At 43.9% G+C, this 144,179-nt stretch overlaps 4 protein-coding genes and 1 long non-coding RNA gene across 14 annotated transcripts; 2 read left to right on the top strand and 3 right to left on the bottom strand.

Moving 5' to 3' along the window:
• Positions 1–14,425: 14,425 nt before the first annotated feature.
• Positions 14,426–15,150, bottom strand: LOC123041626 (uncharacterized). Its single transcript, XM_044464212.1, has one exon. It carries the CDS (start codon positions 15,078–15,080, stop codon positions 14,616–14,618), a length of 465 nt encoding a protein of 154 aa, XP_044320147.1. The 5' UTR covers positions 15,081–15,150; the 3' UTR covers positions 14,426–14,615.
• A 34,554-nt stretch (positions 15,151–49,704) lies between these two features.
• LOC123046005 (endoribonuclease Dicer homolog 4) lies at positions 49,705–81,521 on the top strand. Of its 4 annotated transcripts, none has more exons than XM_044469269.1 (25): positions 49,705–50,004; positions 50,923–51,100; positions 51,275–51,385; positions 51,703–51,843; positions 61,690–61,762; positions 66,792–66,856; positions 66,951–67,085; positions 67,202–67,330; positions 68,268–68,403; positions 69,439–69,532; positions 69,838–70,030; positions 70,791–70,951; positions 71,057–71,263; positions 71,356–71,621; positions 71,695–71,969; positions 72,057–72,484; positions 72,966–73,066; positions 73,670–73,875; positions 73,963–74,172; positions 76,027–76,470; positions 76,565–76,837; positions 77,357–77,686; positions 79,230–79,584; positions 80,081–80,195; positions 81,008–81,521. In XM_044469269.1, the coding sequence occupies exons 1-25, from the start codon at positions 49,754–49,756 to the stop codon at positions 81,174–81,176; spliced, it is 5,046 nt and encodes a 1,681-aa protein (XP_044325204.1). In that variant the 5' UTR covers positions 49,705–49,753; the 3' UTR covers positions 81,177–81,521. The 4 variants fall into 4 exon arrangements, with proteins under 4 accessions (XP_044325204.1, XP_044325203.1, XP_044325205.1 ...); XM_044469268.1 differs by having other exon boundaries at positions 73,667–73,875; XM_044469270.1 differs by having other exon boundaries at positions 61,679–61,762; positions 73,667–73,875.
• A 1,452-nt stretch (positions 81,522–82,973) lies between these two features.
• Positions 82,974–88,208, bottom strand: LOC123046006 (uncharacterized). 5 transcript variants are annotated; one of them, XR_006421877.1, is made up of 6 exons: positions 87,197–88,208; positions 86,986–87,056; positions 86,797–86,864; positions 86,251–86,464; positions 85,487–86,156; positions 82,974–85,389 (listed from the first exon to the last, which is right to left on the bottom strand). It is a non-coding gene; the product is annotated as an uncharacterized lncRNA (long non-coding RNA). The 5 variants fall into 5 exon arrangements; XR_006421875.1 differs by having other exon boundaries at positions 82,974–85,681; positions 86,102–86,156; positions 87,197–88,205; XR_006421876.1 differs by having other exon boundaries at positions 82,974–83,175; positions 83,404–86,156; positions 87,197–88,203.
• A 15,489-nt stretch (positions 88,209–103,697) lies between these two features.
• On the top strand, positions 103,698–113,610 carry LOC123046004 (coiled-coil domain-containing protein 115). The gene is made up of 6 exons (XM_044469267.1): positions 103,698–104,019; positions 104,277–104,409; positions 104,548–104,673; positions 104,756–104,820; positions 113,131–113,218; positions 113,292–113,610. The coding sequence occupies exons 1-6, from the start codon at positions 103,828–103,830 to the stop codon at positions 113,369–113,371; spliced, it is 684 nt and encodes a 227-aa protein (XP_044325202.1). The 5' UTR covers positions 103,698–103,827; the 3' UTR covers positions 113,372–113,610.
• An 8,368-nt stretch (positions 113,611–121,978) lies between these two features.
• On the bottom strand, positions 121,979–130,309 carry LOC123046002 (uncharacterized). 3 transcript variants are annotated; one of them, XM_044469264.1, is made up of 19 exons: positions 129,860–130,309; positions 129,694–129,752; positions 129,454–129,580; positions 128,845–128,912; positions 128,580–128,649; positions 127,903–127,984; positions 127,235–127,305; positions 125,618–126,667; positions 125,467–125,529; positions 125,312–125,358; positions 125,132–125,177; positions 124,970–125,049; positions 124,572–124,688; positions 124,037–124,118; positions 123,714–123,839; positions 123,490–123,564; positions 122,919–123,044; positions 122,664–122,796; positions 121,979–122,464 (listed from the first exon to the last, which is right to left on the bottom strand). In XM_044469264.1, exons 1-18 carry the CDS (start codon positions 130,151–130,153, stop codon positions 122,749–122,751), a joined length of 2,631 nt encoding a protein of 876 aa, XP_044325199.1. In that variant the 5' UTR covers positions 130,154–130,309; the 3' UTR covers positions 121,979–122,464; positions 122,664–122,748. The 3 variants fall into 3 exon arrangements, with proteins under 3 accessions (XP_044325199.1, XP_044325200.1, XP_044325201.1); XM_044469265.1 differs by having other exon boundaries at positions 129,454–129,535; positions 129,860–130,305; XM_044469266.1 differs by lacking the exon at positions 129,860–130,309 and having other exon boundaries at positions 129,434–129,535; positions 129,694–129,742.
• Between the last annotated feature and the right edge of the window lie 13,870 nt (positions 130,310–144,179).

Raw genomic sequence — 144,179 nt, 5'->3', positions numbered from 1 at the left:
TTATGGCATCGTACCTAGATACTCAACCGGGTCACCCACTAAACATGCAAACTTTGCACGGTGGAACACATCTTCGGAGAGGTACACTACGACCAGGGGCGGGCCCAGAATTTGAAGAGCGTGTATTCAAAATTACATAAGGAATTTTTCCAAAGCTTAAAAAGCCTTGTTTTTGCCACCTAAAACCAAATATATCACCATAACTCGTGTGGAAAATTCAAATTATCATGCCTAAATAATTTATAATTCAGTGCAAAGAAATCACAAATTCAAATACACTTGAAAAGTAAGCCAAGTAGCTAAATTAACTTACAGGTGTATGCATATATTACAATTGGGGTCGGACGTGGCTCGCACAGCCGGCCTACTTGGCAATGGAAAACGAAGGTGATGCATCGACACCTGTAACCAATAGTGCCTGTAATGATACATAAATTTAACACAACTAAGGTGAGATTCGACAAAAGAAAGCAAAGCATAATTTTGATGTCAGAGGATAAAAATGTATTAAGATACACGAACGCCTCAAACTATCTACCAGATCGAGTGAGCCTTAATTAGATGCGGCAATGCCCACTGCTGCCGACTGCAGAGATGGATTAAAGATGGATCGAGACAACAAGAGCCAACGGATGCTTTCCCCTACGCCTGGCGGCTAGGGTTTCTCTCCTCTTAGGCGATCTCCCTCGCCTCTGAGTCCTACCCGGCAACTCCACCACCGATCGACCTTGGTTCACGTCCGCCCTCGCCCCTCCCTGCTCTCGGCGTCTCTACACCGAGATAGCGACGGCGATGGCGTCCCCCTCCGATGCTCACTCCGCCACGGGCGGCAGCGGCGCCGCCACGGCTGCACGATCGGATTTGGGTGACTTTCTGGAAAAGTTGGATCTGAACGACGATGACTTTGTGGATGTGGAGATCGATGAGGATGATCCTGAGATTCAAGAGAGCGTCCGCTGGCTTGCCCTGGCTAGGGTTCATACTAACAGGAATTTTAGCCCATCAGCCTTCTACAAGGACATGAGGGCGGCATGGAACCCTGCTCAGGAAATAAGATTTAGGCCTGTTGGCCCTAATCGTTTCATCGTCCAAGCATGTTGTTTGGGGGACTGGGACCGCATGATGAAGCAAGGTCCCTGGCTCTTTCGTAACATGGCGGTGCTTCTATGCCCGTACGATGGCTTCAGCAAGACGGAGGAGGTGGAATTCTTCCACATCCCAATCTGGCTGCAGATTCACAAGCTCCCAGACCCTTACTGCAAGCAAAACATCGTGGAAAAGCTGCTGAAGGATGCGGGAGAAATCATGGAGATGCGGTTGAACGGGAACACTCGCGGTGACTATGTTAGGGTTCGGGTGCGACATGATATCCGCAAGCCCCTCACAAAGTACGTCAGCATCGTCCGTGCTAAGGAGCGCCAGGTTTACCTGGTTAGATATGAGAAACTCGCTAGATTTTGTAAGTTCTGTGGTCTGATTGGTCATGATCACAAAGAGTGCGGTCTGGGTATCCATGAGGAGAAGGATCTCAAGTTTGGTGAATGGATCTATGCATATGCTCCCAATAAACCCAGGCAAGAGGAGCGTACTACTAAACCTACTGGATATGCGCCAATGAAGGCTGATGACAAGGTGCCCGGTAGATCGGAACCTCAGTATGCTCCCTATGACGCCGAAGTGTTGGACACAGCAACGAGCCCGATCAAGAAAACTAGTGTGAGAACGGATGGGGTTTTAGTCCCAAAAAGGAGGCTGGACTTGGAGGAGGCAGGGAAGCCACTGGGTGACGGTCCTGGAGTCCCAAAAACAATCTTGGCCATCATTGATGGTAAGGAAATTGCTCCGGAGGGGGCTGGCTCTCCTACTGGAAGTAACTCAAGCAGCAAGAGGTTGAAAGTGAATACGGTTAGTGACAACAACGAGAGATCGGCGGCCTCCCTCGAGGAGGACCGCCGGACGCAATGAATATCCTATCATGGAACTGCCGGGGAGGGGGGGACCGCCGAACGGTTCGTGAGGTGTTGGCCCTCTCAAAAGCCAATAACCCCAAGCTAGTCTTTCTTTGTGAGACTAGGCAAGAAGCAGCTAAAGTGGAGTAGTTGAAGTGGAGATTAGGCCTCAAAGGCTTTCATGCTGTTAGCAGTGACAGACGAAGTGGTGGCCTTGCTTTGTTTTGGGAGGAGACACTGTCAGTGACAGTGCTCGAATCATGTAACAGATTTATTGATGTTCGAGTTTATGATGTGGGTTCTGGTACTACTTGGAGAGGAACCTTTGTCTATGGGGAACCACGTGTGGAAAATCGTCATCGCATGTGGGATCATCTTTGTCGTCTGAGGGCAGTGTCTCAAGATCCTTGGGTGGTGTGTGGCGATTTCAATGAAGCCTTATGGCAGCATGAACATCTCTCAAGAGCGACTAGATCAGAGTCTCAAATGGAATCATTTAGGGATTGCTTGGTAACATGTGAGCTACAGGACCTAGGGTTCTCGGGGCTCCCCTATACATACAATAATGGCCAGGACGGCCATCGCAATGTCCAAGTGCGTCTTGACAGGGCCTGTGCTGATGAGGCTCTGCGGGATCTTTTTCTGGCGGCCCGAGTTGTGCACTTAGCCACCTCCTGCTCGGATCATAGTCCGCTCTTAATAAACCTCAAGGGGGTGCAGGAGCCGGGACGTAAGCCGACTGTATCGAGATATGAGATCATGTGGGAGCGTGATGTGAAGCTCCCCTCGATCATCGCTGACGCGTGGGCGAGGCACCGGCCAGCTGGTGACTTGGGATCAATTGCCATCTCACTGAAACAAGTCATGGGAGATCTGAAGCAATGGAGCAAATCTACCTTCGGGAATGTTTTGAAAGAGATCGAACGGTTGCGGGGCCAGCTCTCTGACCTGCAGCTATCAGGAGCGGACCAAGCTCAACTCCGGTCAAAGATGTTTGAACTTGATGAGTTGCTGTACCGAGAGGAGATGATGTGGCTGCAACGGTCTCGTATCACGTGGTTGAAGGAGGGGGAGCGTAACACTAAATACCTCCACCGTCGGGCAGTGTGGCGGGCGAGGCGAAATCTTATACAGAGACTTCAGAAAGAAGATGGGTCCTGGTGTGTGGCACCGTCGGAGATGGAAAGGATGGAATGCTCATACTTCAAAGAGGTTTTCACCAAGGATCCGACCCTGGATCCGACCGAGGTTCTGGATACTATCACCCCTAAAGTCTCGCTGGAGATGAATGAGGCCTTATGCAGAGCATATACGAAGGAGGAGATATCCAATGCGTTGTTTCAGATTGGTCCGTTGAAAGCCCCGGGATGTGATGGTTTCCCGGCCAGGTTTTACCAACGGAACTGGGAGACTCTTAAGGTGGAAATCATGGCAGCGGTACAGGAGTTCTTTACTAGGGGAATCATGCCGGATGGTGTTAATGACACGACTATTGTGCTAATTCCCAAAGTGCAACATCCGCGAGAACTCGAAGATTTTAGACCCATTAGCTTATGCAATGTGGTGTACAAAATTGTCTCCAAGTGCATGGTAAATAGGCTTCGGCCACTGTTGGATGAGCTAATTTCTGAAAATCAGAGTGCCTTCATCCCTGGTAGGCTTATCTCTGATAACTCCATAATTGCTTTTGAATGTATCCACCACATACAAAACGTCAAGCAAAATTCTTTGCCATGGTGTTCTTACAAGCTGGATCTTTCAAAGGCGTATGATCGTGTTGACTGGAACTTCTTGGAGAGGGCTCTGTCCAAGTGGGGTTTCTGTGATGCTTGGATATCCCGTCTTATGTCATGCGTTACATCTGTGAGGTATTCTGTGAAATTCAATGGCAAGTTACTGGAGGCATTCTTCCCCTCAAGAGGGCTCCGTCAAGGTGACCCCTTATCACCCTTTCTCTTCCTCTTTGTGGCTGATACACTGTCTGCCCTGTTGCATAAATCAGTGAGAGAGGATGGCCTACAAGGGGTCAAGATATGCAGGTCTGCCCCGGTGATTACGCATCTTTTGTTTGCAGACGACTCACTCCTATTTTTTCAAGCCTCGGAACAGCAAGCTGATTTGGTTAAGAGTGTGTTGAACACGTATTCGGCGGCGACTGGACAATTGATTAACCCGTCGAAGTGCTCCATCCTCTTTTCAGCAAATTGTTTGCCATCTGTGATACATGAGGTGAAGTCGGTCTTGGAAATAACCCAGGAAGTTTTTGAGCCTAAGTATTTGGGCCTCCCGGTCCCGGAAGGAAGAGTACATAAGGGAAACTTTGAAACCCTCCAGGATCGGTTACGAAAGAAACTTATCGATTGGAGCGAACAATACGTGTCTTCTGGAAATAAGGAAATATTGATCAAGGCAGTCGCACAGGCGATACCTACTTATGTCATGAGTGTCTTTAAGTTACCGACATCGGTATGCGATGAGATGACTCGCATGATCCGCCAGTATTGGTGGGGCGTTGAGAATGGGAAGAAGAAGATGGCATGGATGAGTTGGGACAAGTTGCGACTACCAAAATCTATGGGTGGCATGGGGTTTAAGGATATGCGGGCTTTCAATCAAGCTTTACTGGCCAAGCAAGCTTGGAGATTGCTAGATTCACCGGATAGCCTATGTGCACGGCTCTTGAAAGCTCGTTACTACCCGACGGGACAGCTTTTGGATACCTCGTTCTCTGGTAATGGCTCTTCTGCTTGGAAGGGCATACTTCATGGTCTTGACCTGCTGAAGCAAGGTGTTATCTGGAGGGTAGGCAATGGTGCTACCATACGCACATGGAGGGACCCCTGGATCCCTCGACCGTCGTCATTTCGTTCTATCACCCCGAAGGGGACCTGTCGACTAAACCGAGTGGCCGATTTCATTGACGAGAACGGTGCTTGGCGTGTCGATCGTCTTCGGGAGTTTTTCTGGCCAATGGATGTGGACTACATATTAAAGATCAGGGCTTCACCGCGTAACCGCGAGGATTTCGTTGCATGGTTCCCGGAAAAGTCTGGTCTATTCTCAGTAAGAAGTGCATATAAGCTGGTCACATGCGATCACAATATCGCTTTTGCCAATGGGTCGTCGAGCACGCACCCGGCGGGAGATCGCGTGGTATGGAATTGCGTCTGGGCGGCCAACGTTCCATAAAAAATGAAAATTCATGCGTGGAGAGTGGCGACTGGTACGCTTGCAACACAACGATGTAAAAATCGGAGGCATCTGGCGACCAGATCCCTATGTCCTCTTTGTGGGATTGAGGAGGAGTCTACTTTTCATGCTTTGGTGGCCTGCACACATGCTAGAACTTTGTGGGTCAACATGCGTCGGAGGTGGCCTCTGCCGGAGGATGACACTCTAGTTGATAACGGACAGGAATGGCTCATGACACTCCTCAGCGTTTGCTCAAAGACAGTTGCAGATATGGTAATCCCGTTGATTTGGAGGATTTGCCAGGTTCACAATGATCTGTATCATGGCAAGGAAGCACCCCCAGTGTTGACCTCCGTTGAGTTCTTGGACAGTTACTACAAATCTATCAACTTGGCTGGCAAGTTCACTGTGGAGGAGATTCTCAAAGGTAAAATGTCCTCGGCAGCCCCGGTGGCACCGCGCCACACAAGGGTGTCTCCTGCCCTACCATGGCCGGCACCACCGGCAGGGTCTGTGGCCCTGTCCGTTGATGGCTCCTTCCAGGCTGAAGACGGCTCTGCGGCGATCGGGATGATACTCAGGAACCGCGAGGGGGTCATCCTCTTTGCATCTTATAGATATGTTTTTCACTGCAACGACCCCTTGGAGGCGGAACTACATGCGATGATGCAAGGTATGACGTTGGCCATTGAGCACTCCAAGGCCCCGGTGATCCTTCAATCAGATTCTTTCGAAGCTTTATCATGTCTCGCCACGGATGCTCTCCAACGGTCAGCGTATGGTCAGCTAGTGATGGAGATCAAGCACTTATCTGGTATTAGGGACTTTGTTCCTCAGAAACTTAGTCGTGTTCAGAATAGAGTTGCCGATCGGCTGGCATACTATAGCCGTACGGAGCGTGCCACTGCTGTGTGGCTAGGCTCGATTCCTCCATGTATTGAGGATGTATGGCCTCTCGACTGTAACTCTATGAATTTGCAATAAAAACTCCCTTTACCCTCGCAAAAAAAAAAACAAGAGCCAACGGATGGCTGTCGTCGCATGCCTGGGTCGCGCCGCCTGCGTGCCTGTTCCGCCGTGCGCGCGTGTGATCAGGCGGTGGCAATCAGCCCAGCCGCCATGCCCTGCCGCTTCGAGCGCGAACAGAATTGGGGATGGAAGCCGTTGGTTTCTTGTGCGATATGTGTTTTTAATGAAGCCCTATTCTATCGATGGATCTGAGGCTGGTGCGTGCAGGCCCTGCGTGCTGCAGCTGTTTGGGCCACTTCGGCCATGTTGGGGTGTGGGCTAGCCTTCGTTTTGCGGTTGAAATTGTTACCTAGCCTGTTTTCACGTATCTTTTTCATTTTTCCCCATACATACACATGGTATACACTATATATACATGGTTTTTGGCAAAAATAATGGGTATTCAACTGAATACCCTTGAATTGAACTGGGCCCGCCCCTGACTACGACTCCATTTCTACGGTCCCACATGTCTAAGATGTTCTATTGTCCCCGGCCTTTGTAACCACTTGCATAGGTGCAACCAAAAATATTTTCCACCATTGTATAACACTGTAGGGTTTTCATTTGATTTTTCTTTTAACCGTGGATTTACTTTTGAGGGATGACGATTGTACCTGCAAATTTTTGAAACATATACCCATCTATAAGCTACATAATTGTTAAGATATTGTTTTCAAGCTCCCAACTTCATTTCCTATGGACCAGGGAATTAAAAAGTATCAAATTTCTGGTAACAAGCTTAACCCAGAGAACCACAACATGCAAAGATGCATAACCTTCTACTTAGTGGCGGAGCTACAATAGAATTCCTGGGTGGGCGGAACACAAAATGTGAACATTTGAGTGCCCAAAATACTTTTTTTCTTCCAGCTAGGCCCTCTACTTAATATTTTCTTCACAAAATTGTCCAAAGTTTTTTTGGTGGGGGGGGGGGCACAGCCCCCTATCAATACACTAAGCTTCACCACTGCTTGTACTGCTCAACCCATCTACTCCATGGGAGGCCGGCCTAGTATTTTTAAGAGTCGTGGCCACCGCAAAATAATTCAATTTCCTACTAAATGTTTTAAGAGTTCGGTTAGGTGCCGGTTAAAAAGGAAAATGTAATTTATCCTCCTCTAATACCGGATGGGGGATCAGTTAGAAATGCTCTATTTGTGGTATGGGAATTAAAAGTTGATGTCTGCTGAAAACGAACTATCGGTTAGAAGGTTAGTGGGGTGGTACAGCGGGAGGAGATGTTCCTGCCAAAGCGAGGATTTTATTAGTGTCTTTGTCATTCTTGTAGCTCCACAACTTATATCTTTACTTGGCTACAATTCTCTAATAAAAGATGTTATTACAACCGATATATCCAGATGGAGGGAGTAATTTATTGCTACTGAGGCTAAATGCAACACAAAGTCTCTTATAGTGTAAGACATACTCCCAATTGAGTAACACAGTAATACTAGTTTTCTATGTTTACTGAATCATGCTGGCGTCCCAATTGAGAAATAATCCCTCGTGTATCATCATTCGATTGGATTCACCACCATATCCCAATTTGAACACAGAAGATTCAAATGTGTATGTGACGTAATTGAAGAGGACTTTTGGTGCGAAACAAAATATGTCACGCGAAACGAATCCTGTCCACAAACACCTCTGTTTGTAATCTGTTCTTTTTTGCTCCGGTCAACTGTACAGTACTCTCTGTTTCATTTATTCATTTTGGAATCCAGGCTCGCTGCGTTTTTGTTTGTTTGTTTTGTCTGTGTGTAAAAGACAAATCATTTGCAGTCGAGCAATCTCGTTGGCGGATAAACTATTCATCTGGTCCGTTCAAGTACGCAATGGACGTGCAAAACCGGCGGCCGCACAATTCTGCTTCCAGGAGCTTCTCTTTTACTTTTCTTGTTTGTTATTATGTATAGCAAATTTATTCCGTTGCTTGTTCCCCTACAGACATGCTTCAGATTTCGTATAAGTGCTTGCTCCTGTCTAAATATGTATGTGCTTGTCAAAATCTGATCCTCTATCGGACCTCGTGTTTCAAACTGGTCCTGTTCCGGCCGCAAACCATGCGAACACCAATCATGTAGCCCAGCTTGATGATAAGACACCGCGATGCAATTTCAGTTAAAGTAATCGTGGTTGTCAACTGTTTACATGTTACCGGCAGCCAACTAGTGTATGGCGAAAATCGTGTTACCGGCAGCTAGCAACCACCTAGATCGCCGTAAGCTCCCCGCCGGGGTGGCAGCGAGCGAGGACCGCAGCCACAGCCCACGGGAGGGCGCGTAAAGAAAGGATCCCCAAATGCAACAAGCAACTCCCGTGGAAACCCGACGCAGTCGGATGGATCGATCTCAAGGTCAGCGCCCAACATGGCGACTTTGTTTATGCACCTACCAATCACACTCGCATCTGAAGCTATCAGAGACTAGACTAAACTAAATCCATCGCCTCGCCTGCGAGAATAGACTAAGTCATCTCTGCTCTTCGAGAAAACAGTGTGCAGCCGGCAGCGTATATTCACAGTAGAATAGCTCCTCCAGGCCACCTGTCGCATCTCCGGTTGCGAAATTCGACTTTTGTTGGCAGTTCGCATGATCTGGTGCGCTGGGTTTCTTCTCTTTCTTTTTTCGTTATCTGAACCATGTTGTGCTTTTCTTTATGATCCATGGCGCGTAGAACCGTCTGTCCGTTCGAGGAGATCGCTGACTTTGCTTTAGTGGTTAATTAAGCAGGTTTCCGTTAGAATAGAACGCAGCGCCGGCGATGGCATCCTCCGGTCCGGAATATTGTACTGTACGAGACGAGTTCCTCTTTTGGCCTCCTCATCCATTCGCTAGAGCTTTCATATTACAGAGGACGAGTGTGCCATGTGAAGCGAGATGTATGTTTCAGCTCTATGCCTGCGTGTTTGCACGCCGTCGTCGTCGTACCTTAGATGATGCTTAGTCACTATTTTAAACATATCAGTGCCGCTTGATGAAGAACCACCCCAGTTACATCTTCTTGAACTGGATCCTACTCCCTCAGTTATGACCCAACTTTATACTAAAGTTAGTACAGAGTTGAGTCATTCATTTTGGAACAGAGGGAATATATCCTATTTGTACGCATCCCGGCATGGGCTGTCTGTTTCCGTTTAGCCTCACACACAAGGAGCAGATGAATTGAATGCATGCTTGTCTGAAGCTTTTGCTCCTACTACTACTGCCCAGCTGCTATTCCAGTTTTTGCTTTTGAAATTTTCCGATTATTTTCTGCAACTTGGATGCTCCACATTACTGAATGCTTAACAGTACTCCCTCTGTTTCATAATGTAAGACGTTTTTACAAGCTAAACTAGCTTACAAAAATGTCTTACATTGTGGGACGGAGGGAGTACTTCATTGGTATGCTGTAGCTGTAACCCTGCGATTGGCAAATGAGCCTATGTTTAGTGCCAAGTCAACACGGCTTTGCTGTGCGAAACTCTGAGAAATTGCGAGAGTAATAGCCAATTGGGGCTGAAACCCACCTACGAATGACTGATCGAGATTCTTGCGAGTGCAGTACGTACCAAAGATGCACTGGGTATACAGATACTGAGAATCTGAGATACTTAAAGAATCAAATTCAATGTGCTTAGCAAGGAAAAAACCCAATTACTCTATTTTCCAAGAGGAGTAGCTGTAATGCCAACCTCCTGTCGTTTGTCAAAAGATGCCATCAACTGCTTCAGAAACAGTTCATCTGGCCAGAACTCTGCATCGAGATCGGTCTAACAATATTCAAGGCTGAGCTAATTAGTCGATTAAGATTAAATCACATGGTGTCGCTCTCGGCCTAGTGGCAGTGTTTCCTATTTCGAGACTTGTCATTGCATATTGGCTGGATTACTGATTTGGATTCAGTTAAAAGGGACGTAATCACTTGTATATAAGATGCAAAGTCAGATCGGTAGAGCGAACGGCGTCGCCATAGCTAGTCTGACGTTGCCATGTCCATTTGATGACATGCTGAACGACGCTTAACAAAGGGAACCTTTTCTTCTCATTTTTTTCCAAAAATAATAAAATCCTCTTCAGAAATAAAAGAAACTCGTCTTCCATATGAATCCACGGCGCTAGCACAACACATTTTTCCTGCATAAGTACTCCATCCATCCCATAATATACGAGCGTTTCTGACACTAATTATGGAAGCCGTCGATAGCGATTCATTTCCGATTCGATGATCTCATAAAATGAATGGATTCTTGAAAAGTACTTCCTCCGTAAACTAATATAAAAGCGTTTACATCACTAAATAGTGATCTAAATGCTTTTATATTAGTTTAGGGAGGAAGTACTACTCTTACTACTTCCTCCGTTCCAAATTACTCGTCGCTGAAATGGATGTATCTAGAACTAAAATACATCTAGATACATCCATACGTGAGACAAGTAATTCGGAACGGAGGGAGTAGTATATGCTGCGGTCCTGTCGTCAGTTATAGAACAGGGCTCGAGATAGCAGCAGTCCATCTCTATTTGGCACCCGGGCTCGGTCGCCGGATTAGCCAACGTACGCGGGTGACAGGGATCTACATTGATTCATGCGCGTCATACGGGTAGAAAACCTGGGGTTAACATTATGACCTGACCAACGGAGACGTGGAGCTGCCGCCCTATTTCCTCGCCGGTCCATTTCATGCTGTACGTAACGCTGCGTGTGGCCATGGATGATGGCTAGAGTCCCGGAGCTTCAGCAGTTGACCTTCGCGTTGGGAAAACAATGGCGCGAGGGTCAAGGTCGAAACGTGCCGCGGATTTACGCCGCCGGCATGATATTTATGTTTAGTCAGAGCTATGATGGGAGGCCGTGGTAGTCTTCCCTCCGAGTTGTTGATGTTCACACTTCATGCTGGGATGAACTATCAGAGTTACCTCGCCGGGATTTTTGTGCTGAAGCTCTATGTGGAACGCTGACTTGGCTTGAGCGATTATTGAGCTGGAGCCTTGGCGGACGCAACTTTTTTTCTTTCTTTTTTTAAAGTGTGAGTAGGCTACGCTCGGTGCCCGGCAGATTGTAATGTGTGCTGCCCGGCCCGCTCACTACCACACGCGAAACTTTCTCTTTTTCTTTTTTCCCTTTTTCTTAAATGCGCGAGCATTTTTTAAAGAAAATTTCAAATACGCCGGAACTTTTTTTCTGACTCAATTTTTTCAAATTCGGTGAACATTTTTTGAATTCGATAAAATTAGTTCAAAATGGATGATTTTTTTCCAAATTGATGAACATGAACTTTTTCTCAGATCCGATGAACTTTTTTAAAAACCGATGAACTTTTGTTTCAAATTTGATGATTTTTTTTAAATCGATGATTTTTTTTCAAATTAATGAACGTTTTGGAAATTTGATGAATTTTTTCATTGAAAATCAAAATTTCTAAACAATTCAAAAATCTAATTGCTACTACGTATAATAATTAATTAGTAAAGGTTTTATCATTTATGCCACTGGTTGTGTCTCACGACCCAGTTTTGCCACTAGGAATTTTAACTACTAAAAAATGCCATCGCTTCGTTAGGCGCGTGCTAGAAAATGTCATTGGACACCATTACTGTCAGCTCAAATCTTGTTTGTCATGTTATAATGACCAAAATACCTATAGATCAACATGTTAGCTCCCCCTCTATCTCACTACAATAAAGCATGGGTCCCACTTGATCCCAACATCATTCTTATTTTCCTCTAAAATTATTCGCTTGCTTACTCCTGACATGTGGGGTCCATACTTATCATTGTGAGATAGAGATTTGACATGTGGATATAGAGGTATTTTTGTCATATAACATGGACAACGAGTTTGACCTGACAATAACGATGTCTAATGACATTTTTGAGTAAACATCTGATGGAACAATGACATTTTTGAGCAAACATCTAATAAAACGATGACATTTTTGAGCAGCTGTAACTTTTAATGGCAAAACTGGGTAGTATGATACAACTAGTAGCATAAATGATAAATAAATAACACAGGTACAATGGTTCTTAAATAGTTGGCGTTGCAATCCATCACTAGCAATTGGTAGGCGTAGTGGTTAGCTAGACAGTTCGTACATAGTTGCATTCACTGTTTTCTGGTATTTTTTGGGGAGACTTTCCACTGCGCTGCATTCACTGTTTTGCTTTATTTTTTCGCATACAAAGTCTTCCGCTGCATTCACTGTTTTGCTTTATTTTTCAGGTTTTATTTTTCTATTTTTTCTTTGTTTTTTGTTTCTGTTTCATTTTATTGGTTCTTGGTTTTCACATTGTTTCGTTATTTTGCATCGATTTCTTTAGTTTTTCCTTTTTCATTCTCTTTTTCACTTCTGTAGTATTTGCTTCTTTTTTGGTTTTCTTTAGGTTTCATTTTTCACTATGTTGCATTGCTTTTGATTGGTTTCTTTGTTTGTTTTCTATTTTCCTTTTCTTTTCTCTTCAATTTTCTTTGTTTCTTTCCAATTAGGCTTCTTTTTTACATTTTTTCTTACACATTGTAAAATTTTCATATATGTAAGTAAATATTTTTTATACATCTTTATCAATTTTGAAATACATGATTGATTTTTTAAAATATATATGTTTTGAGTTCTACTTTTTTCATATATATAGCAAGAACATTCTTTGTACTCATTTCAATATTTTTCAGAAACATATTTTTTTTCAATATATGTTTTGAATTCTACTTTTTTCATACATATTATATATTTTTCATGTACTTGACTAATATTTTTCTTACTCATATTCAGCATTTTTCAAATACATGATTAACCTTTGTTTAGATATTTGTTTTGGTGTCTACTACTTCTCATATGGATTGTACATTTTTTGTGCACATAAGAAACATTTTATACAAGTTTAACAGTTTGCGAGTATAGGATTAACATTTCCTCAAATATTCGTTTTTATGTCTACATTTTTATACATATGTGATACTTTTTTTGTATACACCAGGAACATTTTCTTATACATGCTTCACATTTTTCTAAATACATAATTAACCTTTTTCATATATTTATTTTAACTCTGTTTTTCACATACACATTGTACATTTTTTATACATCTGGAACTTTTTTATACGTGGTTAACATTTTTTAAGTACATGATTAACATTTCTCATATATGATGTGTTATGTTTATATTTTTCATACACATTTGTACATTTTTCGTATGGATTCGATATATTTTTCTATACCCATTTAACATTTTAAAAACTTTATTAACATTTTTCAAATACTTGACTAATTTTTTAATGCTTGATTAACATTTTTTAAATACTTGAACAACCTTTTCATACACATTGTGTGTGTTCTGTATACAATTTTCATATACATGAGAAACATTTTTTGATACACATTTATCATTTTTCAAATGCTTGATTAGGATTTTCAAATAAATTAGGTAAAGTTTTTTTATAATATATATTTAGAACATTTGGAAGTATAAACAAATGTAAAAAGGAAAGTAAAAAACTTGAAAAGAAACAGAAAAGGTGAGGCTGTGGCATGTGGCCTGCCGCTTCCTGGGCCGGCCCATCCTCGCGCACGCTGGCGAGGCTCCCTACTTCTTGCAAGACGCGTGACATAGGCGCATCCCAGCCAAGGTCTGATTTGAGCGGTATCATCGACTTCTCTTTTAGGGAAAGAGGCCTAGGCCCTTGTAGCGCGTCAGTCCGTCTCCAACAAGTCTGTCTTTTTTTTCAAACATCTTCAATTCATACGTTTTGTCTCTAGACAAACGAATGCTGACTTGGCCCCGCATACACGAGTTGCGTGCAATGTTTTTTTAGAACTCCCTATGCATCATCATTGGAATATTTTCTCAGGCAATATGAAAGACATAAGAAAATTGCAACATTTTAGACACACAACAAAACATTCAAGGTATGCAGTAAATCCTCATTTCATCGCAAGAACTAATTGAGAAAATAGAAAGTATCAACAGATGCAATAGGGAAATCAACGTAAGCAACATTTAGAAATGGTATATGCAGCAATGGAAAAACACATTTACAACATAGAAACAGCCCTCTTGAAACGCAACGAGAAAACATAGCAACATAAACCCCATGCATTCACAAAGAACACCATACCCCCCCCCCCCAAGCATGCATGTTGAGATGGCATACACACCATAAATAAAAAACATAAATCCGCTTATCTCGCACCTCCAACATTGGAGGCATTAGCGATCGCTGGTTCGACTCCTTGCTGATCAATATGTTGAGATGGAATACATAGCACAACCATTTAATACAAGCTGAATCAGACAAATCAACTACTCTAGATCAATGATTCAAAAAGGATGATTAAGAAAAAATGATTGCTGCCGATATAGTGAAATTTTATTATTGCGCTATAGGAGCGCTCATACTATTGAATCCATCGTTTACCAGACTGACGATTTATTCGAAAGCACCGCCGATCGAGATCAGGGACAGTCTGGTAATGTGCTCGTTCAGTTGAGCTTGCTTACGGTTACGGTGCTTCCGGAAATGGGCGAGGGCGAGCCCATCTCCACACGGGGGTTGCTGCCTCCTGCTTCGTCGTCGTCGCTGACCTCGCGCTCGACGTAGCCCTTTGCGTAGTACTCCTTCGCGATCTCGTCTCTCTCTTTCTGGAAGTCATCCTCGATCGCGTTCACCTCCCGGATCATGTTGGTGACGTAGTCATCCAGCTCGTCCGGGGACACCGGGAGGCTGCCGAGGTCGTCGAGGTTGGTGAGGGCCAGCCTCAGCTTGCTCGCCTTGCGGACGGAGTCGACGGGGATGCGCACGCCCTTGTACCGGATGCAGCTGTCGATCTCCTCCTGCGTCATCCTCCTCGTCTTCTTCTTTGGTTTGCCGCTGGCCACCGTAATCTTACCTCGCTCCGGCAGATCCGCCGCTGCAGGGGAAGGCGCCTTCTCCGACGAACTCGCCATCTGCGGTTTGATTGATTTCGAAAAACTTCCTATCCGGTACCTGGCGCACGGATCAGGCGAAGATATATATTAGGAAGACTGATTCCTCCGAGAGCCTCACGCCCTCACCTTAGAGGGCCCCCGTAAATGGGCTATGTCCAGTACGGGTTTTCTTTTTTCGTTTCTCTTTTTCCTAATTTCTTTTCTTTTTATATAATCCGATTATATATCTATATATATCAATTCAATTCATTTTTTTAGCAACGTCCATTAAAAATATCTTGAATGTAAAAAGCCACGTAATTTTCAAAACTGCTCATACCATTCCAAAAAAAAACATCTGTGTCATTTATAAAATGTTCACACGCTTAAAAATGTTCATGAAGATGTAAACTTTGGTCGTGTAATTTTTTTAAAAAAATCATACCTCTAAAAAAGATGAAAGTAAAAATATGTTCACATATTTTAAATATGTTCATAGCATCTTTAAAAAAAATATTCATGAAACATAAAAAATGTGTTCGCGCAATTTTTCATAAATGTTCATACATAGAAAAAATGTCCATGCCATTTTGAAAAATGTGTTCACCTAATTTTTATGATTAATTTATCATGAAAACTTGCAAGATATTGCTTTACGCATGTCTTATGAACCATTGTCACCTCTGCAAGGAATGCTGACAACTCTGCTGGCCTACGAATGATCTACCTGACCTTCAGCTCGAACTTCAGCTAGTAAGTTAGTTAACGCCTATATCAGAAAAATTTTACAGTTAAAATTTTAGCTTCTTCAAAGAAATATACTTCCTTTCGGAAAGATGAATACTCCTCCGACCAATGATCACACTACAAATCTCAATTAACAAATATCACTTCTTGGCATAATCTTGAGAGCTCAGTGATACCTATTCTAGATGCGCTACAAGCAAAGCTAGCATTTGAGAGCCTTGACTTGAGGACATTAGTACCGGAAAAAAAATCTATTTGTTGATTTTGACAACTACCCGTGTTAAAGCTTGTTATTAAAAAAGAAAAAGAAAATAATTAATTAATTAACTTTGAAGAGCTATGGATATCAAAATGTCGCTCCATTATAATTTTGTTTGATGCTCCCTGATTACTAGGATATAGTGTTCTAGGAAAATTAGAAGCATAATTTTGGCTCTTCCAACCAAGATTGTAATTTTTACGAGCAATAAAATTAACATCACCAGTCTCAACATTAAATAACATTTTTATAGAAAGGACGCGGAGTTTTGGCTCCCGGGCTCATCTGCACCCACGCTCAGCAAACAATTCAAAAAAATACTAGAAAAATTCAAAAAAATTCAATTTTTTTGTGGTGGTAGATAATTTGACGCGTGAGGTGCGCCCTAAAATTCAACTCATTCGAGCACCTGAGCAGCTCTCGGCAAAAAAGACAAAATCAGGGTCTGTAAAAATGTATACTGTTCACGCACTGTTTTGACCCGATTTGTCTTTTTTGCCGAGAGCTAATCAGATGTCCAAATAAGTTGAATTTTGGGCGCACCTCACGCGTCAAATTATCTGCCACCACAAAAAAATCGGAATTTTTTGAATTTTTCTAGTATTTTTTTGAATTTTTTGCTGAGCGGGAGCAGATGAGCCCGGGCTCCAGGATGAATTATGGTTATAGAAATTTCTTCTTTACTTTTGATCATACATGTAAGTCCTTCAACCTTCGTTGTAAGCTCTTCATTATTTTCTTCGGTGACTGGATTTGCCTTTCATGTAGCGGATCTAACAGCATGCCACTGTCATGGTTTTCTTCCATGTCATAGCACCATCAATTGGCTTTCCACTTCTTCTTGCCTTTAATGACTATACCAACACATCGGGTGTTCAATGACTGCACCGTATGTACACCGAGAGAATACTTTTCAACTACCATACTAATCTCATTGACAACAAAGTTTGGCATGGCCTTCTGCTCCTGTTTGCACTTAACCTCTCCTTGACCAATCCTTGGTATTCCGGGTATCTGCAAGGGCTACCACTAGGTAGAGACAAGGGACACAACTGGTGCACAACACATTGAAACAACATTATTACTCAAAATAAAGTAACAATCCCATTACATGAGTACATAGGGCAACGAGGCTAGACCTCAGCCTTTAGCCTGAAAGGACTACTCACACATCACAAATAATTCACAGGAAAAAACATTGTAGTCCCTCCATCTGGAAATACTTGTCCTAGAAATAAATAAAATTAATGTATTTAGAACTAAAACAAGTCCAGATACAACCATTTCTAGAACAAGCATTTCCGGACGGAGGGAGTAGAAGATAGTACTTGAAGATGAATGGTTAAATAGTCTTACAGTTGTAAGGGCATATTTCTTCCTAAGTGGTTTTGGTGATTGATGACAGTGCTTTTGCGGACTAATTGTGTGCATTGAGCATTTCAGATATCTCATGTCTAGGCACAAGACGATTCGGTGCCCCTCGGAGCCTATCGAAGACGTCAGTTCTCTACGTTTCTTTTCGGTGGATTTGAGTCCTAGGAAAGTCGTACTATTAAGAGGGGGTCCTCTTCGGAAAGGTTAGGGTGGAATCAACACATATACATCTGTTACTTTGCATCACCTTTCCTTCGCTTCGATGGAGCAACTTCCGTTTATCCATGTCTTTGCAATATGAAGGCTGCCAAATGCTAAAGCCTTTGGGACATGCGGTAGTACTGCTCAATGGAGTTGTAGTACCGCAGGGGCGTGCGGTAGTACCACTCTTTCGTGCGATAGTACTGCTAAAGCCTTTGGTTTCCTCCTAAGCTTGTGAACAATGACGATTTTGTCGCTTGGGTGTATCGCTTTAAACGTCATTTAAATCATAATTCTACTAATCTTTGGAGAATTATTGAGCAAGGTTTCTACCCACACGATCCAAGTAACCTCACTCCTAGAGAAGCCGCGGATCATCAATTCAACGAGTCTGCTCTCTTCATTCTCCAAGAAGTTATTCCTCCCGAAGATATTGTGCATCTCTGACCCTTCACCGTGGCCAAGGAAGCATGGGGGCATGTTGTCTCCTTGTACAAGGGAAGCGCAAGCATTCAACACTCAAACTTTGAAGTGGTGCCAGATGAAGCCGGTGAGTTTGCCATAATTGAAGATGAAGAACCTCGAGAGCTTTATAGAAGGTTAACTACTCTCACAGTCTCACTCCGAGATCATGGGAGCAAGGATACAGATGACAATTGGATCAAGCACAAGTTTCTCAAGGCCATGATGCCTTACCATAAGGCCATATCCTCCGTCATCCATCAAAGGCCGGACTTCCACGCCTTGTCCTCAAGTGAAGTGTAAGATGAGTTTGTTGCTATGAGGATCTTGGACAAGACCGCCGATAATGCGTGTTGCGTTCTCAACGATCAAAGAATTCCAACCTTCATGATAACCCACAAGTGTAGGGGATCGCAACAATTTTCCATAAGTAAGAGTGTCGAACCCAACGAGGAGCTAAAGGTAGAATAAATATTTCCTCAAGTTCTATCGACCACCGATACAACTTTGCGCACGCTTGACGTTCGCTTTACCTAGAACAAGTATGAAACTAGAAGTACTTTGTAGGTGTGATAGGAAAGGTTTGCAAGATAATAAAGAACACGTAAATATAAACTAGGGGCTGTTTAGATAAAGATGCAATAAAGTAAATATAACGAGTGTGGAAAAGTGGTGGTAGGAGTTGTGGAATTGTCCCTAAGCAATTGACTATGTTACTAGATCGGTAATCACTATTGCAATTCTATTTGAGGGAGAGGCATAAGCTAACATACTTTCTCTACTTGGATCATATGCACTTATGATTGGAACTCTAGCAAGCATCCGCAACTACTAAAGATTCATTAAGGTAAAACCAAACCATAGAATTAAAGCATCAAGTCCCCTTTTATCCCATACGTAAACAACCTACTTACTCGGGTCTGTGCTTCTGTTCACTCACGCCATCCATCATAAGCAAATCATAAACATATTGCAAACCCTACAGCGGGATCCCTCACGCTTGCGCGACAGGGAGGGCACCATAAGACAACACCAATAATAAAACATGCAACTCAAACCAATCATAGCAATTCATCAATCACCGATAGGAGAACGAAAATCTACTTAGACATCATAGGATGGCAACACATCATTGGAAAATAATATGAAGCATAAAGCACCATGTTCAAGTAGAGGGTACAGCGGGATGCGGGAGAGTGGACCGCTGAATATAGATGGGGGAAGGTGATGAAGATGTTGGTGAAGATGACGGCGGTGTTGGTGAAGATCGCGGTGATGATGATGGCCCCCGACAGCGCTCCGGTGCCACCGGAAGCAAGGGGGAGAGAGCCCCCTTGTTCTTCTTCTTCCTTGACCTTCTCTCTAGATGGGAGAAGGATTTTCCCTCTGGTCCTTGGCTCCCATGGCGTGGGAGGGGCGAGAGACCCTCCAAGATTGGATCTATCTCTCTGTTTCTGCGTTCTCAGATTCTACCCCTTCACCGTTTCTTTAATATCCGGAGATCCGTAACTCCGATTGGGGTGAATCTTTCGCCCAGATTTTTCTCATAAAATTAGCTTTCTTGCGGCAAAAGAAGGGCATCAACCGCCTTACGGGTGGCCCACGAAAGTGCCGGACGTGCCCAGGGGGTGTGGGCGCGCCCCCTGTCTCGTGGCCACCTCAGACGCCGTTTCGCGTTGATTCTTCCTCCGGAAAATCCCAAATATTCCAAAATAATTCTCCGTCCGTTTTTATCCCGTTTGGACTCTGTTTGATATTGGTTTTCTGCGAAACATAAAACATGCAACAAACAGGAACTGGCACTGGGCACTGGATCAATATGTTAGTCCCAAAAATAGTATAAGAAGTTGCCAAAAGTATATGAAAGTTGAAGAATATTGGCATGGAACAATCAAAAATTATAGATATCACAGAGACGTATCAGCATCCCCAAGCTTAATTCCTGCTCATCTCCGAGTAGGTAAATGATAAAAAAAGATAATTTTTGATGTGGAATGCTACCTAGCATAATCTTGATCATATGTCTAATCATGGCATGAATATTAAGACACGAGTGATTCAAAGCAATAGTCTATCATTTGACATAAAAAGCAATAATACTTCGAGCGTATCAGTAAAGCAATCATGTCTTTTCAAAACAACAAGGCCAAAGCAAGCTTATCCCTACAAAATCATATAGTTTGGCCATGCTTCATTTTCATCACACAAAATACTCCCATCATGCACAACCCCGATGACGAGCCGAGCAATTGGTTCATACTTCTTAATGTGCTTCAACTTTTTCAACCCTCACGCAATACATGAGCGCAAGCCATGGATATAACACTATAGGTGGAATAGAGTATAATGGTGGAGGTTTATATGGAGAAGACAAAAAAGGGAGAAAGTCTCACATCGACGCGGCTAATCAACGGGCTATGGAGATGCCCATCAATTGATGTCAATGTGAGGAGTAGGGATTGCCATGCAATGGATGCACTAAGAGCTATAAGTGTATGGAAGCTCAAACTGAAAACTAAGTGGGTGTGCATCCAACTTGCTTGCTCATGAAGACCTAGGGCATTTGAGGAAGCCCATCGTTGGAATATACAAGCCAAGTTCTATACTGAAAAATTCCCACTAGTATATGAAAGTGACAACATAAGAGACTCTCTATATGAAGAACATGGTGCTACTTTAAAGCACAAGTTGGAAAAAGGATAGTAACATTGCCCCTTTTCTTTTCTTTTTTTCCTTTTTTTTCTTTTTTTTCTTTTGCGGGCTTCTTTGGCCCCCTTTTTTATTTAGGCTTCTTTGGCCTTTCCTTTTTTTTCTTTTTTTTTCTTTTTTATTTTTTTCATGGGGCAATGCTCTATAATGATGATCATCGCACTTTTATTTACTTACAACTCGATATTACAACTCGATACTAGAACAAAGATATGACTCTATATGAATGCTTCCTACGGTGTACCGGGATGTGCAATGATCTAGCGTAGCAATGACATCAAAAAACAGAAAAGCCATGAAAACATCATGCTAGCTATCTTACGATCATGCGAAGCAATATGACAATGAATGCTCAAGTCATGTATATGATGATGATGGAAGTTGCATGGCAATATATCTCGGAATGGCTATGGAAATGCCATAATAGGTAGGTATGGTGGCTGTTTTGAGGAAGATATAATAAGGCTTACGTGTGATAGAGCGTATCATATCACGGGGTTTGGATGCACCGGCGAAGTTTGCGCCGACTCTCGAGGTGAGAAAGGGCAATGCACGGTACCGAAGAGGCTAGCAATGATGGAAAGGTAAAAGTGCGTATAATCCATGGACTCACATTAGTCATAAAGAACTCATATACTTATTGCAAAAGTTTATTAGACCTGGAAGCAAAGTACAACTATGCATGCCCCTAGGGGGATAGATTGGTAGAAAAAGACCATCGCTCGTCCCCGACTGCCACTCATAAGAAAGACAAACAAAGAAACACCGCATGCTTCAAATTTGTCACACAACGGTTACCATACGTGCATGCTATGGGACTTGCAAACCTCAACACAAGTGTCTCTACAATCCACAATCACCCACTAGCATGACTCTAATATCACCATCTTTATATCGCAAAACTATTGCAAGGAATCAAACATATCATATTCAGCGATCTACAAGCTTATGTAGGATTTTATGACTAACCATGTGAATGACCAATTCCTGTCATCTCTCTAAATAGGTATAAATGAAGCAAGAGAGTTTAATTCTTTCTATAAAAGATATGTCCGCGCTCTAACAAATATAAATGAAGCAAAAGAGCATTCTACAAATGGCGGTTTTCTATGTGAAGAGAAACAGGCAATCCAAACTTCAAATAATATGCGTGAAGCACATGAAGCATTCTATAAAGCCATACTCAAAAGATTTAAATGAAGTGCAATGATAATTCTATAAATCAAGCAAGGACTATATCATACCAGCATGGTGCATAAAAGAAAAGTGAAAACTAAATGCAAAAGATGCTCCAAGACTTGCACATAATGCATGAACGAAACGAATCCGAAAACATACCGATACTTGTTGAAGAAAGAGGTGATGCCTTCCAGGGCATCCCCAAGCTTAGACGCTTGAGTCTCCTTGAATATTTACTTGGGGTGCCTCGGGCATCCCCAAGCTTGAGCTCTTGTCTCTCTTCCTTTTCCTCATATCGAAACTTCCTCGATTAGACACTTCATCCACACAAAACTTCAACAGAAAACTCGGTAAGATTCGTTAGTATAATAAAGCAAATCACTACTCTAAGTATTGTAGCAAAAAAATCATATTTGTTTTTGCATTGTGTCTATTGTAATATAGCTTTTCCATGGCTTAATTCACTAATATAAATTGATAGTTTCATCAAAACAAGCAAACTATGCATCAAAAATAGAATCTGTCAAAAACAGAACAGTCTCTAGCAATCTGAACATTCACCATACTTATGGTAACCTGAAAATTCTACCAAAATTAGGAAAACTAAAGAAGTTGTACATAAAGATAGTGCAAAAGGAATCAGAACCGTTTGACGTTCCAGCAAAAAATGTAAAATCGAGCACTACATAAAAAATTTCTGTCCCGCACCGTACAAACCAACAAGCATTGTAAACATCCTAAAGGCAAACCTTGGCACATTATTTTTATAATACAATGGAATTGTACAAGAGGATAATTATTTTTGATGAAAAGTTTCTGTAATCAAGATTCACAAAGTTTCCGTGAGCATGAACAAAGTTCAAGGAGCTCTCCCACTTAAACAATGCTTGTCTTTCTCACTTTCACTTTCCTTTTTGAAAAGTTTTTAGGTTCCCCTCTTTATTTTTCTGTTTTTAAACTATACGAAAGCACTCAACAGAAATAAATGACTCTCTAAAACTTCCGGGTTGTCTCCCTGGCAGCGCTTTCTTTAAAGCCATTAAGCTAGGCATATAGTGATCAAGTAATGGATCCACCCGGATCCCAAGGTATATCAAAGCCAATTTTAATTAACAATGATTTGTGATTTAGTAGTGAGCACAAAGTAACATATATCATGCAATAACGAAGTCTAACTCTCTTTTTATGCATCGGCATGTCATAAAAGAACAATTCATGCACACATAGTAAAGGCCAATGCATAGTATAAACAGTTTCTTGCAGTTCTATCGTGTTGGAAACATAAAGAGGCGGAGATATAGTTCCTCTCTCATAATATTTGCAAGTAGGAGCATCAAGCACATGCATATTATATCTATCAAAATCATCATGTGTAGTGGTAAAAGGCAATCCATTAATATAATCCTTAGTAAGCACAAACTTCTCCGATATAGTGTAGTAGGGAGAATTCAAAAAGATAATAGGACTATCATGCATGGGTGCAATAGCAACAATTTCATGTTTAACATAAGGAACTATAGCAAGTTCATCTCCATAAGCATAATTCATATTGGCATCTTGGCCACAAGCATAGCAAGCATCATCAAAAAGGGATATTTCAAACAAATTCAAGGGATCATAGCAATCATCATAGAAATCATCCTTCGGTAAGCACGAAGGGGAATTAAACAATGTATGAGTTAAAGAGTTACTCTCATTAGAAGGTGGGCACGGGTGATCAATCCGCTCTTCCTCCTTTTGTTCTTCGCTCTCCTCATCATCTTTTTCATCCAATGAGCTCATAGTTTCATCAATTTCTTCTTTCATAGCTTCCTGCAAAATATTAGTCTCTTCTCGGACAGCGGAGACTTTCTCAATAAATGCATTAATATAGTAATTGTATTCATAATTTTCATAGCAATTTCTAAGTATAGCAAGATTTTTAGGCCTATAAACATCATCATCTAAAGCTTCAAACTTTTGAAACAAAGATTCAATTTCATAAGCAGTCTTAAAAGCAACAAATTCTTCAATTTGTTCAACATCATAGTAATCATATATACCATTAGCATAAGAAGCTAAGGTTTTATCATCATTAAATTTGCATGAAAAGGGAAGGTGTGGAGCCTTCATCCTAGAGCAACAAGTAATATCATATCTCAAGCATAGATCCCGAGCATACCAACGCAACATAATAAATTGATCCCATAATAGTTTCCCTTTTTGTGTCAAGCGATAATCCCTAAAGTATTCACGTTTATCCAACGTGTCTCCTATTATAAACTTGAATGGGGTTTTCTCAGGATTATCAAAGTAGTACATAATATCTTCCACAAAGTGAGAATCGGGGGTTTTAGGAGTTACCCCATCTCTATGAGTAGCAAGTACACCTAATTTTTTTGGTATTTCATGTTCCATATCCATAACTAAAGATAGAGAACAACTTAGAACAGCAAATAAAAATTACTTAGTGATAAAGCAAACAAGCACACACGAGAATATTCACCCCATGCTATGACTCCCCGGCAACGGCGCCAGAAAAAGGTCTTGATAACCCACAAGTGTAGGGGATCGCAACAGTTTTCGATAAGTAAGAGTGTCGAACCCAATGAGGAGCTAAAGGTAGAATAAATATTCCCTCAAGTTCTATCGACCACCGATCAACTCTACGCACGCTTGACGTTCGCTTTACCTAGAACAAGTATGAAACTAGAAGTACTTTGTAGGTGTGATAGGAAAGGTTTGCAAGATAATAAAGAACACGTAAATATAAACTAGGGGCTGTTTAGATAAAGATGCAATAAAGTAAATATAACGAGTGTGAAAAAGTGGTGGTAGGAGTTGTGGAATTGTCCCTAAGCAATTGACTATGTTACTAGATCGGTAATCACTATTGCAATTCTATTTGAGGGAGAGGCATAAGCTAACATACTTTCTCTACTTGGATCATATGCACTTATGATTGGAACTCTAGCAAGCATCCGCAACTACTAAAGATTCATTAAGGTAAAACCCAACCATAGCATTAAAGCATCAAGTCCCCTTTTATCCCATACGTAAATAACCTACTTACTCGGGTCGGTGCTTCTGTTCACTCACGCCACCCATCATAAGCAAATCATAAACATATTGCAAACCCTGCAGCGGGGATCCCTCACGCTTGCGCGACACGGAGGGCACCATAGGACAACACCAATAATAAAACATGCAACTCAAACCAATCATAGCAATTCATCAATCACCGATAGGATAACGAAAATCTACTCAGACATCATAGGATGGCAACACATCATTGGAAAATAATATGAAGCATAAAGCACCATGTTCAAGTAGAGGGTACAGCGGGATGCGGGAGAGTGGACCGCTGAATATAGATGGGGGAAGGTGATGGAGATGTTGGTGAAGATGACGGCGGTGTTGGTGAAGATCGCGGTGATGATGATGGCCCCCGACAGCGCTCCGGTGCCACCGGAAGCAAGGGGGAGAGAGCCCCCCTTGTTCTTCTTCTTCCTTGACCTTCTCCCTAGATGGGAGAAGGATTTTCCCTCTGGTCCTTGGCTCCCATGGCGTGGGAGGGGCGAGAGACCCTCCAAGATTGGATCTATCTCTCTGTTTTTGCGTTCTCAGATTCTACCCCTTCACCGGTTCTTTAATATCCGGAGATCTGTAACTCCGATTGGGGTGAATCTTTCGCCCAGATTTTTCTCATAAAATTAGCTTTCTTGCGGCAAAAGAAGGGCATCAACCGCCGTACGAGTGGCCCACGAAAGTGCCGGATGCGCCCAGGGGGTGTGGGCGCGCCCCCTGTCTTGTGGCCACCTCAGACGCCGTTTCGCGTTGATTCTTCCTCCGGAAAATCCCAAATATTCCAAAATAATTCTCCGTCCGTTTTTATCCTGTTTGGACTCCGTTTGATATTGGTTTTCTACGGAACATAAAACATGCAACAAACAGGAACTGGCACTGGGCACTGGATCAATATGTTAGTCCCAAAAACAGTATAAAAAGTTGCGAAAAACATATGAAAGTTGAAGAATATTGGCATGGAACAATCAAAAATTATAGATACAACGGAGATGTATCACTTCCTTTGAAGGCCAAGGCTAGTGTGGAAGAAGAGGGTGAAGAGGAAGAAGAGGAGAGTTGCCCCAAAGATACCAAATATGTCTATCGTGAGCACATGGCTCTTGCCTCACGGCAATTTTGGAGCAAGAATAACTCAAGGCCCGACTTCAACAAGAACAACTCAAGTGGTGCCAAGGGCAAGCAACGTGTGAGGACGTGCTATAATTGTGGAAATGTGAGTCACTTTGTTGTGGATTGCTCGTACGAGAAGAGGGAAGACAATGGTTGCAAGCTTATTCGAAAAGACAAGGCCAAGTCGTTCCCCAACAAGAACAACTTCACTAAGAAGACTCCTCCCAAGGGGTTGATGGCACAAGAAGAGTACAATGAGGATGACAATGATGATGAAGATGGTGAGTCGGTTTCCATGGCCTCCGTTGCCATTGCAACAACTCCATGGGTGTCCCTCTTCGATTCACCCAACGAGAACATCACCGCCAAGTGCCTCATGGCTAAAGCCACCAACAAGGTAACCCCCAACATCAAAACTACCATCACTACTAATCCTTCCTTGACGGATTGCACTGATAAAAGTGAGGGGGCGAAGGAGGAGGAGAATGGGTTTGAGTCTTTTATGAGTAAGCTCAAGGGTAAATCCAAGAAGCACTTTGTTGCTCTCTTGGAACAACTTGGTGAAGCCAATGACATGATTGAGGCTCACGAAGAAACCATCTCTAAGATGGAACGGCATAGTCGTGACTATGCCGATGAGATGTCGGATCTCTCTAATGCGCTTGAAGAAGAGTGTGGTCATCGTTTGGATCTTGAGGAGTCACACAACGATGATCATGCTAAATTAAAGAAATATCTTGATCATGCTCTTGCTGTATCTCGTGTGCTCAATTCCGAGAAGGCTAAACTTGGGGTTGACCATGCTAGACTCAAGGAGGGGTTTGATCTAATTGACAAGGCTCACAAGGCCTTGAAGAGTGCTCATGCTAGTTTCAAAGAGTCTCATGATCAACTCCAAGTAAAGCTAACTGATATGTCCATTTTGCATCATGTTTTCCTACTGTTATTTATGTTGTTTTATTGTATAATAATGCTGTTTGGAATAATTATAATGCCGTTTATCTCATAATATGCAAGGTATACACAAAGGGGGAGAATTCTGGCAGCAGTAAATCTGGACCTGAAAAAGCTATGTCAAGCTACCTATTCTGCACACCACCAAATGAGCTGAAACTCCACGAGATTTTTTTATGGAATATTTAAGAATTATTGGAGCAAATAAGTACCAGAGGGGGGCCACCAGGTGGGCACAACACACCTGGGCACGCTAGGAGGCCCAGGCGTGCCCTGGTGGGTGCTGCCCTCCTCGGCCCACCTCCGGTGCCCATCTTCTGGTATATAACTCATTTTAACCTAAAATAATTGAGGGGAGGACTTTCGGGCCAAAGCGTTGCCGTCTCAAGGTGGAACTTGGGCAGGAGCACTTTTTCCCTCCGGCGAGTGATTCCGTTGGGGGAACTTCCCTCACAGAGGGGGAAATCATCGTCATCATCATCACCAACAACTCTCCCATCTTGGGGAGGGCTATCTTCATCAACATCTTCAACAGCACCAACTCCTCTCAAACCCTAGGTCATCTCTTGTGTTCAATCTTTGTACCAGAACTATAGATTGGTGCTTGTGGGTGACTAGTAGTGTTGATTACATCTTGTAATTGATTACTATATGGTTTATCTGGTGGAAGATTATATGTTCAGATCCATTATGATATTTAATACCCCTATGGTCTTGAGCATGATTATCATTTGTGAGTAGTTACTTTCATTCTTGAGGTCACGGGAGAAATCATGTTTCAAGTAATCATGTGAACTTGATATGTGTTCGATATTTTGATGATATGTATGCTGCCATTCTCTTAGTGGTGTCATGTGAACGTCAACTACATGACACTTCACCATATTTGGGCCTAAGGGAATGCATTGTGGAGTAGTTATTAGATGATGGGTTGTGAGAGTGACAGAAGCTTAAACACCAGTTTATGCGCTATTATGTAAGGGACCGATTGGATCCAAAAGTTTAATGCTATGATTAGAATTTATTCTTCATACTTTTCTCGTAGTTGCGGATGCTTGCGAGAGGGTTAATCATAAGTAGGAGGTTTGTTCAAGTAAGAACAGCACCTAAGCACCGGTCCACCCATATACCAAATTATCAAAGTAGCTGACACGAATTAAGCCAACATGATGAAGGTGACTAGATGAAATTCCCGTGTACCCTCAAGAACACTTTGCTTATCATAAGAGACCGTTTTGGCATGTCCTTTGACTCAAAAGGATTGGGCTACCTTGCTGCACTTTTGTTACTACTATCATTACTCGCTCGTTAAAAATTATCTTGCTATCAAACTACTCCGCTACTTACAATTTCAGCACTTGCAGTAATTACCTTGCTGAAAACCACTTGTCATTTCCTTCTGCTCTTCGTTGGGTTCGACACTATTACTTATCGAAAAGGCTACGATTGACCCCATATACTTGTGGGTCATCAAGGCTATTTTCTAGCGCTGTTGCCGGGGAGTGAAGTGCTCTTGGTAAGGAAACATTATTACTATGTGCTGAAATTTATTGTCACTTGCTACTATGGGAAACAATCCTTTGAGGGGTTTGTTCGGAGTATCTTCACCTTGACCAGAACCACAATTAGTTTCCCCTCAGCCTACTGCACGTACTGAAAATATTGAATATGAAATTCCTTCGGGTATGGTAGAACAACTGCTAGCTAATCATTACGCAGGAAATGGAACTGAACATCCTGATATGCACTTGATATATGTGGATGAAATTTGTGGATTGTTTAAGCTTGCAGGTTTTCCCGGAGATGAAGCTAATAAGAAGGTTTTCCCTTTAGCTTTGAAGGTAAAGCATTGACATGGTATAGGCTATGTGATGATATTGGATCTTGGAACTGGAATCGGTTGAAATTGGAATTTCATCAAAAAAATTATCCTATGCATCTTGTTTATCGTGATCGGAACTATAAATATAAATTTTGGCCTCGTGAAGGAGAAAGTATCGCTCTAGCTTTGGGGAGGCTTAAGTCAATGTTATATTCATGCCCCAATCATGAGCTCTTAAGAGAAATTATTATTCAGAATTTTTATGCTCGACTTTCTCGTGATGATCAATCCATGCTCGATACTTCTTGTGATGGTCTTTTATGAAGAAGACTATTGAATTCCGGGATCTTTTAGAAAGAATTAAATGCAACTCTAAAGATTGGGAACTCGACAAAGGTAAAGAGTCAGGTATTGAACCTAAGTTTGATTGTGTTAAATCTTTTATGAATACCGATGCTTTTCAAAAGTTTAGCGCTAAATATGGACTTGACTCTGAGATAGTAGCTTCCTTTTGTGAATCTTTTGCTACTCATGTTGATCTTCCTAAGGAGAAGTGGTTTAAGTATCATCCACCTATTAAAGAGGAAGTTAAAGAACCGGTAAAAGCTAAAGAAGAAACTATCATTTACAATGTTGATCCAGTTGTTCCCACTGCTTATATTGAAAACCCACCTTTCCCTGTTAGGATGAAGGAACATGCTAAAGATTCAACTGTGGTTAACAAAAGTTATGTTAGAACACCCAAACCAGCTGAACAAATCGGAGTTGAACCTAGTGTTTCTATGATTAAAGACCTCTTAGTCGATAATATTAATGGGCATGTTATTTACTTCTGTGATGAAGCTTCTAGAATTGCCAAACCTGATAAAAAGGATAAACATAGACCAGTTGTTGGCATGCCTGTTGTCTCAATTAAGATAGGAGATCACTGTTATCATGGGTTATGTGACCTAGGTGCTAGTGTGAGTGCTATTCCTTTTTCCTTATATGAAGAAATTAAGAATGAAATAGTACCCGCTGAAATAGAAGACATAGATGCCACTATTAAACTTGCCAATAGAGATATTGTATTACCAATTGGGATTCTTAGAGATGTTGAAGTCTTGTGTGGGAAAATAAAATACCCTACTGATTTTCTTGTTCTTAGCTCCCCACAAGATGACTTTTGTCCCATTATATTTGGTAGACCTTTCTTGAACACCGTCAATGACAAAATAGATTGTAAGAAACAAACTGTCAGTGTTAGCCTTGGTGATGAATCTCATGAATTTAGTTTTTCCAAGTTTAGTAGACATCCTCATAAGAAAGATTTGCCTAGTAAAGATGAAATTATTTGTCTTGCTTCTATTGTTGTACCTCCTACTGGTCCTTTAGAACAATATTTGCTGGACCATGAAAATGATTTGCATATGCGTGAAAGAAATGAAATAGATAGATCTTTATCAAACAACAACCTCTGCTTAAACACAATTTGCCTATTGAAACTCTAGGAGGTCCTCCTCCACCTAAAGGTGATCCTGTGTTTGAATTAAAACAATTGCCAGACACTTTGAAATATGCTTACCTTGATGAGAAAAAGATATATCATGTTATTATTAGTGCTAACCTTTCAGAACATGAAGAAGAAAGATTATTGAAAGTTCTAAGGAAGCACAAAGCTGCTATTGGATATACTCTTGATGATCTTAAAGGCATTAGTCCCACTCTATATTAGCACAAGATTAATATGGAACCTGATGCTAAACCCGTTGTTGATCACCAACATCGATTAAATTCGAAGATGAAAGAAGTGGTAAGAACGGAAATATTAAACTTCTGGAAGCAGGTATAATCTATCCTATAGCTGATAGTAGATGGGTAAGTCCTATTCATTGTGTCCCTAAGAAGGGAGGTATTATTATCGTTCCTAATGATAAGAATGAGCTCATTCCACAAAGAATTGTCACAGGCTATAGGATGGTAATTGATTATAGAAAATTAAACAAAACAACTAGAAAAGATCATTACCCTCTGCCTTTTATTGGTCAAATGTTAGAAAGATTATCTAAGCACACACATTTTTTCTCCTTGATGGATATTCTGGTTTTTCACAAATACCTGTTTCACAACCTGATCAATAAAATACCATTTTTACTTGTCCTTTTGGAACTTATGCTTATAGACGTATGCCTTTTGGTTTATGTAATGCACCTGATACCTTTCAAAGATGCATAACTGTTATATTCTCCGATTTTTGTGAAAAGATTGTTGAGGTTTTCATGGATGACTTTTCCGTTTATGGGAAGTCTTTTGATGATTGTTTAAGCAATCTTGACTGAGTTTTGCAGAGATGTGAACAAACAAATCTTGTCTTGAATTGGGAGAAGTGCCACTTTATGGTTAACGGAGGTACTGTTTTGGCCCATAAAATTTCTGAAAGAGGCATTGAGGTGGACAAAGCCAAGGTTGATGCAATTGAGAAAATTCCATGTCCTAAAGATATCAAAGGTATTCGTAGTTTCCTTGGTCGTGTTGGTTTCTATAGGAGGTTTATCAAAGACTTTTCTAAAATTTTCTAGGCCTCTTACGAATCTTTTGCAAAAGGATATTCCCTTTGTGTTTGATGATGATTGTTTGGAAGCCTTTGAAACATTAAAGAAAGCCTTAATTACTGCACCTGTTGTTCAACCACCTGATTGGAACTTGCCTTTTGAGATTATGTCCGATGCTAGTGATTATGCTGTTGGTGTTGTTCTAGGACAAAGAGTTGATAAAAAATTGAATGTTATTCACTATGCTAGTAAAACTCTAGACAATGCTCAACGAAACTATGCTACTACTGAAAAAGAATTCTTAGTAGTGGTGTTTTCTTGTGATAAATTCAGATATTACATTGTTGATTCTAAAGTGATTGTTCACACTGATCATGCTGCTATAAAATATCTTATGGAAAAGAAAGATGCTAAACCCAGACTCATTAGATGGGTTCTGATGCCACAAGAATTTGATTTGCATATTAGTGATAGGAAAGGGGCAGAGAACCCCGTAGCCGATAACTTGTCTAGGCTTGAAAATATTCTTGATGACCCACAACCTATTAATGATAGCTTTCCTGATGAACAACTAGCTGCAATAAATGTTTCAGTACACCTTGGTATACTGACTATGCTAATTATATTGTTGCTAAATATATACCACCTAGTTTCGCATACCAACAAAAGAGAGAATTATTCTATGATTTAAGACATTACTTTTGGGATGATCCACATCTTTATAAAGAAGGAGTATATGGTATTCTTAGACGTTGTGTACCTGAGCATGAATAGGAACAAATCCTATGGAAATGTCACTCTGAAGCTTATGGAGGACATCACGTGGGAGACAGAACCGCTCATAAGGACCCGAACAAGTATTTCAATACCGCCTATGATGGATTGATGGCTCAGGACGCCGAAGACTCATGCTATGAGCATGGAGATGATGACTTGATGCTGCCTGATTTGCAAGAGCCGGAACATCCTAAGGCGAATGCAAAAAGTCTCTCTTCAAGCCATCCTCGTAGGAGACGCCTCCAGATGCCGCCTCTACCCAGCAACCCCCCGAGGCCCGTCCACTGTTTAGCCCGACGACACTAGGGGTGGTGGTTAGGGAAGGTATGGTGGGATCACTACCGCCAGCCGCCAAGAAGCAAAGGAAGAGACCGCCCAGGAAAGGCCCTAAAGGCGCCATAGGTGCTTCAAGCAGCCAGCTGCCTCTGAACCCCCGGGTGGTAGACAGAATACCTGTCGAAGGTAAGATGCATTTCCATGTCACCGGTGAGCCGATCCTACCTGCCAAAGCGCTAGATCACATACTGAACAATGATCTAAAGAGACTCCATGAAGATGTGCTAGCCAAAGAGAAAAGCCTTCTGACCGCGAAAGATCCAGGATACCCGCTTTACGCGGCTCAGGTGCCGGGTGGGAAGTTGTACGTCGATACCTGGCCCGCGAATCGGTTCCTCCTGCGATTTGACCACATCTACAACATGTTCCACATGACCAAGCTGGATTTCCAGTTCATCCGCATGTATGCACTGTATCTCAACTACTTCATTAGGATGGAGAGAATAAAATATATCTGCATCGCCGACTCATACTATATGCACGAGAGCTTCTTGGCAGTTTGCAAAAGAGCACCGTGACTATGCGAGCAAGTAGCTCGGTGGATTCATGATCCCTAATAAGGACAGGGAAGCGATTCTCCTACCTTATCATCCCTTGTAAGTCATCCGCGCATATCCTTTCGTACGTGTTAATCATTCCTTTGCAAGCATGGAGGCTAATTTGAGGTGTACTTAATTTGCACAGCGGGGGCGGCGCCATCCTCATCATTCTGTACCCGGAATACTCCCATGCTATGTACTTGGACTCGTTGAAGAACCTCAAGAGAAAAAGATTACACGCGTGTAAAGAGTGTTCTCGATAGTGCTCTGTCAACCTTTAGCCTGTCTGGTGGATATATCTGTTGGGAAACGTAGTAATTTCAAAAAAAATCCTACGCACACGCAAGATCATGGTGATGCATAGCAACGAGAGGGGAGAGTGTTGTCCACGTACCCTCGTAGACCGTAAGCGGAAGCGTTATGACAACGCGGTTGATGTAGTCGTACGTCTTCACGATCCGACCAATCCAAGCACCGAACGTACGGCACCTCCGAGTTCAGCACACGTTCAGCTCGATGACGATCCCCGAACTCCGATCCAGCAGGGTCTCGGGGATGAGTTCCGTCAGCACGACGGCATGGTGACGATGATGATGTTCTACTGACATAGGGCTTCGCCTAAACACCGCAACGATATGGCCGAGGTGGAATATGGTGGAGGGGGGCACCGCACACGGCTAAGGAACGATCACGAAGATCAATTTGTGTGTCTAGAGGTGCCCCCCTGCCCCTGTATATAAAGAAGGGAGGGGGAAGGTGCGGCCGGCCCCCTAGGGGTGCGCCTGGAGGAGTCCTACTCCCACCGGGAGTAGGACTCCCCCCTCTTGCCTTGGTGGAGAAGGAAAGGGGGAGGGGAAAGAGGAAAGGGGGGCGCCGCCCCCCCCTTCCTTGTCCTATTCGGACTAGGGGGGAGGGGGCGCGCGGCCTCCCTGGCCGGCCCTCCTCTTCTCCCTGTCATCTTAACGTTAAGCGTGCGGACCCTACGGGTTCGAGAACTATGTAGACATGACCTAGAACTATTCTAGGTCAATAACCAATAGCGGAACCTGGATGCTCATATTGGCTCCTACATATTCTATGAAGATCTTTATCGGTCAAACCGCATAACAACATACGTTGTTCCCTTTGTCATCGGCATGTTACTTGCCCGAGATTCGACCGTCGGTATCTAATACCTAGTTCAGTCTCGTTACCGGCAAGTCTCTTTACTCGTTATGTAATGCATCATTCCGTAACTAACTCATTAGCTACATTGCTTGCAAGGCTTATAGGGATGTGCATTACCGAGAGGGCCCAGAGATACCTCTCCGACAATCGGAGTGACAAAACCTAATCTCGAAATACGCCAACCCAACATGTACCTTTGGAGACACCTATAGAGCTCCTTTATAATCACCCAGTTACGTTGTGACGTTTGGTAGCACACAAGGTATTCCTCCGATAAACGGGAGTTGCATAATCTCATCGTTACCTGAACATGTATAAGTCATGAAGAAAGCAATAGCAACATACTAAACGATCAAGTGCTAGGCTAACGGAATGGGTCATGTCAATCACATCATTCTCCTAATGATGTGATCTCTTTAATCAAATGACAACACATGTCTATGGTTAGGAAACATAACCATCTTTGATTAATGAGCTAGTGAAGTAGAGGCATACTAGTGACGTTATGTTTGTCTATGTATTCACACATGTATCATGTTTCCGGTTAATACAATTCTAGCATGAACAATAAACATTTATCATGATATGAGGAAATAAATAATAACTTTATTATTGCCTCTAGGGCATATTTCCTTCAGTCTCCCACTTTCACTAGAGTCAATAATCTAGATTACACAGTAATGATTCTAACACCCATGGAGTCTTGGTGCTGATCATGTTTTGCTCGTGGAAGAGGCTTAGTCAACGGGTTTGCAACATTCAGATCCGTATGTATCTTGCAAATCTCTATGTCTCCCACCTGGACTTGGTCCCGGATGGAATCGAAGCATCTCTTGATGTGCTTGGTCCTTTTGTGAAATCTGGATTCCTTTGCCAAGGCAATTGCACCAGTATTGTCACGGAAGATCTTCATTGGTCCCGATGCACTAGGTATAACACCTAGATCGGAAATGAACTCTTTCATCCAGACTCCTTCATTTGCTGCTTCCGAAGCAGCTATGTACTCCGCTTCACATGTAGATCCCGCCATGACGCTTTGTTTAGAACTGCACCAACTTACAGCTCCATCGTTTAATAAAAACACGTATCCGGTTTGCGATTTAGAATCATCTGGATCAGTGTCAAAGCTTGCATCGACGTAACCATTTACGACTAGCTCTTTGTCACCTCCATATACGAGAAACATATCCTTAGTCCTTTTCAGGTATTTCAGGATGTTCTTGACCGCTGTCCAGTGATCCACTCCTGGATTACTTTGGTACCTTCCTACCAAGCTTATTGCTAAGCATACGTCAGGTCTGGTACACAGCATTGCATACATGATAGAGCCTATGGCTGAAGCATAGGGAATATTTTTCATTTTCTCTCTATCTTCTGTTGTGGTCGGGCATTGAGTCTGACTCAACTTCACACCTTGTAATACAGGCAAGAACCCTTTCTTTGCCTGATCCATTTTGAACTTTTTCAAAACTTTATCAAGGTATGTGCTTTGTGAAAGTCCAATTAAGCGTCTTGATCTATCTCTATAAATCTTGATGCCCAATATGTAAGCAGCTTCACCGAGGTCTTTCATAGAAAAACTTTTATTCAAGTATCCCTTTATGCTATCCAGAAATTCTATATCATTTCCAATTAATAATATGTCATCTACATATAATATCAGAAATGCTACAGAGCTCCCACTCACTTTCTTGTAAATACAGGCTTCTCCAAAAGTCTGTATAAAACCATATGCTTTGATCACACTATCAAAGCGTTTATTCCAACTCCGAGATGCTTGCATCAGTCCATAAATGGATCACTGGAGCTTGCACACTTTGTTAGCACCTTTTGGATCGACAAAACCTTCTGGTTGCATCATATACAACTCTTCTTCCAGAAATCCATTCAAGAATGCAGTTTTGACATCCATTTGCCAAATTTCATAATCATAAAATGCAGCAATTGCTAACATGATTCGGACAGACTTAAGCATCGCTACGGGTGAGAAAGTCTCATCGTAGTTAACCCCTTGAACTTGTCGAAAACCTTTTGCAACAAGTCGAGCTTTATAGACAGTTACATTACCATTTGCCAGTATTATTCTTAAAGGTCCATTTATTCTCAATGGCTTGCCGATCATCGGGCAAGTCAACCAAAGTCCATACTTTGTTCTCATGCATGGATCCCATCTCAGATTTCATGGCTTCTAGCCATTTTGTAGAATCTGGGCTCATCATCGCTTCCTCATAGTTCATAGGTTCGCCATGGTCAAGTAACATGACTTCCAGAATAGGATTACCGTACCACTCTGGTGCGGATCCTACTCTGGTAGACCTACGAGGTTTAGTAGAAACTTGATCTGAAGTTTCATGATCAATATCATTAGCTTCCTCACTAATTGGTGTAGTTGTCATAGGAACCGGTTCTTGTGATGGACTACTTTCCAATAAGGGAGCAGGTACAGTTAGCTCATCAAGTTCTACTTTCCTCCCACTCACTTCTTACGAGAGAAACTCCTTCTCTAGAAAGGATCCGAATTTAGCAACGAAAATCTTGCCCTCAGATATGTGATAGAAGGTGTACCCAACAGTCTCTTTTGGGTATCCTATGAAGACACATTTCTCTGATTTGGGTTCGAGCTTATCTGGTTGAAGTTTCTTCACATAAGCATCGCAGCCCCAAACTTTAAGAAACGACAACTTTGGTTTCTTGCCAAACCACAGTTCATGAGGCGTCGTCTTAACAGATTTTGATGGTGCCCTATTTAACGTGAATGCGGCTGTCTCTAAAGCATAACCCCAAAACGATAGCGGTAAATCAGTAAGAGACATCATAGATCGCACCATATCTAGTAAAGTACGATTACGACGTTCGGACACACCATTTCGTTGTGGTGTTCCGGGTGGCGTGAGTTGCGAAACTATTCTGCATTGTTTCAAATGTAAACCAAACTCGTAACTCAAATATTCTCCTCCACGATCAGATCGTAGATATTTTATTTTCTTATTACGATGATTTTCCACTTCACTCTGAAATTCTTTGAACTTTTCAAATGTTTCAGACTTGTGTTTCATTAAGTAGATATACCCATATCTGCTCAAATCATCTGTGAAGGTGAGAAAATAACGATACCCGCCGCGAGCCTCAATATTCATTGGACCACAAACATCAGTATGTATGATTTCCAATAAATCAGTTGCTTGCTCCATAGTTCCGGAGAACGGCGTTTTAGTCATCTTGCCCATGAGGCACGGTTCGCAAGTACCAAGTGATTCATAATCAAGTGATTCCAAAAGTCCATCAGTATGGAGTTTCTTCATGCGCTTTATACCGATATGACCTAAACGGTAGTGCCACAAATAAGTTGCACTATCATTATCAACTCTGCATCTTTTGGTTTCAACACTATGAATATGTGTATCACTACTTTCGAGATTCAATAAAAATAGACCACTCTTCAAGGGTGCATGACCATAAAAGATATTACTCATATAAATAGAACAACCATTATTCTCTGATTAAATGAATAACCGTCTCGCATCAAACAAGATCTAGATATAATGTTCATGCTCAACGCTGGCACCAAATAACAATTATTTAGGTCTAAAACTAATCCCAATGGTAGATGTAGAGGTAGCGTGCCGACTGCGATCGCATCGACTTTGGAACCATTTCCCACGCGCATCGTCACCTCGTCCTTAGCCAATCTCCGCTTAATCCGTAGTCCCTGTTTTGAGTTGCAAATATTAGCAACAGAACCAGTATCAAATACCCAGGTACTACTGCGAGTATTACTAAGGTACACATCAATAACATGTATATCACATATACCTTTGTTTACTTTGCCATCCTTTTTATCCGCCAAATACTTGGGGCAGTTCCGCTTCCAGTGTCCAGTCTGCTTGCAGTAGAAGCACTCAGTCTCAGGCTTAGGTCCAGACTTGGGTTTCTTCTCTTGAGCAGCAACTTGTTTGTTGTTCTTCTTGAAGTTCCCCTTCTTCTTCCCTTTGCCCTTTTACTTGAAACTGGTGGTCTTGTTGACCATCAACACTTGATGCTCCTTCTTGATTTCTACCTCCGCGGCTTTTAGCATTGCGAAGAGCTCGGGAATAGTCTTGTTCATCCCTTCCATATTATAGTTCATCACGAAGCTCTTGTAGCTTGGTGGCAGTGATTGAAGAATTCTGTCAATGACACTATCATCAGGAAGATTAACTCCCAGTTGAATCAAGTGATTATTATACCCAGACATTTTGAGTATGTGTTCACTGACAGAACTATTCTCCTCCATCTTGCAGCTATAGAACTTATTGGAGACTTCATATCTCTCAATCCGGGCATTTTCTTGAAATATTAACTTCAACTCCTGGAACATCTCATATGCTCCATGACGTTCAAAACGTCGTTGAAGACCCGGTTCTAAGCCGTAAAGCATGGCACACTGAACTATCGAGTAGTCATTAGCTTTGCTCTGCCAGACATTCTTAACGTCGTCAGTTGCATCAACAGCAGGCCTGGCACCTAGCGGTGCTTCCAGGACGTAATTCTTTTGTGTAGCAATGAGGATAATCCTCAGGTTACGAACCCAGTCCGTGTAATTGCTACCATCATCTTTCAACTTTGCTTTCTCAAGGAACGCATTAGAATTCAACGAAACAACAGCATGAGCCATCTATCTACAACAAACATAGACAAGCAAAATACTATCAGGTACTAAGTTCATGATAAATTTAAGTTCAATTAATCATATTACTTAAGAACTCCCACTTAGACAGATATCTCTCTAGTCATCTAAGTCATCACGTGATCCAAATCAACTAAACCATGTCCGATCATCACATGAGATGGAGTAGTTTCAATGGTGAACATCACTATGTTGATCATATCTACTATATGATTCACATTCGACCTTTCGGTCTCCGTGTTCCGAGGCCATATCTGTTATATGCTAGGCTCGTCAAGTTTAACCTGAGTATTCCGCGTGTGCAACTGTTTTGCACCCGTTGTATTTGAACGTAGAGCCTATCACACCCGATCATCACGTGGTGTCTCAGCACGAAGAACTTTCGCAACGGTGCATACTCAGGGAGAACACTTCTTGATAATTTTTAGTGAGAGATCATCTTAAAATGCTACCGTCAATCAAAGCAAGATAAGATGCATAAAGGATAAACATCACATGCAATCAATATAAGTGATATGATATGGCCATCATCATCTTGTGCTTGTGATCTCCATCTCTGAAGCATCGTCGTGATCACCATCGCCACCGCCGTGACACCTTGATCTCCATCGTAGCATCGTTGTTGTTATGCCATCTATTGCTTCTACGACTATCGCTACCGCTTAGTGATAAAGTAAAGCAATTACAGGGCGTTTGCATTTCATACAATAAAGCGACAACCATATGGCTCCTGCCAGTTGCCGATAACTTCGGTTACAAAACATGATCATCTCATACAATAAAATATAGCATCACGTCTTGACCATATCACATCACAACATGCCCTGCAAAAACAAGTTAGACGTCCTCTACTTTTTTGTTGTAAATTTTACGTGGCTGCTACGGGCCGAGCAAGAACCGTTCTTACCTACGCATCAAAACCACAACGATAGTTCGTCAAGTTAGTGCTGTTTTAACCTTCGCAAGGACCGGGCGTAGCCACACTCGGTTCAACTAAAGTTGGAGAAACAGACACCCGCTAGTCACCTGTGTGCGAAGCACAGCGGTAAAACCAGTCTCGCGTAAGCGTACGCATAATGTCGGTCCGGGCCGCTTCATCCAACAATATCGCTGAACCAAAGTATGACATGCTGGTAAGCAGTATGACTTGTATCGCCCACAACTCACTTGTGTTCTACTCGTGCAAATAATATCAACGCATAAAACCTGGGCTCGGATGCCATTGTTGGGAAACGCAGTAATTTCAACAGATTTTCCTACGCACACGCAAGATCATGGTGATGCATAGCAACGAGAGGGGAGAGTGTTGTCCACGTACCCTCGTAGACCGTAAGCGAAAGCATTATGACAACGCGGTTGATGTAGTCGTACGTCTTCACGATCCGACCGATCCAAGCACCGAACGTACGGCACCTCCGAGTTCAGCACACGTTCAGCTCGATGACGATCCCCGAACTCCGATCCAGCAGGGTCTCGGGGATGAGTTCCGTCAGCACGACGGCATGGTGACGATGATGATGTTCTACTGACACAGGGCTTCGCCTAAACACCACAACGATATGGCCGAGGTGGAATATGGTGGAGGGGGGCACCGCACACGGCTAAGGAACGATCACGAAGATCAATTTGTGTGTCTAGAGGTGCCCCCCTGCCCCTGTATATAAAGAAGGGAGGGGGAAGGTGCGGCCGGCCCCCTAGGGGTGCGCCTGGAGGAGTCCTACTCCCACCGGGAGTAGGACTCCCCCCTCTTGCCTTGGTGGAGAAGGAAAGGGGGGAGGGGAAAGAGGAAAGGGCCCCCCCCTTCCTTGTCCTATTCAGACTAGGGGGGAGGGGGCGCGCGGCCTGCCCTTGCCGGCCCTTCTCTTCTCCCTCATGGCCCATGTAGGCCCAATAACCCCCGGGGGGTTCTGGTAACCCCCCGGTACTCCGGAAAAATCCCGGTTTCTCCCGAAACGATTCCGATATCCAAATATAGGCTTCCAATATATTAATCTTTATGTCTCGACCATTTCAAGACTCCTCGTCATGTCCGGGATCACATCCGGGACTCCGAACAACCTTCAGTACATCAAAACATATAAACTCATAATAAAACTGTCATCATAACGTTAAGCGTGCGGACCCTACTGGTTCGAGAACTATGTAGACATGACCTAGAACTATTCTCGGTCAATAACCAATAGCGGAACCTGGATGCTCATATTGGCTCCTACATATTCTACGAAGATCTTTATCGGTCAAACCGCATAACAACATACGTTGTTCCCTTTGTCATCGGCATGTTACTTGCCCGAGATTCGATCGTCGATATCTAATACCTAGTTCAATCTCGTTACCGGCAAGTCTCTTTACTCGTTACATAATGCATCATTCCGTAACTAACTCATTAGCTACATTGCTTGCAAGGCTTATAGTGATGTGCATTACCGAGAGGGCCTAGAGATACCTCTCCGACAATCGGAGTGACAAAACCTAATCTCGAAATACGCCAACCCAACATGTACCTTTGGAGACACCTGTAGAGCTCCTTTATAATCACCCAGTTACGTTGTGACGTTTGGTAGCACACAAAGTGTTCCTCCGGTAAACGAGAGTTGCATAATCTCATAGTTACAGGAACATGTATAAGTCATGAAGAAAGCAATAGCAACATACTAAACGATCAAGTGCTAGGCTAACGGAATGGGTCATGTCAATCACATCATTCTCCTAATGATGTGATCTCTTTAATCAAATGACAACACATGTCTATGGTTAGGAAACATAACCATCTTTGATTAATGAGCTAGTGAAGTAGAGGCATACTAGTGACGTTATGTTTGTCTATGTATTCACACATGCATCATGTTTCCGGTTAATACAATTATAGCATGAATAATAAACATTTATCATGATATGAGGAAATAAATAATAACTTTATTATTGCCTCTAGGGCATATTTTCTTCAATATCAAGGTGAAAAGGCACAGGAAGACCAGGCTGATTTTCCGCCATAAGACCGACTTCTGCTGCATCCAGCAACCGCACAACAGTAGGGCTAATGGATTCTACCTCATGCATCACCTGATGGAGTACAAAAGGGACAATCAACGCCTTCGCATGTCAGCTACTACCGAAGATGTCGAGATTGTCAGCTGGGTCACAAGCATAGGAAAGACGCCGGATCATCGAATCTGAGCTGAGTTTTATCACATACATTGTGAACTAGCCCAAGTGATCATGAAGCAAGTCCTTGAACCAACGGGGATGTTCTACCATGGGCCAATCACGCGGATTGATGTCCGAGCACTGCTAGTCGCTCAGTGTCTAGACCTGAAGCCTTTCACGAAGCTCGGGTGCTTCCTCCCTGACTATGAAGATTGGAATGCCGACATGGAGGACTGATTGTCAATGACAATGTGATGTAACTAAACTGTGGTCTTGAACTAGCGTGCCTTATCACTATTGTCTTTCTATGGCAAAACTTTGAAATTATGCATGGTGAAACTATGTTATGTAACTAAACTGTGGTCCTGAACTAGCGTAGATCGCTCTAGTAATTAGTTTGGGTATGAGGAACTTTGTCATTTATGTTTACTATTGGTTGCTTTTATTTTGCTAATCATGCCTCTTTGTTTTCTTAAGTACATTATGTTGCATATTATCGTTCAAATCATCAACTCACGATGCAAGTACCTAGATCAGAGATGGCGAAGGACTACTATGCCGTGTACGTTGGGAGGGTTCCAGGAGTCTACGACCACTGGCCAGCCACTCAGGCCCAGGTGCACAGGTACCCAGGTGCTAGCCATAGAGGGTTCGACACCCGAGCCGAAGTGGAAAGTAGTTACTTGAGGTGGACACTCCAGCATGAGCAGAGGCGGGACCGCCGGTACTACATAGCCGCGCTCTTCCTCATGCTGATCGCTCTTCTCTTCTACATCATGTTGTAGATAGAGATGATGAAACTTGTGGGTGTGCCATGACCATGCAGTTGCACTTATTCGAGACATGACATGATCACACTTATGTATCGCTATTTTCGAGATGTGATGATATTTTGGGTTGAATGATGATGATGATGGTGGTATGACGAGACTATTGTATGTCTATGATATGTGAGAATAGTGCATGTTTAATATGATGCGATGAAACTATTGTATAGAGCCTGTATAAATACATCACAAATACGTAGAGGGTGCAAATATGTGAAAGCAGAAATATTAGCAGTAGCGCTGGAAAATACTTACCAGTAGCGTTGGCTTAGCAGCAGCGGGCCATGTGAACAAGCGCTATAGATAGTTATCAGTAGCACTGGACAGGGAAGCGCCACTGCTAACAATACTTACCGGTAGCGCTGCCCATACCAGCGCTACTACTAGGGTTTAGCTGTAGCGCTGGGCCCAGCGCTACCGCTATGCATATTTTCAAGCGCTACTACTAGGATTTTCCCTAGTAGTGACAAAGGGAGGAGAGACGCACGACCATCGTGCTCTTTGACTGGCGACACACACAAGGTGTTTGGCAAAGGGCCATATAATCATTTTCTTTTCCATTATCATAAGTTTTGCAGTAATGTGAAAATATACCTAAATTGTATTTTTGTTATGCAAAAGGAGGTGAAAATTAACAAAGCAAAAATGAGTTACGTTTAGAGATATGCTAATTGACAACTTCTTGATGCCTACATTTTGTAGGAAACTCGTAAAAAGTGTTTTCTGGAGTTAAGTTTACAGAATCTATTAGAAATACCATCAGTAAATGAAGCCGAGTTTGTTTCCCCTACGCCTGGCGGCTAGGGTTTCTCTCCGCTTAGGCGATCCCCCTCGTCTCTGAGTCCTACCCGAAAACCTCCCTGCTGATCGTCCCTGGGACAGTTCCGCCCTCGCCTTCCTTGCTCCCGCTGCGTCTGCAACGCGACAGGACAGGTGATGGCGTCTCCCTCCGAGGCCCACTCCGCCACGGGCGGCGGCGGCGCCGCCGCGGCTGCACGATCGGATCTAGGTGATTTTTCTCGAACGGTTGGATCTGAACGATGATGACTTTGCTAATGTGGAAATCGATGAGGATGACCCTGAGATTCAAGAAAGCGTCCGCTGGCTTGCCCTAGCCAGGGTTCGGACTAGCAGGAACTTCAGTCCGTCGGCCTTCTACAAGGACATGAGGGCGGCATGGAACCCCGCTCAGGAAGTAAGATTTCGGCCAGTTGGCCCTAATCATTTTGTCGTCCAAGCATCTTGTTCGGGGGATTGGGAACGCATTATGAAGCAAGGACCTTGGCTTTTCCGCAATATGGCTGTGCTCTTATGCCCTTATGACGGCTTCAACAAGGCGGAGGAGGTGGAATTTTTCCATATCCCAATTTGGTTGCAGATTCACAAGCTACCAGCCCTTATTGCAAGCAAAATATCGTGGAGAAGCTGTTGAAAGATGCAAGAGAAAATTTGGAGATGCGTTTGAATGGAAATACCTGTGGTGACTATGTTAGGGTTCGGGTGAGACATGATATCCGAAAGCCCCTTACAAAGTACATCCATATTGTTAGGGTAAAGGAGCGCCAGGTATACCTGGTTCGATATGAGAAACTTGCTAGGTTTTGTAAGTTTTGTTGCCTTATTGGTCATGATCACAAAGAGTGCGGCCTGGGCATCCATGATGAGAAGGATCTCAAGTTTGGGGACTGGATTTATGCAGATGCTCCCAATAAGCCTCGACCAGAAAAACGACCTACTAAGGCGACATGCTACCAGTTTAAACAGGCCGATGAAAGGGCGACAGGCAGATCAGAACCGAAACATGTTCCATATGATGCCGAAGTCACAGACACAGCTACAAGCCCGGTCAAGAAATCTGGTGACAAAGTAGATGGTGCTATTATTCCAAAAAGGAGACTGAACTTGGAGGAGGTCGGGACTATACCGGGAGATGTTCCTGATGCCCCAAAGGCGTTGCTGGCTATAACTGATGGTAATGATAATGATCCGGTGGTTGATGCCTCACCCACCGGCAGCAGCTCAAGCAGTAGGAGGTTGAAAGTAAACAAGGATAGCGACAATAATGAGATATCGTAATGAATATCCTGTCATGGAACTGCCGGGGGGGGGGGGCGTCGGACAGTTCGTGAGGTTTTGGCCCTCTCAAAAGCCAACAACCCCAAGCTAGTCTTTCTGTGTGAGACTAGGCAAGAGGCAACTAAAGTGGAGAAATTGAAGTGGAGATTGGGCCTAAAAGGCTTTCATGGTGTCAGTAGTGATGGATGGAGTGGCGGTCTCGCATTGTTCTGGGAAGAGACGCTTTCAGTAACAGTGCTCGAATCGTGTAACATATTTATTGATGTATGAGTTCATGATGCAGGTTTCGGTACCACTTGGAGAGGAACCTTTGTTTACGGCGAACCGCGTGTGGAAAATTGTCAGCGTATGTGGTATCACCTTTGTCGTCTAAGGGCTATCTCACATGAACCCTGGGTGGTGTGTGGCGACTTCAACGAAGCCCTATGCCAGCACGAGCACCTTTCAAGGACGACTAGATCGGAGTCTCAAATAGAAGTGTTCACGGATTGCTTGGTAACATGTGAGCTACATGACCTAGGGTTTTTGGGCCTTCCCTACACATATAATAATGGCCAAGATGGGAATCACAATGTTCAAGTGCGACTAGACAGGGCTTGTGCGGACGAGGTGATGCGGGATCTCTTCCCGGCGGCTCGAGTTGTGCACTTAGCCACCTCATGCTCGGATCATAGCCCTCTCTTGGTAAATCTTGAGGTGGTGCAAGAGTAGAGGCGTAGGCCGAGTATGTCACGGTATGAGATCATGTGGGAGCAGGATGTCAAACTCCCTTCGATCATCTCTGAGGCCTGGGAGAAGCATCACCCAGTTGGTGATTTGGGCTCAGTGTCCATCTCGTTAAAAGAGGTCATGAAAGATTTGAAGCAGTGGAGCAAAGCTACTTTCGGGAATGTGATGAACGAGATTGAGCGGTTGCGGGGTCAGCTGTCAGACCTGCAGCTGTCAGGTGCGGACCGCGCACAAATTCGGACTAAGATGAATGAATTGGATGAGCTGCTATATCGTGAAGAGATGCTTTGGCTTCAACGGTCTCGTATCACTTGGTTGAAGGAGGGGGAACGCAACACTAAATATCTTCATCGTCGAGCAGTTTGACGGGCGAGGCGCAATCTCATATAGAGACTTGTGAAAGCTGGTGGTTCTTGGTGTGTGGCGCCGTCGAAGATGGAACGGATGGCCAACTCATACTTCAAGGAGGTTTTTACTAAAGACCCGACCTTAGATCCGAACGAGGTACTGGATAGTATCACCCCTAAAGTCTCGGCGGAGATGAATGAGGCATTGTGTAAAGTATATACGAAGGAGGAGATATCCAATGCACTGTTTCAGATTGGCCCGTTGAAAGCTCCGGGATGTGATGAGTTTCCAGCCAGGTTTTATCAACAGAATTGGGCTGTTCTCAAGGATGAGATAGTGGCAGCGGTGCAGGAGTTTTTAAAAATGGTGTCATGCCGAGTGGGGTTAATGATACGACCATTGTGCTAATACCCAAAGTGCCACATCCAAGAGAGCTCAAAGATTTCAGACCCATTAGTTTATGCAATGTGGTGTTTAAAATCGTCTCAAAGTGCATGGTAAATAGGCTCCGGCCTCTTTTAATTGAGCTTATCTCAGAAAATCAGAGTGCCTTTATCCACGGGAGGCTTATTTCTGATAACTCCATCATCGCATTTGAGTGTATTCATCACATCCAAAACGTCAAAGCAAACTCCCCACCGTTGTGTGCTTACAAACTGGATTTGTCAAAGGCTTATGATCGTGTTGATTGGAACTTCTTGGAGAAGGCTCTTTCCAAGTGGGGTTTCTCCGATGAATGGATCTCCCGTGTTATGGCATGTGTAACATCTGTGAAGTATTCTGTGAAATTAAATGGGAAGTTGTTGGAGTCCTTCTCCCCCTCAAGAGGGCTCCGCCAAGGTGATCCATTATCCCCCTTTCTCTTCCTCTTTGTGGCTGATGCTCTTTCTGTCCTGTTGTATAAGTCAATGAGAGAAGATGGTTTGCAAGGGGTTAAGATATGCAGGAATGCTCCGGTTATTTCACATCTGTTGTTTGCAGACGACTCACTTCTGTTTTTTGATGTTTCAGAATAGCAAGCTAGTTTGGTCAAGAGTGTGTTGAACATGTATTCGGCGGCGGCTGGACAATTAATCAACCCATCGAAGTGCTCCATCCTCTCTTCAGGAAACTGCTTGCCAACTGTGGCACATGAGGTTAAGTCGGTTCTGGAGATTACACAAGAAGTTTTTGAACCTAAGTATTTGGGTCTCCCGGTTCCGGAAGGAAGAATACATAAAGGAAATTTTGAAACCATCCAGGACCGTTTGCGCAAGAAACTTATTGATTGGAGCGAGCAATATGTGTCCTCTGGAAATAAGGAGATTTTGATCAAGGCTGTCGCACAAGCCCTACCCACTTATGTTATGAGCGTCTTTAAGCTCCCTGCTTCGGTTTGTGATGAGCCGACTCGTATGATCCGCCAATATTGGTGGGGAGTCGAGAACGGGAAGAAGAAGATGGCATGGATGAGTTGGGACAAATTGAGGCTACCTAAACCTATGGGGGCATGGGGTTTAAGGATATGAGGGCATTTAATCAAGCTTTGTTGGCCAAACAAGCTTGGCGACTTATAGATACGCCGGATAGCCTGTGTGCACGGCTTATTAAAGCTAGATACTACCCTTCGGGACAGCTGTTGGATACATCGTTCTCGGGCAATGGTCCCTCAGTTTGGAAGGGTATCCTACATGGTCTCGATCTGCTAAAGAAAGGTGTCATTTGGAGGGTCGGCAATGGAGCTGATATACGCACGTGGAGGGACCCCTGGATTCCCCGGCCGTTGACGTTTCGCCCTCTTACTCCAAAGGGGAACTGTCGGCTAAACTGGGTGGTGGATTTTATTGATAATAACGGTGCTTGGCGTGTTGATCGCCTACGGGAGTTCTTCTGGCCTATGGATGTGGATTATATACTAAAAAACAGGACTTCCCCATGTAACCGCGATGATTTTGTCTCCTGGTTCCTGGAGAAGACTGGAATTTTCACGGTACGGAGCGCGTATAAGCTGGCCACATGCGATCACAACGTCACTTTTGCCAATGGATCGTCTAGTACAAACCCGGATGGTGATCGCGTAGTATGGAACCGTATTTGGGCGGCTAATGTGCCCCAGAAGATGAAAATTAATGCTTGGAGAGTGGCAACTGGCACGTTAGCAACCCAACAATGCAAAAATCAAAGGCACATGGCTACTAGGTCTCTATGCCCTCTCTGTGGGGTAGAGGAGGAGTCTACATTTCATGCGCTGATTGCATGCACACATGCAAGAATATTGTGGATTAACATGCGTCGAAGGTGGCCTCTGCCAGATGATGACGTTCTTATCGATAACGGGAAGGAATGGCTCATGTCCCTTCTCAGTTTATGCTCGGAGGCAGTCGCAGACATGGTAATCCTGTTGATCTAGAGGATTTGGCAAATCCGTAATGACATATATCATGGCAAGGAAGCCACCCCCCCGGTGTTGGCCTCGGTTGAGTTCTTGGATAGCTACTACAAGTCTATCAATCTGGCGGGCAAGTTTACGGTGGAGGAGATTGTCAAAGGCAAGATGCCCTCGGCAGCCCCTGTGGTACCGCGCCAAAAAGTTGGAGCAACTGTCATGCCATGGTCGGTACCACCGCTAGGGTCCGTGGCCCTGTCCGTTGATGGCTCCTTCCACCCCGAGGACGGCTCTGCGGCGGTTGGGATGGCCCTCAGAACCATGAGGGGGTCATTATTTTTGTAGCATACAGATATGTTTTTCACTGCAATGATTCTCTGTAGGCGGAATTACATGCGATGATGCAAGGTATGACGCTGGCCATTGAGCATTCCGATGCCCCGGTGATTCTTCAATCGGACTCCTCTGAAGCTTTATCATGCCTGCCTACGGACGCCCTCCAACGGTCAGCTTATGGCCACTTAGGGATGGAGATCAAGTACTTATCTGGTATTAGGGAGTTTGTTCCTCAGAAACTTAGACGTGTTCAGAATAGAGTTGCCGATCGGTTGACAAACTATAGCCGTACGGAGCGAGCTACCGTTGTGTGGCTAGGCTCAATTCCTCCCTGTATTGAGGATGTATGGCCTCTCGATTGTAACTCTATGATTTTGCAATAAAACTCCCTTTACCTTTAAAAAAAAGAAATACCATCAGTAAAAAATGATTGCGTTTTCTCAGCAATGTGGGCATACACACATAGGTGCCCTTTAGCATTTGAATTATTTGATTGACTAGTTTGACATCCCCTCTGGTAGAGGAAGCAGTAAACTGCTGCAGCGGTTGCCCAGTACGGAGCATCGGAGATGCTTTATCACTGACAGAGGTCACAGAACCATCTACTCGCATTCAAGTTTCCTTGAAAAAATTGCTCGCATTCAAGCCAGCAACATCCAGCCGCTGGACCTGTACTGTTCTACCGCAGCTCCGCACGCATGACGCTGATCACCTGGGCCCAGATGACTCCTCGCCCCCGCACGGCTCACGGGCTAGATCCTGACTGCGTGTGTGTCGCACGCACACGCCCCTGCGAGGACGTCTATGGTGTGTACCGCTCAGACCGTGTCTATTGCACGCACGTCGCACGCCCTGCGAAGACGAGGAGAACCCTATGACAGTCCCGTCTCCAGCTGCGTCCTCTCGTGCTCCGCGAGCACCCTTTCCCCTTTCGACTCGACACGACCCGCTCGGCCCCCACTTCCCTTCCCTTCCCTTCATCACCATGTGCGCTTTTCGCATCTCCGTCTCGCCGACTGACTCCTCGTCCTCCCCGAGCAGTCCTCCCCTCACTTTGCAGCCTCCTCCGCGGCGCCCAGCAGTTGCGCCCCGGGGCACACAAGAGAGAGAAAGAGGAGAGGGAGAGGGAGCCCCGCTTCCGCGCGAAGCTTCCGCCATGGGCGACATCTCGACCGCGGCGGCGAGCGCGGAGGAGCGCGAGCCCCAGCCCAAGGACCCGAGGACGATCGCGCGCAAGTAAGCGCCCTAACCCGACCGCGTCCCCGCCTCCTCCTTATGTTCCCCACCTCATTTCCTGCGATTCCGCGGTGTCTCGCATGCTGCGGATTTGGTTTGGGGCGAAGCAGCTGGGCTTCCGAGCGGAACCGCAGCCAGTCACCCCTGTTTGTTTCACGAAGATTTCCGCTTGTGGGGGTTGGTTCATATGCCCCCGTTGCTGATTTGGGAGCTCTTGGAGGTTTTAGATGGGTTTCAAATGCTTCCTGATGCGCTTGTTGTTTTTGGCTGTTGATTATAGATAATGTTAGATTTAGCAGTTCATGCTTTGTAGTCCACTGTTTCGATTTCTTCCCCATTTCGTGTCGATTTATCTGATTAAATGACCCATCAGTTGTGATTAATTCTAAAGTGCTCCCAGTATCTATTTGCACAGTTTAATGCTCCGTGGCCTAGTTGTTCGGAACGCGATCCCCATTCTTAATCTCTACGATTCGGTCCTGTCGCAGACTTGCTTTGGGAAAGCTCTGCCAATCTTCCCAGTGGTCGCTCTTCAGTTTCTATGATAGCGGTAGGTGGGGAACATCAAACCTGTCGCAGTTACACCTTGACAATGCAGGGCCCCTGTTAAGAGAACATGCCGATGAATAAATGGACTAATAATAGTTGACCGAGATTTCGTGGTCTCTCTGCAGTACCTCGCATCCCTAGTCTGGCGACAGTCCTTTTCTTTGATAGAATCCCCAGTGCTGTACTTTCTGCTACTCCGCCTTTATTTGTCAGTGTCACGAGACAAACAATTGGCGACGTGTTGCAAAGCTTTTGTTGATCAATGATTACATTGTGTCATTAACAATACTAAGATCGGCTAACAACATTATATCTTACTCTGTTTCATTATACAGATTTTGGATAACAACATTATATCTTGTGCTTTAGGTATCAGTTGGATCTCTGCAAGAGGGCTCTCGAGGAGAACATCATAGTGTACCTAGGCACGGGATGCGGGAAGACCCATATAGCCGTGTTGCTCATATACGAGCTTGGCCATCTCATTCGCAAACCCAGACGTGATGTCTGCATCTTCCTCGCCCCGACAGTCCCCCTTGTTCTCCAGGTAGATTACTGTAACTTTGCACACCTCACATTTTTAGGATAAGTTATGTAATTGGGCACGCGACTGCATAATTTCTCTCGAGGTTATAACTGCATTTTCCAGACTGAGCACAACTGTACATGTTTAATTAGTGCTCTTCTTCTCTGAAAACAAAACCGCTCTCCTTTTTTACAGCAAGCAACGGTGATTGCTAATTCCACCAATTTCAGAGTTCAAAGTTACTATGGGGATGGTAAAAACCCAAGAAATCACGAGGACTGGGAGACAGAGATGGGGGAATCTGAGGTAAGGTTTGCTCGACATTCTCCTTGCAGGTCAATCACAATGACATTCCAGCTTGGAAAATGTTGTAAGGGGCTATTTGCCTTATCATAAATTAGTTTATGACGCCTGAGTACTTAGCTAACTTTCACCCAGAGATGAATGAACACACCCGTGTAATTTCTTGTGAATTAGATGTCTTTAATTATGCGTACATGTAAACAACAGACCCATCAGTCTAATAATCTGCACATCCATTTTTGTCAAAATATGATAAGAGTTTTGTTCTACTTGGTGCATGGTTTTGCACCTAATTTGCATCACTTTCTATGCCACTGCAGGTTCTTGTAATGACTCCCCAGATTTTGTTGCATAGTTTGCGGCATTGTTTCATCAAGATGGACTCAATTGCACTTCTGATATTCGATGAATGCCATCACGCACAAGCACACAAGCGGCATCCATATGCACAAATTATGAAGGTAGTGTCAAGATCTTCTTCCTGCAGTACAATTTGCAATGCACAGACTTTCTTCATATGATGGAATAATTAGGTTTTTCTTTTCTTGACCACCCAATGGTAGCATTGCATCATTGAATTTTCTTTGCACTTGAACTCGTCTCAATAAAACTACATCCACATGCCACCGTTGTTAATAAAACACTATTGGAGTTTAAATTGTTTGGTGCATGCTGATGGGAGAATTCATGCGTGTAGGTCAAGTTTCTAATAAATGGAGAATTAAATGAAAATAACATGTCTATGTTACTGGTTCGATATCTCCATATATTTGGTCATTAACCAATACTCCCTCCGTCCGCGAATAAGTGTACATCTAGCCTTTGTCTTAAGTCAAAGTTTTAAAACTTTGACCAACTTTATTGGAAAAAGTATCAGCATTTATGGCACTAAATTAGTATCACTAGATTCGTTTTGAAAAGTAGTTTCATAATATACCAATTTGATGTCATATAAGTTACTACTCTTTTATATAAAGTTGGTCAAAATTTTAAAACTTTGACTTGGACCAAAAGGTAGAGGTACACTTATTCGTGGACGGAGGGAGTACATATGTTGGTCGACATATGTGTCATTGTATGTTTACCAACTAAGGATCACTTTAAAACTATAATTATTAAGATAACACAAACAAGTTGAATACTTGTCATCCATACTATTCAAGGATAATTATGCTGATGCCTCACAACAATACGATGTTTGTCATGATTTGTTTGGCCGCGGAGTTACGCTTGGGCCACCTGGGGATCACTAGACAATGATTTGCCTATGTTCAGCCCCTCTCGAGACGGTTAATGGCCCTACTCTTGCTTTGCTTGGATTATATCTTGAGATGGGAGTACAATTGCTGTTACAATGAGGGAATCTGTCGAGTTGATATGCAACTCGATGACTACTATGGACGAACTAGGTAATGACTCTAGATCTCTAGGGTTTCCGTCTCTTGTGGAAATGATCAAGTTGCTCCTCTTTTGCGGTCTTGGCCTCCTTTATATACCTATGGTATGGCGGTGGCCTCATCTCCTTCTAGTAGGCATCCCCCTCCATGCACAAGTAGGATTCTAGACTATTCACGAGTAGGACTCGTGGTCTCTTTCCAAGTACCCGCAAGGCTTCCTTGCAGGAACTAGGAACATATCCCAAGTAGGTTGGTGAGCTCCATGGGCCCTAGGGCTTGCATATACCTAGGCATGTATACGACATATACAATACATGCATATGGTAGAACGACTACTCGTCTTACTGATATTGTTCAAGGAACATGTTGTGCATTGAATCATGAACTCACAAAATTATAATCATAATGATGATTAACTCTTGCATATATCTCCAACAATACACGCATAACACATACTCGTTGAATGATTAGAGATACATAATAAAGGAATGTTCCTCTTTGGATCGCATGATTCTCAAAAGACAAGTATAGGGAAGACATAGGATTAGAGTGTCATGACTTCTTGAATCCTATAGGAAGTCGAAGCATAGGAATTTGCAGCATACTCTTTGAATGTTCTGTAGGTATCTTGTGAGAATATTGAGAGAAGGTGCATGCAAGGTGCAAAGGAAATTTTCATATATATCCTTTTGCTCGAAATCCTATGAAATCGGGGCGTAGGGATGCAATCCATATGAGGTTCCTATGGATTAAAATCCTCCAAAATTCCTAGAGAGATTCCTCCACTCAAAGAAGCACTAACATTCATGTAACTATGAGAGTATGTGTAGCAAGTTACACATATTAGACTTGTATATATTAGCCATGTAATATCCTGTTATATATGGAGTTTTGTACATATTGTACCGCGCATATGCGTGCATATATAGCCTATGGTCTCATGGGAATATACGTTGCATATTTCCTGCATGGTATCAAGGCCTAGAGTTTTTTCTCTACGGCCGCAACTCGTACTTTGATCAGTTTTGACCTTTTTTTCTATTCTCTTATCAATTTTGTCTGATCTCCACCTCGTCATCGTTGCTTTTCATATCATTCTAGGAAGGGGACATCCTAGTTGTAGATGAAGGCATCACCAGTATCACCTTGCCTAGCTCGCACCTCATCCAAATCAAGCCTCCCGTTGTTTGCTTGCCTTCTAGGGCGTGCAGTAGATCAGGACTCCTCCCTTAGGTCGCGCCATCATTGTCGATTCTAGGCTGTTCCTGCCTTTAGACCAGCGGATGCAATTGTCTCCTCGAAGCCCTCGACATCCTCCTTGACCTGGCCTGTGCCACTGACTCCGCTCACCCTCGCACGGTCGTCGTGATTCTTGGGTCATCTTTGTCTATCGACCAGGTTGTTGCTCACATTGTAGCCTCACCGGCCACTGTTGCCCTTCCTTCCCACCAGCGTAACTCCTCCCGTGGCCAAGCGAGCCCCACTACATGTCTCCATTCTCAGATCGAGTTGAGCCAGTTTGCTCTATTCTAGAAAAAGTGCAATGTCTTCCTAATAGGACTTCATTTCCACCCCTCGTTGACCGATGACTTTCGAAGTGTTAACTACCATAGAGTTTGTCGCCCGCATGCGCATTCACTTGCGTGGTCTTTTTCTCTTGGGTGTTCTCTTCGGCGAGGTCTCTTGTCCGTTGTGCCATGTTGCTCCTGTCGAGCCTACGCTATCAACTCTTGTCTCGGGTGCCACTCGGCATTAGATTGTTGCTGCCAAGGTTGCTGATGATGTTGTCGTTGTTTACTGTCATAAGGTTTATGAACTACAAGGTGGCTATACGCTTATCATTGTTAGGAAATACACAACTTGTATTTCTAGGTGGCCCTAGGCCAGTATATATACATTACAGGTGCGGTACAATAAGCAGAAAACCCGCTACAGAACAGGGAAAATACAAGTACATGGCTAAATATATAACTTAACACCCCTCCTCAAACTTATGGTGGATCAACAACACTGAGTTTGGAGAGATAGAAGCCATGTTGTGCTCTAGTCTGGGCCTTCATAAAGAAATCCGCCAACTGTAACTTGGAAGGCACATACTAAAGAGCAATTACCTGATCCTGCACACCAGTGCGCACGAAAGAAGCATCAACACCAATATGCTTGGTGAACTCGTGCTTCACAGGGTCCCGCGCAATGCTAATAGAACGTGTATTGTCAGAGAAAACCAGAGTGGGTGTAGAGCAGAGTATGTGTAGTGACAGAAACACCAAACTTCTGAAGTAACTATCGTGCCCGAGTCACCTTTGTTGCCAAAAGAGCCATAACTTAGCCTCTGCACTCGAATGGGAAACTGCAGTCTGTTTCGTCGTCTTCCTGACAATGAGAGAACCACGAAGAAAACACAGTAAGCAGAAAGTGAATGGTGATCCGAGCCTAGCCCACATAGCATTTGAATAAGTCTAAAGCTGTAATGAATCGGAGCAGGGAAAGAACAGACAGTGAGAGATCGTGCCACAAAGATATTGGAGAACACAAAGGAGGTGACTATAGTGAACCAAAGTGGGAGCAGAGACAAACTAACTCAAAATATGGACTGGATAGGAGATACCCGGACGAGTGACAGCTAGATAGATAAGACTCCCAACAGGATGACGATAAGACATCTGATTGGGCAATGAGTCACCATCAGTAGCATGGAGGTGAACATTGAGCTCCATGGGAGTCTCAATAGCGCACTCTGAGCACGTGTTCGACCGCGATTGGACCCACAACCGGAGCTCCATGGGACCGCCTGGGCCGTGCTCTAAGCGTGTGTTCAACCGCTACCGGACCAGCCTTTGGCCATCTCTCTGGGTTCGAGGAAAGGGGCGAAAGGTGTGAGTTGTGGGTGTGTAGTAATGGAGGAGAAGGCAGGAAGGCAGAAGGGTGAGATTGGAAGCGGAGGAGGAAGGAGGAGGAAATTACCCTCTTTTCCCCTTCCTCTACCCACCGCAGTGAACCGAATCGACGGGTTTTGCGGCATGCCACATGTCCCACGTCCTCAGCAGTTTCCCATTCACAGATGTGGGCACGGGGATCCAGGCACTATCATCATTTCGATTCGATGCGAAACCGATGGGTGCCTCAACGGTCCTCCTTATAGATATGTCAAGACAAGCCAGGGCTGGCTCGTGATGTTCCCATTCACATAAGGGCTGACGTCAAACATCAGTTTGCGAAGCTGCGACTTCCAAGGAACCCCCATGCTACAACACCTTGAGGTTGCACCGGCTCAGACAAGCCCTGCAGATGGAGTTAAGCCCGAGGCCTCAGCTAGGCGCAAGTTTTGACGAAGAGCTCCGAACTCCTGGAGCCCTCGCTATTCGCCCCCATCAACAAAGATGGCATCTCGGAAGTCTCGTGATGGGCAGGCCCGAAGGGTCCTTCAAGGCTGAGCTACCGAAGGACAAGCCTTGATAACCAGCAAAGAGACAAGGAGCTCGCCTGGGTTTCTCTTTCCTGAAGACCAAGGAACTCCAATCCCAAACACACTCGGGGGCTACTGACGGTGTAATACACCAGGGGGTGGCTTCTCGAAGGGGAGCTCGACAACAGGCCTGCCACGGGGCCCAGGAGGCCCACCAACGATCTGGCAATAAGGAGCCCGGAGGATCAAATATGCATCTAGAGACTATCTTGGTCCCCAAGTCCATATGACAGCGGCCAAAGGGGCCTAAGGGGTTTTCATTCCAATCTACATCCGTAGAACCATACTCTCGGTAGACTCATACGCCATCCCTCATTGTAACCCTCGCATGAGGAATCCCACCATGAATACAAACACAAACAGGATGTAGGGTGTTACTCCTTCCCGGAGGCCCGAACCTAGGTAAACTCTTCGTGCGTCGTCGGATCTGGTACTTCCGGCCACGTTTGCTACCCTACTAGGGCACTGACGGGTTTATGCACCATCACTGTTCCCGCATATAAAAATACAATGAGCACAACAAAGCTCAGGTAGGCTTGAGCTCGACTCGATCAAGTGAGTTTGCACTATAACAAAATAATGTTCACAAAAATAAAAAAAATGATTAAGTTCAACCAAGCTTGAGTAGGCTCAAGCTCAGTTCATGCAAAATTACCTCCAAACAAGCCTTGTTGAACTGTTCAAGCTCTAGCTTGATAAGCTTGTGAGCTTGACCCGAAGCTCAAGCTCGCTCATTTAGTGCTCATGCCGAGCTCGAGACGATCCGAAAGTGAGTCGAACTCGAATAGTTCATGGAGCTCAAACTTTTTTTATAGCCCTACTTGTTTCCCTTCCTCCCGTGTTCGTCCCATCAAGTGGGCTGACAAGGTTAAGGCTCGCTCTAATGGTTCTCTTGAGCGTTACAAGGTTTGTCTTGTGGCTCGTCGCTTACAACAGGAGCATGGTCATGACTATAACGAGATGTTTGCTCCTGTGGCCCACATGACCAATGTTCGCACTCTTCTTGATGTGGCTTCTATTCACCACTTGTCTATCTTGTTATGGATGCAACTTGATTGTATTGCACAGCCCATGGGGCAAATATATAGTACAATAAGCATGAAGTACAAGAGAATCTAGACTAACACGAATAGGTAAACAAACCTAGACCAGTACTAACTCTCCCCCCCCCCCCAATGACGGGCATTGCATTTGAAGAAATATAACACAAGAATATATATTATTTGGAATCCAATGGTTTGAGCCAAAGGAGGGTAGCGAGAAGATGCATCAGAGGAAGACAACCCATCATGAGAAGATACAAGATAAGTATCAAGAGAAGATGGGTCCAAGAAGACAGACACATCAAGGAAATGAAGCATTACACAAAAGATCGTAGCTGAAGAAACCGGTGGTGAAAGAATCTCGACGACAAGAGAATGGGAATACATCGATGACAATGCAAATGGAGGCTACAGAAGTCCTATAGAATACAACCAGGACCGGAAATGCTGCGAAGTGAACAGAAAAGGACAAGGACCAGAAAAGAAGGATGGCAGATTAACGTTTGGTGACTAGTGTTGAAAGAGGAAGACGATGGATATTGGCCAAGTCAAATGCATCAAGGACGGAGCAGGCCAACTCTTGGTGAAGGATGAGGAGATTAAGCATAGATGGCGGGAGTACTTCGACAAGCTGTTCAATGGGGAGAATGAGAGTTCTACCATTGAACTGGATGACTCCTTTGATGAGACCAGCATGCGTTTTGTGCGGCGAATCCAGGAGTCTGAGGTCAAGGAGGCTTTAAAAAGGATGAAAGGAGGCAAGGCGATGGGCCCTGATTGTATCCCCATTGAGGTGTGGAAAGGTCTCGGGGACATAGCGATAGTATGGCTAACCAAACTTCTCAACCTCATTTTTCGGGCAAACAAGATGCCAGAAGAATGGAGACGGAGTATATTAGTACCAATCTTCAAGAACAAGGGGGATGTTCAGAGTTGTACTAATTACCGTGGAATTAAGCTGATGAGCCATACAATGAAGCTATGGGAGAGAGTCATTGAGCACCGCTTAAGAAGAATGACAAGCGTGACCAAAAATCAGTTTGGTTTCATGCCTGGGAGGTCGACCATGGAAGCCATTTTCTTGGTATGGCAACTTATGGAAAGATATAGGGAGCAAAAGAAGGACTTGCATATGGTGTTCATTGACTTGGAGAAGGTCTATGATAAGATACTGCAGAATGTCATGTGGTGGGCCTTGGAGAAACACAAAGTCCCAGCAAAGTACATTACCCTCATCAGGGACATGTACGATAATGTTGTGACAAGTGTTCGAACAAGTGATGTCGACACTAATTTCTCGATTAAGATAGGACTGCATCAAGGGTCAACTTTGAGCCCTTATCTTTTTGCATTGGTGATGGATGAGGTCACAAGGGATATACAAGGAGATATCCCATGGTGTATGCTCTTTGCGGATGATGTGGTGCTAGTTGACGATAGTCGGACGGGGGTAAATAGGAAGTTAGAGTTATGGAGACAAACCTTGGAATCGAAAGGGTTTAGGCTTAGTAGAACTAAAACCGAGTACATGATGTGCGGTTTCAGTACTACTAGGTGTGAGGAGGAGGAGGTTAGCCTTGACGGCCAGGTGGATGGATGTAGATGAAGATGTGAACCATCGAATCAAAGCCGGATGGATGAAGTGGCGCCAAGCTTCTGGCATTCTCTATGACAAGAGAGTGCCACAAAAGCTAAAAGGCAAGTTCTACAGGATGGCGGTTCGACCCGCAATGTTGTATGGCACTGAGTGTTGGCCGACTAAAAGGCGACATGTTCAACAGTTAGGTGTGGCGGAGATGCGTATGTTGAGATGGATGTGTGGCCACATGAGGAAGGATCGAGTCCGGAATGATGATATACGAGATAGAGTTGGGGTAGCACCAATTGAAGAGAAGCTTGTCCAACATTGTCTGAGATGGTTTGGGCATATTCACCGCAGGCCTCCAGAAGCTCCAGTGCATAGCGGACGGCTAAAACGTGCGGAGAATGTCAAGAGAGGGCGGGGTAGACCGAATTTGACATGGGAGGAGTCCGTTAAGAGAGACCTGAAGGATTGGAGTATCACCAAAGAGCTAGCTATGGACAGGGGTGCGTGGAAGCTTGCTATCCATGTGCCAGAGCCATGAGTTGGTTGCGAGATCTTATGGGTTTCACCTCTAGCCTACCCCAACTTGTTTGGGACTAAAGGCTTTGTTGTTGTTTTTGTTGTTGACTAGTGTTGAAGTGCATATGTGGATTGCCTAGCCCTTTCCACCAGTTCGGACTTTTGGTTGCGTTGGCTAGTGCATAAAACTGCTTCCCTGTCTGGCTGGCAAGCTCAAGGCGTCCAATATGGACCAAGGCGCCAACCTGGACGCCTTAGCAGCGCTTCAGACGCCTTAAAGCTTAAGGCGGACGCCTTACTCATGCACCTAAGGCAAGCTGGACGCCTTAGCAGCGCTTCAGACGCCTTAAAGCTTAAGGCGGACGCCTTACTCATGCACCTAAGGCAAGCTGGACGCCTTGAGCTTGCAGGGCGCCCTGACGCCTAAGCGTTGCCTAGGCGACGCCTTATGGACGCCTTAAAAACATAGCGCGTCACACGTGAGAGGGGGTGCTTTTGGTTGCGTTGTCACGCAACCAAAACTCCGAACTGATGGAAAAGGCTAGGCAATCCACATATACACTTCAACACCCCCTCCCAGTGTGACGTGGAAAGTCAACACGTGGATAAACTCAGAGGTATGTCCCAAGAGGCCTATACGTGGACACAAAGGGGGGAACAACATTTTTAGATAAATTGTGAAAGCCGGGACTTGAACTCAAGACCTTAGTCCTGATACCATGTTAAGCTTCGTGCACTAGCCAACGCAACCAAAAGTCCGAACTGATGGAAAGGGCTAGGCAATCCACATATACTTTTAACAACTAGCGTGACAGATAAACACGAAAGAGCAGCGAACTTGGTGGACACAACGGAAAAATAAAAAGCTGGAAGCTAGGAAGCACACACGAGCCAATAAAGCAGGAGTCATCATGTCTGTAGGAGAGGCTGTGCAGGTGAGATGCCGACGAGGAGCAGTAAAGAACAATAACTAGCGACGAGCACCCAGCACCGATGGATGGTGCATGTGCGAGACCGAATCAATGAAATGACCACCGTCAAGAATCATCGAATAGCGCGGGAGAGAAAGGACACCCGATGATGACATTGTACCTGCCATTTTTAATTTCTTTTGGTGAAGAAAACTAATCTGCCAAGGGGCCCTGTACGGGCCATGCAACAACACTAGGCAAGCATTGTAGGGAGAGCAGCGTGTGAGTCAACAGGCGAGCAGTCCTATGAGTTGTCCTTTGCTGTAGAGGTGCAACATGAGCAACGAGGAAAAGGTGCGAGGAAGCCGTCGACCAGGGATGGCCTGCAGACAATGGAGGTCACCGGAGCTCCAATCGGCGGGGAGCGGCGGAGCCAATGAGAGGCGACGTAGGAGGGCGGTGTCTCGGCGTAGGCCCAATCTGAGCGAAGAGGTGATGTCTAGGTGCAGGGAGGCATCACGAATCGTGGGAAGGGAGGTTGTTGGAGATGTGAGGGCGGCAGGACTGACCTGGAGGACGACGACACGTTGACCAACACCAGGTGGGCATCAGCCTTGGTGGAGCCGAAGGGAAGTGCACGGCGTTGAAGGGCCCGAGGCAGCGGTGCAACCAGCACCAGACGGACTGGTGGGAGGCGTGGGAGGTTGGCTTCGACCTGGTGGAGAGAAGAAGCGCTCATGAGCTGGCTTGGTTGTATTATGGACCATTAATCTGATGGCCACTCGTTTCCTGCTTCTTTGTCGTCATCTCATCATCAAACAGTGTCAGTGTCATGCAGATATTCAGTCTTACCACGTTGCTAGTTGGAAGTTGGAACAACTAGTTGACTTTAATTACAATAAGCAGTTAATTAATGCAGAAACTGAATGACTGCTAATATGTGTTGAATACTACCCCTTTAGTTTCCTAGAAGATGCCACTTTTGCATTGCAATATGGCTTTACATGTGCACCGTCTAAATCACACTCGCACCACTAGTTTGCATTGCAATATTTCCATTGAACCTAGCAAATTATATATTCTGTAGATACTTTTTGAGACAGTTGTAGGCATATGGTTTTCAAGTATCTGTTCCGTTTTTTTGTTATTGTTAAATATAGTAGTCAGAGTTTCAAAAGTTTGACCCTACCTGTGTCTAAAATGACAGCTTTGAAGGAGTATTGTTTAACAAATTCAGTGAACGGCAGAAGTTGCAATCTGAAAAACATGTTTAAGGAATTCTACATTAATAACGTTATTTCAGGAAATCATATACCTGAAACATTGTTTATGAATTCTACATGATAACTCTGTTCAGTCTAAAAGACATTTGTAGCATTGTTTCAGGAATTCTACGATAATGACATGGTGAAGCCCCCTCGCATTTTTGGCATGACTGCTTCACCAGTAATTGGAAAAGGTAATTGTAATCTAATGTCAGTCCTATCAGGAAACATTTCACGGTTATGGTTTTTTAATTACCTTTGGTGGCCAACCACATTCTCTTGAAATCGTGATATTTGATCTCACCTTTTGTGTTATCTGAGAGTTAGGACATAGTATTGCTCTCTCTTATTTGCAATTAAATTTGGAGCCATTATTTTTTCCTCTAGGAATTATTTATCGCATCGTAAATGTGGCCAGATTTTCTAGATAGTTATGTGGATCTCCTTGAACAGAAATGCACATCCTGTTTTCACTTCAATAGCATTTTTGTGTACCTTAGGACTTAGTAGTTCGCAGTCATGTTGGCATAGGATAATTGTTGTTTTAATTAGTGTAATCCTAATTAATAGTCTTGTGCTTTTTGTCTACCTATTTTCCTGAGGTCAGTCTTCTATATGTTGATGACATGATCATCAGTGGAGATGAATTTGAGTCCATTGCCTTTTTGAAGGCCCGTCTTAGCAAGCACTTTATTATGCCTGATTTTGGTCCTCTTCGCTGCCTTCTTGGATTGAAGGTTCATCTACCTCCGGTGGCTTCTCCATATCCCAAGAGAAAAGAAGGTTCGTCTTAGTGAGCAGTTTCTTATGTCTGATCTTGGTGCTCTTTGCTACCTCCTTGGATCAAGGTTTCTTCTACCTCCGGTGACTTCTTCATATCCAAGAGAGCAGAAGGCTCGTCTTAGTGAGCAGTTTGTTATGTCTGGTCTTGGAACTTTCTTCGTTACCTCCTTGGATTGAGGTTTCTTCTACCTCCGATGGCTTCTTCGTATCCCAAACAAAAAGAAGGCTCGTCTTAGTGAGCAGTTTCTTGTGTCTGATCTTGGTCCTCTTTGTTGCCTCTTGGATCGAGGCTTTTTCTACCTCTGATGGCTTCTTCATGTCCCAAGAGGAAAGAAGGCTCGTCTTAGTGAGCAGTTTTTATGTTTGATCTTGGTCCTCTTCGCTACCTCCTTGGATTGAGGTTTCTTCTATCTCTGATGGCTTATTCATGTCCCAAGAGAAGTACATCCAAGATCCTCTTGCTTTTCTTACTAATGAATGTACGTTAATGGTTGACTCCGATGGAGCTCACTGTCCACCTCCCAAGCTTCTATTGGTGAGCCTTTTGCTGCTCTTACTGATGACTGTATCGTTGACTGTTGAGACCGATGGAGCTCAATGTCCACCTCCAAGCTTCTAAGGTGAGCCTTTCCTAATCTAACCCGTTGTCATCATCATGTTGACAGTCTTGTCTATCTGGCCGTCATTCATCCAGATATTTCATATCAAGTCACATTCTGAGTCAGCACTCCCCTTCAGGTTCACTATAGTCACCTCCTTTTATTTCTGCGAGATCTCTCTTGCATCTTTTCTTTCAATGCTCCAGTTTGCTAAAGCTTCATGCTATTCAAATGCTACTTGGATTAGCTATCCGAAGGGCTGCCAATCACATTTTGCTTGCTCATTGGCTGGAAGACAAAGAAGCATACTGTAGTTTCCTGAGTGTAGAGGCGAACTGCGAGCTATGATTCTCTTGACAGTAGTTGCTCGAGGATTTTGGTGTTTCTGTAACTACACCAACTTCTCTTTGTCTGACAATACATGTGTTATCAACATTGTGCGCGACCCTATGAAGCGTGAGCTTACCAAGCATATGGCGCTGATGCTTCATGCGGCCCCGTGCAGGATCAAGTGATTGCGCTCTTTAGTACAGTATGTGTTTTCCCAGCTTCAGTTGATGGATTTCTTCTTGAAGACCCAAACTAGAGCACAACACAGCTTTTACCTGTCCAAATTAGGTGGTGTTGATCCACCACAAGTTTGGGGGTTGTGGGTTTTAGAGCTGTATATGTTTTTCCAGATATTAACTACATAATCCCTATTATATATAAGAGATTTTTTGCATATCTACCACACCTGTACATATTAGCTACGTGATCCCTATTATATATAAGAGTTTTTCTGCATATTTGCCACTTGTACGTGTGTGTCTATATATATATATATATGTATATATCTAGCACAAATGCCCGTGCGTTGCAACGAGAGAAGAAAAAAAACCATACTTCCTAAACCCAATAGCTGAAGACTCCCTCACCTCCTCCTCCCATGACCGACTGCCAGACATGTCCTCCTCCCACGACCGACTGCCAGACATGATGACATTAGTAAACTCTTTGAAATCTTCCACACTACCACATCAGAAACAACATGAAAAGATGTGGTGTGCAAAAACATAATCGTGAAAGGAATTCATAAGTGTGCTGTAGGTGTGTGCAATTTAAATCACAGAAATATCTACCTGGTCACGAGTATCTCTTCACGTATTTGTTGGCGTTGCTTAGTGATGCGGTGATGCCCCCAAAATATCGCACTATAATAAAAATAGTAAAGTCTTGGTACAACATTCTTGCTTCACTACGGAGGCAACAAAGATTTCCATGAACCAGTGTGGGATAGGTTTAGGGACTGGGTAGCATAGCACTATTTGTGTCCAATGATATTAGAAGCATCTTTTGCGGGGTAATGATATTAGAAGCATTTTTTGCGGGGCAATGATATTAGGAGCATTGTACAAAGATCCTCTATTAGTGGCTAATAGAACAAAGTAAAGTGCGGAGTTTGTGCCGCACACGGCAGGGTGTCCGACTGCTTGTGCTTTGGTGATCAACATTATTTTTATTAGGAGGATTGTAAGAGTTTGTGACGGGCGCTAGCTAGTCGAGCAGAAAAAATAAGAGCAAATATTTGTTTTTTCTCAGAAAAATATTGTACATGACCAACATAGAATGAATCCTGTTTATTGTGATTTAGACATAGTACTCCCTCCGTCCCAAATTTTTTATCTTCACATTTTAGTATTAGGTACATCCGTATGTAAACAAATTTAAGACAAGAATTGTGGGACGGAGGGAGTATTCTTAATTTGGCGACCCTCCCTCTCTTTCCTTTCTTTAGTTTTCTCTATTTTCCTTCCTTACTTTAATTATGGGACAGCTTCCACTTTCCATTTTTCTCTGTCTAGACATGAAATCCCCGCCCTCTTTCCTTCCTTATTCCGTCTCCTCTTTCCCTTCTTTATTTTTCTCTCTTTTCTTCCTTATTCTGTCAAGAGACATGAACTCCCCTCCCTCTTTCCTTCTTTATTTTTCTCTCTTTCCTTCCTTATCCTTATTATGGAAGGACTTATTTCCTTCTATATTGGTTCCCGAGATGGCTCCTTGATACCGAGAATGTATATAAATTACGAAGATTGGGTTTAAGAGAGCGGTATGGGACTATTTAAAAGGTGAATCAACTGTCTAAATATAATACACCGTGAGGTTTTTTTTTTGAGGAAAATACACAGGCGGCCGAAAATCCTCCTGACGTGATAGACTAAGAGGGTAATCCTTGTTACACTAAACATATGACCCGTGTTCGAGTCCTCAAAATAGCAATTTTTTTTGTGTGGCCGTTTTTGAAAGAAGCGAGTTAAAAAAAAGATGACGGTGAACACGTGCACGACTTTAGCCCAGTTGGTTGTGCACGTTGAGATGAAAAGGCAGGTCATGAGTTTGATCCCCATGAAAATCAACTAATTTTTGCTGCTGCTCCTCTACAATCTCGGCCCATATGCAAGGGCAAAGTCGCTGCTCGCTATCTTGGCCCATGTGGGGTAAAGCCCATGACGGATAGAAAAACGTAATTTGTCGATTCTATACTGATGGCAACATTAGTACCACCTTGCGTATATGTTTTAATTTTAAACTGAAAGCGTAAATTCACGGGAGGAAGCGTATTGTGACGGTGAACCCGGAGACTCAATCCGTGCTTTATTATATAATAATATTTATATATATATATATATATATATTGGCTTATGGTCTCATGGAAATACAAGTTGCATATTTCTCACAGTTATAGCCACTCCTTGACGCCTTTTGCTGTTATGTCTTAATCCTTCTGCTCTGCAAGCCTCTTCTCATGTTCCTCTACCTGCTTGTTACAATGTCTATTGCCAAAAGGCACATGACACTTGTGATACGCTATTGATTTGCTGGGACTCTTTTTAGCGAGCAATGGTAGGGGAACCCCCCACCTGAAGTGAAAATTTTATTGAACAAAAACTCGATATGTACAAGGAGATTTACGATGCGGCAAGCTAAGAGAACTTATGCCAGACACACGGGAGCACCATTCGACCAGCATGCCATTGCTGAGACGATATGAGAAGTGCAAATCCGAGAGGGCGGCGTGCTCCAGGATCATCCTCCAAACAGCGAGTGGCGTGAGATGCTCACCATCGAAGACCAATCGGTTCTGGCTTTCAGAAGCACCGAGCGCAAGGAGGACCAAGGTTTGGCGGATGGAATGGTGCAGATGCGCTATGGACTGCTCATAAAAGACGCAGAACCGGTGAAAGAGCACCCCAGACCAGGCTAGGACCGATTGTCTGCTGAGATGCCAAGCCAGGAACAAATTAAATAGGACGTGGACAAGAACCTTGTCTTGCACCGTGTAGAAAGGGCTGGAGGCTGAACCAATCCACCATCGTCAGAATAGGAAGCCCTGTATGCGTGTGTTGCCATGGTGAGCGAGCCGGAAGAAGGTCTACACTTTCTTCAGAGCAAAATGGTCCCAGTTAATGTTTGGCAAGATCTAGGCCTATACTGGAGCGACAAAGAATGGGGTAGGCTGCTGCCCATGACATGCTTGTCGGCTTTGCCAGCCACAAGTCGGGTGGACAGCTCAATTGGTCGAGCTTTGCATCAGCCGCTGTGGTGACTGGTGAGGCAAGATTGCAAGGGTAGGTTGAGGGAAACCCCAGCAATCACCTCAGCAATGGCAGCCTTGGCACATTTTTTTAGATTAACATAAAATGCTACAGCTGTTACCAGGGATCTTAGAAATTAGTTGTTGGATTAGCATTGCACTAACTTGAAATATTAGGTTGGTCTCTAGTGTTGCCTACTCCCTGCAATGTAAGTTTTTTTTTTACCATTTGTGGTCATGCAACTGTTCTTATGTTTTATATGACAGGCGGGTCTAACAAGCTTAATTACACCAAATGTATCAACAGCCTTGAAGAATTATTGCATGCCAAGGTACATACTACTAGTGTTCCCCAAGAGTTCTGCTGGGTTTAGGAATAATACTTATTGACATTTGTCTTTGCAAAACTTCTCTCATGTTGGATAGGTCTGTTCGGTTGATAATGCAGAGCTGGAAAGTGTGCTTGCTTTTCCTGATATGGAGGTGTACACGTATGTCCCGCTTAGTCACTCTAATCTTACTGTAACTTACAACAAAGAACTTGATTGCTCAAAGCTTGAGGTGAAGTTTTGTTCTGCTATATAGTCGATTATTATTATTTCAAATTCCAATTACACAAGCTTATGTTTTCTGTTCTTTTTCATCTCCTTTTTGTTATTTCTATGAGTTTGAAACAGAGTGAACGCATACTACGCGAGAGCCTATACGATTTCAAGGATTCTCAGAAGAAACTAAAGTCCCTGGGGAGGTTGCATGGAAATTTAGTATTCTGTTTGCAAGAACTTGGTTCGTTTGGAGCTCTGCAAGTAAGTTGACACTGTTTTATCAAATACATTGATAATGAAATATCCTTAAGCCTTTTTGTCTGATTCACTCTAATTTGGAACGTCCTTTCTCTTCAGTTAGTTGGTTCAATTTTTTTCTTTTGGGGTGTGGCTTGGGAGCTGTTATCGGATGCTCCTCGCTTTTATGTGAAAGCGTCCATTTTAGGAACTTCGTAAATACAAGATAAATAATAGATTGTGTTGTGTTTAATAAAGAATGTTTCTTGAGAATTTGTTACAGAATTAGAAATAACACTATTTTTGGGTGAAAGTTTATATTGTTCATATGCGATGCGATGTTCACTTAGCTCGTAACAAATGTTCCGAGTGGATTTACTACGAGCCTATGGATGTACAAGTGCTTCATACATGGTGTTTCCGTAGATTGCAAGAAAATTTTGTTAGTTCTCCTGTGGTGGCAGCCCCCCCCCCCCCCCCCCCCCGACATGGGGGATCACAATGGTAGCTGCCCTTCTCATCTACCGACTCCAAATTCAAATCCGCCTAAGGTGCTGATTCCCCACTAACGGACTCTAAATTCTGCCCAAGCCGAACCTCTGCTAAGTCAGATTTTCCTCCTCTACTTGGCTGCCGTTTGAGTGTCCAACCTTTTGAAGTTGGGAGCATAACGTGTACGCAGGCGTGTATGATCTTGTTTGTCATGGATTCTATATTTCTTGCTTTAATCTTTGCTTATGCTTTTATTTGCTATTTAGTTGTAGTGTTCTTGACTGTTTTCTCCTTTGTTATACCACCTCCATTCCTAAATATAAGACGTTGGGGTAGTTTAAATTAAACTACCCCAACGTCTTATATTTAGGAATGGAGGTAGTACAAGTGTTTTTTTTTACTTTTTTGTTGCCTCCTTTTAAGATAGCATCAGATGTGTTATTCCCTATTTTGTTTGATTTTAGCGCAGGCTGCAAAGGCTTTCCTTTCATTTGATGGTGATGTTTTGGACAGAAAGGAGTCTGACATGAACGACAATTCTACCAGATTTAAGCATCACTACCTAAACAAAGCAATTTCTGTTCTGAATTGCAACATATTAGACGGTGAGTTGTTATGCAAGTTCTCACCTAATTGTTCTCCTTTTACCCCCTACGTTAGTTCCTAGATTTATCTGGTCCACCTTCCCTATAAAATCTGGCAGTGGGTTTTTTTTTTGAGTTTTTAACAACAAATCGTCCTGGTTATTGGCTGGATTTGATATCCTGCCTGTAATGCTGTTCATTATTTGAATTTCAGAACGGGCATCCAAAATTTTCAAAGCATAAAAGAGAAATATGAACTCATTCATCTTCCTAAAATAACAATATATCTTACAAAACTTTCCATGAAAACATACTGGAGTAGGTTTTCTTTTAGCATCATACTGGAGTAGTCGACGCCAGGGCTTCACCTGTTCAAATTTCCTGCTGCCTACCATCATTGCATCTTGGCCGTTAGCATTTTTAGATGGTAGTGGATTTGGCTTTGCAGTTAGAGGTGTCTGGACTCTATATATGTGGTACTTATAATACAAAGATAAATGTTTAGGGAAAAACTTCAAACTAAAATTTGCAAAAGCAACCTCCATCGAATTGACAAGGAGTTCATAGACTGGAGGCGATCAGCTGTCACATCCATTCCATCTTTGCAAGTAAAAGGTTATCGTCATTGAATGCTTACAACATGGTGGATTTGGAAGTAGCGAAACCCTGGTGTCTCAACAAGGCCTGGCATAGCTACGCTGCTGGACACTACCCATGAGAGGCAGGACTGTAGGCTAAGGCAGGGGGCCGACGGATTGCTTACGAGATTACCTTCCAAGCTTAGTGCTTATGGGTGGGACGTGTGTTGTGGCCTTTGTACGCACATAAACATGTTCGATCTCTGAATGCATTGTTTTTTATTTGCAAAAGCATGCTTGATTTTGTGCTAACAACTAGAACTTGGACATCTTCCTGTTTCCTTAATAACAATCAGTACTGGAATCGTTGAGGATATGTACCTTTCGATAAGGTTTTTTATTGGAAATAGTTGCCATCTTAAATGCATATTTTTTTTCTGATTAGCCCTTCACGAATCTGACAAGACGTGCTTTCTAGGTACCCATGATGATTCATTTCGTCTAGAGATGCTAGAAGAACCTTTCTTCTCAAATAAAATTGTGGTTCTTATTAAAATTCTCTCGAGATACAGGTGAGCGTACTCGTCAGTGCTACTATCTTTTTTCATAACATTCTTTATGCTTTGGATTTATACGGGCACATTATGGTACCGGAGTATCTGTACTTAATTTAGCGTGTAATGAAATCTTGTTACTGATTGGGTAGCAGTAATTCCTTTCCACCGCTTACATTTTCCACATGAAAATGTGAAAATGCAAGAAGAATCTAGCTGGAAACCACTATTCAAACATTGTAATTATAACCACTTGAGAAGGTCTCAACATCTATCTGTTCTCATCATCCTGCTTATTTTGCTCTGGTTTCTGCAATAAGCAGGCTAGAGGAAAACATGAAGTGCATAGTTTTCGTGAAAAGAATAACTGTTGCAAGAGCAATAGCACATATCCTCCAAAATTTGAAAGGCCTTGATCTTTGGAAATGTGAGTTCCTTGTGGGACGCCACTCGGGACCAAAGAACATGTCAAGGCAGAAGATGGATGCTATTGTTGAAAATTTCTCTTCTGGCGAGGTATAATAATTGGTGTAATTAGGCATTCATACCTTCTACATGAATTCTTCCTAAGACAATAAAAAGTGTTCTTTGGTTAACTATTTTGTGTATGCCACATCCTGCATTTATTCTTGGCCTGCTCTTTCTTCAAGAGTAAGTTAACATTTTTTGTGATGTAAATATGTAATTGAGCACACCTGGGAGCATAATCATGACTAGGTGGCTCGTACTGATCTTGGTTGTTGCCGAGGTGGATTTTTAATTTCTTATTGGTGCGCACCTAACTATGAATATAACTGGTTGGCATACAACATCAGGGCCAGGATACACAGTCTTTGAGATCCGCCAGTTGAGTCAGCGAGTCGGCAGTTTAGTCAAGTATAAGCCAAATTCAGTTTAACTAGGCCATGGGCTAATTGTTTCTGATGGACGTTAGTGAGCTCCTATGTTGTAACGGCTGAATGAGTAGGCACTTACAATGTACAAGGTTGACACGGGACAGATTGAAGGATTGGTTCTTGGCTTGTAAAGTGTTGTTAGATTATACTTATAATAAAGACATAGGGTTTTAGTAGGTCTTTTTGACTCAAGCAGGGTTCTATCCTGGATCGGACTCGTGGGACTAAGGGCTTTAGGCCTACATTTGTATTATCCTTGAGTTGGTAATGCATGTGGTAAATTACTTGCGACACACGCCCCAAAATCTAACGTTGGCCTTATACGCATATTATATACTATGCTTCTTGCATCACAATTCCTTTGCATTTGCTGTTTGCAGGTGAATCTTTTGATTGCTACCAGTGTAGGTGAAGAGGGTCTGGACATTCAGACTTGTTGCCTCGTTGTGCGGTTTGATCTTCCAGAAACTGTTGCCAGTTTTATCCAGTCGAGGGGACGTGCTCGGATGACAAATTCTAAATATGTTGTTCTCCTGGAGAGGTGATTTTTCCATTAAATAGATAGACAATTGGTGTTAATATTATAGGTTCGATTGTACTTTAGTCCTTGATTTTTGCCCTTCTTATTCATTCTGATACATACCAGGGGCAATCATTCTCAAGAAAAGTTGCTTAATGACTATATTGATGGTGAAGGCATTATGAATGGAGAGATAGACTTGAGAACTTCAAATGATGTGTTTGATCACCTCGAGGAGAAAAGTTATCGAGTGGAAAAAACGGGTGCTTCCATTAGCACTGCATGTAGTGTATCTCTACTACATCGCTACTGCTACAACCTTCCCAAGGATATGTAAGGGCTGCTGTGTACGTCAACCTGTTATGATTGCCCATGCTTTTATTCATTAGTTCTTTGTTGTACTAATATGACTAAACTTCTTGAAGGTTCTTCAATCCTTCCCCAGCATTCATCTACATTGATGACACCGAGGGGATAATCTGCAGAGTAATTCTTCCACCAAATGCTGCTTTTCGTCAAGTGGATGGCCAACCATGCCAATCAAATGACGAGGCTAAGAGGGATGCATGCTTAGAGGCATACGTGAAATTGTATGAATTGGGTGCTTTGACAGATTTTCTTCTGCCTGGTTCAGGTTCAGGAAAGAACAGGGCATCAACAACAAACGGTTCAGCAAGCAACAGTCATGATGGTATGTTCACTCACTTGTTCTTACATTGTCATAATACTGGTGATTCGGCTCAGGTATTGTTTGCATATTTCAGATGAAAGTCTAAGAGAAGAGCTTCATGAGATGTTAATTCCCACAATTCTCAAACCTTCAACATGCAAACTGGACAGTCCATTGAACTTGCATTTCTACTATATTCAATTCTTTCCCATACCAGCAGATAGACATTATCGGATATTTGGTCTTTTTGTGATCAACCCCCTTCCTATGGAAGCTGAAAAGTTGGAGGTTGATTTGCATCTGGCTCGTGGCAGGATTGTGAAAGCAGGAATGAAACATTTAGGGACGATATCATTTGACGAAGAACAGGCACCGTCTTGCTCATTTTTTCATATGTTAACATGTGATCGTTTATTGAATGGCGTATAAAATGTTAACATTGTTTTTTCTTGTCAGATGATGCTTGCACGCAATTTCCAAGAAATGTTTCTGAAGGTTCTCCTGGACAGATCTGAGTTCACTGTGTCTCATGTTATGTTGTTGAGCAACAGTGAAACGCTACAGTTTAATTCAACCTTTTACCTGCTGCTTCCAATCAAGCAGGAATTGTATGGTGATATATTTATGATTGACTGGCCAACAGTTAAGCGCTGTTTATCATCACCGGTTTTTAAAGATCCAACTGGTGTGTCTGCGCATGGATCATATTTGCCAGATGAGTCTTTAAGGCTTCTTGATAATATGTACAGTAAAACTGATGTCGTTGGCAGTCTAATCTTTGCTCCCCATATTAAGACATTTTTCGTCATTGATGTCATTCTGAACGAACTAAATGCTAGAAGTGAATACGACGGTGCTACTTATGAAGATCATTACAAGGAAAGGTAACAAACTGAACGATTATTTGCATCCCCCTTCTTTGCTTTCAATTCTCATGCTACTGTCATTGAGCACTCACTAGGTCATGTATAGCTACATAACCAACCTTAAGATTACGAGCTATCTGTACCATTTAAGAATATACGAATTTATTTTTAGTATGATAATGTGTATCTACTTCATGTTACGAAAAGTAGGCCATGCAAGTCAAAGATATAATATCATGGGACCACCCCAGTAGAAATCCCCATAAGAAGCTTTAGTTTTGGGAAACATGTTAGCAAATGTGCTGCTTCTGTCACGGCTTTACAAGTAGTCTATGTGATGGTCGTATGATAGGTCCACTGAACTGATCCTAGTCATCCCTTGTAGCCTTTTCTCGGCAACTAACCAACTTTTGTTATAAGCAGTTTAAAAGAAATGTTGCGATATTTCTGCTTAAGTGCTTTATTGATGTTCTAATGAACTGATGGACTTTCAAATCAGGTTTGGTATCAAACTATCACATCCCGAGCAGCCACTTCTGCACGCTAAGCAGCTCTGCAATCTGCATAATTTGCTTCATGACCGATTACGGGAGACCACAGGTTACACTTTTTGTCCCTTCAGAACTAGTACCTTTATAAACTGTTTCCTGTTTTGGACTCTTCTTTATCCAAACATCACTGTTTTGCTTAGCATTAAAATACTTCTAAGTGTTCAACTTGCCGTAAAGTGAAGAAATATTTGTGATGGTCGTCTGCAGTTTTTTTAGAGGGCATGCATCTTTTCATTAAGAGGAGAAGCAAAACATAAGTACAATGTTAGGAAATATGCAACTTGTCTTTCCAGGTGACCATGGGCCGATCATCTCTGCAGGAGTGTACAATTTTTAACACACGTGTCGATCGTCTCTTAACGCCACTTGCACCCTATGATGGTAGTGAGCCAATATTGCTCTATGTAAATTCTTGCTGTCAAATTTTCTTGAACCGCTTGTGAATTGCTTGCAACATTCTGGAACTACTTGTGGATGCATTGGACCTAGTTCTTGCTTCTCTGGTTTAAGCTTTTGAGCACTGTTGATTCAATCCATTTATGAATTGTATTCTGAATATACTGCTCTATTATGATTCCTTAAATGGACCCTATCTAGGTATAGTATTTCTGATGGTGTTACCTTTTCTGATTTTGCTATTTGTATTTAGAAGAAGGTCATGAATTGATGGAGCACTTTGTGGAGTTGCCTCCAGAGCTATGTTCTTTGAAGATAATTGGGTTTTCAAAGGATATGTGTAGCTCCCTGTCTTTGTTACCATCGTTGATGTGTCGGTTGGAGAATTTGCTGGTAGCTATTGAGTTGAAGGATGTCATGTTGTCTTCATTCTCAGAGGCTTCTCAAATTAGTGCCTCTGGTGTAAGTCATGCAATTTTCACACCCTTCATGCTGAACTTCTAGTTTGAATTACCTATCCATGCTGCAAATGATGTTGATCTATTTCAGATCCTTGAAGCACTTACCACCGAAAGGTGTTTGGAGAGGATTTCTTTGGAGCGCTTTGAAGTCTTAGGTGATGCTTTTTTGAAGTATGTAGTTGGACGTCACAACTTTCTTACATATGAAGGACTTGATGAAGGGCAATTGACCAGCAGACGTTCTGCTATAGTGAATAATTCACATTTATATGAGTTATCAATCAAAAGAAATTTGCAGGTTAGATAATGTTTTCAGTGAACCCAATGTCTGTTTCCCTTCCAAGTTTTGTGTGACCTATGGGTTGTGTTATCTTTGTTTCAAATGTAGACCAAGTCCAGTAGGCTCATCTTCTGCCCATGTTATGCCTTTGATTTGTCTGATCATGACCAGAACATGTAGGGAAGAGCTAGATCAGGGTCGTCAAGAGAGACCATGGACAAAGAGAAGAGATAATCATTTTAATTTGTTGTCAATTGATTACACCCTATGTGTTTATATAGCACCCTACTCAATCTCTTCAGATTCTTGACTGGATACAACTCATTGGATAACCCCTATCGCCAGGGTTTCTGACCTAGTACATCTCATTTAAATAAAAAGGGGTTAATCTCAACTGGATTAGTGTCTAACCAGACCTAGGACACCAGCTCGGCTTGACTAGCTGAGTCTAATACAACGTAAAACGGAGTCATGCAGGATTAGCTCTGCCTCTTGAGGGCCGGTCCTGGGGCGACAGAACTGGTGGCATGTGGCTCCCATGTGGGTTCACCATTGGTACCCTATGCCCAACACAACAGCTTTTTAAGGTTAAAAATTGAGAGGGTTTTCCCACATCTGGATCGATTTCACAGCCTTCATTTTTTTTTCCAAAATGTTTCAAAAGGCGCTAATGCATAACAAATCAGCTTAGAAAGGGAAAATAAAGTGACAAACATAGAATGTGTCCAGCTTCTGCGGAGCCAACCATTCAAGCAATGAAATTAAAATCCAAAACTACAACAACCAAGGACTGAAGCTGGTCCAACCAGTGTACAGGCGAAGGGCATTCACCCTGGAGATCACATCACCATCTTCCTAGACAAATCCTGCAAGGAGATGACACATGTATGATGATGATGTTGCGGGATCTAACCATTGATTGGCAGATTGAGAGTCTGCTTCCGGATAGTAGGTACCACTGCACAAGACCGCCGCACCCTCGTCAGATCCAATCAGTGAAGGCCTGGTCTCAAACATGAAGACAGTGAAGAAGACCGCTGTTGCCAGATCCAACCAGTGAAGGTCCGATCAAGGGTTTCTACCCCGTAAAGGATGAACCATTGCTCTAAGCTGCCGTCTATGACAGCTGATAAAGTGTAACTACAATCATCACAAGAAAAGCAAGATTAGTTCACAATCTGCCAGAGAAGGCCTTTTCTAGACGGACTCACCATGTGACTATCGGGACTGAACTTAAAGCTGCATGTTTCTGTCAATGTTGCGAACGATAGCCAGGCATATACTCGTTAGCGTAACTGAACGATAACCTTACTTGGGAATAGTTACTGATAGTGACATTATAGCCTCTATGAGCTCTGTATTATCTTGGCCTGACCATAATTATCTACAGCTAATAAAGTGAACTACAGTCACCACAAGAAAAGCAAGATTAAGCCGCAATCTGCCAGATAAGGCCTTTTCTGGATGGACTCACCATGTAACTATCGGAACTGAACTTAAAGCCACACTTTTTTGTCAACAGTGCACATGATAGCCATATACTCGTTACCTCCTTACTTAGGAATAATTGCTGATTGTGACATTATAACTTTGATGAGCTCTGTATTATCTTGGACTGACCATAATTATCTACGACGGTTGTCAAACATTCTGTTTATCCTTATGATCTAATTTAAGTGCATCCTCTTATTTAAAACATGGTTTGCTGCCTTGTAACATTTTAGTAGAGGTCCATGATCCTTGTTTCTGTTGCAAAAAATAAATAAATCATTACACAAGATAATGAGTTATTTTCCCTGTCAAATACCTGCCATGAATTCTGTAGCGTAACTGAACATCTTTTTTTTTTTGCATGTGTGTATGTAAACTTAGGTGTACATACGGGATCAACACTTTGAACCGACACAGTTCATTGCACTGGGAAGGCCTTGTAAAGTTGTTTGCAATGCTGACACAGAAGTGAATATACACACAGATAGCCGAGAAAACTGTAACTTGAGGTGTACAAAGTCGCATCATTGGTTGCATAGGAAGACTATAGCGGATGCTGTTGAATCGCTTGTCGGAGCATTTCTTGTTGAAGGTGGATTCAAAGCTGCATTTGCATTCCTTCGCTGGGTGGGAATAGATGTTGATTTTAAAGATTCATCTCTATATAGAGTATTAGATGCAAGCTCCATCAATTTATCTCTCACGAACCACACCAACGTCGGTGAGCTTGAGGAATTAATCGGTTACAATTTCAAACATAAGGGTCTAATTCTCGAAGCATTTGTGCATCCTTCATTCAATAAACATTCTGGAGGATGCTACCAGGTCAGAGCTTCTTTTTTCTTGCATTGTCGTTGGTGAACTGATGTAGTAATCAATGATTTACTCGGCTGACTATGTTCTTTTCGTATTTGATCAGAAATTGGAGTTCCTTGGAGATGCTGTTTTGGAATATTTGATAACCTCGTACCTCTACTCAGCTTATCCTGATCTAAAGCCTGGTCAAATAACTGATTTAAAATCGTTAGCTGTCAGTAATAATTCGCTTGCATATGTGGCAGTCCAGAAAGGTATCCATAAGTATCTTATAAAGGATTCAAATTATCTTTCGACAGCAGTGAATAAGTTTGAGAATTATATTAGACTTCCCAATTCAGAGAAAGACTTGGTAGAAGAACCAGCATGCCCAAAGGTATTGTTATATCCTTGTAACTGCTACGCCTCTTTAGATAACCCATTTTTAGCGTGCACAGTTACTGCTAAAATATAGTGATTATTGAAGTTTTCGATATAAGATGGGATAGTAGGGGTCAGTCGACTTAAAACACAAAACAAGTATTATCATTATCAACAATTGTATAGGAAGCATACATTTTTTAGTACTATGGTTATATGATTTTCTTGAGTAACTAGTTGTTGCATTTGATAAGAATCATACATTTTTTTGTACTATGGTTATATGATTTTCTTGAGTAACTAGTTGCTGCATTTGATATATTTGATTTCTGTTTGACTTGTAGGATTTCTTTAGCAATCACATACTCCCTCCGTTCAATTTTGTAAGACCTTTTAGACATTTAAGACAGCACCTAAAACGGTTCAATTTCAGCTGTCCTAAATGACTTACAAAAGTGAACAGAGGGAGTACTTTATATGGCATAACATTTTTATGGCAAACACTTATATCCTTTTACTGTAATCTTGCTTGCAGGTTCTTGGTGATATTGTCGAATCTTGTGTTGCTGCAGTTCTTTTAGATTCAGGATTCAACCTGAACTACGTTTGGACACTAGTGCTTATGCTTCTAAAGCCAGTGTTGAGCTTCTCTGACATGCACATGAATCCCATGAGAGAAATTCGGGAACTTTGTCAATGTCATGAACTTGAGTTAGGCCTTCCCGAACCTATGAAAGCTGATGGAGAGTACCACGTCAAAGTGGAAGTTAACATAAACAGCCAGGTGATAAGTTCTGCCGCTGCAAACCGGAATTCAAAAGTTGCTAGGAAGTTTGCTGCACAAGAAACACTTTCTAAACTGAAGGTATATTTTGGTTACTTGGCCTTCTATTTTTGGACTTGCCACAGAATTGTGACATTTGAGCCATTCCAGTTGGGTGCACAAAAAGCAATTTCTAAACTGAAGATCTGCCTTTGGTGCCTTTGACTTTTGTTTTGCAATTACCATGAAATACGATAATCTCAATGGTTTCATTTGTTTTTTATGAACTGTCAACATGCATTATGGTATTTGGTTTAAATATTCTGGTCCATCATGGGATGATACCATGATTTTGATGGGATGACGCTTCCAATGTATGTAACTAGCATTGTGCTTACGAGGGATGAGGTAGCAATGGACCAACACATTCCATTCCTAAATTCAAACCAAACAAGGGCGCCTCATTCATTTTCCGGTTCCTTGAACTAAACACTTTATATGTTCGTGACCGCAGATAAATTGCACACCTAATCACCAAACTATGCTGCACATATCTACCACGATTGCCACAACGCATCGAAGCTTGCCGCCATATCGAGAACTGCATTTTTCATCCCCAAATTATGTGCTTGAAAGACATAAATACATCAAATGCCAATCTTTTTTGTTCCCTTTTTGTGTCTGGGTATCACCATGACAACCTCACGACATTGACAAGGTAGAAGAGGCTGGTGATCAGGAACAACGATGGTGTGATTAGGGTTAGGCGGGAAATGAAGCTCTATACCATGTAGGAATTAGAGGAAATAATTATGTGTGTGGAACCGTGGATTACAATCCCGACCAGACTTTTAATATGTATATAACCAGCCAGTGGTGGTGCCAGGACTACAAACATGTGATGTCAAACATATTTCTCTCTGAATCTTATATTATTTCTTGTATTTGCACATGTAATTTGTATGTAAAGGTTTTGCTCAAAACCTGTGTAGTCAATTGACTATGCAGTCATAACATGGCCTGGCCACTGCAACCAGTCTCTTTTTAGTTCGTCTTGAACATGCATTTCAGACTTTTCCTTGAACATGCATCAAAATGTTTGCCATTGTTTATTAGAAGAACCCTGGAAAAGGTCTGGAATTAAAAAAACAAAGGGTGGATACAATTGGACTTTTAAAGACTGGAATCAGAATACTTCTAATATATCCTAATACTAATTCTCCAACAGATATGTCCCCTGATTGTTTTCTGAGACATCCTACTTGAGGAACATTGCCCGGCTCAAAAATTAGTGCCTTGTCATCCCCCCCCCCCCCTTTATGGTCATTATGTGATTCATGTCTTGTGAAAATTGTTATTATATACTCCCTCCGTCCCATAATGTAAGACGTTTTTTGACACTACACTAGTGTCAAAAAACGTCCTATATTACGGGACGGAGGGAGTATAATTTAACCATGTAAGTTCACTTGCCATGTTACATGTTTTTTTCTGACCAATTGAATATTTATTTTGGTTATTATTTATATGGTGGTGTCAGGCAAATTACTGTAACATGGTAATTTTCAGTATTGTTGAATGATTCTGTTACTTAAAAGGCTAAAGCGAACTTACTGCTTTTGTGAATCCTTGTGCACTCATGCAGAATTATGGATACACACATAAAAACAAGTCACTGGAAGAGATTTTGCGAGATGCTAGGAAGAAAGAACCAGAACTACTAGGTTATAATGAAGAACCAATCAAAGTCGAGGCGGACATATCTGCAGAAATGAATAATCTGAAGATAGGTAAAGAAAGGGATGCAAACATCTCTTTCCAAAATACGGAAATTTCTATTCGTGGGACTCTTAGAACCTCTAGCCAAAGAACGGCAGGGAATACCATGTTTTCCAAGGATGATGTCAGTATTGAAAGGAATAATCAGCTCAAGGTTGCAAAGCAGAATGCCTGTCTGCCGAAGGGAACAACTCAGAAAAATATTAGAAAGGAGTATCATGGTAATGCTAAATCTAATACTTTTCTTATGCACCGTAATGCTCCCCACTAGAAAGTTGAAAAAAATATGCACACTGTCAACTTTGACCTCACTTACCTGGTCGCACTGTGAACAGCACTTAAATTTTGGATTAATTAGCCATTTGTTTTGTCTTTTAACCATGATATATATATTCTTATGAAGATACGAAATGTCTGTGGTACTTCTCAAGCACCAAGTTTGCAGTATTTGTGGTGTAAATTTGGTGTTGAAACATTCTACATGGAAAGAAGCAATTACACATTTCATCTGACTGTTTATTGTGCATTCAACTTGATTGTGCCAAAACAACTTCATCTATTGAGTGGGAGATAACAAATAGACCCAGATATATCGAGTTAATGTTTTAATTGAGTTTGCTAAATTTGCAGGATATACAACTATGTTTTATTATTCACACTTCAAATTTCGATCTAATTTTAAAGGAAGCGTCTTAACGCATTTAATCACCTTTGCAGGTGATATGGTAAATAAAACAGCAAAGTCTTTCCTTTTTGAAGTATGTGCCGTAAGTTATTGGAAACCCCCTGAATTTGAATTGTGCAAAGAAGAAGGGCCAAGCCACCTCCGAAGGTAAGCTTGCTTGAAGGAGAACATACATCAAGTTGCCTGCATTACAAATTACAATGAATTATAGCCTCCTTGTACGGTTCCTTTTCTTACAGAGTTTGTGGTTTCTTCAGTGTAGAAAATAAAAAATATGTTTCTTATCCATCATAATATATGTCCATTTCTAAGTTCCTTATTTTTGGTGTTTATCCTGGTAAGGAGAGTGGCATGTCAATTCTAGGTTAAATAGTGCTCTAAAAAGGAGGTTAAATAGTGCTTTGCATAAACTGTAGTTTCGGGTAGCTTAAGCTGGCAAGGACCGTCATTATTAAGCAGTTGCTTTAACAGTTTGAGAGCAGTGTACTTTTTATGGGAAGGTCTCAAGAATATTTGTCAATATCTAACTTGTTTAGGAAAATTGTCAGCAAGTCTGGAAAGGTGTTATCTACTTTGTAGTGGTATTCTGGTATTTGTCATACAAGTTCACTGTGTTGTAGTGCTTCAGAGCTAAGCATTTGGTACTAGTCAAATACTATGATTTCAGTGGGTATGATATAAAAAAAATCAAGTTCAGACTATAGTGAACACATAAATTTAAAATCTTAAGACATGTTTCACTGTCATTTTATTTGGTTACGTGATAATGCTTCTTCGTGATATGCATTATATCCAATTCAGGCGTGAATATAAAATGCAACGTAAGTATATGAGGTGATAAATGTGTTGCTGTCTAGTCACATAGTGTGTTGTATTTGTTACAAAATGTTGTGGATACCAATTATTTTACTATCAAGGTGTGTACATGCTCCGCTAACTTCATGCGTGAAATGACACAGATTCACGTACAAGGTTACAGTTCAGATCAGGGGACCCTCGGAGACACTCTTGGAGTGCTACAGCGATGCTCAACTACAGAAGAAGGCCGCACAAGAGCATGCCGCGCAGGGGGCTCTGTGGTATCTCAGGCAACATGGGTACCTACCCAAAGATGAAGTTTGTGTGTAGAAACATCTCTGGATTCCATGGCCCCCGTTACCAGAGTAGTACAATACAACCATGTACTTATGTTGTGGTGTTACGATAGGATGTGTTGATAAATGTACAGCCCATGTATGGCGTTTGGGTGATAGGACTTTATAGTTATTCGGTTCATTCATGCTCTGCCGATTTGTAAGATGACAATAAAGCTAGCGACAAGGCAGAAGCCAAATCAAACCGCAACAACGAATAAACAACCAGCAGTGACAAGACGCTGGTGTCCAAGCTAAGCATGTAAAAGGATGTGCATTTTGATGAACTGATTAAAATGCTACATTGAGAAATTCTTGTTAAATCATTTATTTTTTGCTATTATGTGAGTTTTATGTATTGTTTTTGCAAATCCTTTTGGAGAAATAGCACTTAACGACCCTGGACCGGTTACAAAACTCAGGGCTACCTATTTATGTTGTATTTTTGCTACCATCATGACCACATGGACAAAAATTGCAAAGTCAGCATTACAGAAAACCCAAAAGATCACGAATTACGTGCTTTTTCAAAAAAGATAAAAGAAAATAATGGATAACAGAATTGCAAAGTCAGCATTACAGAAAACCCAAAAGATCGCAAATTACGTGTTTTTTCAGAAAAGATAAAAATAAATAATGGATAACAGAAATGCATGAAATGATGTGGGAAATAATTAACCACGTAACAAAGAAATTGTAGAAAATGGAAGCTAACAAAATTCAAATAAAATTCAAGAATCCAGTAGTTAAGCTTATCAAGCTAAATTTATCTTCAGGAAGTCTTAATTGTTGAGTATATGTGTTGACCCGTTGCGCCAAATGGCGAGAGACCTGCTGAAGACATGTTGTCGATGAGAATAGTTTCATGCTGTAAGAACCTTCAACTAAAGCCATGTTCGCGATGAAAATAATTTCTTTTACTAAGGACAGGCCATGTATATACAGTCGGTTTAGTTACGGTCTACCAAATCCATATGTGCCTTGAAAAAAAACATGGTTTAATTTGCAGAGCCTCACGTGTTTCAAGTATGAATAAGAACTACAAACTCTTTTTGTGTGATTCAGAAACATTTCCAGAGTTTTTGTTTCTTAGTACATGTTGTCTAAAGTAACATTTGCCCAGAGAGAGAAGCATACTCCTCTCTCATTATGATTATTATTAAAATATATTAAATTTAAAATAAACAATTTCATTTACTTGAAGCACTTGAAGAAAGATAACTTAGACATACTTTTACTCAATGCTCATTTAACCTGTGAAGAACTACGCAATGCTCATTTAACCTATAAAGGACAAAAATATTCCACCATCTCTAAATGATGAACTAAACTAAATAAGAAATATATGCAGTAAATTCATTTAAAGTAGAAAAGGGATCTTACATCAAATAAGGCATTACAACAAACATGGTGTTATCTTAGTAAAAGAAATTACATCATTAGAAGAGAAAATGGAAGAAAACCAAACATGAGATTGAGATTAATACATCTAGGAGGAGGTCGTAGACATCACTGTGATCATTTTGCCGCCTGGGGAGCAAGAATCCATGGTTTTTATATGCCTTGTCCGGCTGCTGGAGTAGGTGACATGGAAACGTCGTCTCTACCATCTCGATGGCTTAGACCCAGGGAGCCGGATGTTCATCTCGGCCCTCCCCAACTTCCATCAATGGATTTTTATAGTCAGGGTTAAAGACTGAGAGGCCCTATGCATGTTCAAATATGCGAGTAGCATATACAATACAAATCAAGAAAAAGAAAAGAGAAGACCACAAACATTACAAAAACACAATTTTGACAAATTATCTCTATTGTAAAATTGAGGGAGTAACTCATTATTCAAGAGAACTGGCCATTGACAATTCAGTTACAATTATCAAAGAGAACTGTAAATTGCTAACTTAATTACATCATTCTTCACATAAGCTTCTCACTGAGGAAATTTCTTGACTGGAAGGTCACATTTCAAGCCATTGCACTTATAAAACCCAGCCCTGTTGTCATTTAAATTGCAAATTAATCATCAATAATGCACAATAATTTATGACCCACAAACGATTTGGAGCCTAAGGAGGAGAAAATATCAATGCAAATAAATACACACGTAGTAAGATGCATTGCAATAGTCGTATTACTTGAATTTGTAAGCTGACCAGCAAAATCAGATCAATCATGCATAGTACACAAAAGAGACAAAGCTTTAACCATAATAGGTGCTTAACCTTCTTGCTCCTGCTAATGATTTTGGCCATGAAGGCATCAGAGTAAGGGGAGAAAGAACGGGACGGCGCCTGCCGGAAGTTGCCGATGGGTGTTGATGGCCTGGCCAAGCCATCTCCCTCCATGATAGGTGGCAGTTGGCGGAGAGGTGTAAATATGACGAGATGTGAAAATAAGCTCAAGGAAATTAATATGGACCAGCAAACTGACAAAAGCAGAATATAACATAATTATATTGCAGAGTGTACTAACATAATTATATTCTGGATTAAACTAATAGCATAACAATTTACAGGGTTAGAATGCAGTGCACATATATATCTTAGTGGCGTAAAAACTATTTAGCCAACTTCACTAACAATTTAGAAATTGGCTTCAGTGTACTAACATAGTTATTTTGGATATAAGCAATCAACCACGAATTTAACATCAGAGATACCTGACCATTTTAAGTAACGAAAAAAGAGCCCAATAGCAAGATAGCACAACATGGAGCTGCATTGACATACTTTAGGATCAGAAGTTGTGTAGTTGATCAACTTGGAAATATAAAAGCATTTCCTTCAAATCAGTACAGCACCTCCGACAAATGCGATGTGATAAGAAAGCAATGAACATATACACTGCTCCACACTTAGTTTTGTATGTAAAAAAGAAAGCCATGGCAGATGATTTTTTTGGATCACAGAAACCCAGCCTGAATACATCTGAATGATATAATCAATTTTCGAAATGTTTGGCAGGCACAAGAAAAACACACGAGTAAAAATAATAATATATGATTGGTATCTGTATTTGATCCACCTGGGTACATGCACATCCTAAAAGCAACAAACAAGCTGCCAGGCAACCTGATGTGCAGCTTATCACATGGTACACAGAACTTCACAAATTATCAGGACATCAATCAAGTATTAAAATGCATGAGAAAGCAGATAAACTTACCCCAGAACTTGTTTCCCAAAGTACTTACAACACGCTGACCACAATATAAAGCCGGTGACCTGTACTGATCTGTAGGACTACATCATTGTAATATACCACACTTGTTTCCCAAAGTACTTACAACACGCTGACAACAATATCATCAGTGTATAAGTAAATGATGAAGCTGGACAACATAGAAGCGCCAATAGAGTCAATCGGTGTTGTCAACCCATTCTTATAGCTGGGTGTTCAATCCAGACAAACAACCAACTCTTTAGGTATGCTATTCTCACAAAAATTCTTCTGGGAGAGACAACTATTGGCATATACCAGACTAATTTACAACCATATCATCATCAGTATTTAAGTAAAGGATGAATCTACACGACAAAGAAGCACCTCATGGTGCCAATCAGAAGTACCACCAAATAATCAAAAGAAAGGCCATATTTATAATCAATCAGTAGAAATGCGATCATGCCTATCGAGCAATGGGAACAAGAAAAGGGACATTTTTCTTCAATAAGTGATTGTTATGGTGCACCGGCAACACAGATACGGCGATACGGAAATGGGGACAAAGGATACAACAATTTTTAGAAACGGCAATACGGCAAATATATATAAATAATTAATAAAATGCCATATAAAGAAGATAACAAAATCAATGCATGAGATGAAATGAGATTGTTGCCTTGATGGCTCTTTCAAAACCTCAATGACCACTGACCATTAATTTCCTCAATCCTCAGAACTGCATAATTAATTTACCATTGCAAGTATAGCATATGCTAGCTCATTTTATTTGCAAAAAGTAATTTAAGTTGTTGCAGGGAAATACTCAAAACAATAGCTCAACTAAAAATATATTTAGTCCTTAGTTTGACATGCACAATAAGAAGTACGTAATTCAAGAATTCATTATGCCAAGTTTTAGCATCCTGATTTTCCAATTAGCGAGTCACTAAAAAAATCAAATAACTAAAAAGGAGATGCACATAATTCAAGAGAGATGTGTACTGTCTTATTAGCCAAATGAACATGTTCCAACAAAGCAAGCACTGCAAAGAAGCACTCAGCCTGATCAACTAACCATCGCATACAAAAAATGTAAAAGGAAGATATCTAAAGAACAACGGGTCGAAAAACACAGCTTACCTTACAAAAAGCACAACTTATAAAGCATGTTCCCCTTGATTACCATGTAGGGTTTATTCCCCTGCACGAATTACCCTTCCTCTTGGCATACTATCATTGGCATTCAAGAAAAAAGAAATTATTAACTTGTCTATCTAAACCATACTATCATTGACATTCAGATGTATATGCAGCGTTGCCAGACCATCAGCGAGCCTGCCACACAACAATGGATCAAACAACACTGTGAGTAAACTATATATTTTCTTAGCTTCGCATGTGTACCAACCACATCATTTAAAAATGTTTATTATTTAGATTTGTAACCTATCCAGCAAAATCATCAATCGTGCATTCAAGATCTGTAGGTAAATAAAAGAATGGGAAATTTTCACCACAAATCTCATCTAGCCATCACATCATTTAAAAATGTTTATTTTCTTAGCTTCGCATGTGTACCAACCACATCATTTAAAAATGTTTATTATTTAGATTTGTAACCTATCCAGCAAAATCATCAATCGTGCATTCAAGATCTATAGGTAAATAAAAGAATGGGAAATTTTCACCACAAATCTCATCTAGCCATCACAAATCTTAACATCAGAATAGAAGAACAAAGGGAAGAAAATTCACCTTCATCTTCTTCAACTCTTTAGTTAAATTCTTCTTCTTCCCTTCATCCTCAGATCTGCACACGTAATGTTTAAAAACTAATATATTAGTAAGTTTAAACATTAGCGATGGGAGGGGAGGAAGTAAGAGAAAAAGTGAGAGGAGAGCACCTTGGCAAGACTCTTGAGGAATTGCTCAGCAAAAAATTGAAGCTGGCAACCATGACCTCAGCCTTCAACTCCTTGCGGAGACCCTGCAGCCAACACAATCATTCATGACACAAAGAGGGGAAACAGACACCTCAACAAGATTCTTGAGGAAGTGCTCAACCAAAATTTGAAGCTGGCAACCCACAACCTCGATCCTCCACTCCTCGCGGCGCCCCTGCAGCCAACCAATCATCATGAGACAAAGAGTGAAACGAGTCATTGTTGTTGCTGCAATCACAGTCTTTCCGTGCTTGGTGGTAGTAGCGGGGAGGTGGAAGATGTATCAAATATGTTCAGCAGTCTGAAAGTCATGAGTGTAATCCTGAAATAAGAATTCAACCTTTCATTCTTTATTCTGAACTACATGTTTCCTAATTTTATAGTTTAGAATCAACCTAAACAGCAAATACACCTATCTTAGGCCTAGCATAAGAAACAGGAAATAAAAAGAATTCAAGACACATAATTGTATCTAAACTTTACAGGTAGAAGTTTGTACTGACTAACATTTAGATTCAACAACTCAATTATCTTTTGCCCCGAGAACCCTTCAAACTGAACCAAAACCAGTAAGCCTGCATATCAATCAATAACAGAAGAGACTGTTTGTTAGCAAATCCGGTAATGCACAAACAACAAATGCTGCTAATTCCGAAATTCATAAACATTGTGAGATTTTTTTACACATAAGCTCACCAGAGGCATTTCCACTGGGTGGCGCATCCTTTTGGGGTAGCAGGCAGGCAGGCAGCTCCCGTCTTCCTCCTCTGCACGGGAAAAAAATGAGCTAAATGGGGAGAATGGAAGGGACAATTCCGAGCTCATTCCAGCATGGTTCAGTGTCCATGTCCACCCAGGAGAAGAAGCAGGAGGACGAGAGCTAGAGGAGGAGCAGATGAGTGCTTACATGGTGAGGCAAAACTGGAAGGGAAGGGCCAAAGGGGGTACGATGGTGCTGCACTTCAAAGAGGAGGCGGGTGAAGGGTCGGTGGTGCCATGGACATGGCATGGTGGCCGCGCCTTCCTTACTGAAATCTGAGAGCTGGCTTTCTCTGCCGGGAAGGACTTATTGGAGGACGGTGTTGGGCGCGCCCGTTCCTCACCTCAGGCAGCTCATGGCGTCCAACCGCGACCGCTGCTCCTATGCTCCGTCAGAGGACGGCCCGCTGTGTGCGGGCGCCAGGGAGCACGGCGCCGGCCAGATCTTGACGGGCCCTTACCATTCCTACTCGAGCTGCTGGTCGCCGTCGCGAGGGTGAGGTGAGCTCGGGTTGAGAAGGACCACCATCGGCCTCACGCCCTCACCTAACCTGCGTTCGATCTGGAACCTGGCGCCGCCACGTCCGGCGAGCGAACGGCTCCGCCCATCAGCCTCTCCTCCACCCCGTGAGGCGTCCGCTGCCCGGTCTTCGGCCTCATTGCTCCACCCCACACCGCTGGCCTCTTGGCCCTCCCCTGCTCTCTCCCATCTGACGCCGTGCCTCCTCTCCTCTTCCTCTCTTTCTCCCTCCTCTCTCTCCCTCTCATCTTCTCTCTCCTACAGATCTAACTGAGCGCCGCCGCTGTCGCCCTTTTCCTGTAGGTCGGTGCCGTGGTGGGGATCCGGGAAGGAGGAGGGGCGGAAGGGAGGAATGGTGCGGCGGCTGTGAGAAGGAGCGGGTGGTTGTGGATGTGGTTACTGCGGGGATCGAGGGAAATGGGGGCTAGGGTTTGGGCGGCGGCTGGCACGGTACTAAGAGGAGGGAGGAGGAGGGAGGAGGAGGGAGGGGTCCGACGACACGGCGGAGGAGAGGAGGCGGCCGAGGCGAGCGGGGAGAAGAAGGGCGGCGACATGGGAGAGGATGGAGGGAGCGGGAAGGAGGGGACGAGCAGGGCTGGCGGCTAGGGTTTTGACGCGCGGGCGGAGCGGATTGGCAAATTCCCTTGGGGACACGAACAAAGTTTACCCAGCCAACGAGCGTGCGAGACGAGCCCACCAGTCATTGGCGAACGAAAACAACCGTGAGATAAAAATCGAGTTTGACTGTTCTGAAGATCTAACGGCTTAGATGTGTTTGAGAGCCAGATCTGACGGCCCATGAAGGCCCAATTGAGGGAGCCTCCTGGAGGTGAGTTGGCTAGCCTCTTTTTTGTTTTAAATTGGAACCCATCTCCTAGTTCTTTGTATAGTTGAGGTCGTGATCCACCTCTTGTACATCATATGTCACCTCGCTGCCGCCGCCAGTGCGTCTTCCACGCCGGCCGCTGATGACCCACAAGTATAGAGGATCTATCGTAGTCCTTTCAATAAGTAAGAGTGTCGAACCCAACGAGGAGCAGAAGGAAATGATAAGCGGTTTTCAGCAAAGTATTCTCTGCAAGTACTGAAATAAGTGATAACAGATAGTTTTGTGATAAGATAAATTGTAACAAGCAATAAGTAACAAAAGCAAATAAGGTGCAGCAAAGTGGTCAAATGCTTTTTGTAGCAAAGGACAAGCCTGGACAAGCTCTTATGATAGGTAAAGCGCTCCCGAGGACACATGGGAATATCGTCAAGCTAGTTTTCATCACGCTCGTATGATTCGCGTTCGGTATTTTGATAATTTGATATGTGGGTGGACTGGTGCTTGGGTACTGCCCTTACTTGGACAAGCATCCCACTTATGATTAACCTCTATTGCAAGCATCCGCAACTACAACAAAAGTATTAAGGTAAACCTAACCATAGCATGAAACATATGGATCCAAATCAGCCCCTTACGAAGCAATGCATAAACTAGGGTTTAAGCTTCTGTCACTCTAGCAACCCATCATCTACTTATTACTTCTCAATGCCTTCCTCTAGGCCCAAATAATGATGAAGTGTTATGTAGTCGACGTTCACATAACACCACTAGAGGTTAGACAACATACATCTTATCAAAATATCGAACGAATATCAAATTCACATGACTACTAATAGCAAGACTTCTCCCTTGTCCTCAGGAACAAACGTAATTACTCACAAAGCATATTCATGTTCATAATTAGAGGGATAATAATGTGCATAAAGGATCTGAACATATGATCTTCCACCAAATAAACTAACTAGCATCAACTACAAGGAGTAATCAACACTACTAGCAACCTACTAGCACCAATCCCGGACTTGATGAACTAGGGTTTGGAGATGGGATGATGCTGGTGAAGATGTTGATGAAGATTTCTCTCTCCCGACAAGAGGAGCGTTGGTGATGATTTCCCCCTCCCGGAGGGAAATGTCCCCGGCAGAACAGCTCCGCCAGAGCCCTAGATTGGTTCCGCCTCGTGGCGGCGGAGTCTCGTCCCGAAAGGTTGCTTCTTATTATTTTTCTCATCGAAAGACTTCATATAGGAGAAGATGGGCGTCGGATAGCCACCAGGGGGCCTACGAGATAGGGGGCGCGCCCAGGGGGGCGCGCCCCCCACCCTCGTGAGCAGGGTGTGGGCCCCCTGGCCTTCATCTTTGGCGATGATTTTTCTTTATTTATTTCAAGGTATTCCGTGGAGTTTCAAGACTTTTGGAGTTGCGTAGAATAGGCCTTCAATATTTGCTCCTTTTCCAGCCCAGAATTCCAGCTGCCGACATTCTCCCTCTTCATGTAAACCTTGTAAAATAAGAGAGAATAGCCATAAGTATCGTGACATAACGTGAAATAACAGCCCATAATGCAATAAATATTGTCATAAAAGCATGATGCAAAATGGACGTATCAACTCCCCCAAGCTTAGACCTCGCTTGTCCTCAAGCGAAAAGCCGATAACAATAAATATGTCCTCATGTTTAGAGGTAGAGGCGTCGATAAAAACAAAATACGGACATAAAGGCATCATGATTATTTCATAACAGCAACATAAATAAATTTTGTCATATGATTACTCATGTTCAAGTAATGATCTATTCACAAAGCCGAAGCATGAATCAGAAACCTTGTTGGGCACTAACAATTATAATCTCAGTCATTGAAGCAATTGCAATTTATCATAACATCGAAAAGAGTCTATGTCAGAGCTTAAAAGCAAGTCCACATACTCAACTATCATTTAGTCCTTCATAATTGCTAGCACTCACGCGATACTTGTGGTTACGGAGTTTTAATCGGACACAGAGAAAGATAGGAGCTTATAGTTTTGCCCCACAACCTTTTACCTCAAAGGTAATGTCAACAATCATAATTCATGCTCCCCACATCCAATTAGATATGTATATCATACTCTTTCCAACATGCTGAGCTTGCCAAAGGATAAAATGAAAAAGGAAAGGTGAGGATCACCGTGACTCTTGTAAGGTAGAGGATAATAATAAAAGATAGGCCCTTCGCAGAGGGAAGCAGAGGTTGTCATGCACATTTAGGGTTGATGCACAAAATTTTAATACAAAAGAACATCACTTTATATTGCCCCTTGCATGTGAACCTTTATTATGCAGTGCCCCTTGCATGAGGGGGAAAGGCAAGCTCAACACGATAGAGGATCCATGACAACATATTTTATCTTAGATGTAAGAAAACACAACTCATTATGTCGTCTTCCTTGTCCAACTTCAACTCTTTTAGCATGTCATATTTTAATGAGTGCTCCCAATCATAAAAGATGTCAATGATAATATATCTATATGTGAAACCTCTCTTTCCTTATTACTTCCTATTAATTGCAACGATGACCAAAACTATATTTGCCAACTCCCAACAACTTTTTAATCATCATACCCTCTCTATGTGAAGTCATTACTTTCACTAAGATCAATATGAACTCTTTTATTATTTTATTCTTTTTCTTCTAATCACCCAAGATCATGGCAAAACACTCAAGCCCTTGACTCAACACTAATCTTTATTATATAGCTCACGGACTCGATTACAAAGAAAGATCGTAAAGCAAAACTCAAAACTAGATCAAGCCATGACTTTATTCTACTAAATCAAGATACTACTAATAGGATCAAACTAAGAAAAATAGTAAAGATAGGAGTTGTGATGGTGATACGATACTAGGCCAGCTCCCCCAAGCTTGGCAGTTGCCAAGGGGAGTGCCCATACCCATGTGATTATTTCTCCTTCTTTGTTGTTGGTGGTGGAGGTATTGTTGATGATGAAGGCTTGTCGTCCAACTCCCATGGCATAGGCTCACCATCATAGAAGGACGATCGAGTCTTCGGAATCCTCAAATCTGCAGCCAAACTCATCCTTTTGAATCTATATTCATACTCACAGTTTTGGTTTTGCAGATCATAAATTTGGGCTTGGAGGTGCTCGATCTTATCTTGTAGCTTAAAGATGGCCTCCTCGGTGTTCTTAGCGTCCGGCTCGTAGTTGTTGGTGAACTCCGCTAGCATCTTGTGGCTAGTGTTGATTCCGCGCTCCACCATCCCCTGACATTTGAAAACTTGTTGCTCCATTGCTTCGAGCCTCGACTCCATGCTTCTGGTTCCCTTCGATCCCTCAACATCGCGGATGTGCAGCAACCCATCACGCATCTCAATGGTTTGAGGGTGTCGCAGCACCTCCGCGAGGTAAGGGTTGATCACCTTCTCGAAGAACTTGTCCTTGAAAGCACTTGGGGCCGTCATGATGATCTAGACCTGTCAGAAAAACAGCTCGAAACAAGAATAGGGGAGATTTGCGTGCTACAGTGGTCAAAACATTCGGGAGTATATATAATGAATTTTTACCGACCAAAATACGTATCGTGCAAGGAAACGGAGTCCGGAGGGCACACGAGGTGCTCACGAGGTAGGGGGGCGCCCAGGGGGTAGGGCGCTCCCTCCACCCTCATGGAGGCCTCGTGTCCTCCCCGGACTGCTACTTATTTTTCTATTTTTCTAAATATTCCAAAACGGAGAAATATTGCCTTAAAAATTGTTTTGGAGTCGGTTTACTCACCGTACCACATACCTATTCCTTTTCGGAGTCTGGAACGTTCTGGAAAGTGTCCTTTATGTATTCCTCCGGGGTTACGGTTTCAATAATATTGGTTTCAACATTTATAGGATTACCTGAGATATAGTGTTTGATCCTTTGACCGTTTACCACCTTCAGATTCGTGCCCGCGAAGTTGTTGATTTTTGTGGCACCAGAACGATAGACCTCCTCGATAACGTAGGGACCTTCCCATTTAGAGAGAAGTTTTCCTGCAAAAACTCTTAAACGAGAGTTGTATAGCAATACATAATCACCTACATTAAACTCATGCTTTTATATCCTTTTGTCATGCCATCTTTTAACCTTTTCTTTAAACAACTTGGCATTTTCATACGCTTGGGCTCTCCATTCATCAAGTGAGCTAATATCAAATAACCTCTTCTCACTGGCAAGTTAGAAATCATAGTTGAGCTCTTTAATAGCCCATTATGCCTTGTGTTCTAGTTCGAGAGGTAAGTGACAAGCTTTCCCATAAACCATTTTATACGGAGACATGCCCATAGGATTTTTATATGCAGTTCTATAGGCCCATAATGCATCATCAAGTTTCTTGGACCAATTCTTTCTAGACCTATTAACAGTCTTTTGCAAAATTAATTTGAGCTCTCTATTGCTCAACTCTACTTGACCACTAGACTGCGGGTGATAAAGAGATGCAATCCTATGATTAACGTCATATTTAGCAAGCATCTTACGGAAAGCACCATGAATAAAGTGTGAACCACCATCAGTCATTAAATATCTAGGGACTCCAAACCTCGGAAAAATAACTTCCTTAAGCATTTTAATAGAAGTGTTATGATCAGCACTACTAGTTGGAATAGCTTCCACCCACTTAGTAACGTAATCAACAACAACTAAAATATGAGTATATCCATTAGAGGCAGAAAAATGTCCCATATAGTCAAAGCCCCAAACATCAAATGGTTCAATAACAAGTGAATAATTCATAGGCATTTCTTGACGTCTACTGATATTACCAATTCTTTGACATTCATCGCAGGACAAAACAAACTTACGGGCATCCTTGAAGAGAGTAGGCCAATAAAAACCAGATTGCAATACCTTATGTGCAGTTCTATCTCCAGCATGGTGTCCTCCATAAGCTTCGGAGTGACACTTGCGTAGGATCTGTTCCTGTTCATGCTCGGGTACACAACGTCTAATGACATCATCTACTCCTTCTTTATAAAGAGGTGGGTAATCCCAAAAGTAATGTCGCAAGTTATAAATTTTTTTTTCTTTTGCTGGTATGTGAAGCTAGGTGGTATAAATTTAGCAACAATATAATTAGCATAATCAGCATACCATGGAGTGCTATGAGAAGTGCTTATGACATTTAATTGTTCATCAGGAAAGCTATCATCAATAGGTAGTGGGTCATCAAGAACATTCTCTAACCTAGACAAGTTATCTACAACGGGGTTCTCAGCTCCGTTTCTATCAACAATATGCAAATCAAATTCTTGAAGCAGGAGAACCCATCTAATAAGTCTAGGTTTTGCATCCTTCTTTTCCATAAGATATTTAATAGCAGCAGGATCAGTGTGAATAGTTACTTTAGAGTCAACAATATAGGGTCTGAACTTATCACAAGCAAACACAACTGCTAAAAGTTCCTTTTCGGTAGTAGCATAATTTCTTTGAGCATTGTCTAGAGTCTTACTAGCATAATGGATAACATTTAATTTCTTATCAACTCTTTGCCCTAGAACAGCACCTACAACATAATCACTAGCATCACACATAATTTCAAAGGGTAAATTCCAATTAGGTGGCTGAACAACAGGTGCAAAGACTAATGCTTCTTAAGTATTTCAAATGCTTCTACACAATCATCATCAAAGACAAACGGTACATCTTTTTGCAATAAATTAGTCAGAGACTGAGAGATTTTTGAGAAGTCCTTAATGAACCTCCTATAAAATTCGGCGTGACCAAGGAAACTTTTTATACCTTTGATGTCCTTGGGACATGGCATCTTTTCAATAGCATCAACCTTGGCCTTATCAACTTCAATACCTCTTTCAGAAACTTTGTGCCCCAAGACAATACCTTCATTAACCATAAAGTGGCACTTTTCCCAATTCAAGACAAGATTAGTTTCTTCACATCTCTGCAAAACTCGAACAAGATTGCTCAAGCAATCATCAAAAGAGGAACCATAGACGGAAAAATCATCCATGAAAACCTCACAAATCTTTTCGCAAAAGTCAGAGAATATAGCCATCATGCATCTTTGAAAGGTAGCAGGTGCATTACATAAACCAAAAGGCATACGTCTATAAGCAAAAGTACCAAAAGGGCATGTAAAAGTAGTCTTTGATTGATCTTTAGCTGACACAGGTATTTGAGAGAAACCAGAATAACCATCTAGGAAGCAATAATGTGTATGTTTGCATAATCTTTCTAGCATTTGATCGATAAAAGGTAAGGGGTAATGATCTTTTTTAGTAGCTTTATTTAATTTGCGGAATCAATTACCATCTTATAACCTGTGATAATTCTTTGCGGAATCAACTCATCTTTATCATTAGGGACGACAGTAATACCTCCCTTCTTGGGGACACAATGGACAGGACTTACCCACTGACTATCAGCAACAGGATAAATCATACCTACCTCCAGAAGCTTGAGTATTTATTTTCTTGCCACTTCTTTCATTTTAGGATCCAAATGTCGTTGAGGATCACAAACTGGTTTGGCATCAGCTTCCAAATTTATTTTATGTTGACATAGAGTGGGACTGATGCCCTTAAGATCATCCAGAGTATATCCAATGGCGGCACGGTGCTTCTTCAGAGTTTTCAATAATCTTTCTTCTTCATGCTCTGAAAGGTTAGCACTAATAATAACAGGATATATTTTCTTTTCATCAAGATAAGCATATTTAAGATTATCAGGCAACGGTTTAAGCTCAAAGACGGGATCTCCCTTGGGTGGAGGGGGGTCCCCTAGGATTTCAACAGGCAAATTCTATTGCAGGATAGGTTCCTGTTTAAAGAATACTTCATCTATTTCCCTTCTTTCATTCATGAACATATCATTTTCATGGTCTAGCAAATATTGTTCTAAAGGATCACTAGGAGGTACGACAATGGAAGCAAGACCAATAATTTCATCCTTACTAGGCAATTCCTCCTCACGATGTTGCTTACTAAATTTAGAGAAATTAAACTCATGAACCATATCATCCAAGCCAACAGTAACAACATTCTTTTTGCAGTCTATCGTAGCGTTAACAGTATTCAAGAAGGATCTACCAAATATAATGGGACAAAAGCTATCTTGTGGAGAACCAAGAACAAGAAAATCAGCGGGATATTTGGTTTTTCCACACAAGACTTCAGCATCTCTAACAATTCCCATTGCAGATATAGTATCTCTATTGGCAAGTTTAATTGTAACATCTATACCTTCTAGCTCAGCAGGTGCAATATCATGCATAATTTCTTTGTATAAATCAATGGGTATAACACTAGCACTAGCACCCATATCACACAAGCCATGATAACAATGATCTCCTATTTTAACAGAAATAACGGGCACGCCTACCATAGGTCTATGTTTATCTTTATCACAAGGTTTAACAATTCTAGCAGTTTCACCCTGGAATTGAATAACATGCCCATCGATATTATCAGACAAGAGATCTTTAACAATAGCAATATTAGGTTCTACTTTGACTTGCTCAGGAGGTGTATAAGTTCTAATATTGCTTTTATGAACAACAGTTGAAGCTTTAGCATGATCCTTCATTCTAACAGGGAAAGGTGGTTTCTCAACATAAGAAGTGGGAACGATAGGATCATTATAAGTGACAATTTTTCTTCAACTTTAATAGGTGCAGCTACTTTTACTTCTATGGGAGGATGATATTTAAACCACTTCTCCTTGGGGAGATCAACATAAGTAGCAAAAGATTCACAGAAAGAAGCTACTATCTCAGAGTCAAGTCCATATTTAGTGCTAAACTTACGGAAAATATCGGTATCCATAAAAGATTTAACACAATCAAACTTAGGTGTCATACCTGACTCCTTACCTTCGTCGAGGTCCCAATCTTCAGAGTTGCGTTTAATTCTATCCAATAAATTCCATCTGAATTCAATAGTCTTCATCATAAAAGAGACATCACAAGAAGTATCGAGCATGGTGCGATTGTTATCAGAAAGCCGAGCATATTTTTTTTGCATAATTACTCCTCTTGCGAGCTCATGATTGGGGCATGAATATAACATTGATTTAAGCCTCCCCCAAGCTTGAGCGATGATTTCTCCTTCGCGAGGCCAAAAATTATATATATAATTGCGATTACGATGAACAAGATGCATAGGGTAATACTTTTGATGAAATTCCAATTTCAATCTTTTATAATTCCATGATCTCATATCATCACATAGCCTATACCATGTCAATGTGTCTCCCTTCAAAGATAAAGGAAAAGCCTTCTTCTTAACAACATCATCGTGTATACCTGCAAGCTTAAATAGTCCACAAACATCATCCACATAGCGTAGATGTTCATCAGGATGCTTTGCCCCATCTCCTATAAAAGTATTAACTAGCAGTTTTTCCATCAAACCCGAAGGAATCTCAAAAGGAGTTTCATTTTCAATAGGTTCCGTAGGTTGAGTAGGTTGAGGAGCCACTCTTTGCTCTACTGGACGGGGTGAAGATACCCCGAACAAGCCCCTCAGACAATTACTTTCCATAGTAACAAGTGACAGAAAATTTCAGCACACTAAATAAATTTTTCCTTACCAAATTCCACCTACCAAAGGCGCTTCACTCCCCGACAACGGCGCCAGAAAAGAGTCTTGATGGCCGACAAGTATAGGGGATCTATCATAGTCCTTTCGATAAGTAAGAGTGTCGAACCCAATGAGGAGCAGAAGGAAATGCTAAGCGGTTTTCAGCAAGGTATTCTCTGCAAGTACTGAAATAAGTGGTAACAGATAGTTTTGTGATAATATAAATTGTAACGAGCAATAAGTAACAAAAGCAAATAAGGTGCAGCAAAGTGGCCCAATCCTTTTTGTAGCAAAGGACAAGCCTGGACAAACTCTTATGATAGGTAAAGCGCTCCCGGGGACACATGGGAATATCGTCAAGCTAGTTTTCATCACGCTCGTATGATTCGCGTTCGGTACTTTGATAATTTGATATGTGGGTGGACCGGTGCTTGGGTACTGCCCTTACTTGGACAAGCATCCCACTTATGATTAACCTCAATTTTAAGCATCCGCAACTACAACAAAAGTATTAAGGGAAACCTAACCATAGCATGAAACATATGGATCCAAATCAGCCCCTTACGAAGCAACGCATAAACTAGGGTTTAAGCTTCTGTCACTCTAGCAACCCATCATCTACTTATTACTTCTCAATGCCTTCCTCTAGGCCCAAATAATGGTGACGTGTTATGTAGTCGACGTTCACATAACACCACTAGAGGTTAGACAACATACATCTTATCAAAATATCGAACGAATATCAAATTCACATGACTACTAATAGCAAGACTTCTCCCTTGTCCTCAGGAACAAACGTAATTACTCACAAAGCATATTCATGTTCATAATCAGAGGGGTAATAATGTGCATAAAGGATCTGAACATATGATCTTCCACCAAATAAACCAACTAGCATCAACTACAAGGAGTAATCAACACTACTAGCAATCTACTAGCACCAATCCCGGACTTGGAGACAAGAATTGGATACAAGAGATGAACTAGGGTTTGGAGATTAGATGGTGCTAGTGAAGATGTTGATGGAGATTGCCCTCCCCCGACGAGAGGAGCGTTGGTGATGATGATGGTGATGATTTCCCCCTCCCGGAGGGAAGTGTCCCCGGCAGAACAGCTCCGCCAGAGCCCTAGATTGGTTCCGCCAAGGTTCCGCCTCGTGGCGGCGGAGTCTCGTCCCGAAAGGTTGCTTCTTATTTTTTTTCTCATCGAAAGACTTCATATAGGAGAAGATGGGCGTCGGATAGGCACCAGGGGGCCCACGAGGTAGGGGGGCGCGCCCAGGGGGGGCGCCCCCACCCTCGTGAGCAGGGTGTGGGCCCCCTGGCCTTCATCTTTGGCGATGATTTTTCTTTATTTATTTTAAGGTATTTCGTGGAGTTTCAGGACTTTTGGAGTTGCGTAGAATAGGCCTCCAATATTTGCTCCTTTTCTAGCCCAGAGTTCCAGCTGCCGGCATTCTCCCTCTTCATGTAAACCTTGTAAAATAAGAGAGAATAGCCATAAGTATCGTGACATAACGTGAAATAACAGCCCATAATACAATAAATATTGTCATAAAAGCATGATGTAAAATGGACGTATCAGCCGCCGCTCCTCTCAGCCGCGCGCTACCCAGCTGCGCTGCACGCCCCGCCCAACTCCTCTGCCGCGCGTGCTACCCAGCGCTGCCAGCCTCGCCTAATCCGCTCGCCAGCCGTGCGAGCTACCCAGTGCTGCCAGCCTCGCCTGACCAGCGCTGCCAACCCACTCGCCCGCATCACCCAATCGCTGCCTCACCCAATCCGCTCGCCAGCATCGCTCTCCTGCGATCATCAAACAATCAAGTGGTCGTGCGTATGTATTGGTGCTGGAATTGATCAAGGCAATGATCGATCGGCTAGTTGACTACGTGCGTGTATCTAATGATTGTTGCAGTGATTGTTGCAGCCGGAAGTACTAGTACCCACGTACTAGTACTAGTACACGTCCAAGGGAAGATCGATTAGCTAGTTGAGGCTGGCTTTGCACTGAGGGTGGGTTGATCGGAATCCAGCGTTTTGCTTCGTTCGTCATCGTCATTCGTCGCCGGTCATATCATCATCGCTGGAAGTACTTAGTGTCTGCTTACGCCCTACTGCGCCGACCGCCGCCGTCGAACCAGCGATGGCATCCGCCGGCCCGTCCATCACCGCCTTTGCCGTCCAGTCGCCATACGGGGTGGCCGCCACCTATGACGCGCCCGTTCCCACGTACGGGAATCCTATGTACGGGGCATACGGGGCTCCTCCCGCATCCACGTACGGGGCTCCATCCGCATCCACGTTCGGGTCTTCGCCTGCGTGCGAGTCTTCTGGGTACTGGTGGGGCCGTCAGCGGGCCAGCACTCGCCCGCTAGGCAGCAGCCAGACAGCGCCCAGCACCTGCAGCATCTGTCAGCAGGCCAGCAGGTTTTTTCGGCGGGCCATCCGGCCTACCCGGCACCGCAGTTGCAGCTGGGGTTGCTATCCATACCCTACGGGCCTCCCGTCCCTCTCGCGTATCATGCGTACTCCGCGGCTCCGCAGCTGTATGGAGAGTACCCACTACCGCAGCTGAGCGGCGGCTATGGCCTTTCCATGGCGTCTCCGTCCCCCTCGTCGGCCCTGAAGCCGGTGCCCTGGGACCCGATGCTCCTCACCGGGCTGCATGCCGCTCCTACGCCGAACAACTACACCGGAGGTGATGATTGGTACATGGACACCGGGGCTACGGCTCACATGTTTGCTCATCCTGGTAATCTTTCCTTCTTCACTCCCGTCACCACCGACCACCGCATCATTATTGGTGACGGTTCCACACTCCCTATCACACATGTCGGGCACACTTCTTTTCCTTCTACTTCCATGCCTATTACTTTGTCTAACATACTTGTGTCACCTCATCTTATTAAGAACCTTGTTTCCGTTCGTCATTTAACTCGTGAAAATCCTGTTACTGTTGAATTTGACGAGCTTGGATTTTGTGTCGAGGACGCTCGAACCAGGATGGTACTTCATCGATGTGACAGCCTCGACGAGCTCTATCCGGTGCATTCGCCGTCCACCTCCACCATCGCACCGGTTGCTCTTTCCGCCGGCGTCGATCTCTGGCACGCTCCTTTGGGTCAACCCAACCCCGTCACACTTCGTCATATCCTTAGGAGTTTCAGTTTCAGTTGTCATAAGATAGATGATCACACCTGTCATGCCTGTCGTGTCGGCAAACATGTTCGCCTCCCGTTTAATGACTCCACCACCATAGCTTCTTTTCCTTTTCAGTTGATTCATAGTGATGTGTGGACCTCTCCGGTTCCTAGTAATTCAGGCTATTTATATTATCTGATTATCCTTGATAATTATTCTCATTATGTGGACTTTTCCTTTGCGCAGAAAGTCGGATGCACTCCTCACTTTGACGGCTTTTTACTCCTATGTCAGCACGCAGTTTGGGCGTCCCATCCTTGCTCTTCAGACTGATAATCGAAAAGAGTTCGACAACCTTGCTTTTCGCACTTTTCTGTCGCACCACGATATCACATGCTTGTATACTTCCCAGCAGAACGGTCGAGCCGAACGCGTCCTTCGCACTCTGAATGACTGCGTTCACACGCTCCTGTTCCATGCTAATGTGCCGCCTCGTTTCTGGCCGGACGCACTCGCCACTGCTTCTCTTCTCCTTAACCTTCACCCTTGCCGCCCACGGTGGAACTATGCACCACACCGTCTTCTCTTCGGCACGCCCCCATCTTATGCCGGCTTGCGTATTTTTGGGTGCCTTTGCTATCCTAGCACTGCCGACTCCGCTCCTCACAAACTCGCACCTCGTTCCGTCGCTTGCATTTTCATCGGCTACCCCTCCAACTCCAAGGGATATCGGTGCTATGATCCTGTCTTCTACCGTGTGTTCACTTCCGGGCACGTTTACTTTGATGAGCATGTGTTTCCGTTTCACTAGGTACCCCCGGTCGTTCCTCCCGCCTCCGATGACGCGAGCTCCTCGACGCCTCTTCCAGGGCGCTCGCGCGCCTCTCTTGGCCCGACCTGGTTTTGAGGCGCGCCCCCCGCATGCGGCGCCTCCTACAGCCATGGCGCCGGGCCTCGACGTTGGCGCCCGCGGCCCTCGCGGCCCCCTCGGTGCCCGCAGCCCTCACCCCCCCCTCGGCACTCGTGGCGCCCCCGGCGCCCACGTCCCCCTTGGTGCCCCCGGCGCCACCGACGCCCGTGACCCCCTCGGCGCCTATGGCTGGTTTGGTCACCCGCGCCCGTATGGGCGTTTTTTGCCGAGCTCGCGCTACGCCTCGGGTGACTACATCCATGTGGTGTCCACCTCTGAGCCGTCGCCGTTGCCGTCCTCCGTTCGAGCCGCTCTTCGTGACCCGCTCTGGATGGCTGCGATGCAAGAGGAGTTTGACGCCCTGTTGCGCAACCGGACATGGCAGCTTGTTCCTCGTCCCCGGCACGCCAACGTGATTACCGGGAAGTGGGTCTTTAAACACAAGCTTCGTCTTGATGGTACCCTTGATCGCTACAAAGCGCGCCGGTCGTTCGTGGCTTCCAACAGCGTGCTGGCATCGACTTTACCGACACCTTTGCTCTGGTCATCAAGCCCGGTACGATACGCACGGTTCTCCACCTTGCGGTCTCCCGTGCTTGGCCGGTGCACCAGATGGACGTCTCCAACACCTTCCTCCATGGTCACCTCGAGGAGCAGGTCTTCTGCAAGCAGCCCACCGTTGTTAACCCGACGCTTCCTGACCACGTGTGCCTGCTTTCGCGTTCCTCGTACGGACTCAAGTAGGCTCCGCGCACTTGGTACCAGCGCATCACGGCGTTTCTACACCAGCTTGGGTTCCGTTCCACCCGCTCGGACGCGTCGCTCTTCGTCTATCATCAGGGCTCTGACACGACCTACTTGTTGCTCTATGTCGACGACATCATTCTGATGGCATGTACAGTTGGCCTCCTCAGCCAGCTCACTGATCGTCTTCGCGCCGAGTTCACCATCAAGGACTTGGGTCCTTTGCACTACTTCCTCGGTGTTGAGGTGGCAACGTCTGAATGGCTTCTTTCTTCATCAGCGGAAGTACGCTCATGAGCTCCTGGATCGTGCTGGCATGCTTAACTGCAAGCCCGCCGCTACGCCTGTTAATACGAAGGCCAAGCTCTCTGTCTCGGATGGTTCTCCCCGCTTCAGATGCTGCATTCTACCGGTCCATTGTTGGTGCTCTCCAGTATCTCACTCTGACTCGACCGGAGATACAGTACGCCATACAACAGGTGTGTCTTCATATGCATGCTCCTCGGGATGTTCACTCGGACGCTGTCAAGCGGATTCTTCGCTATGTCTGCGACACTATGGAGCTCGGCATCACTCTCTCCGCCTCCGCCGACACCGCCCTCACCGCCTATACCGATGCTGACTGGGCGGGCTGCCCTGACACTCGTCGCTCCACCTCGGGCTATTGTGTCTTCCTTGGACCATCACTTATATCATGGTCGTCCAAGCGGCAGCCTACGGTCTCTCGCTCCAGCTGAGGCTGAGTATCGTGCGGTGGCCAACGTCGTCGCCGAGTGTTCGTGGCTTCGCCAGTTGCTCCAGGAGCTCTCTTGTCATGTGGATCGTGCTACGGTGGTCTACTGCGACAACGTCTCGGCTGTCTACCTCTTCGCCAACCCGGTACATCATCGTCGGACCAAGCATATTGAGTTAGATATCCACTTTGTTTGGGAACAGGTGGCCCTTGGCCATATTCGTGTTCTACACGTCCCTACTTCCCAACAATTTGCCGATATCATGACAAAGGGCTTGCCTACGGCGTCATTTGAGGAGTTTCGATCCAGTCTTTGCGTCAGCAGCGGTGCGGCTTCAACTGCGGGGGGTGTTGAGTATATGTGTTGTGCATATCTGTGTATTGGGCCCACCTCCTAGTTCCTTGTATAATTGAGGTCGTGACCCACCTCTTATACATCATATATACGTGCCTTTGCACATGAGCAATACATTGTGCAATTTCAACAACACACATTAATATATATATTTTTCAAGCGCTGAAAGGTACGGCATTGGGCAAGTCGTGAACAAAACTTGATGTCGCCTCGGGAATGCCCTCGGAGTGAGGTAACATTTTTCTGAGAGAACGTCGAAACTTTATTAATCAAGCAACATATACAAATAGTCTTTCAGATTCTAGAGTAGAACGGAAAACACGAAGACCACTAGAGTTCATATAAGACTTAGAGCATGCTTGGATATGTTTTAGTCCCATGACTAAAAGTAGTGGGACTAAAACTTGCTAGTCTCACCCATGCTTGGATCCAAATACTAAAGAGACTAAAATCTAGTTATTGAGCATTTATTATCCTCCAAACCCTCCAATCCAGAACTAAGGAGAGGAATTAAATGAGGAGAGAGAGAGCTAATACATATTTTAGTAGGTTTCCCATGACTAAAAGATTTTAGCCTCAAGACTAGTCCTAGCCTCTCTTTAGTCAGGGGTGCTTGGAACTTTAGCCTTTAAAAGAGACTATTTTTAGTCAGACTAAAAATAGTCCCTTGTATCCAAGCACCCTCTTAACAAGGACATGAGCTAAAATATTAAATTGCCGAGGAATATATTTGGAGATCACAGAAGAAAAGCACGAAGTTGCGATTATTTATTTAGGAATAGAGGATTGTAATTGTAAGGGGAAAAAACCTTGAATTTTGAGGTCGTGCTATAGGTACAGTCAATATCACCGTCTTGGCACGGATCTTGGAGCAACACCGAGTCTCCTTGGACCTCGCCTCGGTCAATTCGCTGGCAGATCCCCAAACCGATCATTTTTTCTCACCGCAGCAAAGGGTTTGGGCGTGTCAGGATCGGATCGATGGCCGCGGCGACGGCGGCGGCAGAGGAGGTTGTGCAGCACATGGGACCGGTCCCTCGAGTGGAAGAGACCAATAATGCGGCGGCGGCGGCGGAGGAACTCGGGGGAGACGACGAAGAGATCCTGCGATTCATGGACTCGGCGGACGGCTACCTCCTCCTGATGGATTCGCTCTCCTCCGCTCTTCGCCAGGTACAGAAAAAAAGCTGTTATGCAATTTCAACCTTCAGAGTAGAAAGAAGGTTGCTGAGCAGTAGTAGTTTGCTCTGATGATTTTATCCATGTTGTATTGCTACCTAGCATCCGGATCTAGGTTTTTTGCATCTAGTTCGGAAGTTGCTATGTGAGAGTGCTTTTGCGAGAATTTACTGGAGAGCTGTTTGCCTAATTCAGCACTGTACTGCTGCGGTTCAGAAATAAATGTGAATCATGTTCTTTATTTTCTATAGGGTTGGCTTGATCTGGCAAGTGCGCGCCACTCGATGGGTGCATCACGTGTTTCAAGTACACTCTTTGATCATAAAGAGCAATCTGCAGCCACTAAGCTGCAAGTAGTTTATCCTGCAGACTTGCCACCATCGGGTAACCACTTGTGTATTATTTTCAGTTGACAATCTTTATCAACAACTAACCCAGAGCTGATATGACAATCATCCTTCCAAACTACTAGAGTGATAGTTCCACGTGCAAGTCATGAGCTGTTCTTTAATCATGTTTCAGAATCGAACCCACATTTTTCTCTATCAAAGTGGTGTTTGCAAGAAGAATCAAACTCCAGTGATATTGTCAGTGTGCAGGATAGCGCTACACCAAAACTAAGGTACAGAGGATCAGCTGCTACGCCAGGTGCACTATTTCTACCTTTTTAGTGTTCATATGTGTTAATTAATTTCCCTTGCTCACCTTCAAATCTTTTTTTGTTAGATAGATAGTAGCAATGGATCAGATGCAAGAACTGCAAAGTCTTCTACTGGTGTTGACGTTAACAGTCAGGTGAAGTGAAATATAAATGCCTGTTATCTTTTGAAAAAATGGCAGGCAAAGGCAACATATGCAAGTCGTATAAATTGGACTAGTGTTGTTTTTATCAAAGTGAGTGTGCCAAGTCTAGGTAAATATACCAGAGAAATTTCTGGTGAACGACTGCTTAAAAGCAACATAAACAGAGCACCAGTTATGATGAATCGGTGTAAGTCAATGAAACCAAGTTTTATGTCTTTGAGCGGTTAATTTGGTCAAGCCTCACCCCAATATGCCATAGGCCTGACCTGTTGGCACATCAAAATGAAGTCTCAAGGCATGAAAATATTGTAGTATAAAAGCGGTCGGGTCTGAGATGTTTTTTCTGAAGTTAGTCTTGTTGGATATAAATCATTAGGCATGACATTATAGGATCGTAAGCCTAGCATTAGATCACCTAATTGCATAATGCACAGAAGGTGGTTTAGGATCTTACCATGAATGGGAGCAGCCATTGGCGTTGACGATGTGATGCAAGCTTGGCGTACTTGATCGCAGTGGATAGCGGCGTCCCTTTGGGCACCAGCGGCACTGCCCTGGCACCGGAACAGAGGTCGAAGGAGGTTTTCCTGTCGCACAATGCTCCTATAGATCGCACAATGCTCCTATAGATTGCACAATGCTCTTATAGATCAGATTAGGCGTTTTGAGATTATAGGGGGCAGAGTAGACGCACGTGAACAAGTCAGATCGTGCGTGGCCGGTTGCTACCTCTCTTTATATATGGTGACGACAATCAAGGGACCTACACCACAATTGGTTTGGGTCGTTCCCGACAAGAGTGTGTTAGTTAGGTTCAAAGGGGTATGAACGTTGGTTCGTGACCACCTCCCCTTAATGTTAAGTTACCTTTCGGCCCATTGGGCCTAGATCAATACCAACATTCTCCCCCTTGATCGTTAGGCTCAACTTTTGGCCCATTCTCCATAGGAATAATATAGCAAAGTAAGGTGTTGCAACAACCAATGAAATGCAATTGAACCACAATACTTATAGCACACATCCTATTTTGGAATGGAAAACATATTACTTAATAGGGAGTGATTCATATTAGTTGTCCCATAACTCCAGGATCCAAAGACTTCTAGTAAACCCATGCCGACCAAAGCATTAAGTCCCAAACAAGTTGTGGTAGGCTAGAGGTGAAACCCATAAGACCTCGCGACCAACTCATCGTTCGGGCAAATGGATAGGAAGCTTCCACGCACCCCTGTCCATAGCTAGTTCTTTGGTGATACTCCAATCCTTCAGATCTCTCTTTACAGACTCCTCCCATGTCAAATTCGGTCTACCCCGACCTCTCTTGACATCCTCCGCACGCTTTAGCCGTCCGCTACGCACTAGAGCTTCTGGAGGCCCGCGCTGAATATGCCCAAACCATCTCAGACGATGTTGAACAAGCTTCTCTTCAGTTGGTGCTACCCCAACTCTTATCTCGTATATCATCACTCCGGACTCGATGCTTCCTCGTGTGGCCACACATCCATCTCAACATACGCATCTCCGCCACACCTAACTGTTGAACATGTCGCCTATTAGTCGGCCAACACTCAGCGCCATACAACATTACAGGTCGAACCGCCGTCCTGTAGAACGTGCCTTTTAGCTTTTGTGGCACTTTTCTTGTCACAGAGAATGCCAGAAACTTGGCGCCACTTCATCCATCCGACTTTGATTCAATGGTTCACATCTTCATCAATACCCCCATCCTTCTGCAACACTGACCCCAAATACCGAAAGGTGTCCTTCTGAGGCACCACATGCCCATCAAGGCTAACCACCTCCTCCTCGCGTCTAGTAGTACTGAAACCGCACATCATGTACTCGGTTTTAGTTCTACTAAGCCTAAACCCTTTCGATTCCAAGGTTTGTCTCCATAACTTTCTATTTACCCCCGTTCGACTATCGTCAACTAGCATCACATCATCCGCAAAGAGCATACACCATGGGATATCTCCTTGTATATCCCTTGTGACCTCATCCATCACCAAGGCAAAAAGATAAGGGCTCAAAGCTGACCCCTGATGCAGTCCTATCTTAATTGGGAAGTCATTACTGTCGACATCACTTGTCACAACATTATCGTACATGTCCTTGATGAGGGTAATGTACTTTGCTGGGACTTTGTGTTTCTCCAAGGCCCACCACATGACATTCCGCGGTATCTTATCATAGGCCTTCTCCAAGTCAATGAACACCATATGCAAGTCCTTCTTTTGCTCCCTGTATCTCTCCATAAGTTGTTGTACCGAGAAAATGGCTTCCATGGTTGACCTCTCAGGCATGAAACCAAACTGATTTTTGGTCACGCTTGTCATTCTTCTTAAGCGATGCTCAATGACTCTCCCATAGCGTCATTGCATGGCTCATCAACTTAATTCCACGGTAATTAGTACAACTTTGAACACCCCCCTTGTTCTTGAAGATTGGTACTAATAACTCCCTCTCCATTCTTTCAGCATCTTGTTTGCCCGAAAAATGAGGTTGAAAAGCTTGGTTAGCCATATTATCGCTATGTCCCTGAGACCTTTCCACACCTCATTGAGGATACAATCAGGGCCCATCGCCTTGCCTCCTTTCATCCTTTTTGAAGCCTTCTTGACCTCAGACTCTTGGATTCGCCACACAAAACGCATGCTGGTCTCATCACAGGAGTCGTCCAGTTCAATGGTAGAACTGTCATTCTCCCCATTGAACAGCTTGTCGAAGTACTCCCACCTTCTATGCTTAATCTCCTCGTCCTTCACCAAGAGTTGGTTTGCTCTGTCCTTGATGCATTTGATTTGGCCAACATCCCTCATCTTCCTCTCGCGGATCTTGGCCATCTTATAGATGTCCCTTTCGCCTTCCTTCGTGCCTAGCCGTTGGTAGAGGTCCTCATATGCCTGACCCCTTGCTCGAGAAATATTGGGTGGTAAGCCTTTAGTAAGCAAATCTGCAAGCATATTTGTCGTACTGATATGCTTAACATTAATAGTTTGATCCTGGATTCTATCTTCCACAACATGATACTTTATGTCAATGTGCTTGGCAGCAACACTTAACTTCTTGTTACTCGCCTAGAAAACCGCGAGTTCGTCATCACGTTACAATGTTAGTGGTCTGAAAATGTTGTGTACCACTTTAAGTCTGCAAATGAAATTCTTCAGGCATATAGCTTGCCTGGTGGCCTCATAACATGCTATAAATTCCGCCTGCATCGTAGTTCGTAGATGAGGCATTTATCGTTTACTTGGAGCTTTTCCACGATATGGTTCCTCCAGTGAGTGTAAACATGTAATCTGACATGGATTTCTTACTATCCACACACCTGGCAAGATCAGAGTCTGAATAACCAACAACTTCTAGGTTATCAGACTTTCTATATGTAAGCATGAAATTCTTAGTGCCTTGCATGTAATTGCTAGACTTTCTTTGCGGTGTTCCAGAGGTCCGGTCCTGGATTAGATTGGATGGAATCTACCAAGCATCCCGGTTGCGAAAGTTAGATTTGGGCGTGTACATACTTGAGCATACATGATGCTTTCGATAGCTTAGCTTAAGAATCCGACTTCATCTGATCAGTTTCATTCTGGTTCCTTGGACATTGGAATGTCCCAAACCTATCACCGTTGAATATAGGGGCATGCGAGGAAGAGCACTTATGCATATTGTTTTTCTTTAGCACACTCTCAAACTATGCCTTTTGAGATAGTCCCAATGTTCCTTTGGACCTACCTTGATGAATCTCAATGCCAAGGACATACGACTTCACCGAGATCCTTCATATCAAAATTTGAAGACATAAATCTCTTGGTTTCATGTAGCATATCCTTATCGCTGCAAGCCAACATAATCTCATCCACATATAGGACTAAGATTGTGAGCCTACTATACCTTTAAATTTACCATATATGCGTCGTTCATTTCATTTTTTTAAACCAGAAGTTCTTATAACCTTATTGAACATGAGGTACCATTGCCTTGAAGTTTGCTTCAAGCCATATATGGATTTCTTTAAGCGACATGCCATATGTTCTTTTTCTTTCATGGCAAAACCTTTCGGTTGAGTCATGTAAACATCTTCGTTCAAGTCGCCATTCAAGAATGTCATCTTAACGTCCATTTGATGTAGCTCTAAATCATAATGAGCTACTAGAGCAATGACGATTCTGAAAGAATGCTTTGTCGACACAGGCAAGGTCTCATTATAATTTTCCCCTTCCCTCTGTGTGAAACCTTTTACTAGAAGTATTGCTTGAACTTTTCGACGTTCTCTTTGGAATCATATTTGGTTTTGTAAATACCCACTTTTAGACCCACTTGCAACCTACCCTTTTGGCTCCATCAGGAACTTCTACTAAATCTGAAACATCATTGAGCTCATGGACTTCCATTTGTCTTCCATGGCGAGCAACCATCTGGATGATTTTTCACTTTTAGTGGCTTCCTTATATGAGGTCGGATCTTCTACCTTCCCCATGTCACTTACATCCTCACTCATGTAAGTGACGAAGTCGCTCGGGATGGTTCCTTTTCTTTCCCGTTGTGTGATCTTCTCACATGCTCATTAATTTGTACATTTCTTCTTGCACGGGGAGGGCGAACATCGGGTTGAGGATCGTCATTAGATTGAGAATCCTCATTATGCCGAGGATCCACATCAGGTAGGTGTCTCGTGCATATTATCTCCCGCTATTGGGTATCCTATTTGCGTACCAACCCAAGACATGCTTATAGGGCTTTATGTATTAACGATTGGAAAGCGTCAAGGTATTTGTGCAATAGATATAATAGTTGCAGAAACTATCCAAATCTAAAAGTAAATTACAATAACAATAATAATAATAATAATAATAATGATAATAATAATAATAATAATTCTAAGTAGGCGAGGTATAAAGTTCTCTTAGATAATCAGGGCTGGAACATACACCCGTTTGTCCACAAGATCAATTGCCTTAATGTCAGTGACTTAATTACCCTAAAAAAAACACCCCTTGTCTGGTCTCCACAAACTTTGTGATATGACCCAGGTAATAAAGACGGTATCCTTTTCCTCTATGGGGGTACCCAATGAAACATAACTAACTCTCTTTGGGTCCAACTTAATTTTTGGGGGCAGCCCCCCACACATTAGTAATTCAAGCTCGGTTTCTTTCCCATCCACCTCTCATAAGGTGTGCTCGGTGCTTGTTGGAGCAAGATTCAAGATGTGCAGCTGTTTTCAGTGCCTCCATCCATAGACTTACTGGTAAACTTGCATTAATAAGCATGCTCCGCACCATATGCATAAGGGTGTGGTTGCGATGCTCGGCTACTCTATTTTGCTGAGGTTCATTAGGCATTGAATATTGGGCAATAATTCTATTTTCAACAAAATTTATGCTATCAATGTCTGTCATTTTATAATATCAATAAATGATGTGTTAATAATGTGGAAAAATTGATATTACACTTGAGATTAATGTGATCATCATTGTAATTCTGACCAATGTTGTTCTGCAATTACCGAAAAAGGCTTTCGCCCCGCTTATGTTGTTCTGCAATTTTGAACACCCTCCATTAATTCCTTACTTATTTCTCTCCAACGGTGATATATTGGAATTAATTTTGCATGCAAATTGATCAAACCAATGTAGGGTTAATTTTCGTGCAATTTTATTCAGTTATGATTTTTCCTTTACTTATGAATATTTTGAAATTCCGACAACTTTCGGTCCTTGTGGTTTCAAGAACTTCGAGCCACTTACTGGAAACAATGTCCAGACATGGGAAGACTCATTGTTGTTGCATTTCGGCTGGCATGAAGTGGACCTTGCTTTGAGGAAAAGTAAACCATGGGAACTAAAAAGAATGCCACTGGGTATGCTGACCTTCGAAAGGCTTATGATGTTAAGTTGAGAAATGAGACTCCTTGAGGGAAAATAATTCATAACGAGGAGTCACATTTCTCAACTTTAATATCACAAGCCTTTCGAAGGTCAACATACCGAGTGGCATCCTTTTTATGTTCCCATGGTTTACTTTCCCTCAAAGCGAGGTCCACTTCATGCCAGCCGAAGTGCAATAGCAGTGAGCCTTTCCATGTCTGGAAATTATTTCCAGTAAGTGGCTCGAATTCTTGAAACCGCGAGGATCAGAAGGTGTAATAATTTTAAAATATTCATAAGTAAGGAAAAAACATAATTGAATAAAATTGCACGAAATTAACCCTACATTGCTTTGATCAAGTTGTATGCAAAATTAATTCCAATTATATCATCGTTGGGCAGAAATAAATAAGAAATTAATGGAGGGTGATTCAAAATTGCAAAACAATGTTGGTCTGAATTACACTGATGATCACATTAATCTCAAGTCTAATATAATTTTTTCCACATTATTAACACGCCATTTTTTGATATTACAAGAGACCTCATAAAAATTGACATAGACATTAATTGCATATTCTTTTTGGTTCCATTTTATTGACAATACTAAATAATAGTTTACAACATACTTTCTGGCTATTTTCAATTTATGACAGTGCAAAAACATTTTGAGAAAAATCATAATACAAATATTAATAATCAATAAATAAAGAGAAACGCATGGAAAATCAATTTAGGATCAATAACCCATTATTGCCCATTATATATTCGGCCCAGCAGGAAAAATCTTAAAAGAAAAAGTTAATTCTGTGGGGCCAAGACAACCTGGGTCTCAGCCCATGACCCAAAAGCCCGCTCGGAGCCGCACATCAGTTTCGATGACCGGGGTCAATCTGAGGCGGAACAAAACGGCGCCCGACCGAAACCTAGTTTCGTTTCCCTTGTCTCCCCAGATTTTCACAGAGTGGCCACGCAGATGCACCCAAGTTCGTCGGTCATGGTGGCGCTGTGGATGCGCTCTACGGAGCAGCGTGCAACAAACCGAGTCCCGCATGACACGCTCCTCCGAGCGAGGCTATTGGCAGCACACACATGGCCCATCAACGGTGACGTTGGGGAGGCTGGTGGCGCAATTTTTGGAGGCAATAGCGGCGTGCCAGGCGCAAACGGCTAGGCCACACGCGCGTCCATGAGCGCAGCAGTGTCGGCTGCTTCTTTCCGCGTGTTGCCTCCAGAGAAGGCGGTCGCTGACGTCGGAGAGCACGACACGACGTTAGTAGGTGAGCCCCAAATCCTCTTCTTTTCTCAATCTCAACATCGGGGGGGTGGGGGGGGGTTGCTTCTAGGATTTCAAATTATGGACAAATTTAGAGTCAGGGTTTTGGCCTAATTGGGGAAAATTTGGGGGTTTCTTCATTTCGCCGGTTCATCTTGTTCTTATATTGCTAAAAGGGGGTTAAATGTGCTAATTACACATCAGCTTAATGCGGAAGCATGGTATAATTAATCTCATAGAATAGATTAAACATTAAAATTACCTAATTAGCACTAACCCATAGCTATGTAGGCCTTAACGACCTATGAAGCCTAAACACTAATCAATTACTTTAACATTGGGCGTTAATCAATAGGCATTAACCATTAGACTTGAACAATAATCATTAATACTTAGTCATGATTATTGACATTAAATACCATCATTAGGGATCTAATCTAAGCATAAGTAGCTCCGATACCATTGTTGGGATATAATTCATTAGGCATGCATTAGGATCGTAAGCCTAGGATCTTACCACCAATGGGAGCAGCCATTGATGTTCACGATGCGATGTCCTATGCCTGCTTGATGTAGGCATGATGCAAGCTTCGGTGTAGTCGATAGCGGCATCCCTCCGTGCGCCAGCTGCATTGGCCTGATTCGGGAGCAGATGTTGGAGGTCTTCCTGTCGCACAATGCTCCCCCAGATCGGATTAGGGGTTTTGGGATGTAGGGGGGCAGAGTAGACAGACAATCGTGAACAGGTTAGATCATGCGTGGCCGGCTGTCACCCCTATATATATGGCCCTGGCCGTCAGGGGACCTACACCACGTTGGTTTGGGTCTTCCACCGACCAGGGCGCGTTAGTTGGGGTCAAAGGGGTACGAAGATTGGTTCGTGACCACCTCCCCTTAACGTTAAGTTATCCTTCAGCCCATTGGGCCTAGATCAATACCAACAAGTCTGGCTTGTGAGAACTCTACCTAAATTTGACATTTGTGCTAGTAAACTTAGAATTTGGCACGTATCTGAAACGATGAAAAACAACAGATTCAGTCAGGCGCCAGAAACTGAGCCGCACAACACAGCTACATACTGGGCCATGAATAAGAAAGTTGTGTAATTCCTAAATTCTGAACTTCTATTGATTCTTCTTCTGCTTTGTACCTAAGGTTCAAAAGGCGAGATCAAAAGCATTATCTGTCTTTGGAGCATTGGTGTCTCCAAAACTACGAACGGCCCAAGTTTCTTTTGAAACAGGTTCTGTTTCAAACAAAGAACAAACTATGCTTTAATCCTTATGTTGATCTAACTGATATTTTTGTTTATGTAGCACTTGAACTAATTGCGGAGTTAGCAAATGCAAGATCAGCCATCCTCTCTAGTTTCTCCCAGATAAATCGTGAAGCATGATTTGCTACCTGAGTTTGAGGTTCTGTACCCTTACACACCATCTATCCTATTTGGGGTAGCAGCAATTATGGAATCGGCAGTGGTTGTAGACAATATCATAATACTATTGTTGATGTACGTGAGAATGTATATTTTTGTCCATTTGTTTGTTGTAGTTCGACTTTCCTTACAACCATGGGAACAAAGACAGCAGTTTTTTTTTGTACGTTGATATTCATTTACCAAGTTAAACTCTCTGATGATCACAAGTGCAAATTTTGGTTTGTATGGTTGAAATAGAAACATAAATATATTTTGGTCTCAGGATTAGTCGGAGGCTTCAACATGTCCTTGAAACTAAACAAGGTTAATTCTTGGTCGAGGGTCCAACTTGCTACCAGAATAATCATCGTTTTTGGTCCTTTTAGGTCTGTTGGAGAGGTTTCTGTGTTCTCCAGTTCTTTCTTTTATCACCTTAGTATACACTAGTACAGATGCCCGTGCGTTGCAACGGGCTAAAAATATCGCAAAACCTGCTCCATATGACAGTACGGGCCATATCTTATATCCAGTTTTGATAAACATCGGTAATAAGTTAATAATGTTATCGCTTTTCGGAGTAATTTTTTTGGAGTTTTGTGCATTAAAAAAAAGCGTGAACATATTTAAAAGCATGAAGGTTTGGAAAGCAAGAAAAATTCACTCTTTATCTTAAAAAAACACGTACGCTCTGTGTCCGCACTTAAAAAAAGGATTGTTAGTGCCCAGACATACTATAAAGTTGAGAAAATCGTCGGGATGTCCTTTGATGGCTTCTCCTTCATCTTGGCATTATCATCGGCGTGGAAGAGGAATGATGTAAGTGTTTTTAGTGGGATATACAGATGGTGAAATTGTTTAATCCAAAATTTTTTTCTTAGAATTTTTAAAAGATTTAAATGCAAATGAATTTATTTTGAATGGAAGAGTAGTGGTGCATTCAAATGGGATTGTTTATATACATTTTTTTTGTTGATATTCGAAAGCAAATAGGTTTTTACTATGCTGATTTTTTATAGAAAATGTTGGTTCCTGGGTTTGCAAGATTATGTTCCATTCTTTTTCATTTGCATTATTTGAACTTGGCCCAAAGATCGAACCTCACACACTCCCCATCATCAACATAAAAAGGAAAAAAATTCTAGTAAATTTTATGTGGAGGCCACGCCGTGTATGCCTTGTCTAAAATTTCACTCACTTTTCATTATTGTATCTGATAATGTGTTCATAAGATGTGGAAGGCATGAATTTATTTTTGGTGGAAGAGTAGTGGTGCATTCAAGTGAGATTGTTAATATATAATTTTTTTTGTTAATATTCAATTACTATGTTGATTTTTTTTTAGAAAATATTGGTTGCTTGGTTTTCAAGATTATGTTCTGTTAAAGAAAGGTGCTCATTCAGGATTTTATCTTTTGCAATCGGTAGCACACACACCTGGAAATATCCAGCAGCTTCTGGTCGGTGGAGCCATTAAAAAAAGCAGCATCAAAAGAATCCCCACCGAGAGTTATCCTGCATGGAGTCCTCATTACCAGAGGAGCGCTGGGTCGTCTTCTCCGCCCCTACCCCCCTTCCAACGCGCGATGTGCTGCAGCCACACACACCCTGGTGGTGCTCTGCTCCAGCCATAACCCCCTCCACAACCAATGAACACTCCTCCCTCCCGCCCTGATGATCCTCGGTGCCAGGAGAGGACGCCGGAGCTGGGCGAAGCGCCTTGCTTGGGGCCTAGCTCTGTCCTGTCCGTCGAGCGAAGCGCCAGGTCCGTCGTGCAGGCCGTGCTCCCCCGGGCCGGGCACTGTCTTGTAGTCGCCTTGCTTGGGGCCTAGCTCGCGGTGGTGACCATGCCCGGATTCGCTCCGTTCCCATTTTGATGCGGCTTGTTTTAATCCTCCCCATCTGCTTTTTTACAGATGTTGTTGATTCAACGGACAGACGACCTGCCGATCTGATTTCCCAGGCCGTCGCCTGTCGATTGATCCGATTTGGTTTGGACCTATGGCTGTTCTGTTAGCTGCTGATTGCGCGCTTATCTGATTCAGAGTTCTTCCTTCGAACTATGGATTGCGTGTATTCTCCCCTCTTTTCCCTCTTTGATTATAAGCTCCTTCGTTCTGTTCCTCCTTCACTGGTTGATTTCTGATGCGGCAAAGTCGCTCGCGTATATAAATTGATTGGATTGGATGCACATGAGCGAGGTGGGACTATTTTGGAGTTCTAATCCTCACAGAGAAGTGCGGGAGCCATGGAGGGGCGCGCTGGAGGGAGCAGCTTGGGTTCTCGCCGCCATGCTCGCCATGCCGTGCCATCTCTCGTTTCTCTCCTTCTTCTTGGTTTTCCCCCCTCTCTCTCCCCCTCATGCTTCCTCGTTTTCTTTGAGGAGCACGGCGGCGCAACCATGGCGCCACCCAGGAGAACCCCAACGCCTTGCAAGGTCCATCTGCCGCTCGCCTGGATCCGGACGCCGTCGTCGTTCCACGCATCCAACTCGTCTGCCACCACCCTGTGCAGACCTCACTCAATCGGATCAAGCGAGAGAGCCGCCTGCCGTCGTCCCACACGCTCGTTGACCCACCTCGATCCAGAGATAGGGGTGGGCCCGCCAGCGGGGTAGGCGGTGGCGACGCACGGCGGCGACCTGCGGGCACGGTGGGGCGGGATGGGCGGCGGGCTGGAGGTGGGATCGGGAGGCAGACATGGCCGAGGAGGACGGGTCATGGCTGTTTCTTTTTTTCTTTTATCTCGCATGTACGGAGTACCAGTTTGTGTTTGTAACAAATGCAGGGGGTTTTATGCAAAAACTAAACGTTTTTCCAGGGTGTCACTTAAACAGGGACCGCGGGTTGATTTCAAAGAAATAGAGGGGGGTTTTCGCAAAATCGCGCGCGACGACGTACGACCAGAAGCCATCGGTGCTTTATTAGTAGGTAAAGATTGCTTTTCACACCCAGCACTAGAAAGGCTAGAAGGCAACAACATACATTGAGTTGGTGACTTGGTGTGAAGGGTCGGCACTCGTTTTATATCGTGAAAGATAAGTCTTCCCAGAATGGTCTACACCTTTTGAGTTTTTTCTGTTTTATCCTGCTATGATAGTGCCAAAAAAGTCCTATATTTTGAGACAGAGGGAGTATTTCTCAGCGTGCTGTACAAGCCTGTTAAATCTCATGGGGCAAGCAGTTATAGGGAAGAACATCATATTTCAGATTCGTTCTCTGTAATGTTCGTTGGATCTTGAATCCAGGGCCTAGGGTAGTGCCTCCCAGATAACCAGTAAAGCATTTTTCTTTTACCTGAAGCAGTAAAGCATATTGGTCGCATGAATTTAGTTTTTGAATTGGTACTGAGGTAGCTCTAGTTAATATGGCTGTGCGATCCGTTCCACAGACTGTTAGCGTTTGGCCTATCAAGGCTCCTTTTTGAGCCAATATACTTTATCACGTCGCTTCGGTATTCTTCTCTTGCTCACGTTCTGGATACTCTGAAGTTAGTATTTACCGCACATCCATATGTGTACCCAACTTCATATCCAAGATAAACATTTCAGTCAGGATACCAGAGGTCTGTTATCCGACCGGTTTTCACCATAACAGCTACTTCTGGAAGATACATTGGGGGTCCCTTAACCGAGAAATTTGAGCTTCTATTGTCATGATTCAAAGCACTTGGAAGCAAAAGGGCATTATTTGGACGTGGATATTCTGCACGCGAGCACACCTGCTCCTTATATCTGCGCCGGCCGTTAATGCACCGAGATCTGGGCCTACCTATTTTCAGGAAAGATACGGTTCTTCCAAAAAGCATTGGAAGTGGACAGATACGTATGGGCCGTAATGTATGGTGGACCAGGGTAAACGGCCGCATGTTGGGCCATCCTTACGAGCGGTTAGGACGATGTAACTGAGCCGTGGCCCATAATGTTATATTCTGTTTGGGCTGCGGGGCAGGAACTTCACTATTCCATTCGACAGCGGCTGCAATTATCTCTAAAAAACGGAAATGTTAATGCCCACACGTGTGGGCGTTTCCACATCGCCCACACGCCTTCATTACCACTCATTTTGCCACATATGAATAGATGACATCAGCAGATTTTTTTTTGCTTTTCGGCTTAAAAATGTTGTACCTCCTAAATAAAAAAGCGAACTAAAAATCCGTTTTCACCATTAAATCCGTCTCGACGAGATCTTCAAAACTAGAACCCTTGTTGATATGTTTCAACGATTTTTTTTTTGCCAGAAGTTGCCACGATGTTTACACTGCAGTTGCCATAGGGCTTAAACTAAAGTTGCCATGTGGCGATTTTAGTTTGTAGATCATGGCAATTTTAGTATTTTGATGATGGCAACTCCAATACTTTAACCATGAAAATTATTTTTTGTATGAACCATGGCAATTTTACGTGCATGTATCATGACAATTTTTGTTTATGGTTCATGGCAAGTCTAGTTTTTTAATTCACCGTTTTATAAATGTCAAAATTTACTTTTAAATGTAGAAGAAAATAGCTGAAACATATCATGGCAACTTCAGTGTAAATATCATGGCAATTCATATGCAATAGACATGACAACTTTTAATCCAAATTTTTTTTCATCAAAACATATCAACATGTGATCTAGTTTCGAAGATCTCATCGCGAGGGATTTAATGGTGAAAACGGATTTTCAATCGGATTTTTCGTTTAAGAGATAAAACATATTAAAAACTGAAAATCCAAAAAGATTTCTGCATGCATGCATACGATGACGTGTCAATCTGTTTACATTAGAGACATGTGATGCGTCTCCCTTCCTGCCACACATGTGGCAGTTAGCGCGACCCCTAAAAAAACAGCGGCTGCAATTATCCCTTCCCGGACAAAAGAGAAGCTGGGCGGCGGCGTGCTCGCTGAGGAGTGCGACGCCATTGAAGACATGGAGTTCTTGCTGCAGCCGGTTAACAGGTGACGTGTCTCTAGACTCGTTCAATTCTGTAAGATAAGCTGGAGTTGCAATTTCTTAGAGATTTCCCCCTCCCAACACGGTAGGTTTCCAATCCTTGAGGGGATGGACGACACCGATGGACCTCTGGGCTCTGGCTATCGGGGAGTACGCCGCGCCAGCATTTGGAGCTTCACTGCTGGCGGCCATGCAGCCATCAGCGGTGGAAGCGATTAGTGGGGAGGCGCAGCTCGTAGATGTGGATGCCGGGCCGGTGGGGAAGCGCAGCTCTCCCAGACTCCGACTTTGTCTCAGCAATCGATGGGAAGGTGGATGGACAAAAGGTTAGTCTGTAGCATCATTATCCTCATCAGATTTCCAATTAATGATTTTTTTTGCGATGGTCCAATTAAGGATTAGGCATGTGTGATTAACTAATTAAGTGCTCGGCACACGCCACTGGCTTGTACTCCCTCAGTCCGAAAAGGCATGTTCCTCAAATGAATGTATCTAGCACCAAGTTAGTGCTAGATACATCCATTTGAAAGACAAGCTTGGGACAAGTTTTTTCGTACAAAGGGAGTAGTTGACATTATAGTTGTTTGTTGTTTTGTGTTATAGGGCATAGGCTGCTTCCTAGGATATGTACCACTCATGATAGAAAGTAATGTTTAGTAATCAATATTCAGGGCATCACCAATTGGGACACATCCTGTATGAGTGTAGCACGTACCAAGTTGCAGAATTGGAGAAGAACAAATTGTACGCTCCAGTGCACTGTGGGCGGAGCATCGGGAGAAGTGGTGCAAGGTGTCTTGCAAGATGACAGTGATTGAAGAGGGTGAAAATTTTGATTGCGAATATGAGCAATTTGCTCATATGGGTCTGCTATGCAACCATATCCTGAAATTCAGTGAGCTGCTGCCAACTATTTTCACAATGCAACATCCAGAATTTTAACAATGAATGGTAGTTGAATATGAAATGGCACACAAGTGCTTTACTTTCATCCGGGGTGAAGTAAATACTGGCTAGACATATTTTGAAGAGATGGACAAGGGATGCTTGGGATGTGCTGCTGAGTAATACCGGAAAGATCAAATGTACAAACGACAATTCACATACATGCACTTCAATATGTATATGTTTGCAATGAGCAGGTTTGCCTTGGAGAAATAAAGTATTGATGCGTACGACAAGCTAATGTCCCTGTTCGGTGAATATGCAGGAGATGCAGCTTTTCACCGAGGTCAAAGATGGGCTAGGATTGGAGGACTCGCCAGCGGAGAACGGAGTTGTTGTAAATCAGTTGGTGAACCAAAGCAATGGAGAAGAAATTTTAGGCCAGAGACAACATACAAATCAGTTGGTGGGCCAGTTTACTAACATAAGGGAGCAGTGTCGTGGCTCATGACGTCATCCCCATCCCTGACCCAGATTAGGAAACGTGCTTTTCCGTGATCTGGAGTATGGAGCAGACAGCAGAGTAGGAGTGATTGCAGGGATGGGTTGCTGGCTGAGGGTGTGGTTTACCTCAGGCGGCAGTATTGGCCCGCTCGTGAGAGAGGCCGCTGCGGGGGTTTACTTTCTGTGGGAACAAAGGCTACCGCCACACAGATCGGACTGCCACTGGCGGCGAAGATCGAGTTCTTGATGCATCCGATTAGAAGGTTCAAAACTGAAATTGTTGATACGTAGTGCCATATGGTGTTACTTTTTCGTACCGTAAGATCGATTTACCATTTGCCGTCTGTCCGTGAACAGATCCACTGTGCTGGAGAAGATCAATGATAGCGACATACCGATGAAGCCAGTGAAGGCAGTGAGCGTGGACGACCAGATCTGCGCTGCGGAGGCGACCGCGGATCGTGAACTCGAAGGTTCATAACAGGCATCCAAGCAATCTATTGAGCAGATGACCCTAAGAAACCTGGATGGATGCAAAGGTATGCCAGTGTTCAGACTTGCAATCCATGCTAGTAGTAGGAAAAGAGACTTGTCCACGTTAGTAGTAGAATTTGAGAAGAATGGTGTGCCCGTGTTCCGTTTTACTGAATGTAGTATGTCTGACAGATTAGTTCTCCCTGCATAGGAAAAAGTAGCTCGCTAACTTAGATGTTTGCAACATATTATGGAGGCAGTTTGCTCTGAATTGGGAAAAAAGAGAAGTAGCAGATTCTCAATTAGGAAAATTTTTAGCATGACATATATTTGGGTTAAGCAATATTTTAAGTATCAAGAAGGTGGAATGAGAAAAAATTAGTTAGCTATTCGATATCGAGTTTGATAATTAGTTGACAGCTATCAAGTTTGATATGAACTGACAAAATTTGAAGTGAACTGTTAAGTAACAGAGTGTGTGGACGACTGGACGTATAAAAACAAAATTGCGAGGAGATATGGATGTTTTTTTGGTCGAACCTTGCAAAGGTAGTAGTTGAAACTTGTTCGTCTGGGTGACACAAGTGTTGAAGCTTATGAACGTCAGATATCTCTATTCGAAAGCTGCACGGTGAAAATGCAACCATTTGCAAAAATTGAGGATGGTCTAGGATTGGAGGACAGATTGCTGAGCATGGCGATGTTATCAGCCACCCACATCCAAAAGGGGCGGTTGTGGTTGCAGAGGACATTGGGTAGTGTGTCGTTGGTAATGAGGACAACAATTCAGCTAACGAGTCCGGGAATATGTTAGCAAGATTATTGGCACTTCAGTAGAGGAAAGAGACGGGCCGGCCTACGACGATCGGAGAGAAGGTCCCCTACGAAGGTTTAAGCAAGAGAACAAGATTTAGCGCCATTTTTCACAAGCAGGGGCACAAGAGGACAACCTGCCGTGACCAAAGAGATGTTTCGAAGTAGCCTCGAAAGCCAGCCCGCTGCAACAAGGCGTGTGATGAATAAATTGTTAATGAAAATCAATCATTACTTTGCATGGTTGTGGGGAATGTTGTATGATGAACCACTTTTCTGTTATGTTGTACTAGTGACTTAGCCGATGTAGTGTCTAAACTATAGATTAGGTAAGTTTGTGCTTGCATATTGAAAGCCAGTGATATGAATCACACTGTTGTTTGTTGTTGTGAAATGCCTTTATGCATGTGATTGATGATTTCGTCGATAAATGTATGATTACAGATGTATATGAGGTGATCTGGAATTGTCGAGAAATGCCAAGTGCACATTTGCTTGTTGGATGCTGCAGAAGATTACTGGTTGCATTTAAAGCCACCCTGATGCAGATGATTACTGAATTTTTTTCCCCAGCAAACAAAAAGCTTATGCCTGCTTGTGTGATCCAGGTGCTGACTTGGTCGCCGTAATCTGGACAAGTAATGAGCGGCAGAATCTCCTCTGGGGCCACGATGAAGAAACGGACATCCTCAGATAAGATAATGGTGTGGATTTGCAACTTAGGATGAGGCACGGAGGAGCGGGGCCAAGTTGGGTTTAACCGGTGATGAAATCTGGTTCAAAAAAAAGTGGTGATGAAAGAGATGAATCGTGCTGGGGAAGGCTGGTGCCTGCAACTGTGGGACGCAATTAACGCTACTAGTACAGAATCCGAGGATGTCACGGCACAGATTGTGAAGGGCATCTGATCCGGCGTACGAGCGAATGATGGCGTCCTATTTATTACTGAGCAGATGTGGGCCATCAGACCTGGAAGAAAATAGTGATACTTGAAGAATACGTGCGTCCATACGTGTTGGGGTGGGAATCTCTTCGTAATTCGACGGGACAGATAACGAGCACACATGCGCTCGAGCTCATAACAGGACTTTCGATTATTTACATGGTTTTTCACATGAATGTTCTGGCAGACAAATCACAGCTGGGAAGCATGAATGTCGATGAGGATTGGCCAAGAACATTCACATCCGTAATGTGTAGACTAGATCCATCTGATAGCTGTCTGGCTTAGTCGAGGCTTTGTTATACATACACCTCGTGGCTTGCAAATGGCGAATACACGTCTTCGGAGCAGACCTCCCAATTGGTTGCACTCACCAGCCAGAAATATGTTGACATATGATTAGGCAGGAGACAATTTGCCGACCATATTTTGTCGTCCAGATCAGATTTCTTTTGGTTGCGAATGCTCCATTAATATATATATCTGTCGAACGAAGCTGGACACTTGGTAACCCTGCAAGCTCAAATGCAGGATCAGACAACATAGTAAGAACAAATACTTTTTGTTGCGGTAAAAATGAAGGAAACAAAAAGCACCGGTCACTAGCTAACTGTGCAATCGAAGACTAGTCTGAATATGAATGATTAAAGCGCAATACATGCACTCGGGAGCATAAATTGTGCAATATGTGCATGCTTTGATTCAAGGGTACCTTAATATCCCGTTCCTTCCAGTGCGAGTCAGGTCTGGGAAGTTCCAGCACACAACTTTAATAGGACCACACGGTCAATTTGGTGCTATTCTTGGCTTGCATCATCAACCAATTGGTACCTTGATCTCACAGTCTGCATCAATTCAATTGTTTTTGTTATTATGTTCTCTTTGAGAAGCTTTTGGCATAAGTTGTGGAGTAAAAAATAACAGAAATAGTTGTTAAGCAGAAAGCAAACTAAATGATGCAAGAAACCTCTAGAAGTGTGACGTAGTAAAAGTCTTCCATGTGCTGCATAAGGGCCGAGCCATCCCTGATTGAGCGAAGTAGATTTATCTCCGTCTGGAGTAGTTTTTCCACAAGCTGTGTCTCTCCTTTCATCTGGAAAGAGTTTAATATGCTCAACTAGTCAAATACAATTTGAGCAACATCAATTTTGTTTAGCTATGCATTTTTTTCCCTTCCTAACAATTCATGCTTAAAATAACATATGACTCTTTATAGGGTATTGTTTGGATGGTGACCTACCAATTCTTTGGTCATAACCAAAATTTTGGCTCTTGCTTGGATGGTTGCCAATACGGTGGCATACATATGCCATCTAGCCAACTCTAGTTCACTTTTTTTTTGCCAACATTTGGCCAAAACATGGAATTGGCTAGCCAAATTTTGGTAGCGCTAGCTTGGGCTCACACCAAATGCTACCATATTGCTAAAAACTAGAATTCGTATCTTCTTGTAGCATTTTCTATACAGGTAAACATTTCAACTTGTAGTTGGTAATCTGCAAGCAATGTCACTATGGTAAGGAGAAAAAGACACTCACAAATTCACTAACAAGCACGTCAGGGGTGTACTCGCCTATCTCATCACCTTGGTCTTCATCTAAAATTTCCTTCGCCTGTGTTAGAATACAAATGCAGTTCTAAGTTCATGTGAGAACTTAAAGATCTGAAGGATAAACGCAGGAAATGTTGACAATACTTAACCGAATATACTATTAGAAAAAAAGGTGGATTGACACTAAAAGGTTATACAAAACAATTTTACCAGTGCATCTGTTAGATCTCCACATTTAAGATAAACTGGTGTTTCCACATGGCAATAGCCCATAAGACGCGGCACTGTTGGAATGATATCTCGGTGATTGACAACTCTCCAGCTATCTTTTACTTTCTGCATATATTTATCCAAAATAAGTTCAAATTCAAAAAACAGGCTGTGATCACAATCTGCACTACCAACTTAATTCATATAATGATACATTTACACATGATTCAATACATGAAAACAGCCTCCATGATTCGCAGTTGAATTTTAGCCTGTTTCTATTTAGTAAATGGTCTATGAATAGAGTTGCAAAATTCAGTTACCGCATTGTAGACATCAGCAAACCTTCTATTTCCAACTCTAGGAGAGCCAAAATTGTACACTGTCACGAATATAACACCATTCCTATAGAAGGGGACATGAAAAAATATGAGCATCCACCGAATATAAATTTTGCAAACTGCAGGACAAGAGGTAAATAGCATACATACATATCTTTGGTGTACTATGTTGACACCTTTATAACAGAAACAAAAGTAAGTTGGAAGCCAGGTGTTAGTTGTGCACTGTAAATTCTATTAAGCATCACGCGTTTAGCAAGACTTAAAATAAAATGAAAGAGCATCCTGACAATTCTCTCTTTCTTTGTTACATGGGCTAAGGTTTTGTAGTTCTAGGGTGAGACAGTTAAAACTTCGTCAAAGAATTTTAGCCAAGTATTTGGTATTGCTTAACTAAGATTGTCTCGTGTGTTAGATGTTTGACTGAATCTTCTTTCCACGTAAACCCTGGACTTAATGGTATCATATTGTCTATATGAAACAACAAGGTTATGGATCAAGATCAAGTCAAGCTTACTTGGCCATTTGACTTGATGAAAGTTCAAGAGCGAGAAGGGTTGCCAGTGCTCCACCTAAACTATGTCCAGTTACGTAGATGTGCCACCTAGGTATGGTTTCTGCATCTTCTTCATCCCTACAGTGCAGAAATGAGATGCTCTATGAATAAGATTAGTGGGAACTAATTGAAAAAAGGGATTGATATACACCGAAAGCAGAAGCATTTAAGCTTCCAGCCTGGACAATTGTTTCTCACAATAGTTTCTCTTGCATGATAGCAGCCAACATTTCTATCTGGAGAATAATATGAATATGCACAAAAGGTACAACTTGAGTTTTTCCTGCTGCATCATGTTGGACTAACTGCTACTTTAGTTGACAGTAGAAGAGATGCTTGTTTTGTTACAAAATACTCACATATATCCGATGGCATGTCTGACAAGAGCCATGATCCTATTCCTGACAGAGTCATATGCGCTTAAGAATCCACTGTGAACCTAAAACATAATATGGCATGAAGCTGGTAAGTTTACACAAGCAAACAGATAAACACGTGAATGCAGAGAATATATTACTAACTTGAAGTTCTTGTTTGAAGTCACCACCCAGCCTCTCAGGGTTTAGTCTGCAATCAACTTCAAAATATGCTGTGTTAAGTAAACATACAAGAAAGTAAAACACATTTTAATGCTAGTAATTCTTAAGATGAAAACGCAGAAACTAATGGAAGGAAAAAAAACGTGATGTGTTAATTCTTACCCAGCAGGGACAAGCATCAAGTCAGTTACCAAATCCTTCCACCTTGTCTGATGGGACATACAGAAACCGAAGCAAATAAGATGGTAGATGAAAAAAATATTTAGTACATATTTTATTTAGAGAACAAGTGGGTCCTTCATGTTATTATTGCATACTTGCTCAGTTCCTCGAAAGGCAACAACCAGTCTTCTTCGTGAAGAATCACGCCAAATGGCAACCTGCAGAGATTTGTTAACATATGAAACACAACACAAAGGCAAGGAGACAGAAGAAGTCACTGATAGCACAATAGCTAGTCTTATTCACCTGTGTGTCAGTTGAAACATTATCCAGAAAACATATCTTCTCAAAGTCTGATTTTATAAAACTGGAACGCCCCATTGAAGTGGCAAGCATAGCCCATGCCTCCACAGCAGTCTCGGCACTTGCAAACAGTTGACGTGTGTCTTCTGTTTTCTGTGTATTTATGGACACTTCGGTGGATGCAACAGGAGCACCATCCTCATCAACAGAACCTGCAGCACCTTGTTCTTCTGCGTTTGAATTATCTTTCCGGTTTGCTTCATCTACTGAATCCTTGCCTTGAGATGAGAAGTTCTTAGAAAGAATCACCAAAGCTCCTAGTACGTTCTCTGTTTGAGACAATACATCCCGAGATACTTCATTAATGTCTGGAAAGGAAGCCTGCACTGCCTCTTTAGCTGGCGTTGTGCTATCTTCATTGTCAGCATTGACTGTATGTTCAGGAGTTGTTTCGCTGCCATCACTGGTTGATGCATCTGCTGTCGCCAGTCCAGATTCTAAATATAGCTGTTCAGCCATTTCACGTGATTTTGATCCAAGTGAACTTAGCAGGTCAAATCCATCCAATTGCTTGGCCTCTGGAAGAGAATATCCAAAGTTCTTAAGAACATTTTGGTTGAGTGTTTTGGTGAAAGCACTCCAGAAGTACTCGTCAGGTTCCTTCATATCGGTTGATGTGTTTCCCTCACTGTTAACAACGGCAGCAGTGTCTACAGGTTCACTTTGGGAATCTGAGTTTTCTCCAAAAGCTATCGAATCAATCTTCTGTTGTTGCAGTTCATCTGAACCAATAGAGTTATCCATGGATTCTCCAGGCCTTTCAGAAACCTCAGCTTCACTATCAGAAGACGATGGCTTTAGAAGGTTTGTGTCAGTGAAAGAACTCAGTTGCCCAAATGCAGATTGCACAAACTGGCTTGCATTTACAGTCTCAGATCCAAGGACCGTCCTAAGAGCAGATCCTAGGCTGCTCTTTTCAAGAAAGTCAGACACAAAAGGCGTTCTCCACCATTGTTTATCACGCTCAATGTCATCATAACTCTTGTATTTGACCTAGTGTGTTAATAATAAGAATTAAGATAAACCTGAAATCAAGTCTATGGCATTGTTTAAGGACTGAACTATTGATATACAGAAGACAACGTGTAGGCTGTCCGTATACACATCTTACCTGTTTGTGCTAGGAGAACAGCAGCAATGCATAATAGATGGGGATTCCTGATATATATAAATATAAAGTGCAGTAACCTACCGGCGAATTTTGCCTATGTACTCCTCGGTATACGACTATACGTAATTAAAAAGACCATTTTACCTATGAGTAGCCAACTGCGAAAATTATTTTGCTGGTTTTGCTTTTAGAAGGATGAAAAGAAAAAAGGGAGATTGTTTTTTAAGAAGGTACTTTGTATCCCTCTAGGGAACAAGAATCACTTTACTATGGCATACACATTCCAAGGGAGTACAGCGACGGCTAGTCATATGCTTGTCTGATTGTCTCAAAGATTAAGCCATGCATATGCAAGTATGAACTGTGAAACTGCGAATGGCTCATTAAATCAGTTATAGTTTGTTTGATGGTACACTGTTTTTTTTCTTGTATAGGGATCTTATTCTTACCTCCAAATCAATAGTTCCACCACCATCAGCACCAAGGCCTTCTAATTCGACAGTGATGTCATGTTTATTTCCTAAAAAGAACAAGGTTATCCCAAAAGTCTCCAGATGAATTCATATAATCATATTAAATATTATTGGAGAGCATAATGTCTGATTGCACTAAAAGCAATGTTATCACATGTACTTGCACTATGAAAAATGAACTAGCATGGCAATAAGTTACCATCCTAGAGCTATAATTGATAAAGTAGTTAGAGCGATATGTGCAGTTTCAAATAACAGTAACAGTATCTGATACAAGGAATTCCCGTACAGGTGGCAGATTGCACCTTGGACGTTTCAAATTGGTGGAATTAGTAAGTTACTCAGGTTTATTCAAATCCGTTCCAAAATTGCTCTGGTTCCAAGATGTAGCATTTTTCTATCCAATGAAGAGTCAATACTCCATAAGCATACCAGATGGAAACTGCACATTTCTAAAAAAAAATATCGTAGCCTCACTAACGATTTTGGGTTGGGGTTTGTACACACGACAAGCTCCACTCAGAATGATTATTGAAACAGCATTCATGGCCCCATATTGAAATAGATTCTGGAAACCTTATAATCACGAAAAGAAGTATCAAAGAACGACCATTGTCATTTTCTGGATTAATACAGAGAGTTACCATCGCAAAGTGTTTCAAGATACAATCCAGCATTTCCCATTCGTTTGTGTGGGGTGATAAGGTTTGCATCCCAAGCCTCAATCTATGGAGAAAAATGGCACCAGATGCAGAAAAAAAATGCACAAATATTACTTGTGGCGATACCAGAATATAATGAAGTACTCCCTCGGTTCAAAATTAATTGAAGTTCTAATCTTTCTTAAGTCAAATGTCTTTTAAGTTTGACCGATTCTATAGAAAAATGTGCTAAAATTTACAACATCAAATATTATAGTTTGACTTAGGACAAACCTAGAACTTCAATTAATTTGGGACAGAGGGAGTAGGTTATTAAAAGGAAAATTAAAGATGCATAAAATTGGTAGATATGATTATGTCACATGCTAAAATGAAATGTATATTTGCTCATGTCCTTGCTGATTAAATAAAAGAATTTGCAAATTTGCAGCATGTACAGTCGTCTAACACTGTTGATTCTGAATTAGCCCCACAGCGGAGAGCCGAGATGTGTATTTTTGTTTGTAAAATCTTTTAGCAACCATGGAAACTTTAAAGAACATGATTGCCATAGACCCATAGGCACTTCCAAGATGCAGCACTATACGAACAACACAGATATGTCTAGTAATCACAACTTGAAGTGAGTCCAATATCACTATGAGCTCACTTCTTCATACCTGGAGTAGATTTTCTAGAGATGTCCTAATATTAAATGTGAAATCTTGATTCCAGGTTGGCTCCTTCGTCCTACATTAATCAACTGCTGGAATCAGAATCTGCAGCGATGATGGGGAAAATAGCAATCTCAAGCATATCAAATGTTTTATCAAGGAACTAACCCCATTAGTCAACACCATGAGGGCGGTGATATATATCACATACATTTGTTTTATAATACAAAGAGGAAATTTTGTATCCACAGAGAATGAAAAAGTTACTCACCCCCATTTAATTTGGCTCTTTGCAGTTTGACCATTAAGTTGTAGAACTACATAAGGATCACTTGTACCCTGCAATTGAAGGAGAAGGAAGTTGTTGATGAAGTAGAAGAAGAGAGCTTTATGTAATGGTAGTTAAACTTTAAATGTGTAAACTACTGCTTCATTCATTAAATGTGGCAGCTCTGAAACTTCTTGGGCACTGCATTAAAACTGTGAATATTATCTTTAGATTTAGATTGCCCCACATATCTTAGATAAGATTACTACATTCAGCAACTGACATAACGAAACCAGAGTGCGTTTGTATAATGTATAAGCCTGGGCATCAAGCGAATGAATGACCTGTCAGGTCGTTCAAGCAAAAAATCACTTGATGCACATAAGACCTGTTGCAAGGTCAATGAGCAGAACTTCACAGGTCATAATGCCATCTTATGAAGTCTTAAGTAGCAATCAATTTCAGCACTCAGTTCGCGAACTAAGATACTCCATCAATTATTCAATATTCTCCGCAGAAAAATAAACGAGGCGCCGTGAACAAACAACATATGCAGCATGTATTACTGAAAAAACAAACAGTAACTACTCACTAGCATGTTCATCACCGTACCCATGGATCCATTGCAGGAAGATTGTTGCCTTTCTTCAGCCTAACGACTAGTTGGCCATCGTATACTTCACGGAGAAACACACTGTAATATCCACCGCACCATTCAGAGCATTTAGGGTGACGACAGCTTTCAGAATTGCATTGCTCTAGTTGGTCAGAACCACAAATACTTGCAGTGCAATTCACAAACATGATGATTGGATTCGGTCTCTGTGGGGGGAGGATACGGCCACAACTTACTCGGATAGGAACACCGTCTGACACTCGGCCGTGTCCGTCTCGCGCCAGCCCGCGTCTGCCTGCCAAACAAGACGAACAGAACGCTTGCCTCCATCAGATCACCGGAACACACACAGGATTAATGCAGTTGAAGGACGATGAATAGAAAAAGGAACAAGGGGCTCACGGGTGGGGTGCTGTAGGCTTCGAACGCGAAGCCGGCGAGCACGACGGCGAGGTTGAGGTCGAACTGCGGGTGCGGCTGCTCCTCGTCCCCGACCGACCCGTCGTCCGCGGGGGTCTCCGGGCCGGGCTTCACGGCGGAGGGCTGGCCGCCCGCGCACCTCGCCCTCAGCCCCGCCGACCTCCGGCGCCTCCCCCTCCTCGCGCTCCAGCACCTCACGGCACGGTGGCTCGCCGGCGACGAGCGCCCGGAGACGGACGCGATGGGGCACACGCTCGTGGGGGCCGCGGAAGCCATGGGATGGGAGAAGCTTCTCCAATCTGCTGGTTTCGCCCGTGGATTCCAGTTGCTTCAGGTTGAAAATGAAAAAGGAAGGCAGGAGGCGCTTCTAGCGGAGTGTGCGCGCGGCCGTTGAGAGTGGTGATAAAGAGGTGGGGAGAAAAGCGCGCCACGTCTGCGCTGCACCGCTCGGTGGCTGCCCCAGGATTTCCCAGCTTGGAACTGCGTCTGCTGTGTGTGTGATCTGTCGTGCTCGCGAAGTCGGCAGGGCGCGATTCTCCTGGCAAAACGAGCAACATATTCTCCCAGCGTGTCTTTGTTAAATCCTACCCCCTCCGTTGACAAAAACATCGTATTTGTGAACGGATGGAGTATTTGTTTTAGCCGGGGAGCAGGTATGGTTCTTATAGATCAGGGCATCATAGTCAGTTCATGTTAGTGCCGGTTTTTCTATGCTGATGTGTTGGAAGGTCTCATACTCGCATCACGATGGAGTAATCTTTCCATAGACGTTGAATCTACTCTAGATTCGCGGCGACACTAGATCCTTTGCTCAGATTGTTGCTTCCCCACCTCCACCACCAAAAAAACAAGCAAATCCGTCTCAGGGGATCGGGAGTGGATAGATGAGGGGGGATGGCTTCGGCGCTGGCAGGCACGGTCGCGGGGCTGGCCGGTTCGATCGCGGCGGCGGCCGTGGCCGGGACATCAATGTTTGGAAGCGCAAGGAGGACGTGGGGGAGTCCTCGACCACCAGGACATCTGGATCCGGCGACACGGGCTTCGCGAGGTGGGATGCCGCTGCGGGAGCCGGCGGATCTGGGCTGCCACGCCCTGATCGCTGGGCCACCAACGTCGACGGCGACGGCGGGGGCAAATCCAAGCAGCAGCGGCCTCAAGGGAAATCCCCTACGCCTGATGCAAGGAGAGATCCGCTCGCCCATGCTGGTAACCCTAACCCTGTTCCTGATGCATGTCAGATCTGCAACAATGTTGGTCACTACACTGCTAGATGCCCTCAGGCCCTTTGTGAGCGATGCAAGAAGAAAGGCCACTTATTTGTTATTTGCTCTGATTTAATTCCGTGGGAATGCATACCTGCTATGTGTGGTTTCCAATCAAAGGGGCAGGGTTTTTGTTATTTTCCTGATTACAGTGTGGAGAGACAGCCACAGAGAGAGAATACCAATGTGCTCATTACCATTGTAGAAGGGGTTATCTCTAAGCAAGATTTGCAAGATGATATGGGGGTGTATATTGGGCAGGGGTGGAGATGCTCTGCTCACCTTATAGCCCCTAATAAGTATGTTATGAGATTTCCTAACACGAGGGAGGTGGAGCGAGCTTTGTTTGTAGAATACATCAAGAAACACAAAACTGTGGTCAGGATTACCCCATGGTCAGATGACATGGACTGTGAGGGTATCCTTGAGATAGCCTGGGTCAGGATTAGCAAAATTCCTCTTAACAAAAGATGTGATAAGAATGTGGCCTTTGCTGGGGGTCTTGTTGGGGTGACCTTGGAGATTGACATGTCAACCCTTAAACGCCCTTCTTCAGTTCGTGCTAAAATTGGGTGCCGTAGTGTAGATGATCTGCCTACTTCTGCAGAAGGTTGCATGGGGGACGCTTTTCCAATATGAGATAGAAGAGGTGTTGGTAAGAAATCCGGTGCGGGTTGAAGATACGATGCCTATTGAGAAGGGGCATGGAAATGCCTCGACCTCCACCCTGAAAAGAAAGAGACAGGAGGATGCTGCTGAAACATCCAAGAGTACTCAAGCTCCTGTTGAGCCTGGTACATCTACCTTTAGGGGGGGGATGGCATGTCGCCTGCTGCCCCTTGAGAAAGAGAAAACACAAGAGGATGAAGATGACAAAACTCTGTTTATTGATAAACTGGCCAATGAAAATCCTATGCAAGAAGCTTTTAGCCTGACACCAGAGAACAAAAAAAGTAGTGCCCAGGAGGGAGGTCCTGATGATGGCACAAGAATGCATACGGTGCAGGTGAATACCAGTCCTTTGATTGAGAAAAAATGCACATATGCAGATATTGTAACTGGTGTATCGCAGGTCTCTGAAGTGACTGGAGAGGTGGACCCAAAGCTGAAGGTATCAGACGACTACCTGGTACATCTACCATCCCCTGATTGTGATGATGAGATCATCCCCACCCCTCCACTGATTCAGGAGGTTAACCTGAGATTCAATCTTCGCTGTGCTCAGGGGGGACAGGGGGTATGATGGCAAGGGCTATGGATGTGGCCAAAAAGAAAAATCTGGAAGGTAACTCCACAAACCCTAGAAAAAACTCCTTTACTGCTTTGGGGGATGCTGAATTAATGTGTAGAGATAATAAGATGGGGGCTATCATTCCAGACGACATTTTACATGCATAAATATTCGGCATGAGTTAGCTGAGGTTAGGGAGAATTTGTTGAACAAGCAAACGGAGATTGATAGGGAAAATGAAAAAGAAGATGATATGATAGTCACGAATGGGTGGAAAAAAAGCCCCGCTTAGTCTGTCATGGCTGGAGCAAGAGGAATACTGTAGTGAAGATTTCTGCTCATCTAGACTTGGTAGTAAAAAGAAAAAACGCAGGTCCGCTGTCAAGCTTTCTAGGCCTGTGACTAGAAGCCAAAATAAAAAGATAGCGGACACTAACCCCATTGGTAACTCTGCCCTGGCTCCTGGCAGGGTTACCAGGTCGAAAAAACAATCAAACCGTTCCAAATGAGAGGTCTCATTTGGAACTACAGAGGGGTGGGCAAGAGAGGAATGGCTACCTGCCTCTCTGATTTAATAAGTGACCATTCCCTTGATTTCCTGGGTCTCCAGGAAACCATGAAGAAAAACGTTTCCTCTAAGTGTATGAGGAAACTTGATCCTTTTAACACCTTTGAGTGGGTCTGGATCCCTTCATGTGGTAAGTCAGGTGGTATCATTGTGGGAGCTAGAAAAGACAGCTTGGATATTAGGTCATACAAGAAAGGGAAGTACATGATCTAGTTGGATCTTTGTGATAGGAAGAAAAAAACTGACTGGAGCCTCCTGGTAGTGTATGGTCCATCCCATGAAGATATGAACGAGGGGTTGCTGCTAGAATTGGAGTGTTTCTGTTCTAATATGGACCAACCTTATATTGTTGGAGGAGATTTCAACATTATGAGGAATAGTGGGGATAAAAATAAAAAGCTACATGGCCATAAATCTATGGACTTGTTTAACTCTATCATTGATTCCCTTGGCCTTAGGGAGATCTTCTGCAGTGGGGGTAAATATACCTGGACAAACAACCAGACCCATCCCACACTAGAGAAACTTGACAGGATTTTGATGTCCAGTGACTGGGAAGATTTGTTTCCTTTGGTTACTGTTAGGAAGTTGGTTAGAGAACTGTCTGACCATAACCCCCCTGCTTATTTCCTCTGGAGACATGGGTAAAGAGCCACCTAAATCCAGGGAGTTCAGGTTTGATTTGGCCTGGCTTAAGAATGAGGAATTCCTGCCCCTGGTAGAGAAAATTTGGACCAAAGCTGTTAAAGCTGAGGATCCTATTGATATTCTAAATAACAAGTTGAAAAGGTTCAAAACCTTCTTCAAAGGATGGAGGCCGCACAAGTATGGCCATGATAAAAAAAGAAAAGAGGAACTCAGGGTGGAACTTTCCACGCTTGAGGAGCTCGAGGAAGAAGGTCCGCTAACTCCTGAAATGTATAATAGGAAAGTGGATATTAACTTTGAGTTGCGTGAAATTCTGGTCAATGAAGAGATATTCTGGCTCCAACAATCCCATGAGCGATGGCTGCTCAAAGGGGATTTGAATACAAATTATTTTCATAAGATTGCGAACGGGCGCAAGAGGAAAAACACCATCCACTCTCTTAAAAGTGGTGATGTGGAGATAGAGGGCACAGATGACTTAATTTCACATGCTACAGAATTCTATAAGAACCCGTTCGGCCCAGCCCAGGCAACCTATTTCATATGGATCCTGAGTCGTGGGGGGAAGCGGAGAAACTAACTAAAGAGGATAACGATGACCTGACTAGGGTCTTCTCGGAGGAGGAGGTAAAAGATGCTTTGTTTGCGATGGATGCTAATAGAGCACCTGGCCCTGATAACATCCCTGCAGAATTTTACCAACACTGCTGAAGGATATCATGCGTATCTTCGATCAGTTCCATGCCGGGACGCTTGATGTGCAGCTCCTAAACTATGGAGTGATTACCTTGCTTCCCAAAGTTTCTAGCGCTGAAGCATTCAGCAGTTCCGACCCATTTGCCTTCTCAGATGTCCCTACAAACTGATAACCAAAACTATGGACCGGAGAGTGGAAAGATACGCTGGCAAGCTGATCAGTTTGTCGCAAAATGCATTTGTCAAGGGTAGGAACATTATGGACGGGATCATGACTCTTCATTAGCTCCTTAACTACACTTATATCAAGAAGAGAGTGGGGGTTGTGCTTAAGCTCGACTTCGAGAAAGCATATGACAAAGTGAACTGGGAGTTCCTGTTAGACTGTCATAGAATGAGGGGTTTCAATGAAACCTGGTGTTGATGGGTGAAGCAAATTCTGTACAATGGTATAGTTAGCATAAAGTTAAACAATGTAGTGGGGCCGTATTTCCAAAGCGCAAAAGGAGTGCGCCAAGGGGATCCTCACTCACCTTTCCTTTTTAACTTGGCTGCGGATTGTCTTTCTAAGATGATCAATAAGGCTCAGCCAAATGGTCTACTGACTGGGCTTGCATCTGATCTTATACCAAACGGGGTAGCTGTCTTGCAATACGTGGACGATACGATCATTTGCCTTGAGCATGATGTGGAAAAAGCCATGAACCTGAAAATCCTTTTATATATTTTTGAGCTGATGTCTGGTCATAAAGTGAATTTCCAAAAAAGAGAGGTTTTGACGATTGGGGGGGGGGGATGCTGATATCGATAGTAAATATGCTGAGATATTCAATTGTGAGATTGGACACTTCCCAATCAAATACCTCGGTATGCCTGTGAGCTTTTCTGCATTAAAGGATTCGGTGTGGGAGTTCATTATTGAGAAGTACTTGAAAAAATTTGGGACCTGGATTGGTAATGCTGCATCCATTGGAGGCAGACTTACACTGCTCACCTCGGTGTTGTCTCAACTTTCTCTCTATCATATGTCTATGTGGCTTATGAGTAAAACCTTTGTAGAAAAGTTGGACAAACACCGTAGGAAATTCTTCTGGCAAGGTTGCAATAAGAAGAATAGATACTATTTGGTTAAGTGGAGGAGAGTCTGTAGATCTAAAGATAAAGGAGGATTGGGGGTAAAAGACCTCAGAAAGCAGAATATTAGTCTCATGGTGAAGTGGTGGTGGAAGCTAGAAACTCAAACTGGGGTTTGGCAAGATCTGGTGAGAGCGAGATATCTATCTAACAAGTCGGTGTCGACTGTGACACCTAGGCAATCTGATTCCCCATGTTGGAAAGCTCTTCCGAAGATCAGAGAGCTATACATGGTGGGGAGGAGAATCAAGCTGGGACGTGGTGACTTAACCAGGGTGTGGAAAGATTCAATCAATGGGCTTCCACCACTGAATTTGAAGTTCCCACAGCTGTTTGAGATCTGTACAGATCAAGACTGTGTGGTGGAAAAAGTTGGTAAGGTAAATGCCTCGACCTTCTTTCGACGTCGCCTATGCCCTAACCTGAGTAGTCAATGGGATGATATGCGTAGACATATTATGGGGCTAAAAACTACAGCTGAGAAAGATGTGGTGTATTGGGGTTTAAGTAAGAATGCATGTTACTCTACTAAGTCGATGTACAAGTGGCTGGAAAAGCCTCTCTATGGGTGCAATTATAGGTGGATCTGGGAGGCGAAATTACCTCTCAAGATCCAGATATTCTTATGGCAAATGGCGCAAGATGCAGTCCTTACGAGGGCTGTGATGCAGAGGAAAAAATGGCCCGGAAATCCGGTATGCTCCTTCTGTAACAATGCGGAAACAGTGTCCCATCTATTTTTTTCTTGCCCTGTGGCAAGAGTGGCCTGCAGGGCAATTGGAGTAGTCCTGGGGACTGAACTCTGCCCAAACAATGCCTGACAATTTTATGTATGGTACAATATGTTCCTACCTAATGGTGCCAGATTTTATAATGTCGGGTTGGCTGCTGTAACCTGGGCTATTTGGTTGGCTCGGAACAAAGCTACTTTTGAGAAAAAATTGATCAAATCTCCTTTTGAGGTTGTGTTCTCGGCGTGTTCTTTTCTTCTATATTGGGCAGGTCTGCAGCCGGAGGAAGAAGCAATGAGGCTGAGGCAGGGGACTGAGATGATCAGATCAAGCACGACCAGGCTGATGGAGATGTGCGAGAAGGGCAGGCAGACGTCAGAAGATGCGGGAGAGGTGCTCCCTTGGTGATCGTGATCAAAGCTACAACGTGCTTTTGGCGACTCCTTGATGGATGGGTGTGTCGTGCCTCGGTCAAGTCTTCACCATGTTGTGTCTTCAGGGTGTGATCTGTGTGGAGAAATTTGTTTTGTGGGTCTCACTCTTGTGTTCCTCTCCCTGGTTATCTGGCCTGTAATAGGATAGACTTGAACTTAGTAGGTGCTGTCAGGTTTTCGCCCCATGGTGCTCGTTTCGATGGCGGGCGAGCACAGTGGGTTTTCTGGCAGTGCGTTGAACTCGCTACCTTCTTTCCCTCTCCCTGGTTGTATTCTGATACTGCTGTATTTCCGTTGCTTGCTAATGGAAAGGGGTACGCCCGGTTCAAAAAAAATAGACGTTGAATCTGATTGTCTTCGAGCAGCTAAGATGGTGCAAATCTGGGAAACTAATACGTCCAAATACCTTTTTGATCAATGAGATCAAGGATTATTTGGATGAACACATACTTCTTGTATTACTCATATACTCTCTTCGTTTCTAAATATTTATCTTTTTAGAGATTTCAAATGGACTACCACATACGGATGTATATAGACATATTTTAGAATGTAGATTCACTCATTTTGCTCCGTATATAGTCATTTGTTGAAATCTCTAGAAAGACAAATATTTAGGAACGGATGGAGTATGACTTTGTTAGATCAGCGGCGATCGTCGGATCAGCCGGGATCCGGGCTTCCTAAATTGAACGTTTGATTTTTTTTCTGGGTTCGGGTGGGCCGACAGCTGTGATGCCAGTAGTGGGCCTCAAAGGTTATATGGCCCATTATGAAGCCCAGACCGTCGGCCCAGCGGCCACGTCCCTGGCATCATTGCATGAGGTGGCCTTAGATCGGGAGCCTGAACATGCACGTCATCTGTATTGTGCTAGAGCTCGCCCTCATGTTGTTGCGCCTGGGTTTCCTTCGCTCGGGAAGGGCCGCGCCGCGAGGATCGTGACTGCTACCATGGCCGGCTGGGGATCGGGCCCGCCCCCTCCTGCCAGAGCGGCGGCGCCGCCGCCTAGGGGAGCCTCGCCGCCCCAAGGAGCGTCGCCGCATGGCAGGGCAGTTGGCCCGCCAAGGCATCAGGCGTCACTGCGAGTGTGATTTGGGAAAATGAATGGCTACCGCACCTTAGGTGCTGCCGCTGTATTGCACTTGCTTATATAGGTACATGTACAGAGAGCGCATGAGAGCGCGGGCGACGTGCATGGAGATCGTGTGATCATGCATGACGTGCGAGAGAGAGTGGGAGAGAGTGGGCTAACTACAGACTACTAACACCCCGCCGCAGTTGGAGCGTCCGGTGGACGGACGCATAAACTGGACCGGAATTCTTCGAACGCCGCCGTAGGTAACCCCTTGGTGAGCACGTCTGCGAACTGCTGGGTCGTAGGGACATGCAACACGCGCAGCTGCCCGAGAGCCACCTTCTCACGGACGAAATGTATGTCGAGCTCGATGTGTTTCGTCCGGCGATGATGGACGGGATTGGCCGCCATGTACACAGAGGAGATGTTGTCGCAGAAGACCACGGTGGCGCGAGGGAGTGTGATGGAGAGCTCGCCGAGGAGTTGTCGAAGCCAGCAGCTTTCAGCAACCGCATTGGCGACTGCGCGGTACTCAGCCTCCGCGCTGGACCGGGACACCGTGACCTGTCGTTTGGACGACCAGGAGATGAGAGAATCGCCGAGGAAGACGGCGTAGCCGGACGTCGAACGGCGCGTGTCGGGGCAGCCCGCCCAGTCCGCGTCGGAGTAGGCGACGAGGTCCAGCGTGGGTGAGCGGCGTAGATGGAGACCATGTGTCGAGGTGCCGCGGAGGTATCGCAGGACACGCTTGGCCAGCGCGAGGTGGGATGTGCGCGGGTCGTGCATGACAAGGCAGCACTGCTGGACTGCATAAGCGATGTCGGGGCGTGTCATGGTCATGTACTGGAGCGCGCCGACGATGCTTCTGTACTCGGAGGCGTCAGAGACGGGAGCGCCGTCGTTGGCCGACAGTTTGGAGCGCGAGTCCACAGGCGTCGTCGCCGGCTTGCACGTCTGCATGTTGGCTCGTTCAAGGAGCTCCTCCGCGTACTTGGTCTGAGAGAGGAAGAAGCCGTCCGCGGTGCGAGTGACGGCGATGCCGAGGAAGTAGTGTAGTGGGCCGAGATCTTTCATGGAGAACTCGGCGAACAGGAGCTGTTGGAGGTGGCGAAGTAGTGTGGTCGACGACGCAGCGAGGACGATGTCGTCCACGTACAGCAGGAGGTAGGCGGTCCCGGCGCTGGTGGAGAAGATGAAGAGCGACGGGTCTGCCCGAGAGCTGCGGAAGCCGATGTTGCAGACGAACGTGGCGAACCGCGCGAACCAGGCGCGTGGGGCTTGTTTTAGTCCGTATAGCGACTTGTCGAGGAGGCACACATGATCAGGGTAGTCGGCGTCGATGAAGCTTGCAGGCTGTTGGCAGTACACATGCTCGGTGAGACGGCCGTGGAGGAAGGCATTGTTCACGTCCATCTGGTGGACAGGCCACTGGCGCCAGGCGGCGATCGTGAGGACGACCCGGATCGTGGCGGCCTTGACAACGGGCGAGAAGGTTTCGTCGAAGTCCACGCCGGGACGTTGAGAGAAACCTCGAAGCACCCAGCGGGCCTTGTAGCGCTCCAGGCTGCCGGCGGAGTTGAGTTTGTGGCGGAACAACCATTTGCCGGTGACGATGTTGGCGTTCCGAGGGCGCGGCACGAGTGTCCACGTCCGGTTCTCCATGAGCGCCCTGTATTCCACCTGCACTGCAGCAAGCCAACATGGATCCCGCAAAGCCGTACGCACACTTTTTGGGATGGGTGAGATTGGCGTGGTAGTGGAGACGGAGAGGTTCTGCTCATATTTAGGGTTTGGGAAGAACTTGCCAGCTTGGCCGCGTGTGCGCATGGGGTGGGTGGGGGCGGGTGGTGGAGGACGTCGTGGAGGGGAGGCAACAACCTGGTGTGCGGGGCTCGCTTGCTGGGGGGCGAGACGATCGTGGGGGAGCTGATCTCGCCGGTAGGCGACGGTGCAGACCTCACAGGAGAGGAATCGGTGGTCACAGCAGTGTTTTGGGTGGAAGGGGAGGCGGGAGGCATTTGGTCTGCCATGGCAGCTGGTGTAGATGTGGTGATACGAGGAGTTGGGTGGAGGTGTGGCTGTGGGGGAATGGGTGGTAGGTCGTCAGCGAGATCGTCAACGGGAGGTGTGGCCTGTTTGTCGTTGCGAAAGGGGAAGGTTTGCTCGTCAAAGATGACATGCCGTGAGATAATGACATGGCCCGTGGTGCGGTTTAAATAACGGTATCCTTTGTGGTCAGTAGAATACCCGAGAAAAACACACTGCGCAGACCTGGGCGCTAGTTTGTGAGGGGCTGTTGCGGCGAGGTTGGGAAAGCATGAGCAGCCGAAGACGCGCAACGCTGCATAGCTAGGGTGCACGCCGTGGAGTAGGAGGAAGGGGGTCTGATCGTGGCGAGGACGACAGGGCCTGCGGTTCAGCAGAAAGGTAGCTGTTTGGATAGCCTCAACCCAATACGGAAGAGGCATATGGGCATGGATGAGAAGTGAGCGCGAGATGTCGTTCAGTGTGCGGAGCACACGTTCGGCGCGCCCGTTCTGGGGTGAAGTGTAGGGGCAGGACATGCGCAAGGTGATGCCGAGGGACGCGAAGAACTGCCTCGAGGCATTGTTGTCAAATTCTCTACCGTTGTCAGATTGGATAGTTAGGATGGGGAGGTGAAAGTGATTCTGCACAAAGGCAGAGAACGTGCGCAGTGTAGGCAAAACCTCGGATTTCTGACGTAGTGGGAATGTCCAAGTAAAATGGCTCTAATCATCAAGCAACACAAGGTAGTACTGATAACCTGAAATGCTAGCGAGCGGAGATGTCCATACATCACAGTGAACAAGCTGAAATGGAAAGTACGATACATGTTCGGATGAGCTAAAGGGTAGACGAACACTTTTTCCTAACTGACACGACGAACAAAAACTGGAAGATGCGCTGGTGTGGGCGAGCGAGGACGACCGGAGCATGCATTCCAGAGCTTCATCGCCGAGGTGACCAAGGCGTTGATGCCACAGGTCGCGAGAGGCCGCAGCGGTGAGGGCATGATGAGTGCGTGTGGGGGGCGACGGAGACAGCGGGAAGAGCTCGTCGTCGCCGGAGTTACATCGGAGGATCACCCTCCTCGTTCTTCGATCCTTGACAGAAAAGCCAAAGTCATCAAACTCCACATTTACAGGGTTATCACGTGCAAGCTTTTTGACGGAAATGAGGTTTTTGATGAGGTGCGGGGAGACGAGTACGTTGTTGAGGGAGAGAGATGATGTGGTGGTCGGAATGCTGGTGTGGCCAGTGTGTGTGGCAGGGAGCGAGGAGCCATCGCCTACTACAATGTTAGTGAAATGACAGGGGCATGAGGAGGAGAGCATACCGGAAGAGGACGGCATGTGCAAGGTGGCACCACTGTCGAGGTACCAGGTGGAGCTCGGCGTCGTGGGCTGCTGCTGCTGCTGCAGGGTCATGGCGTTGAGAGCGTGCACAAGCGCGCTCTGGTCCCACGCCGGCGTGTTGGAGCTGGGGCCGCCAACGGGAGGTGCCTCGTAGAGAGGATGGGGCGGCACGACGCCGGGCTGCCAGACAGTGGGCGGCCCGTAGGGGTACGGGGGAGGTGCGCCAGCGTGGTGAGTGGCCACCCCGGCGAATGGTGATGGCGCGCCGGGGCGTGGGCCGAGGATGCCGGCGCCGGGGGCATGTGGGCGCCACGGCATAGGCCATGCATGCACCATGCCCGTCCACGGGGCCGGCGCAGGAGCGGGTGGACGGGGCGCGGCCACCCGCCGGTGTGCGACGAGCTCCCCCCGCCGTTGTGCCAGGTCTGTCCGCCACCACCACCAGAAGCCTTGCCCTTGCCCTTGTTGCGCCCGCCCCCGCGGGAGTTGCGGTCACCGCCGCCGTTGTTGGAGTTGGCAGGCGTGCGGCTGACGTGGAGTGCTGTTTCGGTGGAGCGCTCGTCGGATTGCCGGCTCTCCTCGATCAAGAGAAAAGCGCGACAACGGAGGAACGAGGGAAATGGAGTCTGCATGGTGAGGATGGGCACAACATAGAGATAGCGTGGATGAAGACCATGGAGCATGTTCAGAACCTGATCGCGGTCGCCGACCGGTGCGCCGAGGTCGGCAAGGCGATCGGCACACTCCTTGAGCCGGGCGAAGTAGGCGATGATCGAGGAAGAGCCCTGCTCGATCCGGCGAAACTCTGTGGAGAGAAGCACCTGCTGGTGCTCGCGATTCTCTAGGAATAGCGAGCAGATGGACGCCCAGACGTCAGCGGCGGTGGCGCCGCGCTGATGGATGAGGCCGAAGATCTCCGCGTTGACGCGGTTGTAGAGCCAACTGACGACGTGCACATCATCTTGGAGCCAGACGGGATCAGCTGGGCCAGGTGGTCCGGCAAGGTGGTCGGTGACGGCGTACTTCTGAAACATCACCTCAAACAGAGTGCGCCACTGGGAGAAGTTTGGTGGGTTGAGGGAGAGAACCAGGGGCACATGCTGGTTGATGAAAACGCCGGAGAGAGGTGAGAAAGTGGGAGCCGCCGAGGACGAGGCGCTGAAGTCCGGGAGGAGGAGAGGACCGGTGCGAGCGAAGGCGGAGGGCGTGAGTAGCGACTGCGTCTGCTGAGGGCGGGCCGGCGTCGCCAGTGAGCCAGTGCCGGGGCTGCCAGGGTTGGGAGGTGGAGGGGGTGGAGGGGGTGGGGTGGAGGGGGTTGAGGTGCAGCCATGGCGAGGTGGGGAGAGGGAGGAGTGCAGCGGAAGGGAGGGTCACAAACGGGGAAGGTAACCGGCGTCTGATACCATGTGATTTGGGAAAATGAATGGCTATCGCACCTTAGGTGCTGCCGCTGTATTGCACTTGCTTATATAGGTACATGTACAGAGAGCGCATGAGAGCGCGGGCGACGTGCATGGAGATCGTGTGATCATGCATGACGTGCGAGAGAGAGTGGGAGAGAGTGGGCTAACTACAGACTACTAACAGCGAGGTGGACGGGAGCCTGCCGTGGGGGCTCCTGCTCAGGGGGGCGGTCATGGTCATGATGGTGACCTCGGTAGAGATAGATCATGGCGTGTATGATGGCAGCCGGACCCACCCCCTCCCGCGGTCAGTGAGGGGATGACAGATATGATCCCTACGAAGAAGGCCATCACCGTGGATCATCGTCTTCTGGTGGCGGCCGCGGATATACATGGTATGATGGCGGAGGGGACAACCGTGGTTTCCAAGGTCTGCCAGGCAACTTCGTGGAGGGGGCATCCTGACCTAATTATCGCTATCAAGGGCAGCTACCATGGATTTCGAGGGGTCGAGGAGGGGGTAGACGTCCTCCTCCGCCTCCATCGCCGGCGAAAACATCCAAAGACGCGCCTCCCATGGTGCCTGAGACGGCTGTTGAGCCGGTTGCCGCGGCCTCTTCGCTGGCTTTGTCTGGGGCTGCCTTGGACACTGTGTGCCTTGGCGACTATGAAGGTTCCCATCACCAAGCAAGCTGTGGCCAAGCCTCATGATTCTTCTTCAGACAAAGGGTCCGATAAGTCAGAAGGTGAAAGAATTCGAAATGGGCGCGCAAAAAAGAGAAGCTGACTTGTTACCGGCGCGGTGAGCTGGGACATTTTGTGGCAGAGTGCACTAAGGAGTTTTGTGACATTTGTCTTAAGATGAAACATATTTCTGGAGAGTGCCCACTCCTTCTAGGACCTAAGCCAGTCGTTATGATTTATGGGGTTTGGTGTCAGGAGTTGATGTTCTTTGAGTCACCTGATGTAGCCCTGATAGCTCATCCGGTGGATAGTTCTTTTCCTGGTATTGTGAAGGTGACGAATGGTTTCATGACCGAGGCACAAATTATACATCATCTTCGCAAGCTTGCACCAGGCAATTTCCAGTGGAATCTTGTGAGACTTGAGGAACAGACTTTTGGTTTTCCGTCAAGGGAGGATCAAGTCCGTATTCTTAAGTTTGGCATGTGTAGAGTGCCTAGTACTAATTGCATTCTAGAATTTGATGCTTGGAAGCCGAAGGAGCCGCAGGGTACGCCATTGACTCGGATTTGGGTCCTCTTTTATGGATAGCCGTCTAAGCTGCTTAATAATTTTCTGGTGACCTGGAGTTTGGGGTCTCTCATTTGGAAGACCGAACAGGTTGATATGCCTTTCACCCGCGCAAATGCGTGGCAAGGTTGCTTGTCGGTGTGGTGAACATCGAGTTCGTCCCAGATGTGGTGAAATGACTGATGCAGGTGTCACGTATGACCTTGACGTGGAGTTTGAGGATACACAACTATTTCAGGAGGTGGATGGAAATGTAGATATGGATACAACAGAGGGTGGTGGTCCATCTGGGGGTCAAGACAAAGGCGCAAACCATAGTTCAAGTGAGGTGGCCAAGGGGCCTGCTGCGCAGCCAGGTAAGACAGACGAGTCTGCCAAGGGGTCTGCACAAACACCGACATCGATGAACATGTTGCGCTTTGGGTCGTTTGCTGCATCTTCTACCCCTAGCCGCTTATGGAGCCACAAGGTCGAGTTGGACAATTCGT

Source organism: Triticum aestivum, chromosome 2B (assembly GCF_018294505.1).
Source record: "Triticum aestivum cultivar Chinese Spring chromosome 2B, IWGSC CS RefSeq v2.1, whole genome shotgun sequence".
In the NCBI taxonomy this organism is placed as follows: Eukaryota; Viridiplantae; Streptophyta; class Magnoliopsida; order Poales; family Poaceae; genus Triticum; species Triticum aestivum.
This window is presented reverse-complemented; position numbering and strand designations above follow the sequence as displayed.

Bases quoted from the DNA above. Each gene is read 5' to 3' on its own strand.
- LOC123046002 (XM_044469264.1), bottom strand. From the start codon at position 130,153: ATGGCTTCCGCGGCCCCCACGAGCGTGTGCCCCATCGCGTCCGTCTCC. The intron at 129,753-129,859 runs GTGAGCCCCTTG...CTTGTTTGGCAG, and splicing joins AAGCCTACAGCACCCCACCC to GCAGACGCGGGCTGGCGCGA. The intron at 124,689-124,969 runs GTGAGTATTTTG...TCTGCACTGTAG, and splicing joins AGACATGCCATCGGATATAT to GGATGAAGAAGATGCAGAAA.
- LOC123046005 (XM_044469268.1), top strand. From the start codon at position 49,754: ATGTGCGCTTTTCGCATCTCCGTCTCGCCGACTGACTCCTCGTCCTCC. The intron at 67,331-68,267 runs GTAAGTTGACAC...ATTTTAGCGCAG, and splicing joins GTTCGTTTGGAGCTCTGCAA to GCTGCAAAGGCTTTCCTTTC. The intron at 76,838-77,356 runs GTATTGTTATAT...TCTTGCTTGCAG, and splicing joins AAGAACCAGCATGCCCAAAG to GTTCTTGGTGATATTGTCGA.
- LOC123041626 (XM_044464212.1), bottom strand. From the start codon at position 15,080: ATGGCGAGTTCGTCGGAGAAGGCGCCTTCCCCTGCAGCGGCGGATCTG.
- LOC123046004 (XM_044469267.1), top strand. From the start codon at position 103,828: ATGGCCGCGGCGACGGCGGCGGCAGAGGAGGTTGTGCAGCACATGGGA. The intron at 104,020-104,276 runs GTACAGAAAAAA...TATTTTCTATAG, and splicing joins TCTCCTCCGCTCTTCGCCAG to GGTTGGCTTGATCTGGCAAG. The intron at 104,821-113,130 runs GTGAAGTGAAAT...TTTGTACCTAAG, and splicing joins GTGTTGACGTTAACAGTCAG to GTTCAAAAGGCGAGATCAAA.